The sequence below is a fragment of the Athene noctua genome, chromosome Z (genome assembly GCF_965140245.1).
Source record: "Athene noctua chromosome Z, bAthNoc1.hap1.1, whole genome shotgun sequence".
Taxonomy (NCBI): domain Eukaryota; kingdom Metazoa; phylum Chordata; class Aves; order Strigiformes; family Strigidae; genus Athene; species Athene noctua.
In genome coordinates, this window is record NC_134077.1 from 59577060 (window position 1) to 59721238 (window position 144179).

The 144179-nt window shown below is 36.4% G+C and overlaps 2 protein-coding genes across 5 annotated transcripts; one reads left to right on the top strand and one right to left on the bottom strand.

The window, feature by feature from the left end:
* Window positions 1–356: 356 nt before the first annotated feature.
* Window positions 357–68238, top strand: TMC1 (transmembrane channel like 1). Its single transcript, XM_074933057.1, has 20 exons — window positions 357–468; window positions 8006–8071; window positions 8201–8573; window positions 13856–13996; window positions 28208–28298; window positions 29524–29605; window positions 35986–36092; window positions 37379–37477; window positions 41707–41849; window positions 44538–44682; window positions 46726–46920; window positions 51925–52104; window positions 52323–52475; window positions 53952–54080; window positions 57887–57954; window positions 60395–60634; window positions 62645–62770; window positions 64413–64491; window positions 64588–64723; window positions 65666–68238. Exons 1-20 carry the CDS (start codon window positions 426–428, stop codon window positions 65932–65934), a joined length of 2865 nt encoding a protein of 954 aa, XP_074789158.1. The 5' UTR covers window positions 357–425; the 3' UTR covers window positions 65935–68238.
* A 19376-nt stretch (window positions 68239–87614) lies between these two features.
* On the bottom strand, window positions 87615–124921 carry ALDH1A1 (aldehyde dehydrogenase 1 family member A1). 4 transcript variants are annotated; one of them, XM_074931655.1, is made up of 14 exons: window positions 124776–124921; window positions 124364–124482; window positions 114318–114422; window positions 109953–110093; window positions 106441–106570; window positions 105333–105394; window positions 103244–103372; window positions 100284–100397; window positions 98559–98661; window positions 97809–97993; window positions 94330–94494; window positions 92294–92451; window positions 90716–90790; window positions 87615–88162 (listed from the first exon to the last, which is right to left on the bottom strand). In XM_074931655.1, the coding sequence occupies exons 2-14, from the start codon at window positions 124451–124453 to the stop codon at window positions 88090–88092; spliced, it is 1530 nt and encodes a 509-aa protein (XP_074787756.1). In that variant the 5' UTR covers window positions 124454–124482; window positions 124776–124921; the 3' UTR covers window positions 87615–88089. The 4 variants fall into 4 exon arrangements, with proteins under 4 accessions (XP_074787756.1, XP_074787755.1, XP_074787757.1 ...); XM_074931654.1 differs by lacking the exon at window positions 124776–124921 and having other exon boundaries at window positions 124364–124569; XM_074931656.1 differs by lacking the exons at window positions 100284–100397; window positions 124776–124921 and having other exon boundaries at window positions 124364–124569.
* Window positions 124922–144179: the final 19258 nt, after the last annotated feature.

The window sequence follows — 144179 nt, forward strand, 5'->3', positions numbered from 1 at the left end:
ATACATCTAAGGTAAAAACTGTCTTTCATGAGAAAATACCTCATCAGAGTATGCCTGCATGGACAATGCACAACATTCATGCTCAGTAAGGCACTGAAGCAATTAAACATTAGTGTTAGTCACTAGCGTTAGTACATTTCAGGAGAGTTTTTATTTTTTCAGTAATAATAATCAAGAAGATGAACAATTTCCTCCATTCTTTTGACCCTAGCATGCCAACCCTAAATAGTAAACTAAACATTCATGAAAGATTAATCACTTAGGAAATTAGTATCTTCTTATATTTCAGTCAGTGAAACTTCACCAGCGCCATCCGTTCAGTGACAGACAGGACGATGTTGATGTGGTATGCTTTGTCTTGAACCACACAACGTTCAGATAATCTCTTATATAGGTAGCAGCTGGAGCAGCCCTGTGAAATAGTCATGACGCCTAAACATGAAAAGCCAACCGCCATTGAAAGAAATGGTAATTACAATTACAATTATGCATCTTAAGCACATATTCATTTTCTGCATGTAGCTCAACAGTGTTCAAGTTTTGTGTTCTTCTTGTTGTTTTCTTCTTGTTCTTTCTAATACAAAATCTCCTTTGTCACAATTCATTGTTTTTTTGTTCAGAAATGTAGTTTGCTTGGCTTTTGAAAGTGCTGTGTAAGTTGACTAGTTGTAGCATGGCAGTGTGGCTTTACACTGGTTAGTAAATCAGAAGAATGCAACTGCATCCCTGTTACTTGTCTTATGTTTATATATGATTTATAGGGAAGATTAAGAAAACAAAGGTATTTTGTGGCTACTGTAAGCTGCATAAGGGCATTGCCTCCTTTTCTTATTGCTTTCAGTATTTGGTATGAAATGTCAAACATTCTTCATATTAAGATTAACAGTACTTGGATACTGATACCGCACTGTTCTGGATGGAAAAAATGTTTTTGTAGGATGATAATGCCTAATGGCTTGTTCTGGTAAAGTGCAACGCAACTCTTTGATATGGGAAGTGCTTTCAGTTCTCAAGAGCAATAAAACTTTTTCCAAAATATGGATCTTTTTTGTATGGAACAGGCATGAGACTTCGTATCTTCTGCATAGAATAAAATTGGCAGGGACCTTATTCTAGAATGGTTTCTGAATGAATTCTTTAGTTCTTGCTAAATACCAGGGCTTATGTTACTAAATAGTGCTTTCTATATTTTTAATTTACACTTTTAACATGCAATAATAATAAAATAGTTTCTGCTTCCATAGAAAAATATCAGAAGTGACTGCTTAGCATTTCGGCAGAATATAACAAGTAGTTCTTTTTAAGACTCCATCCTATTTTCTTTCCTTTTATTGGCTGAGCACCTTCATTGGGTTTTTTCCCTCCAGTTTTTTTGGTAAGTCCCTTTACTGACCAATTTAATTTTCAAGCAGTATATGTTAATGGAGTTCATTTTAACATGAGAGAAGCACAGAGTTTAATGTAGCATAAGGACAATACTTACCAGCTTCAGCAGATTTTTTATTTGAATAAGAAACAAAATGAACATGCCTATAGAACATACACATTTTTATAAGATTTACTAATGAACAAATTCTTAGAATATCAAGGTTCTAAGTTTACCATAAACATATGCCTTCTACTTGCAGATATCTGACTGAATTGACTTATCTTCTGATTCAGTGACTTTATTATTCATTCAAAGTACAGAGGTCAGCATTCCCACAGTGAACAAAAACCACACATCTTTTAACTGGAGAAGGTTGAGAATTTTAGGTTGCAGAATCATAAACTCTCTTTAACACATTTTGCATTAAAATTTATCCTGTCCATAATTTATAATAAAATCTATTTGCCTTAATGACAGTTATAAGAATATTTGGAGATGAGATTGTGTGAGTAATTTCAGACTGTCTTGATTTAAGAATACTTGAAAATCTGGAATCTTGAAAATCCACTGTGAGTAACTATGAGACAGTTTCAGGATATGTTTCTCAGTTCACTTTTGACTTAAAAATGTTCCAAGGGCTGGATTTAGTCAGCGCAGAGCTCAGGCACTAATCTAGCTGCAATTTCTTTACATTAGAATTCATCATTGCTGACAGTCCTGAGAAATAGTCTTGCAAAGAATGGACCACCCCAACAGTTCAGAAATGCAATCTAGGGCCATACATTTTTGCCTTTTGATATATTTAACTCTGATTTGGCCATTCTTGTTTCATAGGATGTCTTCTGCAAAATCTGTGATAGTAGAAGAGGTATGGTTCATTAGGCTAAGTTCATCAATGTGAATTCATTGTTCTAGGCTTCTCATACAGGAAAATAAGACTTAGGGCACAAATCTTCAGCGTGGATGTTTAAGTGATCAGATGGAAAGTGCCCATTATCCTCTAAAAATAATAAAGAGAATATGAGGTGAGCTGGTCAGCTGTAGGTATCAACCTTAAAAGAGCTGTCTTCTCACGAGTGGTTGAAAATACAGCAGACTTCGGATTCAGTAAGAATGTTGCATTTGTAACTTGAACATAAACCGTTTTCTCCATATTAACATGTGTTCTACCCATGTTAACAGTACTATGAATGAATGACAGTAAGTTAAGTAAATCACACTTCAGAATCTGAAAAGGTCAGATTGGTAGAGTTTACTGCAGCCTCACACTTCCAAGAATGCACTGGATTCTTAATATTCTGATCCTAATTCTTGCAGTAAAGACTGCAAGGAAAATTAAAAATTGCTCACTATCAAGCCAACTGTGTGATGAAGACACAATGCAAATGTGGCTTCTTGTTGTTTTACTGCAGTAACCGATGGGTCCTGCAAGTTTGTCAGATCTTTAGTACTGGGTAGGACTACATGGTAGGTCTTTGTGTGGCATAGGTAGAGAAATGTGGTCTGTATCCACAGAGATCGTGTAAGACACAGTGGCCTGGAAACTTTTATCCATGCTTTCCTGAGGGGGGTGCAATACTGAGGGGTGTATCACTGAACAGTCTTTCTCCTTCAGGGATGGAGTCTATCATGTTAAAGTCTCAAATCTTGGATGTTGCAGTATGCACCAATTCACTCTTGCTTTAGACTTTCTGTGAGATCTTGATATATAATTTCTAGTGTGTTTCACAGCTGTTACTTCTAGTGATATTTATCCTCACAGAAGTGTTGTGAGACACTCCCATATTTACATGATCAGAAAGAATATAGTGGAAAGGTATTTAAGTATATAGAATATTATATAACACTTCCTATTCTTTTTTACTACCCCTGACACTTCACATGTATTTTTTGTTTAATGTGATCTTGCATTGCTGACATTTCTACATGTCAGGGATGTAGTTTATTAGCTCTTTAAACTGATGTATTTCTGATACTGAAATAAGTCCACATGATCCAGTCCAGAGGAAGACACAATAATTAATTGCTTGAGAGGCTTTATCTGTATGCGATACATTTAATTGGCTTGACAATTAATTAATAAAGTAGTATTTTATATTGTAACATACACAAAAGGTCTGATAGCATTTTTTGAATTACAGATTTCTTTGTATACCACTGAAATTTTTTTTTATGGCACCAACACAAAGAATTGCTTAACAGCAGTCAGTTTTACATAATAGTAATGTGAGTAGTAATATTACAACAGTGGGCCATATTTTACAGGGTAGTTTCAAGATTCATTATCCCTTTCAGAGTGAAAAATCAAGGAAACTATGTCAATATAAAACAAGTTCAAATAAAAATCCAAAACATGAAATCTGAGCAGTACCCTCTGATAAGCTGTGTAAAACAAGTTGGGAAAATAAGGTAAGGTTACAACAGTCCCAACAATCTGCTAAATGGCTACCTCATGTTAAAAAGACTCTGATGGTTTTATATTTTTTTTTTTTCTGTTTTTAATTTCCTCACCAACCAACATGTCAACAGTTTGAGCTCCCTCCTGAGCTGTCTGATGTTCTTTCTTCATTGCAGTCTCTGATTTGCAGCTATGCCTGAGCCCATATTCAGGACACCCTCCTTTAGTCTTGTTGGCTCATTTGTGCCTATAGTCTAAAACATAAAGAAGACTTCAGGTAAAATGATAGCTTGCTCAGATTACACTTTCCCTGACCTTAGTCTAGAAAGATGAGAAAGTTTCCCTAAACTACTGTGGAAAAAAAAAAAAAAAAATTCAGAAAGTGATTGGATTTCCTAGAGCATAAGGAGTTATGGACTATAGCTCCAAATATACCTAATGATATATGTATCATTAGGGCAGGATGCTGTATCCTAGAAGATGTAACAGCTGAGCAATAGTTTGCTCTGGGTCACATAAACTCAACTGACTCAGAGTCTAATAACCTGATATTAGCCCTATGAATATTAATACCATGAAGAAATTAGGTCCTATCAACCATTTTCTGGAACAATGAGTAATTCTAGACAGTGCTTTAGTAAGACTTAATTGATTTTAGTGGAGGATTCACTGAACTTTTCGTAAGTAGGATCACATGAAGATCTGTTTAAAAAAGCAGAAGACAAGTATATTGACCTGAAAGGATTACACACAGTGATGATTTTGTTCCTGCATCAAAGACTATACATTTTTATTTTAACAGACTATGGTTTTATTTTAACAAAATGCTCTTTTTTTCATAGGATGACAATACAGTGCCTGAGGAATGCTCTCTACTCTTTCTCCATGTTGTGGTTTATAGAAGAACATTTAAATTTAGTGCTAAACTGTGTTTAGATTTAGTGTCACCATGAAATGTAATTTGTGTATTGTCGAAATGCTTTTCCAATAATTCAGTAAGACATGGCACCTGGAGTGCTGAGTTATGAGCTGCCTAGCCTCTTACTTTCCTCTTCAAAAAGTATTACAGAGTTAGTGACCTGATATAGCTTTTTAATAATAATAATGTTAAGCACAGTAATGATTACTTATCTCTATTATTGCTCAAATACCCAACCAACTAGCAACACTGTTCTTTTAATGATATGTGCAAAACCCCCAAACACAAGAAGACAATTATTAATACAGCTTGTCTGAATTACAAGTCTCTAGAGATAGCTGTAATATGAGCTCAGTGTGGTGTGGTTATGTATGAATGCATGCATATATGCTGTTCAGGGCAGACTTCAGGGGTGGTAAAGCTCCTTCATCACCTGTCCTCAGTGATTTTGTTCCTTCTAAGCAGCACCAACTGCTATCACAGCTGACACAAGTGAGTAACTTTTAGTTCTACCCCGAGGTTCAGCTTTTATGCTAGTGACACAGCTCATGATATAGAGTGCAAAGAAACTGGAGGATTGAGGAGTCCTCCCTGGCTTCCAGCTTCTTTTAAAAATGAATTCTAGTACATCACTTTCTGCATCATACCCCAAGACCTGGGAGAGATATCTTATTCTGTGAATACACCAGAATGAGAACTACAAACATTCTTCATATCAATATGTTTCATCTCTCTATGAGCAGGGGACTGTGGAGGGAGGAATGTTCTGAAGTTCAATTTGGAGATATAATTTTAAAATTTTGCAGAAATAACTTTTGAAGGTGCACTTGTGATTGTTGGGTATGTCTGTAGTACCCACTACTCTTCTAGTTGCATGATTCCACGTAATCACTGGTCATGTTTTCTAGGCTTGTTTTGTGGCAATATATGCTTCTGTTCAGTTTTATGCTTTTTCTTCATTTCTTTAAAAACTTCTTTATCACTCACGTGCCTGAGCATTTAGATGAAAAAAAGACATAAACACACAGGAGTCACTATCAGATACACTCACATCTAGTAGTGTTCCCAGTACTTTCCTCAAGCAGCCTGAAATCTATTAATTAGTTTAACACTTTATTTTCCTGAAATGTTGAATTCGGACAAGTGCATTTCTTACATTATGCTATTAGAATTAAATGCCAGTGGCTAGCTTCTGCTCGGCTTAAGCCTCTGTGTTGCGTAGTCCATTGTCAGTTTCACTATTATGTCAATATGATGTCAACTCGAGCATGATACACTTTCCCTGCTAATGTATGTTTCAGTATACATGATAAACCTCCACTTGTTTGCTTGTTGTATGTGCTCATCAGAATCTGCAGTGAGGCCAGTCTTGAACCATTAAAATGTTTCTCTGGGAATTTCTGTTTGACTGGAGGAGATCAGCAAAAGCATTAGTTGCAATAAAAGACTATGCCTATTGTTGCATGAAAAGTATCTCTTTAGAAGTGTCTGTCTTCATCTTTGCAAGCTTTCAATAGCAACGTAATGATCTTTGTCAAATGGAGATCCTGTTACTGTCAGCAGCAGAAGGCATATGTCCAAATAGAACAAAGGAGCACTTATTTTCACATTCCACTGATGATATTGAATGATAATATTTTTGTGTAGTCTTAAAAACTTATTGTGCAGTTGCTGTGGAAATAATAGAAAATACAATTGCAATGAAATGTTTTGTGAATGGAAGTTAGACTCCTTAGATATATCCCAGTTTTGAAATGCCTGTCAAATTCTGAATAATAAGATTTTGCCCATTATTGCACACAGTGAAACTAGACAAGATTCCTTCTTGTTTGCAGCCTTACATGTTTTTCTGCTCTCCTTTGATACTTGGTAAAGCTAAGAAGTTGTGCTTGATAGTTACAGAAGTCTCTAGATAATCTGTGTATAGATTTTTGATGGATCACTAGTGGCTTAATAAAATTTATAAAAGGAACTAGGAAACTAGGGAATGGGTGGAGAAATACAGAATATAAAGAAAAATTCAAAAGTATTACAGATGACCAAAGAAGGAAGGAAGGTACTGTAATTTCTTCTTGCCTGAAAAATGCAACTATAAGGATCATGACATGTCACCTGTCCTGTCTGTAAGAGGAAAAATTATACAACATACATCTGGAACATACAAGAAACATACAGGAATGGAATTGCAGCTGCCTATTTCTAATCATGGTAATAGTTCTTAGTTTTCTCATTAATCTCCTACTACCACGTATTTCTCTATATTTTGCTGATGTGTCTCAAGTGCTTTCCCACATGTGCAAACTCAAAGATGTCTCAAGAAGGCCTATTAGCTCCAGGGTTCTTAAGTATTAGTTGGATTGCTTCTCAAGAAACATTGCTGGTGAATACCACTAGCAGTTTCAGGAGTGACCCATTAAGTGATATGTTCATACGAATATTTGCAGAGAGCATATTGATTAAATATTGTGATGGATATAAGGCACATGAAAGAGATGAGTGTTTGTCTTCTCTCTATATGCGTGATCCCAGTGTCAAAGTGTACCAGGCAAATGAATTGGATAGTTTCCTGGTTATTGACAGGCAGTAGAGACAACATTTCTAATTGAATTTATTGAGACTGAAAAATTTAAGCAAGAGATCCACCCAAAACCAAAGATATTTCTGAGCAGAAATACTGCTTGCTTCTGTGAATAAGCGCTCGCTCTCTCTTGTCTCCAATGCTTTTATCATCTCCTGAATTGTATGACTGTGGTACAGTCATATGAGTGAGCTGGATCAACTTTTGTCACTGTGCTTAAAGATTTGTTTGCTGTAACTGAGAGTAAGTAGAGAGTAAGTTTCCTCTTTCTTCTGGGACTGTGCTGTTCAGTTATGCTGCAGCTAAGAAGCTTCATGTCCTCCAGTCAGTCAATCAGAAAATGATTCTTTGAATCTTCTTTAATCTCAGCCAGTGCTTACTTTTCATATGTTTAAGAAAATGTTTCAGAGTTGCCTAAGAAACATTTTAATCTTCCTTGTTCTTTTCCCCAAATTGTAGGATATTGCTATGGTGGTTTTTTTTGAGGGCCCTCCTGTCCTCCATATTTCTTCCATGAGAGAGAGTTCTTTATGGCATCACTTTGGGCCTTACTTATTTGAATGCTTATTTTTTGTCTTCATCTTATTTCTTGAAAACTATTTACCATGTTCCAAAAAACAGGGTTTGTGAAAGGGTGTGAGGGAGTACAGTGCAGTAATTGCCAAGAAATTATTAAAACTTGTGCATTCCTAATGACTGACACACACTTCACGTGCACTGGCCTTTGTTTTCATTCCACAGATGGCAGTGATGTTGACAACGAAGAGGGCAGTGCAACTGAGAATGAAGAAAATGTCAAAGGAACAGGTCAGTATTGTAGATTACTTTAAGGCCACACTCAGATGTTTTCTGATTATCTGTATGAGTAAAAAAGGAGGAAAGGTCTCCCTCTGACATACTGCCTTCTCTCATGTATTATTTTGTCCTCCATCACAGATAAAGGGGGGAAGAGAGCAACACCAAGAACCAGAAGGGGACATGCCAGAGGGAGAGCCAGGCGTGGTTGTGAGGAAGATGATGATGATGAAGATGGGACAAGGAGAGCTGGGCATCGCAGGCACAGAAACCGTAGAGGACGGGGACGAGGAGCTGGAAATGAGGGCAGTGATTCTGATGGGGACCCTTCAAAAACCAGGAAGAACCAGGCAAATCAGAAATCCAAGGAAGATGGTGAAGAAGAAGAAGATGAGAAAGGGGGTAAAAGTGGGAAAGGCAAAAATGAGAAGAAACAGGACAAAAAGCCTGATAAGAAAGGGAAAAAAGAGAAGGCCAACAAGAAGAAAAAAGACAAAAAGAAATCAGGATCTGGGTAATTCAGTAAATTAATTTTTAAAAATATAAAACCATAGTTAACTTATATAAAACCTGCTTTCATTTATAGCTGTAAAATACTGAGAGTCATTATCACTCCCTTACTCTTTGCAGCCCAAATAGAGCTGCACAAATACTTTTTTTCCTGCAGTGAGGAAATGCTGGCTGAGTGAAATGGAAACATTCCACAGAGTCATATCCACTTCAGTGGAACAAAGTCAGAGGTTTGTCACAGGTCCAGGGCAGGACCTCAGGAAATGTTCAGCCAAGTCCTTCTGGGACTACTGATGCTGTGAGGTTTAGGTCAAATCTGGTCAAGCAGAACAGGAACTCAAACCAGGGTTACTGTATTTGTAGTTAAATATCCTAGGTTTATGAGCCATTCTCTGGAGAAAGGGAGTGAAAGTGACAGAGGAGGGGAGAAAATGACACAGAGGGTTGATAACAGGTGAGATCTCTCTTGCTTTTTCCATTCCCCAAACTAAAATCCCCCGAATACCAAGGTCTGATAACCCTCCAAAACCCTGAGGTCTAGTTTGATTTCCAGCGCAGAACTAAAGTTTTGACACTTTTCATAAGATCAAGTTTTTGTTTCCCAGCAAGGTTTGAGCCAGCTTTTTATAAAAGATCAGTGCCAAAATTTCAAGAATGCGGAACCAAGAACCGAGATGGGATTTTTCTGTCAGTCTCCCACTCACTCCCTCTGAAATATTATTGTTCATTTTTCCGAAGCTTTTAATGCAAGAGGACCCCACTGACACGAAGCATTTCAGAAAATGATTTTGTATTTTTCTGCCATCCTGGCATTCTCTTGCTCCCTGTCCCTTCTTGTGCTATTAAAAGGAAACACCCCCTGGGAATGTTGTATAATGGAGTAAATGGAGCTAGACATGCTTATCTCAGTAGAGAGGGAGAGTTTCCCCTTCCCCCATTCAGCACTTGTGACAGCTGTTTGTGTTCTCAAAGGCATCACTCAAGAGTACAACAGTCAGAGGAAAGAAAAAAATAGTGAGACACGCTGTTGCATTAATTTGTCCATGATCCCATTTCAATATACTTCTACTTCATTTCCTTTCCCTACAAAAATGCCTAAAATCTTTCTTTGTGCTGGCTTTCAACTGTGGTGCAAATTATACTCTGTGTAATTTCCTGTACCCTGCATGTATCAGTCTGTGTTCTTTGCTTATTATTGTCTTCCATTGTAAACATTTACTGAGTGATAATTAAAAAAAGACCACTGAAAATATAAAACTGAATAAGGGCACAAGGTTTGTTGTTGTCTTCCAAAGTACTTAACATTAAAATACACATGATTGGGTGAAATAATTAGAAGTTGCTGCTTGGATCAAGATGTTTTTCTTGAAGTAGTAAGCATAACATCTGAGGAAAAACTGAGGATGCTGTGCAAGGTACCTCAGGAACATTATGTTTTTAGATTTTTAAGACCAGTTCACATGTTTACAGAGTAATAAATAGAGTAATATTTTTTAAAGAAAAACACAATTAATGTAAAACCAAATGAAACTAGGCTGGTGATCAGTTCAGCTGTGATTTAGATAAAGGATTTACAAATCTTTAAGACAAAGAGAAGGGTGGCAGCATAGAAATATAGCCTGTCTAGCAAGTCCATGAGAATCTGTCACAAAAAATGTTACGTACTGTTTAAACGTATATCTTGCTTATGTAGTTTTTTTAAATTGCCAAGATATTTCACCTTGAAAAAGCATAAGGGTAAAATAAGAAGTTGAGAAAGAAAAAAATGAAAAAAATCCCTGAGTCGAAAAGTAAAATTTAATGTGATATTATTCCACGAGGAGTTAATATTGTATTTGCTGTTGTCATTCTGTATTTTCCTAAATTCTCCATATATTGCCCTTTTTGACTAGGTTACAGTACAAGTCAGTAGAATCTGCTGCTGTTACCCTCTTCCTCCCCTCTACTTTTCATCTAAATCAGGAAAACCTCTTTATGCCCTAATTTTTCTACATAAAGGACATAAGAAAATCTTAGATGAACTCTGTTGATTTTATTTTATTTTATTTTTTTTTTTAACTTGATTACTTTGATCTCTGCTAGTTTTTGGAGTGAGTTTCACAGGGTAATTCTATGGTGAGTTTTGAAAGTAGTGATTCCTGGGTGAGTTTTAAATCTGCATTTAGATGCTATCGGTTTTTGATGTGGCTGACTGTTACCTGTGAATGAAGGTTTGAGGAGAGCCTGCTCTGTTCTGTTCCTATTCATCATCCCAAAAATATTCACGATAAATTGCTCCTTATTGTCTCACTGTGAAGATCTATGATGTTCCTAGGTTGAAAAGATATTTTGTTGTTTACAGGCTTGTCTAATTGTGACTGATTGGTCTTAGAAACCTTATACAGTCACTTGAGCTACAAATCCTCAGAGAGGGAATTTTAATTTCTGCCTAGACTGTGCAATTTCTGTTTTTACTGTATAGCTCTATATGTCAGCAAATCAACTGATTTTTAGTAGGATTACTCAAGAATATAAAGTTTATACAGAAGTCCAGATGTACATGGAAGATTAAGGCAGCACAGGCACTGCAACTTTTTACTAGTAGAAAGATTGCTGAAACCTAGGAAGAAATGGAGTCAAATTTATTCACTCTTCACTCTAGACTCTAAAAGTCCTACCAGTATTTTCCCCGAAAACATCCAAGCTCCAAGAAAACATTTTCATCTTATTTTTACAGCTATAAAATGGCTTTTACAAAAATCATGAGAAAAGTAGATTACATCCGTAGAGAGGAGATGAAGCTAAAACCAAAACACAGATGTATAATATGGGTATAAAACCAAAACACAGATGAATAGTATGAGCAGGTTCCTTATGTGTGTGATTTAAGGAAGCACCATTAATTTCAAGAGCTCTACTGACTTAGGAAAAGATGCACTATATGCCTTGAATTGGAACCAAGGAAGATGGGGGCTTGATGTGAAATTATTTAGAGAGTGAACCCTTCTGGCCCTCAGATGTATGAATCATCATAACCTTTCATGAAAGGCTAAGACTTTCAGTTGCAGAAGAGAGAATTCCTGGCTTGAATCTCATAGATTACAACCACTCAAGTTAAAGGAAAAAAGTGCTGTAACTGTATAAAGGTTGACTGTGTAGTGTGAACACTCTTCAAAATACTAATTTCTTAACAGTGCTTAGAAATTTTGAATTTTTATTATTTTTCTGGTCCCAAAGCAAAGTGAAAAATGAAATATGAAACATGTTTGCAAAGACAAATGAAACAGTAGTGGGCAATGGGCACAAGAGCAAATATTATCCCTACTTTACTTCTTGTGTTCTGCACAGTTTCCTTTCCTCATTAAGTTCATTGCACTAGCACATGCCACTCATATTTCCCACCACTCTCACTGCAGTGTCATAAACCCATGTTTCCATTTTTGCAAAGCCCAGCAATCTTCTGCCACAGGAAATCCTCAGTACTGGGCATGTTGCTGTCTGCTTTGTAAAATGCAAAGTAGCTGATTTTAACTACAGATTTAAAGCTCTCTTAAAACTAGACTCCTTTAATCCTTCTGTTCCTCCCTTTACATTATAATGCCTCAAAATTATATGCATAAAACTTTTTATTGACCTTCATCCATTTGACTTAAATTTTCATACAGTTCTTCACTTGTTTGTGGCAATACTGGAATAACACTAAATATGTCTAGTGTTCAGTAGCAGTCTTTCTGTAGAATTATGTTTTCTTTGGCACTGCTTGTTATCACATGAAGTCTGAAAATTCATGGCTGATGGATTCAACTTTCTAATGCGACAGTCTTTTCAATAAATATCATTTGAATCTTTGATAGAAGAGCATCTGAGAAGTATGAGTCTCTTTCTTTCCTTACCTAAATTACTCCTGTGTGTCTGAAATTTTTAAACTGATCCTCTGTAGCAATATAATGATGTGTGTTTCATGAAAACTAAAGGTAGATGACCAATAAGAAATTTGTATTTTGTTGTGTAGCAAAAAAAATTTTGCTTTTGTTTTATATGTTTGTTTTGAAACTCGTATATGTTTTTACTGAAAAAATATTTTTTTCTTTATGTCACAGAAGTCTTTAACTACAGCTGTATTATATGTTTTGGTAGAAGAAATAATTTGTAATTCTTTAATTATCCAGAGGATAGAAGTTATACAATTAGATGACTTAAGTAGTGAAGCACTGAGCTCTGAACATCAGATTTTGAATATCAAACTCTCAGAAAGGTGAATTATAAGCAAAACAGTCTGAAAACTGCTTGCTTGATAAAGTCTGAATGTACTGTTCCCAAAACAAACTAGGAAAGTATTTAAAGAAACCCTGCCATACATTTTAAAACATTCAAAACAGAAGGAAAATAAAAGGCAAAAGAAAACACAGTGAGAAACAAATAGAAATGCATTAAGCTGCTTTTACTAAGACCTCACTTACTGGTAGTCATCACTGTCAGCTTTTTAGGGCAGGAAGTCACAATCTAATAATTTGCTTTCTATCACTTTCCTCTTTGCTGCCATAAGGAGAGGGAACACCTGTTGCTAATGAACTGCAATATGCCATTCTATGAGATGTAAGTTTGCTCACAGAAGAGGTTATCTATTCAGGTTTTAGGAAAGTGGACATTGCTTTAATCAGCAATGCTTTCTAAAGATACTACAAACCAGTGCATGGATAAGAAGTTCAGATTACAAACCAAATGCATTTGGAGATGCCATTACTATTGCATCTGCTTATTCCAAGTGCTAGGACACATCACAGCCTTGCTGCAATGTGACTTTGAATCTTTCCTATCTCTGAAATGTTACTGCCTTGATCATTGGATGGGCTGTCATCTGGTGTTTAAATTTGTCTCTGCTGTGGCTGTGGTGTCTCCTTTTTGTTGTGGCACACTGAAATGGAGTGAACAAGTTAAATTGTATGGCTGCAGTTGTAGCATCCTCATCCATTGTGAGTTTGACTTGAACTCTTAGGAGGTTGGTTACTCCTACAGAAACAATCTGTGTTTGTCAGATACTTCCCCAGAGTGATGCCCAGTCTCCATGGGATCCTCTGGGTGTAGTGATCATTCAGCTGCAGCTGTGCACTTCATGTGCAGGCTTTGCCTTTCATACTAGAGTTAATAACAAGTCCAAGCGAACAGTGTCCTCCCTTCTGTGCAACAGTGAAGGCATTTATCTAGGTCTCAGAGTTAACGAGAATTAACACCCAGTATGTGCTTCAGTGAAAACTTCTCTCCTTTCTGAGTTTTGGTGATAGTTTTTCTTTCTGCTTTTGTTTAAAGCTCTGATTCTGACTCTGAGGAGGAGCCAATTACAGAGGAGGAATTGGCCAAGCTGAAAGAAGAGGTAGAAGAAAAAAAGAAACTAATCGCCACACTACGAAACAAGCCATGGAAGATGAAAAAGAAGTTGTCTGTCCTGAAGTATGGTTTGATATATGTAATTAATATATGCATCCTTCTTTGCACTTTGAACTGTGTTTCTATACCTACTGACATAATTAATTTCAAACCAACTCTAATCTGTATTTCCCAGGATGTGCTTTCACAGAAAGTGGAGGTAAATTGTGTTGGATGAGATTCTATTCTTTATTCTCTCAAATGAGAAACGGGGTCTTTGCTCATGAGCTAGTGGGCCTGCCTGACAGAGCTTTAAACTAGACTTGAAGGAGGAAGGTGATAAAAACAGGGTCTCCCAGGGCTTGCCATGCACCAAAGTTTGAGAGACAAGGTGCTGGTGAAGGCCCTCAGCCTGATGTGCTGGGTACACTGGAAAACACTTGAAGTCTTACAGAGAAGCCAGAGACTCCTGAGATAATAGGATACAACAGGGGAAACACAGGGGAAATACTTCAAAGGAATTAAGGTGTGTTCCTCTAAAAAGGAGGAACATGTTGTTCCTCTAACACAGCCGACAGCCCTGCTGAGGTACCTCTACACCAATGCACACAGCATGGGCAACAAACAGGAGGAGCTGGAGGCCATTGTGCTGCTAGAAAGCTGAAAGCTGCAATTAGTGACACTTGGTGGGATGAGTCCCAGTACTGCGGTCAATGGCTACAAGCTCTTCAGAAGAAGCAGGTGAGGAAGGAGAGGTGAGGGGGTTGCCCTCTGTGTCAGGAAATAGATAGATTGTGAAGAACTATCTCTGAAGAATTGCCATGAGCAGATTGAAAGTTTATGGGTAAGAATTAGAGACCAAGTCAACAAAGGAAACTTTGTGGTAGGCATTTACTGCAGGCTGCCCAATCAAGGGGAGCCTATTGACAAAGCCTTCTTACTCCAGCTGCAGGAGGCATTGTGCTTGCAGGTTCTCATCCTACTGGGGGACTTCAACCACCCTGACATCTGCAAGGAAAAGCAGCATGGAGGGCTGTAGGAAATTCAGGACACCCCTGGAGTGCACTGAGGATAACTTCTTAGGCCAGGTAATAGACAGCCCTACCAGAGGGGATTCAATACTGGACCTGCTGGTCACCAATGCAAGTGAGCTCATAAGAGGCATCAAGACTGGAGACAGCCTGGGCTGCAGTGATGATGTAATGGTGGAATTTGTAGTCCTGAGGGATATGGGGAAAGCAAAGAGTAAAATCAGGACCCTGAATCTTAGGAAAGCAATCGTCCAGCTGTTCAAGGACTTAGCCAATGGGATCCCCTGGGAAACTGCTCTCAGGGTCAAAGGAGCAGAACAGAGCTGGCAGATCTTTAAGGACGCTTTACATAGAGCACAAGAGCTCTCAGTCCTCATGTGTAAGAAATCAGGGAAGGACTGCAACAGTCAGGCATGGATGAGTCAAGATCTGCTGGTCAAACTAAAGAGCAAGAAGGAGATGGACAGGCAGTGGAAGCAGGGACAGGTATCCTAGGAATAGTACAGGGACATTGCCTGGTTGTATAGGGATGAGGTCAGGAAGGCTGAGGCCCAGCTGAAGCTGAACTTGGCAAATGATGTGAAGAATAATAAGGGCTTCTATAAGTATGTCAACCAGAAAAAGAAGACCAAAGAAAGTCTATGCCCTCAATGAACATGACTGGCATACTGGTAACAACAGATGAGGAAAAGTCTGAGGTACTCAGCAACTTTTTTGCCTCTTTAGCAACTTCTTTTCCCACACCTCTTGAATGGATGAAACTCAAGACAGGGACTGGGAAAGCAAAATTCCTCCCACTGCAAGAGAAGATCGTGTTCGAGACCACTTGTGGAATGTGAACATACATAAATATATGGAATCTGATGGGATGTATCCCAACTCCTGAGGGAATTGTCTGATGTAGTTGCCAAGCCACTGTCTGTGATATTTGAAAAGTCATGGCAGTCAGGGAAGTCCACAGTGACTGGAAGAAGGGAAACATGGCACCTATTTTCAAAAAGGGTAGAAAGGAGGACCCTGGGAACTATTAAACTTTCAGCCTCACCTCTGTACCTGGGAAGATCATGGAACAGATCTTTCTAGAGGCTATGTTAAGGCACATGGAAGTGATTCAAGACAGCCAGCATGACTTCACCAAGGGCAAGTCTTGCGTGACCAACGTAGTGGCCTTCTGTGATGGAGTGTCTACATCAGCAGACAAGGGAATAACTATGGATGTCATCTATCTGGACTTCTGTAGGCCTTTGACATGGACCCCAGTAACATCCCTCTCTCTAAATTGTAGAGATGTGGATTTCACAGATGGGCTGTTTGGTGGGTAAAGAATTGACAGGATGGTTGCATCCAGAGAGTTAGTGGTCAATGGTTCAATGTCTGTATGGAGATCACTGATGAGTGGTGTCCTTCAGGGGTCTGTATTGGGACCAGTACTGTTTAATATCTTCATCAGTGACACAGAGCATGGGAACAAGTGCACCCTCAGCAAATTTGCAGATGAAACCAAGCTGAGTGGTGTAGTTGGCACGCTTGAGAGACGGGATGCCATTCAGGGGGACATGGACAAGCTCAAATAGAGGGTCCCTATGAACTACATAATGTTTAGCAAGGCCAAGTGCAAGGCATTGCACATGGATAGAGGCAACCCCCAGTATCAGTGCAGGCTGGGGGATGAAGAGATTGAGGATAGGCCTGCAGAGAAGGACTTGGGGGTACTGGTGGATGAAAAACTGGACATGAGCTGTCAATGTGTGCTTGCAGCATGGAAAGCCAACCACATCCTGGGGTGCATCAAAAGAAGTGTGGCCAACAGGTCGAGGGAGGTGATTCTCCCCCTCTATTCCACTCTTGATAGACCCCACCTGGAGTACTGTGTCCAGCTCTGGAGTCCTCAGTACAAGAAAGACATGGACCTGCTTGAGCAGGTCCAGAAGAGGTCCACAAAAATGATCAGAGGGCTGGAACACTTCTCCTATAAGGAAAAGCTGAGAGAGTTGAGGTTGTTTAGTTTGGAGAAGAGAAAGCTCCAGGAGACTTTACTGAAGCCTTTCAATTCTTAAAGTGGGCTTATAAGAAAGATGGGGACAGACTTTTTAGTAGGGCCTGTAGTGATAGGACAAGGGGTAGTAGTTTTAAACTAAAAGAAGGTATATTCAGACTCGGTATAAGGAAGAAATTTTTTACAATGAAGGTAGTAAAACACTGAAACAGGGTGCCCATAGAGGTTGTAGATGCGTCATCCCTGGAAACATTCAAGGTCAGGTTGGATAGAGCTGTCAGCAACCTAAACTAGTTGAAGATTTCTCTGCTCCTTGCAGGGGGGTTGGACTAGATGACCTTTAAAGATCCCTTCTAACCCAAACTGTTCTATGATTCTATGATTAACATCAGCTGTTTCAGTTTTCCTATATGACACTGTAAAAAAGATGTTTTCAATGATAACTGGGAAATATATTTTTTGTGGGGGTAAATGCTGCTAACTACAGGTAGAAGCTTCTAAATCAGATGTGCAGCTTTTCACATGATATGTTTTAGGTCAGCCAATAGTTATGGGTTTGAATCAGAAGCCCCTCAGTGGATGTCTGCTGCCTGTTATCATCCTTTTCAGGTCAGAGGGAGTGGAAATATTAATCTTTTCTGGCCTTAAAAATATATGTTTCCTTGAAATGCTTGTGATTGCATGAGTTCTTATAGTCATCCTCAGTGATGCTAAACTACTGTGCTTTTTTTATTCTCTGAGATGGTGTTCTGTTTTGAGTGAGTGGTGGGGTTTTTTGGTAGCAGGGGAGGGGTCTACTGAGGTGGCCCCTATGAGAAGCTTCTCAAAGCTCCCTCTGGCTCCAAGTTGGACTTGTCTTTGCACCAAGGCCGGACCAATTAGCTGTGTTTCTGGAATAACATATTTAAGAAGGGGAACTTTGAAGGAGTTTGAGGAGGAGTTGTGAGGAGAACATCTGTGTGAACACCGAGGTCATTGGAAGAACAGAGTAGAAGGGGGGAGGTGTGTGTGCACCAGAGCAGAGGCTCCCCTGTATCCCCTGGTGAGATGGCAGGGCCGCCCCCTGCCACCCATGGGGGTCTACGGTGGAGCAGATGCTGATTCGCAGCTGTGGGGGGCCCCACGCCGGGACAGGTGACTGCACCAGAAGAAGGCCGGGACCCTGTGGGAAGAAGCCCCCGCTGTTGCAGTTCAGCGCTGGGAGGATTGCCACACGTGGGGGTGACCCACACGCCCGTGGGAGTGACTCGTGTCGGAGCTGGTTTGTGGGGGACTGTCTCCTGTGAGAGGGGGGCTGCGCTGGAACAGGGCAGGAATGCCAGGAGTTCCCCTCCCCTGAGGTGGAAGAAGCGGCAGGACTGACCACAGCCCCCACTCCCTGACCCCTGCGCTGCTGGGGAGGAGGACATAGCGATATGGGAGAAAAACTGAGCCCGGGAAGAAGGGAGGGGTGGGTGAAGGTGTTTGAAGGATGTGGTAATGCTTCCTATGGTCCTACTCTGTCTGTTGTTGTTAGTGTCTGTATTTAATTTATGTTCCTTTTTCCTTCACCCAACAAGTCCATTTTTTGCCTGTGCCTTAAAGGATTTGGTCATCTCTCCCTAACCTTATCTCAGTCTTCTGGGCCTATTGCTTTCTTCTTTCCTAGTGCTGGGGGGTAAGGAGATGGGCTCAAACCACAGCAGGTGGGCTTTCTCAATTAAGCCAAGAGTGAGTTTTCAAAATCTCATCGTGGTTATCTGCTTTTTTATCTTAACGATTTCCTTACTCATATTCAGGGTGAAGTGGTCCTTGTACATCATCATGGGAAGCAATTCTACCTGAAAGTCCATTCGTTTATCAACTTTCAACATTAATCAACAATCTAGACTGGGAGACTAGACGTGTATTCAATTTTATTTGCTGGTATCAGAAGGTTTATTTTAGTAAAAAAATGCATCAATGTGCTCTTACGCTAGTTTGTGACAATGAGGGTTTTTTTCTATGCTTTGCTACAGTCGTCTCTGAGGTAGGCCTGGAAACATATTATCAGCTAATTTACCCTGGAAAAATGTGTATTCCAAGAGCAGATGATTGTTCTTCAGATTAGTTTATTTATTTTGAGTTTATTTTTAATAACTGAGGAATTAACTTATATTACTATATTTCTCTGTCAAATAAGATTCCAAATATCATCACTTTTTATTCCTGGCAATTTCAGATTGTCCATTCTGTACAGAGTCATGCATATCTTAGCAGACAAAACACATAAATCCAGCAAACATCTAAAATAAAAAATAAAAGCTAAAACCTAAAATTTGCTCATGTTTTTAAATTTATGTGCTGAGATATAGGCATTTAAATCTGTGTTTAGCTTCTTAGATTAAAATTATGGAATTTGGAAGCACTCAGTACCTCTGAAAAAATAAACCCCAATCATTTACATACAAAAATACAGTCATAGACTAAGTTTCCTAGAGCCCTGGTTATGTAATTCACTCTTTGGAGCCTAAATTCAACCGAGCTGCTGCTTAAAATAAGAAATATCAATGGGTGCTCTATTATGATTGTAGTTATAACAATAGAGAAGCTCCTATATCAGCACATTTTAGGGTATCTATGTATTTGTTTTGTATTTTAACAAGTTATTTAAGATTTATACCAGAAACTTCAGTCTGGTATATTGACATTATTCTTGTACATGTGGAAAATGTACACACAATGGCTTTAAGTGCCTTAAACTCAAATCAATAATGTGACTTTTGAATACTATTTTATTGTCATCTCTTACTGTTGAAACTTTTGGTCAACAATTATTATTGGTATTTCCCTGTCATCTGCTTCTTCACCTGTGCAGGTTTCAGAATATTATGGGATGTACAAGGAAAAAAAAGAAGCAGCCTATCTTCATAGATGTAAAAGAAGAAATTTCACTATTCTTTGTCTTCCAGCTTCTTCTCAACAATAGAGAGCTATTTCATTGTATATTTCTTCTCAGCATTATGAGAAATGTTCTTTACTGTGTACCAAACCCCACTTTTCTGTTTTTTTTCTCTATTAGCACCTATTTTTTTTCCAAGAATGAAAAAAAATGCTCCCCAGGAATGCTCAAGGATTTTTTACGTATTTGTGACAAAGTAAGACCAAAAAATATGCTTTTCTCATATTATTTTGAAAAGTGAATATTAGGATTGATTAGGACTTTTCATTCCAAATATAACCCTTTTTAAAAGAAGTGTTAATTTGTCAGAACAAAAAATTTTTAGGGAAAGATTTAATTTCCACTAAATTCTGTCTTTTTAAAAAAGTGATAAGAACATTTAAATTGTTGAAACATTTTGCTAAAGCATTTTCAAGACGGGACAACTCTCTCACTTTGATGACTCAAAACCAATTTCTCTGGTGGGAGGGCTTTGTCATAGCTTTAAAAAGTATAAGGTGCAAAAGATGATTTCTAGTTAGCTCTAGTGTCTACTTTGTAAAATAGTTCATCTTTTCCTTCATTGTTTTGTTCTGAAAATACAGGAATGAACAATAATTTTTGAACACAGATGCAGAACTAGCTGCTCTGTAGAAAATGCCTCTGTCAAAACCTGAGATACTCATTGCTGAAATGACATTCTTAATAGAGCTGCAATGGTAAATTAGATCAGCTCTAATTTCTAATTTACATCCCTGTATCTAGAAAGATGCATTTCAAATAGCCTCTGATTATTATCTGAAGAACTGTAACTGAGGATACTGCTCTGCTGCAGTGTCTCTCTCTGGCTTGAAGTTGTGCTGTATCAGCCCTGTCAGACTCTAACCGCACCTGACATCATGGTCAGTTCTTTACAGGTCTGGAGATGTGAAAAAATCGAGGAAGAAACCACAGAGAAAAATGAAAAGATGTTATGCAGGAAACAGCATCACCACTCTTTCAGGACTTATGCAATAGACATGTTAGGCTGCAGGCTGGGGACATAGTGGTCCATGCTGTTGAGAGCATGAGTGTGGCTGGAGTCCAGACTTTTTCTTGTTTCCAGGACAAATATTCTCCTTATTATTCTTTTCATTTTCCTTCCACTGGTTTATGTGGTTTGTGAGTACTATTGTTGTGCCTTTTCTATGGGAGATGAGAATTTGTACTTTTCTTCTTGACACTGCCTGCACAAAATTTCCTTTTGACAGGCCAGCACAAAATTACCTGCAGAGCCATCAGATGATAACGACCACCAATCATTGCCTGCAAGACTGACATTTAGAGAGGAGGATGAACATCTGAAAAGGTTTTTGGATTAGAAAGACATACAAAAAACCCCAACCTCACGGGCCACAGATTCAGCTGTGGCAAATTGGAAAACCTCCAGAGTTTCCCAATTTATTTCTGACAGTCTGATTTTGGGGACTTCATCCCTGTCTGTGCATTCTCCTGATTGGGTTTTGTACAGATAGGAAGGAAAGGGGAAGGTTTAAAAGCTATGCTGCTCTGTTTGCCTCTGGTGTACTAATCTCACTCCTCTTGTTAGCGCACATAACACTTTAGATAGCCAAAGTTTTGGGCTATAAAATAGCAAAGACTATTAACAGCTATGTAGTTTATATCCATCATCAAAACTTATTGTGGTACCATATAATAAGAGAATTGAATATGAGAATACAGAAATGTGCCAACAGTAGTTTACAAAACAAGTGAAATGAATATATATATATATATATATATATATATATAAAGTAAAAAGTCAGGCTTAGGACTTCCAGTTAAATACAGAACATAAAGAGATCCATGACAACTTTTTGTTTCTTCTAAGAAAAACAGAGCAGAGCAGAGCAGAGCAGTCTTCTCTTTGTCTACCAGGGACAGAATATAATGTGACAATTTTTCAGTATTTTTTTAGCATGATTTATTTTATTATAGGACTTAGATTACCCATCAACACAGATGAATTGGAAACAGAATATTTTATAACCATACAAAACTCCAAGATATGTAAGGTGCATGTGTGGGATGGTAGAAATTTCTCATGTTTCAATGTGCTCTCTATAGTCCAATGAATCAGTATTTTGTCTCTCTTACTGTGGACATACTGGCAGTCCTTGAGGCCAGCCTGGATATCCTGGAGGCCAGCTGGGTATTAAATAACACTATAACTTGCCCATTATTACTGCTGAACTGCTTTTCAAGTGAGCTGTGCCTGACAACCATTGTTTTGCAATCAGTTTTTAACCTCTTTTTAGGACTTGGAGAGGTCCTTGGTGACCAATATTAATATGACATTTTTTTTAATGAGCTTTTAGATCTTGGAGACTGAAACCTTTCTGAACCGTTACTGAAAAATGTGAGAAATCCATTTGAATCCTATTCATTAGCAACAACCTCTGAGAGCTGTAATACATCCTCTTTCTGCAACAGTGAAGTGCCCTAAGTACCATACACCTAGCACTTTGGAAGCTGTAACTCCACACCTAGTATTAATAATTAACTCAGACTTCTCTGGGACAATAATGCCTGGCCCGATGCAACATTTATTAGTTCCTTGTGTCTGTAATTCAATTAATAAGGTTTCACTGAAGCTTCTTTAAATTCACAGTTAGATAACGGAGCACACTTTGGCCTATCTTGTGATATAGGTAATTTACCTATAACACATGATACCAGTGATTACAAAGCTCAGTTTTGTCGCTCTGCGTTGGTTTTGACACGTCCTCATGTTAGTGAAGTTGCATTACTTCCAAGTAGGCATGCATATATATGTATGTGAGTTTGGTTGTTGTGGTTTCTAAAAGAGTTCTGTGGCTTTTGGACTACTTTTTAGTGCTTAATTCCTGTCCTCGCATTTTATTTTTAGCACAAAAGAAATGGAGAAAAGGACAAAGTGCGGCAAAAGTCTGCAGGGATGTACAAATAGAGGTCTTTTGGTGAGACAGTTCAGACATCAGGGTAGTAGAAATTTAAATAACATATTGGACTATATTTAAAAAAAGAGTATGTGTTACTCTTTTGTATTTAAAAAAAAGAGTATGGAAAGGATGTTGCAAGCCTGTTCCTGGACTGAATGGTACCAAGTCATTGCTGAACCTTTAAAGCCAGGAAGCTTAAGTAGAAGTCAGGGAAAGGTCTCCTTAACATACTAATCAGAGGTCGTGAGTAACATGTTGGGACTAATCTGCTGCAGAGCTGGTGAGGGAAGAAGAGCTGAGGAGGTGAAGGAAAACATATTCTGTTTGATGGCTCCAGCACTGTCTGGTAGTTATGGTTTCTGTATTACTTCCTTGCATATAACTGCTCACATGTTTCTGCCTCATTACCCATAGGCCCCTTTCAAACTGTGCTTCTGCAATGAATTTACTTTCCTAATATTTAATTGAAACTGTGGTGGGAATTTTTCATAGAATCAAGTTATTGAGATTTGCATCTAACTAACAATTAAGATATTTAAGTCATGTGAATATTAATGGATGCAGCTAACAGATAGGCTGCTGTGGGGCACTTAATAACTCCTCTGTATGTTTGCATGTGGTGGAGTTCCCTTGTAAGACTTAGTCTCTAATTGAGGGGTATGGAAATGTTATTTAGAATGTTATTGGTGAAATCCACAACACACCGAAAGGTAACGACATGCTTGTAGAACATCAAAGGTAACTTGATTTAATTTATTCCAAGAGTGGAAGAAGTTTTACACTCTTTTCTTTTAAAAAATAATTTATTTTAAAAAAGAAGATTTCATTTCTTTCAACTGCATAATCATCACAAAATCAAGAATAATTTAGGTTGGAAAGGATCCTTAAGATCATCGAGTCCAACCGTTAACCTAACACTGCCAAGTCCACCACTAAACCATTTCCCTAAGTGTCACATCTACACATCTTTTAATACCTCCAAGGATGGTAACTCAATCACTTCTGTGGGCAGCCTGTTCCAATGCTTGACAACCCTTTGGGTGAAGAAATTTTTTCTGATATCCAATCTATACCTCCTCTAACACAACTCTAGGCCATTTCCTCTTGTCCTGTTGTTTGTTACTTGGAGAAAAGATGGACAGCCACCTTGCTACAGCCTCCCTCCACATAGTTGTAGAGAGCAATAAGATCTCCCCTGAGCCTCCTTTTCTCCAGGCTGAACAACCCCAGTTCCCTCAGCTGCTCCATGTAAGACTTGTGCTCTTCACCACTTCCATTGCTCTTCTTTGTATGTGATCCTGTGCCTCAATGTCTTTCTTGTAGTGAGGTGCCCAAAAGTGAACACAGTATTCGAGGTGTGGCCTCGCTGAGTACAGGGAGATGATCACTTCTGTAGCCCTGCTGGACACACTATTTCTGATACAAGCCAGGATACCATTGGCCTTCTTGGCCACCTGGGCACACTGCCGGCTCATGTTCTGCTGACTGTCAACTAATACCCCCAGGTCCTTTTCCGCTGGGCAGCTTTCCAACCACTCTTCCCCAAGCCTCTAACGTGTGGGGTTGTTGTGACACAAGTGCAGGACCCGGCACTTAGCCTTGTTGAACCTCATACAACTGGCCTTAGTCCATCACTCCAGCCTGTCCAGATCCCTCTGTGGAGCCTTCCTACCCTCGAGCAGATCAACACTCCCGCCCATCCTGGTGCTGTCTGCAAACTTACTGAGGGTGCACTCGATCCCCTTGTCCAGATCATTGATAAAGATGTTAAACAGGAGTGGCCCCAGTGCTGAGCCCTGGGGAATACCACCTGTGATTGCCCACCAACTGGATTGAACTCCATTCACTACAACTCTTTTGGCCACATAACGTGCTTCTTTTTTATTAACTGGGTAACAGTTAGTAACTATGTGACAATTTGGTTTTTACTTCACAAGAATGGGAAATATTAATAGCCACAGTTTTTAATGAATGTTTGAAACATCATGTCATGGTCAATGTGAAATATGCATTAATGCCAAAAGTCCTATTAATTCCAAAGAATACAGTGTATCATGGCTAGACTAGAATGAAAATGTAAATGAAAAACTAAAATAGTACTGTAAGTCCACCATTTGGACTTAGTTGATTTTTTTCAAGATTTGTACAACAAATTTATAAGTACAGAAAAGCAATATATAAAAAAATGAAAGGAATTGCTTCATACTTCTTACATGAAACATGAAAGTAGCTTTGCAAATATTGTACATGCATGGATCTAACTGGTTGTGTGCTCCAGTCTTGCATGTGTAACTTAGTTGACTGCATGTGTAATCACCCAGTAACTGGTATCAGATCATCATCTGGTTTGTTTCTGCTGCACTGATGAACATTGTCCAATGTAGGCCAGTGGAGTGAAAATCTGAAAAAAACGCCAGATTATAAAGCAGTAACATTTAGGGTGGTTTATAGTGGTTCTGTAAGCAGCACACACTGGAGCAGCACAATTTTGGGGAAGGAGGGATGCAGGAGAAAGAAATCCTCAGTCACTGGCAAAGTAAAACCCAGGGAAGCATTCAGGAAAGTCAGCAGCATTAAATCTGGAGATTCAGACCTTCAAAAAGCAATGTTTTGATTTGTCTTGGATAAAAAGCTCAAATACTACTAACACTCTTGAAAGATTGTTGATGGAGAGTCCAGGAGGCAGAGAGGGATAAGATTTTTTTTTTTTTTTTTTCCCTAGGAAACCTTGTAAAGAGATATTTCAACAAGTGAACAGAAGGCATGGATTAATGTGAGAAAGAAGCCACAGATTATGAGTTTAAAATAAATCTTTTTATGGCTTTTATTGTGGAAAGTTCATTCATGTTTTGGCTTAGCTTAGTTTTATAGCAGAAGATGTTTGTGAAAAAGTTCTGTGTTCAGCTACAGATGCAAAATATGTTCATATCTGCTATGGAGGGAGTTTTTATGTGTTAGTGGTTGTTTTCATACTATCCCCTTAAATTTCTAACATTGTTTCACTATAAAAAAAAACCAAAACCAACAACCTACAACTTGAAATCTTAATATTCTACACCATAAGTGCACTTAATTAGTGACTGAAAGAACAGGGTTTTTACAACTCTGTAGGTTTTGATTTCAGTAATTTTTCATGAACAAACTCAAATGCTTGAATTACCTAGTGACAGAACTGGTAGAAGATTTTCCTCTTAAATCCAGAATACCATACTCTGATGTGGGAGATTGGTACATGTCCAGTTTATTGTTTCTGGCTGCTTATATGATACTGCTCCAGTGCTGACTGCGGAGTTTAAGAGGAAGCTGCCATCTGGTGTTAGGACTACCTTACATCTCCTGACAAGTGAAACGATTTTAAAACCTGAGGACATGGATTTAAAAGGGAGTCTTGGACACCTGTTTCCTGAAGCTGAAACAATCTCTTTTCTCTGACTTATGAGATCACTGACATTTAAGAGTAGAATTTTCTGATAAACAAAATGAAAGAATGTTGAGCCAAAAAAATCTCTGAAGGACTCATAGTGGCTTGAAAAATAATGAAGGCTCAATCAGAGTCAAAGTTAGCTAACATGCAGAAAGATCAGATTCCAAAATCCAGAATACAAATGTGATCCAGAGGTACAGAACTGATAATAAGTGATCTAGAGCCTTAAAAAGATACCGACTCAATCCCCAAGAAACACTCTGAAGTGGTGAATAGGTGGGATGTGTGGCTGGGGTGGTGGCTGGTTATTTTAATGTTTTTATCCAAATCTGTGCATGCCTTGTGTCACAGGGAAAAGAAAATAAAGAGTAATCAGATTTGGATTCATGTCATCGTGTATAGCTTTTTGCTTCTGCCAGCCTGCATCTTTAAAGGACCAAACAGGATCTCAGGTGGTGGGAAAAGGCATGTTGAACTCCTGTGGAGGTCAGGCGAACTGGTGCTAGTCCTGATGCTTCAGCAACTGGGTTTAGGTGTGAGCACTTGGAATGTGACAGTGCTTAGAAGACTCTCAAAGAAGGGAAGCTCTCAAAGAGTGGAAGCTAAATTCAGTAGTTCAATTTTGCACCAGCTTGGGAAGCGTAGAAACAAAAAGCTGTACAGAGCCTTGGTACTGTGAGTTAAAGAGACTGCCATAATGGGTGTCTAGTGTGGAAAAGTTTCGATAGGTCTTCAGATGATACTATGAAGATCACCCTAACCATTTGCAGTTACTAAAAATATGGATTATTTTTAAAGATGTTGAGATTTTTAACCATGAGGTAAGAGAAATTATGACATGGTTAACAGCCTTCTTTACACATAATTTTAATTATACTTTATTACAAATACACCACTATTCTGTCAATGCCATTGTCAGATTTTGCAGTTTAACACAATCTTTTTGCTTAGTTACATAAAATATGTGAGCAGAAGATATAAGCATGATAATTAGCTTCACTCAGTGAATTTATCTGTAGCGCTTCTGAAGAGATGTGCATCAAATTAACATTTTCCCAATAGTCAAGCTTTTCCCAAGTGCATAGTGTAATACCTAATATAATATACAATGCTTTGTACTCATCTAATGTGATGACAAAATAATTATAGAGTTTTGTGCATACACTGACAGCTAAGAAGTCTTAGTCTTTTTTCCAGTGTTTTAGATCAGGATATTTAGCCTTTAGGGCACATTTTCTCAGTAAAGACACCCATGAAAGTCATACCTATAAATGAAAATTAGATGAAATGGAGGAAATTTTAGTATGCTCTTGATCTCATCTGTTTGTTTTAATCCATTGACACTATGCCTTTTAAAAAAATCTTAAAAATCTTCCTTTCATATTTGTATCACCAGGGTATTATTTAACTTCCATATCTTTTTAATCAAAATTTTAGACTTTTGGGGACCACTGAAGCTACACTTCTAAGAAATTATTCCAAGAATGGTACAGTTAGAGGTATGCAGAAATTCTGAAGAGCTCGATTAAATCTGGTCTTGAGAAGGGCAGACACAGGGGAACCAAGGCTCTAGTGTATACATATATCTGAAATAAAAAATGAAAATAAATTTCCCTTATGTAGCTGGACAAAAATTTATATTGGGTGGAACCATAAGGAATGGCACAAATGGGCAGCAGCTAAACTCCAAATGAAAGTCACTGTGACTGGAAATATTTGATAACATTACTTGGACATAGGCAGATATCCGATGTCCAAATGCATCTGGGTTAGAACAGATGACTGATGTTGCTTGTTCTGTTTGGACTACATATGATCAGTCTTCTATAAAATACATAATTTCAGAGCTTTTCTTTCTAAACATTACTAATGGACAAGATTATTCAAAACTCATAAAACACATACTAAATTATGTTGTTATGGTAGAAACAATATCAGATTTACCATAGCATCATCTATGTCTTTCTTTTGCCCTAATTTTCCAGGGAAGCCCAGCTTTTTGTGGAAAAGTTTGAAGGTGCTCTTGGAAAAGGAAAAGGAAAAAAATTCTATGCATACAAAGTAATGATGACCAAGGTAAAATTGTTATTCCACTAACTTAATGTAATGCAAAGGAGGAGCCTTTTTCAGATTGTTGCCATATATACCCATCTTCCAAAAGAGAGTTCCTTGTCTGTCTTTGCATTTTAACACTTTTATTTCCACTACTCTCACATGAAAAGATTTCTAATGTGAGCTCACATTTTGATTGATACTTCTCATCAAAACAAAAATCAACCGTTTTGCAAGAGTTCCCAGGAGTTTAATATCTTGTGAAAGGTAATTTCCCTTGGTGTAGATTGGATTTTTCTGTGGACTGAATCTAAACTTCAGTCTTCCCCTTGAGACAACCCTCTGTGAAGGATCAAAAATTGTCTTTTGATTCCACAGCAAAAATACTGTAGGCATTTCCATTGAGCCAAGGCTCTAGGGCCGCGTATATCCTAGAAAGCAGTATGGCTCCATAGGATTGTGACTGAAAGGTCAAAGAGTAGTTACTGAGGACCCAGTGTCCACACAGCATGAGTTCTAACAGGTCTTTCTTTGGGCTAATTCCTGTATGGTCCCAAAGACTAAATACCCAGTAGCAGTGGATGTGGATTAGCATGCTCCTCAAGTACACTCCTCAAGTACACCTTTTAACTTAGTTTTATGCTCTGACGCTGCTTTACAGTGCAAATGTAAGTGTGGTAAATTGGGATGGTTTGGGGAGATTCACTTCAAGAGCACACTTTTGCCCTAAACTAAAATGCTGATGCAGAATGATGTTAAAAGCATTTCACAGGACTAATTACTATGGCCAGGTTTATCCTTAATTAGACTGGATTTTCTGCAAGCAACTGTGTAATCGCATGTCATAAGTATTACTGTTCACAAAAAAATAATTAGGCTTTCAAACTCAGCTGGGCACAGGAAGCTCAATTACAGAAACTATACTTATCCAATATATCTGAATTTTGAATAGCAGAGGAAATAACAAATTGAATTCTCAGAAACAATTCTAAAAAAAAATGAATAGCATGAAGGGAAGGGATTATTTAATCATTCTTCTTGTGGAAGAAATATGTACTTCACACAAAGCTAGTAGGAGACATATTCAGAACAAACAAAAGGAGATGGTTCTTCATAAGCTAGTGCTTCTATTGCAGTGAGCTTTGTCAGAGGATACTGTGGATGATTAAGGGTTTACATTAGTTCAAGCGGAAACTAAGCATCTGGACACTGAGATGATGGTGGCTTTTTTTATCTGTGACCCTTTCAGAAATGGATGAAATTTCAAAGAGATTTTGAGAATTTTAAGACAGCCTGCATACCCTGGGAAATGAAAATTAAGGAGATTGAAAGTAAGTACTTATGAAAGGTAATAAAGAATAGTATCTAGTATCATATTCCTGATGTGTGTTAAAATGGTAAATTTCTTTTTGATAATTTAGAAATGCATGTCTGTATTCAATGTGTAGTGTAAAATCAATGAGTATTTATTTTTCATTAATATTTATTGAGCTTGATATTGTAGCTAGTTAAAAATTTCCTTGAGAAAGTGTTAGTCACCTTACAGATAAAAATCCTCAATATAGAGCTAGCAGTTCAGGAGTCAGTGTCAAAGTTAATCCTAGAAGAGTGGAATTGGGATATAGCTATTGCCTACCTTCACCTTATTTTGTCTGTATTTATACTATAATTATTTCTGCGGTGTTTTTTCATCATCTTGAGCCTTACATAAGGGGTATTTTGGCATTATTTCTCTCATTTTCAACCATATAATAAAACACAGAGAAAACGATAGTGGGTTTGGCCATATATTAGGCATAAATACAAACAGAACAGTGTAGTTAGTACTACAGGTATGTTTTGGCACTAGTCAGTTTTGTGTTTCAGTTCCAGTGATGAATTTAAACTGCAACCCTCTTTTTGAAGGAATCTGCATGGGTACCTGAGTGAGGCTTTGCCACTGATGAAATGCAGATGAAAGTACAATGGACACAGATTTTAGAGAAGTTAACTTTAGAAGAAGCTATAGATGGCATCAAAAAGGCAATAACCAAAACAACAAAAGAACAAAAAAATGATAAATTGTGAAATATGTGGAGTTTTGGACTGCAAAATAACCCTTGAAGAGAATTTATATAATGTCCTTAGACATATGGTCTACAGACTGCAGAACAAATTATCTACTTACTTGAGGTAGAGTTTAGAAAGGAGCTGCTGCATATATGTAGTTAAAATCAAACCCAGCAGCAAGATGCATGTGGTCTCTTTCTGGTCTGGACACGTAATAGACACCCTAAGGATCTGTGAAAGCAAGATTTCTACAAGTTTCTGTAAAGGAGTAGTCCTGCCACAAGATGTTCTGCTAGTAATAACTTCTAACAGACACATTTCTTTCCTTGTAAAATCAGAATGTGAGAACAGGGTTTATTTAATTTTTCATTTAAAATGGTAACAATTTTTGCTGTCATCTGGAAGGTCCCAAAACCACAGTGGGATAGTACCATTTCATAATCACAGGGGGGAACATTGTGAAATTTACTCCTTTTCTATTAATTTTTGTTCTGTTCAGCATATTGCTACGGCAAGCTGAAATTACTTTTACTTGCAGAAACAATCCTCTGTCTGAATATAGTAATTTAAGAAGTACAGTTAAACCACAGTTTGGGCTAAAACTCTATAGTCTAGAACAGGGTTTGATTTCAAAGGAACAGCTCTGAACTATTGCTGAGAAAAAGAATTTTAAGTCACAATTTATTTCATTCAGGTTAATCCAAGCAGTAGTTCTCAGTGCGCACCTCATGTTAGCAAATTTTTAGTACTAAGATCAAGGTCATCTTAATGATGATGCTAATAAAGCTGCCAAGTCCCAGGTAAAGAAGGGGGTTTAGATATTAAAAAATTAGAAGTGAGGGAAACTGAAATGGAAAAAAGCTAGTCTGTGTATAAGGGAAGAGTAGAGATTAAGTTACATTGAGTCACAGAGAAAAAACCCCTGCTGTTTTGTTTTTTTCTGGAAATGTAATTGTTATTTGAATTTATATGTAGGTTGGAAGTGTACTACACTGGTCATATTGTATCAAGTTTAGTAAAAAGGAATTATTTATTTCTTGGCATTTCACAAACTGTTGGTGCTGTCAAGGACTACCCTGCATTCTTCAAATTTCAGATTAGCAGAGACTGTATGAGATCATTTGTAAAATAATTTTTTATATCAAGCTCTGATGAAAATCTCCAGATTTGATCAGACATCAAATACAGAAGATTTTGGAGGAGCAGCTAACTTTTCAACAGTCAGCTTCAAGATGGTATGCATGCACTCCAGGGAATGAAATGTTCTTAACATTTGCTGTCTTCGGATATATAGTTGTGTTAAAGAACCAGAAGAAGCAGCTCTGCAAGGGGAGGCTTGTTTCCAGACGGCTCCAAACTGAGCACGGACCTGATTCCCCTTTGACTTGAAGCACCAATTGCTTTGTCTTGTGGGGCTCAGTTCAGTCCTTTGTAAAATGACAATAACACTACTGGCTTAAACATATGGCATCAGACAATGAACAGAATATGCCTGATATAGCTTATAAAGAATTTGGCAGAAAAATATCTTTGGTTGCTTAAGACTTTGCATAACACTTGCTAAATGCAGCATATTGAACACCTTAGAGAATCTTTTTGGCACAGTCAACACCTGACATGTAACCACTGGATCCTTTAGTCCAGCCAAAATACTTAGGAGTGGTTGAAGAAAATGGCTGAACACTAGGCTTGGGCACCAGGATCAATGTTTAAAAAGATACTGTTGTTGGACAGCATTGTTTGTCGTAAGTCCTTAGTCATGTGAGTTCCTATGGCTGCAGTCTCATGTGGCAAAATATGGTTGCATAGAAGAAATCAGAGGGAGCATTGTCTACAGGACAGCTCATTTTTGCAGGAGACAGTACAGCGAATCAAGCAGCAAATAACATCAGATTTTGAGAGATAAAGTAGGCTTCTTGGACCACTGTTGGAAATCTGATAATGCAAAAGGCACTGGCTCACTTCTTGCATCTGGACAACTGCTTTCCATGTCACTACACAGTTTAGTATTTTTAAACTAACGTTTCTTTTGTGATAATTTTCTCACTAGAACACATACAGACACAGGTAAGTATTATATTGTAGTGTTATTGGGTGTTAGTCCATTCTTGAAAGTAACCAGGGTTGTAGACAGATTGCAAATGAAAAGTAAATTAAGGTTCTGTATAGTGGCAAAAGATCAGTTAGGTACTACTAGGGAAGCTTTCTTTGACTTAAAAAGAAATACTGACCTGGTAAAACAATGTTAGATGACATAGAAAGTTTTCTCTCATGCAGACTGAAGAGGCTAGGTAGCTGTGCTGCCCTATCACTGCAACTGATGCAGAAAACAATGGGAAAAGCAATGTTGAAATAAACACACTTTATGAGAACTAAAGAACTGCTAAATTCACATAAAGCCAATAGAAATAGTGTAGCTTTAGGAAAAAAGAAGTCAAATAAAGAATGTGTTGGACTGGGGCAAGTGGCAAATATGTGCCTGGCAGTGCTACTGAACTGAAAAGTTCCCTGGGCCATTATATATACACTAGAGGCCTGGGAAGAAAACACTGCATACTGAACAAACTCTGTATCCGGAGTTGTGCTGGTATGCCTGGGAATTTCCAAGGTGTAAGATACAAATTTTATCAAGCTTTTCTTGTTACCATAGCCTGATGAGAAAATTTAAACAGACTTCAAAAAGATACTTTTGATGAACAAAAGGCTCCTTTAGGATAAGTCAGACTAATCAGGACACCAGCTAGTGTTATAGGTAAATCTGAGTGCTCTTCTCTTCTTTGAGGAAATAATTCTGATTTTATTTCAAGGCCACTTGTAGATACCCAAGAACCACCCTGACTGCAGGTCAATAGTCACACTGCTGTGTCTTAAATGTACCACAGAAATGTATAGGAAAAATAACTATATGTTATTAACTAGTCATCATTATTAATGTTGTCATGAGAAGGCACACCCCTGTTTTAAACTTTTAATACTTTGTCCTAAACTTTCATCATCCACACATGTAAACTTTATACAGGGATTGTTTCTGATGGACCTATGGCAGCAGGGGGATTGCATATTTAGATACTAAAATTCTTGAAAGAGTTTTCCATTGTGTAATAATTATAATAAAAATTTTAATAATAATAAATAAAAGAATAAAGAAATAAAGGGAGTAATAAAAAGAAGAAGAATAAAGGAAAGTAGAAACTACTTTTAAGCCCTAGTGAGAAAACTCGTCTTTAACTTCTGCTTAGTTTCATAATGTAACCCACCATAACAAAAAGGATGCATACTTCAGCCCTCTTCAGCTGGGTCTGACTCTTCCAGGGCTATCTAGAAAGACCAGGTATCAGCATGAAGTGCTGGGCTATCTGAGGTATGCTACCTGCTCCAATCTGAGAGTCCTTTCTGGCACAGAGAGCCCAGCTTCAGAATAATAGGCATCAAGACCTTTTGTGCTGCATCTTTGTGTTGGAAATAGGTGAATCTGCTCTTAGACTTTTGATGTTAGAGAAAGACAGAAGTTGATAAATATATGAAGTATTTGTATTTAGAATAGAGGCACTTATTTTCCTTACAAAATAGACATTCAATAGTATCTGTGCAACAGGACTTTATGGGAAACAAACATTGCTGTGTTGGGACAGGGTGAACCTCTCCATTCCATGGCTGAAATTTATACTATACATGCCAATCTGCATGCCAGTGCATAGTATGATGACGCTGTGGATGTGGAAAAAGTGGCTAAAATCTACTTTACAGTGTTACTCTATTTATTCATACCTGGAACATGTTGCACCACAGAGTGGATTCAAAACACTGGTGAAACTTAGACTGTTTTTTTTTTACAGCTGGTGCAGGCTGTTTGTACCATTTTCCGTGTTGTTTGTTGCCCTGTTTTGGCCTGCCCACCTTGGAAATGTAGTTAAGGGCATCCATAGCTAAATTATCCTCATCCCCAGCTAAGATTTTCACTTACCAGAAGTTGCTGTTCTTACCTCATTGGTGAAAAAGAATAAAGCCCATGTGCAGTCTGTGCATTGTGACTTGCAGTAACTTCGCTGATGCATGTAATTCCAATGCAGTGCCTTAATGCAGATGTTCCAGATGGATGCATAGCAGTGATTTCATCAGGATAACTGATATAAGAACTGTAACTGAATGCATGAAAAGACACCATTCCCAAAAGAACAGGGATATTGGGATTTGAGCAAAAGAACTAATGAGTTATGGAGAAGTCTACAGTATCAAAAGTGTCTTGGAATCAGAAATCCTTCTAATTTCCTGCACTTCATTTTTTTTTGTCTGTAGTATCCTCATAGGCCATAGCTGGGTTGCAATAGGGTAATAGGCATATCACAGCCAGATTGACTAACTCAAAAGTCTCGTGCTTTATGCCTCTATCCAGACTTCCCACTATGTTTTTATGCTAAGATTGGTTACTTTACGTAAAATTTCAAAATTGTGGTTTCATTCTGAAGTGTGAATAAAGTAGATTTTGAAATGCTGAAATCCTTGACAGAATGGCTTGTTCCTCCCTTTGCACAGCCCTGATAAATGCTTCTTACCAGTCAGACTCTGTTTATCCTCTGGGGTTATACCAGTTTAAGTATATTAAATTTTCTACCGATTTTGTTGTAATAGTAAAATGTGCATATATCTGCCCCAAATAGCACCAGCCATGTTAACCTCATTTTACAGAATGGAAGAATTATTACAAGGCTTGCAAAACTGTGGAAATACCTATGTAAACTCCTCTGAACAGAGAGATTTTCTTCTTATTATTTGCCATCAGAGTGTATCAGGCTCCTTAACTACACTGTTTGTAAAAAAACCTGTTAAGAGGTTGCTTTTTTTCCTGTGAATGACTGGTAAAGGAACTGAAACGTGGTATTTTGATAACTCTGACAGACAGGTGAACATGGCTGCTAGCTTTTCTATATTCATCAGAGCTGTGCTGCAGCAAACAGGGTTTGAATTTTCACTGTTATTGCTATTTGGCCAGACTTGTAGAGTGTTGGTGAAATCAGGCCCTTAGTGCTCACTGCTTGCTTCCCCTGCAGCCTCTTCTTTGCACAGGTCTGGATCAGGGTTCTAGAGTGGGTGGAGTGCAAAGTTTCATCTGTGCACCTGGTGATGGAACTGCCTCCACACCTGGGTGAAGGTGGAACACATAAATAGCGAAGTAAAAGAAAGAGTACAAACACTTACAAATCTTTTTGTTCTTCTGTGGTGAACAACTCTGGTGAGCACTCCAGTAACAACACTTTCAAGTATTTTGTGCCATTGGAAAGACTATTGCTGCTGGCTAATTCTGTGCTGCTTCCTATTAAATCTGCTGGCTTAAGGTGTCAAGAATGCTTACAATCCACATCAGGCAGAAAAAAAGAAAAGAAAAAAAATCCCTGTGATTTGAATCCTCCTGCTTGTTAGTAAATATTAGATATTAGTAAATATCACAGTAAATACTTTTATATTTTTTGTTTATGTTTCTCTGCCAGGCCAGTGAATGCTAGTATGAAATCTGTAAAAAAAGTTATTAGAAATATGATGATAAAGAAAATGAAAAGCCTTCCCTGAATTTATTTCAAATAAATTTTAAGCATCTTAATCTTAAGGTAAAATAACATAAGAAGACTAAATTATCTGCCCTTTTTCACACCTCATGTTTTCATAGGTCACTTTGGCTCATCAGTAGCATCTTATTTCATATTCTTGCGCTGGATGTATGGAATAAATATGATTCTCTTTGGACTGACCTTTGGACTTGTAATGGTGCCTGAGGTGGGAATCTTTTAAATTATCATTGAGAATTGTTATGTGAATTTCTGTCTTTGCAGTGAGATTTCATAGGACTGGACCTTTAAATGAATTTTTAATCTCCTTATGCTCTATTTAAAAGTATTAAGGTGTACTAAGGTTATAAAGATGTGCTTTCTTTGTGGACAATTGTCTCTACAGAGGAATGTTTTGAAATAAACATGACAGAAAAATGTATATAGGGTAGAAGTGTTTTCCCATAGTCTGGGATGGTGCTAAACATTTTTTTTTTTCCTATGGAGAATTAAGGAGAGAAACTGAAACTAAGAAGCAGCCAAGGGGAGTAGCTTGACTAAAATGTGCATTGTGATAGAAAGATATATTCCAGTCCTCTAAGGCACCATGGATCCTTTTCAGTTGCCTTAATACTCACATGCTGATGAGGCCCAGCAGGGCTGCAAAGTCATGAGAGAGACCCCACATTTTTTGTGGTGTGTGCAGCAACACTGATAACAATGCTACTCAGAGCAGATGTAATTCAGGCAGAAATCACTTCTGTGAACTAGTATTTTTCTAGTTCCTTTGAGGCACCATATTGTCCTCCTAAAAAGAGGGCGAATATGGAATTAAAAGTATCATGCCTCTCTCAGATTTCGCTATTTCACATCCTTTTACTTATTTATTATTACTCTTATTTATTATTACTCTTTATTATTTATGGGAAAGAGTCAGGTAGGAATTTCCAACAGTTTCCTAGTACAGCATTTTAATAGCATGACCCATTTTCCACTGAAGCTAAACCAGAGAAAATGCCCAATAGTTTTCAGGGTAAATACTGGAAAGGACCCTGTGAGGACATATGCAGTGGCTGAGCAAGCATCTCACCATGAACCGTGGGAGTCTCAGAATCCAAAAATCGAATCCCTAGTATCTTCCCATACATTTCAGTTAAAACCCAGTAAAATCCATAATGCAAGAAAAATTAATCTCTGCTCTTGACTGTAAGACAAATACCACTCATCAGGAGAATATGGACTTCAGTGTTGCCTTTGAATGTAAGAGGCACAGTTTGATAATCCACTAATACTAGCAGAACATCACTTTAAATTTAGAAAACACCATTAATGGATACTTTAAGCATTGTTTTAATCAATAATGTAAGGAACAATGAAAAGAATTGTAGAAGTAGGTCATTCTCACTAAGGAGTTTAGAAGCATAAGACAAATCTTAGGAAATGACACATCACTGTCCCTTCTCTTTGTTGGTATTTTGCTTTAAAATGTAAACTGCTCTCATTTTTTGGTTCCAGGCTTTGATGGGGAAGCCATATGGTTCTTTACCTAGAAAAACTGTCCCAAGAGCCGAAGAAGCAAGTGCTATGAACTTTGCTACTCTCTGGGATTTTAGTGTAAGTGCATATACTTGCAATACTGCATATTCACATACCTTGTTGAATATCATAGTCTTTTACTTCATTATTTAATGAAGAGATTTACTATGAAATATTTCAGCAGAAAATGGCAGTAAAATTAACTTCCCCCCCCCAAGATCTGAGTATAGATGTTTCCTTTAGACAAAACATATAATGGAGTTCAATGTCCATGTGACCACTTCTGTGTATGTAGCAATCCAAAGACACACAGGAAAAAAGTCTCAAAGCTGAATTCACATCCCTGGGTACTGACTTTCCATTTCTTATGGGTGAATCTGGTCCTCTGTTTTTATATGATTAAGGTTCCAAATTTGAGAATGCAGTGTGAGTTAGAAAAATGCATAAAAATTCCAATAATGTGCTCTATACGCTTCTTCCAAAACAAAGACTGTGATTTTTAGTTTGTCTCAGTCTTATAGATTATGCAGATATTTTAGCTGAATTAAGAAGCAGCATTTAATTCTTTATTGTTGATGCGATGCCCAGTCTAGCCTGTGGATCTATACCTCCTGTACTGACAAGCTGATGCTATATTCCTAAATATGTCATACTGTTTTTTCCTTCTGGAAGCGTTTTATCTAATTTTGCATGTGGCATATCTCTGTAGTTGGCCTCTTTATATAAAGATGATACAACTATACATAAAGCTAGCTGATGAAAAAATTGGTATTAGAATATGTTGCTCAGGCTGCTAGGTTTCTCTATGGCATGCAGTCAATGTCATCAAAAATACCCTTCACCTCTGAAAGGGTGCAACCATCTAGTTAAGATTTGCCTTCAGATTAATGGAAGCAGCATTCATTAAGCTAAGTGTGATTTCTCCCTTAATCTGCTGCACTCTTTCCCTTCTGTAAGAAGTACCAAGATGTTTAAAGAGTTATGCATATACATATCTTCTAGTACTTGAGTTGTTTTAGCAACAGCAAGCATGAATATGATGTTGGAAGCAGACCCAGTTCTTGGAAAAATAAACTCAGGCAGAGGTTCCTCAGTTCACAGATCAGCCTATGCAGCTGTCTGCAGAACGACTCATCTAAAAGTGTCCTCTACATGTAGGTTTGGCCCACGTGAGGTCCCATTCCACCCACGCTGGTGGGGAGAACTGTGCAGGTATTGAGCTCAACACAGGCAGTCCCAGGAGGGGAACAGGCAAATTTTCATACTTGTCCCCTTTCTGACAGGATGCCAGCTCTATCTCTCATGAAAAAACATAAAAAGGGTATGGTGTCTATGCTTCTCATTAATATTGCCATTTTTAATATGGTTAAAGTGTGGAGAGATCACTAATCTTGGGGCATGAAGATCTCATAACCCTTGGCTTGTGGCTCAATACCTTCCTGTGGAGACTCAGATGATGCCAGAGTTTGGTCCTTTATTTAGCTTCCTTGGCTCTATTTTCATTCTTCAGCTACCAGTGGAGGAAGGATCAGATTGTAAGATGACAGAACGTCTGAAAAACTTGACGGGATATATCCATTTTCTCATCTACAAGCAAATGTTACAGGCTTATTAACTGTAGACAACTGAATTTAAAGAAAATAATATAAGTAGAAATTACAATGTTTCTCTGTCCTTTGACTATAAAGATATGTAAAGTAAACAGATTACTTCTGCTTTATTTTGTCACATAAAGTGATGGACCTGCCTTTAATATAAAAGGACAGAAAGATCTTTCTAAAAAGCCATGTATGTAACAATTTACAATGACTGCTGCATAAAATGACATTACATCTGTTTCATCAGGTGTTGTATATTTGAGTGGCAGGAAAAATACATCTAGACATGTAGCTGGGAAGTTAGATAGTGATGACAACATTAGAAAATGAGAAACTAAAACAGAAAGATGCTGGAGGAAAAGAAATTGTAATATCTTGGATATTTTGTAAGGAGAATAAAGACTAGAAGACCTTTATACAGCAAATAGGAAAAAGTTTTTAGAAGAAATGTATTTAGAAAAGGCGAAGAAAGATGAATGGCAGAATAGAAGGGAAGTTTATAGTAACTGTCAGAAACAGGATCTGACAGCTCCAAATAGGAAAGTATAGTTAACTTAGTAGCAGTTAACGCAAGGAGTAAATGCAAAGGTAGGTAAATGCACAGAATAGGTCAGTGAAAGAAATAGATCCTCTGAAATATTGAGGGGGGAAAAAAAATTCCTGAGGCATGTCAGGTTGAAAAATATCCCTGAAGACAATGACATTTTTAGTTAGTCAGTACAGGAAGTAATACCTTTCATCTGTTAGCAGTTCCTGTATGTTACCAAGTAAGTTACAAATAAATGAATCCACATCAACAAACATTATTTCATCTTATAAAAACCCCAAACCCCCACCAATCTTTAAGACAGTAAAGAAAAGATGAGCTCAACATGTCTTTTGCTTTTTTTCACTTGAAATTGTACTCATTTTACTGACAAAGCAAACAGAAATAGTTTTAGATTTTGATATATTTTACTTGGAATTCAGTTTTAACATTGTATATTTTACAGTTCAGATAATAATCCAAACCTAAAAAAATCAGTCTCTCAAGGCTCATTATAATAAAGCATCTGACCAATATTCTGATGTCACCTCTCTTTTAGGTTAGGCTCAGAAAGGAATGAAAGAGATTTTCCACACGTGCCTACCTTTACACAGCTAAATATAATTCAGGTCTCATGGTGAAAGGCAGTATGCAAAGCCCATGTGACAACATACTGAATGACACACAGTGGAGGACTTATCTGACTTTGCAGAACACAGCAACTTAAAAAGCATTTTAATAATCTGAGGGATCCAAAAGACTCTCTAGAGCTGTGTTAGACTGTGTTGAAACCTGGGCTAAAATGGAATAATAGGATGCTTTAATAAGCAAAATGATGGAAAAGATATACTGTTGAATTTGAATGTGTCCTGAATGGTGTAGATGTTTTACAGTTAATTAGTAATAAATGTATTCCATAACAATATTCCCCTTATCGGAGAAGAACATACTATTAACTGTTCTGTGTAGGCAACATCTCTCAAAGCTACTCTGACATGAAGAAAAAGGAGATATGTTGATTACCAAATCAAGACATTTTGAATAATATTACTGTTTATCACATGTTAATATTTCATTTTCAGCTTAGAATTGCAAATTAGGTTTTCCAGGTAATACTGTGACTCATTTAATATACAGAAAGAACTACAATAAATTAGATGCAGGTTTTGCAATATTATATAAGGGAGAGATGTTATTTATTTAAATTAAAATGAACAACTGAAAAGCAGAAGGGAGGTAAATGGCTTTTTTAATTCACCAAACACTCAGCTTACTGTATTAGTGTCAAAATAATGCATGGTCTATCCACCAATTACATGGTCAAGTACTCTGTATTTGACTTGAAATCGTTATATCTAGCTGGAGGTCTGCCACTGCTGTGCACGTGCTAAGCTGTCTTTGTAAAGGCTTTGAATACAGTGTTCACTAGGATGCGACTTCTTGCTCTAGCATGAAGTTTATCAGGAAGCTTTAGCTATTTGGAACATTTTATATACTAGCAATTGCTTACAGTTAATAAGTACTAGTAAATTATTTTGAAAAATCAGCAATCCAACGCATAGAAGAGAGGATAATTCTCAGTAAGATTTTCAGAAAAGGAGCTACACCTTGAATTGCTGCGAGAGAAGATAAAATTGGGCTTGTTACAGCATTGGAATCGAAGTGTCAAAACCCCTTCATACTGAATAATAATCTATAAGATGAAACTAACTATTGGTTAATATACTGAATGATCACCCAATGAATAGCAGAGAACATTGTTAGACAGAGGAGACATATGAGAATCTTATATGAAATAAGCTATGCAGATAAATTTTAGAAATGTGAAAATTAAGTTTAAAATCTGTCATTTTTTCTGTAAGTGATTTGTGAAACAAAGCTTGTAAATTGAAAAGTTTTTGTCTTTACCACAAAATATATGGGGGTGAAAAAGTTTTGTCTCATTAAATTGTAGATGGAGTGCCCATGAAGAGCTTTAAAGATAAAAGATTTGAAAGTTGACATAAAATATGTTTTTCTAAATGCAAGGAGAGATTTTCCATCGTGTGAGATTTATTATAGTGATATTTACAACTGTTTTGAATGCATTGAAAGGAATGTTTCAGTACACTGATATTGATAATAATTTCTGATTACGTGCATATTTATCAGATGTGACATTATAATTTTTTCTGACTTTTCAGGGCTTTGCACAGTATTCTGTACTCTTTTATGGCTATTACAATAACCAGAGGACAATTGGATGGCTCAAGTTCAGGATGCCTCTTTCGTATTTCCTTGTTGGTGTTGGAACTATTGGCTACAGCTTTATGATTGTCATTCGAACGTAAGTTCTCCTTGGCTCTGGAATAAAGTACATTCAAAAAGGCAGATAACTCCACTGTTGACCACTGAGACTATTTTTTTAAAAATCTCATAATTGTAAGGGCGGGACAATGCAAGATCAAGTTCAAGGTCAAAGTCATGTAAGATTCCTTCATCATGTATTTATCTATTGTTCTGCACCAGCAGCTGTGTTGCAGTGTTGTGGAAGCAGGAAAAAGTCTTTAATGAAATAGCATAACACTTCTCTCCTGCAACTTCATGAAAAATGAACGCATAAAGTAAAGAACAGACCTGTCAGCCCATCTTTTCATAATACTCTGCATCTAGGTGAATGTCAGCTAACATCCAGGAAATTCAATTGTTCTATCTGTAACGATACTTTACGTGAATTAAATTCTTTTACAAGGGAAGAAGACAAGAAAGCAACATATGGCAAATAATTCTGTGTGTAACTCAGCAGTAAATGATCTCAGCAAGACTGTAACAGTTAGGTCATATTTGCACAGTGGTATAGAAGAATTAATGCTACTGGCTATAGTAAGGATTTAATGTTCTGTGGAACACAAAATAACCCCTAGCAGTGTGAAAACTATGCTTAATATAATATCAAGAACATAATGTTAAAACAGTAGGAAGCATAGGGTTAAGCGTAACAGGGCCTAGGCAGTACAACTGGAGATATATTAGTGTTTGGTGCTCAAATTTTGGACTGGATTTTGTCTTAGGATCAGAATTTAAATGAAGTAAAATTATTATTTTGTAACCAAATTCATTATTGAAACAAACTGTTAATTCTGATAGTTTCTAAGGAGATAGGCTGCCAATGAATATAATCATCAATACTCTTGATACAAGCGAGGTGACCACCTACCAAAATAATACAGTTAGCTATGGTGGTGGCTTTAAAAGGTGTTTACAGTGGAAAAAATCAGCATTGCAGGTCAAGATTCAAAGACACTTTTGAATATAGAAAAAACCGTAGTTAATCTACTTCCACTGTTTTGTGGTGAAGCTAATATTTTTCACTTGCATGAGCATTAGATCGATTAATGTTCTTCTTTTCAAACATTACATGGTTTCCTGCATAGGGCAAGAAGCATTTCAGATGATAAAAAAAAAAATAAAAAATCTCCAGTTACATACTTGAGTTTCTGGAGGAGAATCAAACTACTACAATAAAAAGTAATTGGTTTAGTTCAAACATGCATTTAAAAATATTTCTTTATAATGCAGCTGTGAAGGTTAGAAAAGTCTTAGTCTCAGGCAATTATATTTCATCCAGACCAAAACGAAAAATAAAGTTCCTTCTAGCAGAAAACCCCTGTGGCCCAAACAAGGAAATATCCTTGAGGATAAAATATGTTGTACTTGCTAGCTTCCTATCTGGCCATGTGACACTAATAGTCCTTCTGCTCTTTGCTGTTTCCCCAGAAAGCAACACAGTGGGCACAGAAACTAAAAGCAGTGTAAAAGGAGGTGCTGACATTTTTCTGCCGTTGAATGAGATCTGAGAAAGGTTCCTCTGAAAGAGGTTGCAAGGATTATAAACACTATTATTTTATTTAGGGGAAATATTTAGATTTAGGACTCCTTTTCACAACTCTTCCAGTGCATAACAAAATGAAAACATTTCTGGACTCAAAGAAATTATATTCCAACCACAAGACTGTTCACTGTTTCATTAGGAACTCATGAGAAATAATTATCTTTCTCATGAAACCAGCATCAGGGAAGATGCTATCAAAAAAGTTTCATGATCTCTGTCCCTTCTGTATATGAATAGTAAAACAAGAACCCAACCCTGGTATTGGTTTACGACACCTCAGAAGGATTTTATGCATTATTTACTTGTTATACTCATCCTAGATTTGAGAGCATGTATTTACCGGACAGTTAAAAATGTGGTATGTAGAATGTATTGATGTTAATAACATAACTCTGCTGCGTTAGTGAGCTTTAAAATAGGCTTTGCCTTTTCCTGACCAAGAAATCAATACAATACTCAAGGCTAAATGGTTTGTACCCAGCTAGTATACTCCATCCTTGTGCTTAATGCTTTGAATTAAGAGATGAAGTATGCATAAGCAAGAACACTATTATTACCACTATTATTACATGAATTATATCACTTTAAATAGAGAAGTTAATAGTCAAGATTCAGTCAAATCACTGAAGAAATAATTTGATGTTTCTGGATACTCTTATAAATGTTGTTTATAAGTGCCTACGAGATGAAAGGGAACATATAGAACTGTAATAGTGATACTTTTGTATGTTTTAACCAGGTTTTGTTCTGGCTTGTTATTTTAGAATTTTTTTTTTTTCTCTCTCTCTCTGTGAAGTCTCTGGTAAAATCTATTGCAGTTCAGGATGCTCTGCAGCTTTCTATTTGAGAGATCTCCTTGATATTGTTTTCCTATTGAGTTCTTTATTTAGCAGTTTGTCTGAGGTGTTAATGAAATAAATAATTTCTCACCAAAACGTGTGTTGTGAACCCAATAATTGTCTAAATATGAAAATCTTCATCCTTCTCTCTTGTTTCATACTGAACTTTCCAGATTTATTATAACATGACTGACTGCAACATTTTTTTTTTTTTTCAGAACAATGTTACAATTTAGGAACAGTTAAAAAATCATGCTCTCATAGCAGAACTAGTTCTAACAAAGTTTCTTTCTGACTTTTGTAGAATGGCAAGGAATGCAAATGAAGACGGTGGCGGGGATGATACCAGTTTTAATTTCAGCTGGAAAATGTTCACAAGCTGGGACTACCTGATTGGCAATCCTGAGACAGCAGATAATAAGTTTGCCTCCATCACAACAAGCTTTAAGGTAAAACAGACCTCACTAAGGAGAGGTAACCTGATTTGCCTTTCACAGTGATGTGAATCAGATGGAGCTAAGGTCAAATATCGTCTGTGCCTGAGTCATAGAATTTTAAACTAGAATTTGCATCTTTATACCCTTCTGAGTTTGGGTGTTTGTGCCTGGCTGTCTTAATGTTTTCCTTTTGATTGCAGAAGAAAAAGCATTAATGGCATTTTTGTGTCCTCTGTAACTGCAGTACTAGCTTTAGAGAAATTATTCTGTTGTAAAAATAGTATTTTCCTTTTTTTGATCTCTGATGTCTTCCAGTTTCTATAGTGATTGGCTGAATTATTTTTTTAAAATGCTGCTGAAATTTTGCTAATCTCACATTATCATCTTCTCTTGCTACACTGAAGAGATACCATAAGATAAAGCAACAGGATCATCTATAAAGGGCTATTCGTTATGTCAGAAGAATTGTCTGCAGAGTTCTGAGTGTATACTTTTCAGTAAGAAAAAAGATAATTTCCTTTGCATAATATCAAGTTTTTATTTTCAAATTAACTATGAACTATAGCCCAGTTTTCAAGGCAATACAAGATGTGCTTAGGTCTTTTTCCAGTTTATAGCTTATGTTGATTTCAAGAGTCATTGTGTGAGGAATTTGGGGCAGGATGTGACATGCACCGCTGTGAAAACAGTGACAGGAATATATTCTATCTGTTGAATATTAAAGAATGTGTTTCTACACTGGGGTCACTGGCACACACCAGCACAGTATTTAAAGGACAATTTAATTTTCAGTGTAATAATATACAGGGAATACACTGGCAAAGTGTTGCCAGGTGATGAACAAGATGCTAGACTTGCAGTCACAGTGACAACATACAACATGGGATCTGGAGGACCAACCACTACCTGCACTATCCAATCATGCACAACACGCTTCCCTTCTGCAGTAGTGATATAGCCAATATACCATCTCATCCTGCCCACTCTCCCAACTGCAAACATAAGAGCACTCAAAGTCAGTAGAAAGAAAATGTCCCAGGAAAACAAATATTGAAGTAGTACTAACTGTAAGCACGGAAACTGTGTGAGGTTTCCCTGACTGCTTACTAAGGTCAGTTGCTGAAAAGTATTTGGAGAAGAATACAAATCAGTTGAGACAGAGACTTAATTTTGAGAAACAAACTCATGAGGCTTTACTGTGATCTTTGCAAACAAGCAAGGTACCATAGAGATAAAAAGATGAAGTCTCGGCTTGAGAGAGGTCATGGTTTTGCTCAGGACATGCTACAATCTCCTTTTATTTGTGTAATAAACATAAGTCAATAGAAAAGCAGAGCCATGCAGTGTAATTATTACAATGCAGGAGTTCAGCTTCCCCTCTGGGCAACCGATCTCTATACTGAAGTGAGAAGCTGAAACCAAACTCCCTTTTCATGAGGATACTTCAGAGTAAAAGCTCTTTCTGCTGGCAAAAGTAGGAGCCAGAGATTGTAGCTGCACCAGAATCTTGATCAGTATCAGTCCTGGCCAAGGGTAAACGTGGAGCAAACATTTTATTCTGCAGTCTGAATCTGTGCACTGCTTGCCTTTTTTGGGGGTTCCTACACCTAAACTGTCTTTCCATTCCTTTTGAATTGATGACTTTCAGAATAAAACTTTTGATCTTTTCTCACAAATGGAGACTTTTTAAGAGTGAAAGTTCCTCTTCTGGCAGCTAACCACACATTTATCCTGCTGGGTCACTCAGCCTCGTAGCACCTTGCAAGCTGACAGAACATGCTGAGGGTTTTTTGTCACACGAGTGCAGGTGTAATAAGACTCAGTGGGAACACATTCAACAGAAGCAAAGTGAACTCTGGGGAGCCAAAACCCTCGGGTCTGCCAGAGTCCAAAGAAAATTTTATGAGACAATATAAACTCATCCCAAAACATGATGCCTAGGTGTGCGTTCTCATCTTTGTAGTTTATTCAACTGACTTCTAAGAACTGGGGAAGCAATGTGGGGTCTTGAACATTAAAGTAGTCATAATATTCTTTTCTTCCTAACAACTGCAGGAAGCTATTGTAGAAGAGCAGGAGAGCCGAAAAGAGGAAAATATTCACTTGACTCGATTCCTGAGGGTTCTTGCTAACTTCTTGGCCCTATGCACGCTTGCTGGGAGTGGATACCTCATCTTTTTTGTTGTCAGAAGATCTCAGAAATTTGCCCTGGAAGGTCTGGAGAACTACGGGTGGTGGGAAAGAAATGAAGTTCGTGCTAGCACATTTCTAAAATAGATGTGGTTTGAAACTGTGTTCCTCTACTCTGCATGTTGCTTTTTTTTCCTGAGAATTTAAATACTCTGAGTGTGGGTGGTAAATATCCAACAAAATAATTGTTCTTGTCTTTCTGCTCCCTTCTTCATTAAAATTATTCCTTGGTTGGTTCTTTTAAATGTCCCTTTGTATTTAGTTTTCTTCTGAAGCTTTTACCTTTCCTCCTCTGTGGTCTTAAGATCGTTTTCCAGCCACTCTGTGGACACACAAGATCTCTTCAAGGAGCGCACTGTCCTGTTGCTTTCCTTCTGAGACTGGCCCAAGCAAAGTGACTGGTGTGTGGGCATATCCAAAGTTAAGTGTAGCAACAGAATGAAACTCATGTGTTCCAATTCCAGCCACCTAGCCCGAGTTCAATACCACTTTTTTTGTGCTTAATCTGCTTTCTTCTAGAGCAGATGCAGCCCTGCCTGACCGAATTGTATAGTTATAGTGTTTCTGTAACAATGTGCAGTAAGCACGTGAAGTCAGTGTTGCTATGTGAAAACCTGGGCAGGTTTTAATTTCTTAGCAAAGACACTGCTTGCTTTCTTAGCAAAGACACTTGTGTTGTAAAAGTAGCTGTATGCTACTTAAAACTCATCTTCTGAGCTGGAGTGGAGATACTTGAAATAAGGTAAGGCAAAAAGATGCTGGGATGGGTGATGATGGAATGAGGAATTCTTAATTTTCAACACCAAAACCTGACTGCGAAGCTAACATAAAAAACTCTAGCAATCGAATCCAGAGAAGTGGGGCTGTTGAGATTGGGTTTGGGTCAAGTTACTTGATAAAAGTTACTAGATTTTGATACTATGAGTAAGAAAAGTAATCAACAAAATTTTGACTTAAAACAACACAAGCTTTGAGTGTGACAACAGACTAGCAGATGAAGACAGTTCAAGAGGAATTCAGTTTATCTCTTGGTTGAAGGATGTGGTAACAGATTTGTACTAACATGAACTGTGCTACCAAAAGCTGTTATGTTAGTTTATGCCGCAATCTGGAAAGTAATTAAACATATGTATGTTTACATTCATTGTTTTACTTTTGTTTGCTTTACAAAAAACCACTGCTAAGACTCTGTCACAGAACTAAGATCTGGAGCAGGTATGTCTCTAAAAGAGAGTGGATAAGGCAACTTTGCAATTATTTGGCTAGAGAGTTTTTCTTAGTGACAGGTAATGAACATATTTGTGAGGTACAAACTCTTGCCCTTGATTTGATACTAATATATTATATAAATATATTTGGCTTCTACGTAACAGCCATTTAAACATTTTTCTTATTTTCTAGATCAAGATCTCTTATGTTTGTATCATTAATGTATAAACTGAGATGTTGATTGGGAAAAAACCTCCATAAACACTTTATGTACTACTTAGAGCAAATGGAATTGCAGCTCTTACATACAATTTAAGCAACAGTATGTAAAAAATGACATTCTTCATAAAAATATTAATATTTTTTTGTAAGAAATTTATTTTCATCACACTAGATGTATTAAGGGACTAAAAACCATTTACATGTAAGTGTGGTGTTCTTGGAACAATCCAGGGGGAATATATTTTATATCATTTGTACCTGAAGCTCCCAGCCCAATAAAGCGACACTTGTGATTCTGACTATCCTCTGTCATAATGCAAATTTTTAAACTCCCTCTCCATATAGTCATTACCTAGTTCTGCCAGATAAAATCGTCTAGTGTTTCATGGAGAGCAGGAAATTAGTGGAGACAGGCAGACTGGGACTGTTAAGGGATTTCATCAGTCTTTACATTGCTCCTCATAGCATGACTGTGGCTTAGTGGTTGGTGAAGGATGAATGATGATTCTGCACCATGTGACAATTTCCCCATGACTGTGGAAATTTTGGTAAAAATGAGAATAATGTCAGTGATTCCCTTGGTAAAGTGTCCTGGAATTGTATGAAAAGTGGTGAACAAAATTGACTTTTCTTATTTGATTGAAGTTAGTCTGCAGAGCCAGAAGGTAGTATGAGCATCTCTCTGTTACTGAGGTACCCTGTTTTCTCAAATATATTTTTGTACTGTTTAAAATTAAAGCTACTTAAAAGCAGAGAAAACTTATGAGGAGACAGACTAGTTTCTGTGAATCAGAATCATTAACATTTGGGCAAAGAGGAGATAAGTTTTACACTTTTTTTTTTTTTTTCTTTCCCCAGCAACAAAAATGTATGGCTTTAACACTTCAGGTCTTGCAAGCTGAAACAACTCTATAAGATCTTTTGCCACAAATAACTTGCTGTTTACTTTAATGTTCCTGGTAGTGGATATGGAGTACATTTATATCGAAGTTATTAAGCAATGTTGTCAATGCTTTGTTTAATTCTAGAAATCATCAGGCAGCTTTTATTAGTATGAAATATAATTTCAATTTAATTTGTTCTTAGAAAATGAAACTGTATTTACTAGAAAAATAGGTCTTTATTAGTACTTTCTGCAGCAGATGCTAGACAAATCTATGACTACTGCAATCATCGTTAGTGGAAGATATGATTTATTTTAGCTAGACTATTTGCTCTTAATGAACTTTTTATTTGACCAACAAGCGGTCAGTGTTCAATATTTAATGTTATGTTGGCACAATTTAATATGCCAGGAGGACTACTGTTTAGATGTGATTTCTTACCAGAGTCATAGCAGCTGCAAAAGCTTGTGCAAGCAGTAATTTTCTAGCTTTCAGAGTGTAATGCAGGGCCTTGGTATCTGGAGTAGTTAATGCACAGAGAGATAAAAACTGTGTTTTGAACCAGAGTTTTAATAATTAGTGAGTACCTATTGGCTGTTGTTCCTTTCTTAGGGAAAAATCTATCTCAGTAGGGCAGAGAGGGTTTTTGAGATTCACTCAGCAGATAGTGAGCATAAGACCACATTGTCCATCAACCATAAATCTACCATGGATGCACGCCAGCATGCCCCTTTCCGGCATATCATTCTGCAATTTTTAAGTCACACAGAGCAGCAAAACTGTCACTGATAAAAACAGGGGAAGAAAATCTGTTCAAGCACCTGAGCTTCAAATTGACAAGCCATCCAGAACACAAACCAACTCCTTTCTGGAATCAAACTAGATTAAGTGGCTGAAATTCAATGGTCAGTTCAAAGGATGATTTCTCTGCTCTTTGCTCTTTTCACAAGAAACTAAAAAGTATAATGACAATATATTTATGAAACTATATAACAAATGTTTATGATTTTGAAATATAGAACCCATCATATTTTTTTTATTTTGAAAACTCAGTGTGCTACTTTTTGTCTTAGTAAAACATTGCAGTTTTATTTGTAATAATTTCTGACTTTTCAGCTTTGAAAATTTCTGTGCCACATTTCACCTCTTATCTTAATAATGTCTTTTCTCCAGAATTAGAATTTTTTTTTGAGATGGGGAGCATGAATAGTCAAAGCATGGAAAAATGCAAATAGAAAATAAAAGAGAAAGAATATGCTTGCTTCAGATAAGTGGCATAAAAGGCAGAACATAATAAAAAGATAGAAAGCATTAAATGTTCAAGAAAAAGAAAAGTAGTGACTTCTGTCCTGCCTCTCCCATGAAACAACAAGGAAACTTTCAATAAAGTTAGCAGATACCATATTTAAAACTGACCAAAGGACATACGTTTTCTTCTATAATACGTATTCACTATGCCTTCTAGTACGAGAACTAAGGGACATCAAATGAATTGAGTAGAAGCCAGGTTCAGAAAAAGCAAAAGAGAAAGAACGGTAGATGGTGGGTGCTAGTTCTGTGAATGCCAAAATTTACATCCATCTGAAGAAAGACTGATCTAATGCATGAAAGAGAAATCCTCTGGAGGTTATTAAGTTGAATAAGAGTCAACAGTGTGCCCTGGCATCCAAAAGGGCCAACCATGTCCTGGGGTGCAGCAAGCACAGCATAGCCAGTCGGTTGAGGGAGGTGAATGTCCACTCTGCACTGTACTGGTGTGGCCCCACCCTCAAGTACTGTGTGCAGTTTTGGATATATCAATATATGAATGAGATCAAAATATTAGAGTGTGTCCAGAGGAAAATGACAAAGATGATGAAAGGCCTTGAGGGCAAGACTTAGGAGGAACTCTGAGATCACTTGGTTTATTCACCTTGGAGAAGACAAGGCTGAGGGGTGACCTCATCACAGTCTACAACTTCCCCAAGGGGGGGCAGTGGAGGAGGAGGTGCTGATCTCCTCTCTCTGGTGACCACCGATGGGACACAAGGAAATGGAATGAAGCTGCATCGGGGCCTCAGACTGGACATTGGAAAAGGTTCTTCACTGAAAGTATAGTCAGTGACTGGAACAGACTCCCCAGGAAAGCGGTCACAGCAATGTCAGAAGGAGCATCTGAACAAAAATCTTAGTCATATGGTTTAGTTTTAGGTAGTCCTGTGAAGAGAAGGGTGTGGGACTCGATGATCCTTATGGGTCCCTTCCAACCTGAGATATTCTATGATTCTGTAACATCTAGAATTAACTTTGGGTGAGATCTCAGAAAAATTTAGTGCAGTATTTTTGTAGGAATGTTTTTTATCGAACATCTATGTGTCTGCAAGGTGTGATAGAGATGTAGCAGAAAACAGTACTGGAATTAGGTTTTGCTGAGTTCTCTGATAGTAGAATTTTGGTTAAAATGTAGGTTCTGGTCAAAATAACTAACATTTGATTATTCTGGAGGTTTAAGTGAAATATGAAATGAAAAAAAGCTCTCATATATCCATCTGCAGTAGATTGTAACTGAATCTTCATCTCTTTCTTCCTTTATGAATACATCTTGTGACTCCCAGAGTGGATTTTGTTTTTCATTAAAGCAAAACCCAGATAAAAACTAGTAATGAAAATGCACCCTCCACCCAAATCAATAATAATTAAAGAACTTGCATCCAACATTTCACGGCAAACTTTCTTTTTTTTTTTTTTTGTTTCTTTTCCCCCTTTTAAGGTGAACATGGTTATGTCACTTTTAGGAATGTTCTGTCCAACTTTATTTGATGTAATCAGTTCTCTGGAAAACTACCACCCTCGAATAGCTCTAAGATGGCAGCTGGGACGAATCTTTGCTCTTTTTCTTGGCAATCTCTACACTTTCATTATCGCCCTAATGGATGAAATCAATCTCAAGGTAAGATATTTACTTACCTTCACTATTTTCAACATGTAGCTGGGCAAGGATGAGGATTTCCAGCCAGTAACAGACATAGTGAAAGATGTTCTCTTTCTCCACTGTAAATCATGTCCATGCCTGAGCTGGTAATGGGAGTATTGGAGTAGAAAAGATGGAGAGTTGGTAACAAGTTCATATTGTGGGTTTTTTTTTCCCCAATTTATTTCTTTACTTAGTTGGAAGAAGAAAAGATAGTCAAGTATAACATGACAATATGGGAAGCTAGTCTATACAATGGTACTATTCCAGAAAATTCGACTGCTCCTCCAATTGAGGTGGACCCTGCAGATGTCCCCAGAGGACCATGCTGGGAAACAATGGTAGGACAGGTAATGTAACTGCTTTGATCTCATATTTGAAAATAGATCATAGTCTTTACAAGATCTGATATCTAAACCCTCTACTAATACATGGGATTAAGTTAGGAAAATGAGAGGAAAAGCAGATGTGGGACTTTTTCCAGAGCTAAAAAGTTAAATAAAAAAATAATTTTAGTTTCTTTGAAGTCTGTCTAGTAGGGAATTCTTTTTCCTGGTAGTTGACAGCATAGAAAAATTTCTTTTTTTCCCCTTCCTTTTCACTATTGTCTTCATTTACCTTCCTCTTTCTCATCCCATATTTGTCTTGTAAAACCTGTTCAACAATTGTGAAAACTTTGATTTGTCACAACCCTAATAAATGTGATAATTCTGATTAGAATTTTGATCAGGCACTACCAGTTCCTGACTAAACCAGACCTATAGAAAAGATAAAAAAAGAAGGAGCTCAACAAAGAAATACAAAAAAGACAACTTTTACAGCAGTTTTCTTTTGAGAAGTAATCTGTATCTTTAGCCAAGTAACATAATGCAAAAGAACAGTAGTGGTTTAATGGTAAATCTGCTCAGCCATTTCATTTGATTCAGTTCAACGTTTATTCTTATTGACCTAATAATATAGCATGTAATTTCCAAATAATCTTCTAACAACCTCCTTTCCTGTATTTGATCATACCTCACCATTGCTTTGTGCATAAGAATGAATTCACTACTGAATCAAGATTTTTGCTGTTGCTCCATCACTCTGACAATCTCACACCTGACTGAATAAATCACCAGCAGGGAGCTGACAGGCAGGAAAAACAGTCCCTCTATTTTTTTCACTGGTGCTGAATGAGAAGCTAAGAACACCAAGAGCTCATCACTGCACTAATTATCTCATTAATTTCATATCAGGGAGAGTAATAGCCTTTTGGGCTATTGGAGTAAAGCGTGTTACTGTAGGATTTAGTGGGACTTTCTAAAATAAAAGTAGAGGAATGATGATTTCTGTTAAGATTTCCTTCTTTCCTCTCCATGATCACTGGGAGTTGGTGTTCCTTGAGAAGCAAGCCATTCACTGTTGTTTTTTTTGAGGGTTTTTGTGGTTTTTTTTTTTGTACTTTTTGTTTTGTTTTGTTGTTGTTGTTTGTTTGTTTTGGTTTGTTTTTTTAATTCTTCCCAAAGTCAAGGGGATCAAAAGCAGTTTAAGATATCAGCTCAGATTTCTGTTATAGCAGCAATCTTGGCTGGAAGTCTTTCCCAGTCTAATCATATCCTGAAAGTCTCATCTGATAATACGAACACAATTTAGAGCAAAGGACACCTCTAGCAAGTGAGGGGCAGTTTTTCTCCTGGAATTTTTCAGAATCAGTGAATGTAGAGTAGGGGAAAAGTCTTTTCCAAGTTGAAGCAGGGTAGGTACAGTTAGGGATCTACTTGAATATTTCATTTTTATTGTAATTATTAGTTGTTTAAATATACTCAAAATAAAATTTACTCTAACAGGAATTTGTGCGGCTGACAGTCTCTGACACAATGACAACATATATCACAATTCTAATTGGTGATTTCTTGAGAGCTGTCTTCGTTAGGTTTTTCAATTACTGCTGGTGCTGGGACTTGGAGTATGGATTTGTAAGTATTTGATATTTTAAATGTCTTTGTCAGATTATCACTTCAGGTTTTTTTCGAATTTTACATTTTCCTTTCAATCCTATAGAGTTAACAGTTGGCTGGACACATTATCTTCAAATTCCCTGAACAACATTGTGTTGATTTTTTCTCAGAATTTCCTTATGCCTTAACATTTGTCTTATTCTTTACACTTTGGTAACTTTGGGAAATATTTTGTTTTGTTTTTTTAAATCTGATTGATAAGAAAACTGGGTGCACATTTTTACACATTTCCAGTTTGAAAACTCATTCTCTGTTCTACAGAATACAATCCCATTGATTTCTGCGGAATTTTGGATAGGATCTTCTAGCACACAGTGTTTGTGGAGAAAAATATGAAAGAACTTGTTTTCGAAATCTTATAAATATTTTTTGCTGGAATTAGTTTAGCTGAAATGAAGTTAGTAAGACCCATAACATAAGCAGGTGGAGAGCTCTACACTTGTGAGGTGAGATTTTCATTCTTTTACACAGATCTGATCTAGGTTAACTTAGATAAGATACCTACACTGTAAGGTCTGATGTTGCTTTTTCACTTGTAATAGTCAGGGTACTGACAAAGCCTGTGAAGCTCCTGAAGACTTTTTGACACTTACTGAGAGGTATGGAAAAGAGTCAAGTCATTTAAAGCTGTCTTGGGTACATCTGCATGAGCAGCTATCAGTCATAGCTGTTCTGTCATACTTTACCTTAACATATGTACAAATTTCTTGGTTTACTAAAAGTAGCCTCTCAGGAAATGGTAATTTTTCAGAGGACGAGAATATTTTGTTGTTTTGTATAGCAATCTCATAGCTACTGGCTGGCTCCCATGAAAATTCAGCCTTTATAGCAAAGCTCAGGTTTCTCCCTGTTAATTTCAGGGTATCTCAAACAGAACAGGTGTAGAGCTGGACACAAAGACTACCAGACAATCAGGTTGTGGATAAACAAACTATAACCCTTACAATATCAAAAAAAAAAAAAAAAAAAAAAAAGCAAGAATTTGAATACTGAATGGGCAGAGAGACAGCACAGCTTGTGGAATCGTAGATTTTAATATACTTAAATTGCATCTGGAGCTTCCTCACATTTTCAGATGTTCCACAGCCATCTCAATAGCTAAAGCTGGATGTGGGGAACACATGAATCATCATAGCCAGTGCTAAATCTGACAGGAAATAATAGCTCAGATATAGTATTTTCCAAAGATGCTGAAGTGGTAGCCTGAATCTTTCCCATCTCAGGATATCCATGATCAGTGAAAGAGCCTGAATGAATGTAAACCTGAAAGCCATTCTGAAGACTGTAAGACAGACTTTACCTAGGATTATTCAGATTCCATTTGAACTTCGTCTTCTGTCTTGCTATATACTCTGAATAAGCTGCTTTTGGGACATTTTGTTGTGTGACCTGCCAAACCACAGGTGCCTAGTGTTATTTGAGGTGAGCTTGGGTATTCAGAACAGCTGGATGGGGCTACTAGATGTATTTTTTGTGAGATTCCTGCAGTCTCCTGGTGTTGAGAACCACACAGTAAACTGTAGGACAGTTTAGCTTGAACTGGGAGTGCCGGTTGTCAGGTGAAGACACATCCATCCATCCATTAACACTTCAGACTTAATTTTTGCTCTTTGTTACCATTAGGAGTGTTAATGGAATATAATACAGTAATGCAATCAATAGAACAGAACCTGTAAAGGAAAGAGTTTTAAATAAGGGTTGGGATGTAAGAGCTTCATAGAAACAATCCTTCTTGCTAGACACTCCTTTACATACAAATTAAGGAACATAGACAGGTGATAAGGAATGACAGTAAATCTCAGCCCACACACAAGGATTTCAACACTGTTAATGGAAGCTGTGGCATATTTATCCAGCAATGAGGGGACACTTATTGTCATGATATTTTATTGTTCTCAAAGCGTCAACAACACAAATTATGGTAGGGAATACTGAAACCAATTTATTATTGACATTTTTCTTTGACAGTATATAAGAATGGCTATAACTACCTGGTCCATTATGGCCCTTAGGTCCAGTAAGCTGCCTGAAACAACATCCAGAAGTGGAAGTTCAAACTGGAAATAATTGAATTTCTGGAAATATCTGAGCTTAAAATTTTCCTTAGGAAGTAGCACCTCTGTCTCTGTGGTTAGTGGCCATGATCTACCTGCCATCCATTATTTTGTAGGCTTTTTTTGTACCCTAAATATTTTTGACACCCAGTCCTTTGGCAAAGAATTCCAGAAATTAGCTTGTATGCTGTGTGGAAAAACACTTCCTTTTGTTTGTTTAACAATTAAATTTCAAATTATTTTATTTGTTAAGGCTAGCTCCTATGTTATGAAGAACAGTCACACTACTGATTCTGTTTGATCCTATTAATGTCTCCGAGTCATTTATGATATTCTGTCTCTCCATACAGATCTTCTTAGTCAACTGGTTTCCAAGTTGAATACTAGTGATCTATTTAATCTTTCCTCATATGGAAGCAGATTCATAAATACATGCAACATAAATATAGCAGTTTGATGTAAACTTATACATATATATCTGTACATATATATCCATAAAAATACACTGAAAGAGTGTAGGGGCTCAAAATATTCCAACGATATAACAGTACACTTCAAAATTGTGAATTTAATTTAGCTTTGTCTTGGTTCAGTCATAAGGGAATAGTTATTTTTGTATCTCATGCCCCTTCCTCCCTCTATCAGTCATCCTTGTAATGAATACTGGGAAGATACACATGATCATTTTGCCCACCCACCACGGTGGATCATGCAAGTCACCAACTATGGTGTAGAAAAATCTCTTTTATGAGAAAACTGATTAAATGAAATCTTGTGACAAGGCAAAACTCTATGAATATCATGCTTGAATCAGACATGTAGGTGTAAACCAAAAGTTTACAGCCACAATTTCTTACCAGAAAGTTTTGTTCTGGTACGTACACAATACAAACTAATATGTATGTGTGTATTTCAATGGTGACTCAGATGTAGTGTTCAATGTTTGTAGATGAAAATGTTAATGAATTATAGGCTAATAATTAGAGTAAAAGAAGAGATGTGGAAATGATTAAAGATTTGGAAAAAGAAAAAAAGGTCAGATGAATACTTCAGAAATATAAGACTAAATCATTATTTGTCTATCATATTTATGTTATGTGTCTATTCTGGAAATAAAAAATTATGATACAATGCTTTCTTCAGCAGACAAAGTGATAATGAGACCCCATAGCTGAATCTTGCAGTAAAAATTAGAATCAAACACACTCAAATTAGAAATAAGATGTTCATATTAATCATGGTAGACAGTGATCTGCAAAATTTATCAATGCTTAACAAGAATTCTTCAATAGTGAAACTGTCAAAATATGAAAGTGATATAGTTCAAACAAGAACTAAATCAATGCAGCCTCATGGCTAGTACTCTATTGGAGGACACATTAGATGACCATCACTAACACTCCAATGGAAAACTTATGAATTGTTGTTTTAAAATTTACCCAGTACCCAGAACAATCTTTAGTTATCCATTAACACCTTCCTCTGAAATAGTCTCAAAAAGTTTATCAGTAAAATACTGCAAGCTGTATTAAAGTCTGATGGCCTTGAGTTGTATTAATTTGTTTCATGGTTCACTGATAAGCTGCAAAAAGAGGCCTTACAACACACCAGTATGATGCTACTGTTGGAAGTGACAGTTTTAGTCTACGGTAAATCATCTTATCACCCTTTGTGAAAGACTAATGAAAGCATCTGCATTATTTCTTTCAGCCGTCATATTCTGAGTTTGATATAAGTGGAAATGTGCTGGGACTGATCTTTAACCAAGGCATGATCTGGTAGGTGTGGCAAAGCATGTTGCATCTGGAGAACTGCAGGATTTAACTGTATCTGTGTAAGACTCTTCCGAAATGCTGACCCTGTCCCATTGCTCTAGTTTGATGGAAGTGTAATAAAATATATATCAAACTCTGGTACACTGAAATCAGTGGGTCCACTTCAAAACTAGTTCTGGACTAAGATTATGGGGTCAGATGCATCAGAGTTTTGCAAAGAGCTGGTAAGATCAACCAGTAAAAAGTTGCATAGATGCATCTTATCTTTTTGTTGACTTACTGCTTGTGAGAGGAACACCTGGCCTGTACTGTGCTCTTGCACCCAAGTCCTGTTGGGGGGATGTACTGAGGGCCCTGGCAGCAGCACCTCAGCAGCTTCATCAGAAGGAGGGTATATTGATGGGGAGGAGCACAGCACAACCTATGGCCTTGTAGTGATGGCATGCCATGAGTGTGTGTCTGGAGGGAGTCCAACCCCAGAATGTGAGTCACCTACAGTGTGTCCTGCACCTTAGAAAAGCAGCCTAGCTTTGTATTTGGCATCTTACTATTTGCATTAGGACTGACATTCTGATTTCTGACATGAAACATTTTTCAGGCTGCTGTTCATCAAAATGATGAGGCTGCAGCATAAACTCTGCTTGAAATTTTATGCACAACTGATGGCACTAATATTTTTATTGCTGTAATTAACATTTTGGAAAATAGGTTGGAAATCAATCTCTACCTGAGAGACATTGAGGACTGGGTGATAGAGTTGATTCCTGATTATTCTCTAACAAAACTTTTATACATACCTGTCATTTTTATACTCTATTACATATACAGATTCTGTGCACTTCTAAGCTGCCATGCCCCAATATACATGTTCTGGCACAGAAACTGTGGCTTGTGCTTTTGTGATGTTTTTGATATACAGAATCCTTTGGTTTACTGCTTATTGCAGGATTTGGACCACATTTACATGCTGATTTGCAGGGCCAAGTAAGTACTAGAGCTGTAGTGTTCTTCAAAATACTGTCTGATGATTTAAACTGAACTAAATACATCAGATGAGTAAAAAAGTATTGACTGAATAATAATAAACATACATTGCAAACCCCATGTTTATCATTAATACATACACAGGGTAAATTAGTTTCTATTTTATTTGAGCTTTACAAATACTATTGCACATGCTTGTGCTCATCTGAAACAGAATAAAAAGAGGTTCAGGTGCAGCTGGTGAGCTGGCACTGTCACAGAGCTAAAAAGGATACAAAAGCCATGTATATGTGCATTTATTTTTGTGTATGAGAGAGAGACAGTGCACTTAGGAAAAGTCTCTTCTCTTTCCCTGTGTTTTTACAAAGCAAGCAGGATGCAAATAGTTTACAAGTCTTCTCCATATGAATAAGCTTTGGTACGAACTTGTCTACTGTGTAATAAATATTATACTGAAATCTTATAATAATGACCATAAATCATCCACATTCTGAGCTTGTTGAAACTGAGTATTTTGCAACTCATTTTCATAAGGGTAAGGAACAGGGCCATGAGATGCTCTCTCCCTTCAACTGTAAACTAGCAAACCCTTTATCCTTTCATGGAAGAAATGAAAAAAGGAAGAAGAGATATTAATATATGATAGAGTCTATCATATTTCTGTACTCAGAAAGTCTTTCCAATGATGCAGATCTATTTCTTACTTTTTAAATAGAAAAATTGAGGCACTCAGAGGCAAAGCAGCTCAGCCCTGGTCACCTGGACAATGGTTAAGGAAAAAGGAGATTCTTAATCTCTTACATTCTTTATGATTTGGCCATGCAAATGAAAGAAATTGCTCTTCAGTCAGCATGGCACAAGTGACAAGGCATGTTAAAAATAAAATGGTCCTAACTGTTTCAGTGTCATAACCATGCAACCGTACATAATAAGGAAAAAACTATTGAGCAGAATCAATAGTTTGTTGGAATGAAGCACTAAATTGTCATAGTAATAGAAGCAAAATAAACATCAACTAAGCAAAAGTATCCTTTCTAATATGTTGATAGAACATTAAGAAAAATAATAAAGAATAAACTAGATTATTCTGGTAACACTTAGTTTTAGGGCTATCCTTTTTTATACAACACAAGTGAGATGCTATCTGAACTAAAGGGACAAAGTAAGAGTGGATAACATTTCATCTGGTGATCATTTAATTTACAGAGAAAGAAGGCTTTGTAACTTTGAAACAAAAAGTTCATACGGAAAATTCTCTCCATACACCTCTTGTTCAAGACTGAAGAGATAAGACTGGTGAAAAACCTATAAAGATGGTTTCATCAACTTGATTTCTGAGTACAGAGTGTGTATAGCTGCAAAACACATTGATATAGGGAACGGGTGGCATATGTAGGAAGACAGAAGTCCCTCAACAAAGTATTTGTTGGGTTTTTTTGTTTCTTTTCTTCATTTCTAGGATGGGATCTTTTTACGCTCCATGTCTCCCAGCGATCAATGTGTTCCGCCTCCACACTTCGATGTACTTACAGTGCTGGGCAGTCATGTGCTGCAATGTCCCCCAAGAGAGGGTCTTCAAGGCTTCCAGATCCAATAACTTCTACATGGCCATGCTGCTTTTCATCCTCTTTCTCTCCACACTGCCTGCTGTGTACACCATTGTCTCCATCCCCCCATCTTTTGACTGTGGTCCTTTCAGGTTTTTTTTGCATTTTTCATCCATCTCTTGTTAATGATTTAATGAACCACTTCATCACATCACAGTGAATGATGCAGTAATAAAAAAGTACTTCTATAATAAGTGTTGGCACCTGATAGGCTGAGTATTTAATTTTGTCATATTTCTCATTGTGGATAATTCCTGAAGCTAGAATCCTACAGAACTCTGTAATTTTTTAAAACTATTTACATGAAGTGTAGAACAGAATATATTTTCTTTTACTTAGTTGTAATGTAAAAAGTTTTCATTTCTGCTGAATGTAATTAAGCCAGAAATCTAAAGGAGCAGAAATCTTGCCACATTAATTTTGGCCAAAGGCTAGTACCTGGGAGATTTTTTCTCACCACCTGCAATATTCAGTCACCTAAGAGGGAGAACTGAATGACATGCCAAAAATTCTGATGAGTCAGAAAATTCCTTGAATTTATGGAAGCAATGATAACAAAGTGAGTGATGGAAAGTAAGATTTTTTTTATTTGAGTCATAGCAAAGAAAGTGCAGAGGGAGACATCTGGAGTCAGATCTGAGTAGCTGCAGTTATTTAATTGGATATTACTGAAATGATAAGATTATTGTACAAAATGAGAAAGATAATAGTGCCTGGAACTTTTTCTCTGTCAAATGCAGATACTTTGTTCTTCATAAAAAATGTGAAATCTTCAGTGTAACTTTTGATGGGGGAGGACTTGAAACCAATGAAGGTTCATTCAACCTGGGTATAGGTAATGCTGCTGTTGAGTGGCCAGTGGATAAGTACTGGTAGTATATGGCTCTATATTAAAAAAAGAAAATATTTTCCTATTGGTAACTCAGTGTCTCATCTATCATGAACCTTCTGATTCTTTTGGTATTTTTTCTGTTTTGGTTTGATTTTTTTTTTAATCCATCATTAAAGGCAACATATACGATTCAACTGAGACCTGACAGGAGTAGGGAAGCCAGGACAGAATTGGCAAAGTTGCAACAGAAGCTCTCGGTGTTCTGGGAAAAGATAAGGAGAGCCCAGAGTGGAATTTCTCATTTACCATGGGTGAGCTGGGCAAGTGGAGAGAAAAACCTGATCTGAAGAAGAATTCTACCTGCAACCTTTTTACATTACTGGGAAGAGGATAATGTTGAGAACAATGAATTAACAAAAAGACCTGGTTGTCAGAAATGTTTTACAAGAGCTGAAAAGAGATGACAGGAGACCTTAATGACTGGAATATCAGGTGGCAATTTGATGACAATTCCTTTAACCAACTAAAAAAACACCAATTAGTATCGGTACAGATAAGGACCCATTTTGTTGGTCCTGTTGAGGTAAAAAAAATTCAAACTCTATATTGTGAGGCAGAGTCAAAAGCAGAATAAAAAGAAAGGGACTTTTAGAATATCTATTAAAATGCTACTTCGAGAAAAACAATGTTAATGGTCTAGGAAGAAAATACTGTCTAGATAAGATGGTCATGGAACAATTGTGTGTAAAGATTATTAGTCTGCTGTAACAATAACAAAAATCTCCTAAAACCTAGCCACTGATTTCTATGGCATTGGTACACAGCAAAGAGAGAAAACAATTAGGTTGAACAGTACTGAACAGCAATCAGTTGCAAGTAGACCATTTTTTGCTTATCAATCATACAAACACAGGATTTGAATTCTTCACCAGAACTTCATAGACCATAAACTGCACTTCACTCTTTGGTGGGTGGTATGGACTTCACAACTTGGTGCACTGATTCTTCGAGTAGTAATCTTGCAGTAACTGCAGGCAAAATCTATTACCATACAATAAAAATGTTGGTGTCTATTTTACCCCTTAAAATAAATAAATACTATTTTAAATAATATTCCTTTCAGGGTGTCAAGTTTTAAATAATATTTACATATAGCTTATTGTCCTTTTCCCAGTTTTATATGATATGATTAACCTATATATCCATACTACTACATTGACATTGCCATAATATTTGTATGTGATATATTGTCAACTTTTCTGTTTAATAGTGGGAAAACTAGAATGTTTGAAGTCATATCAGAAACTCTGGAGCATGACTTCCCTTCCTGGTTTGGGAAGGTATTTGGTTATGCCTCTAACCCTGGACTCATCCTACCTTTTATATTGCTGATGGTGTACGTATAGAATATTAACTCAAAGCTTGCTTAATCTAAGGTCTGTTAAGTTTCTTTCACTCTGACTCTTCATTGTCTGAATAATTAAATACAGTGTTGATTGCCCTGTGATGAGGGATTTGAAGAATTCATGAGCTTTTTATTTGATCATAATTAATGTGCCTTTGCACAAAGGGTAATATCTTTTTTTATTCAATAGATTTCTTTTTGGTTTTGTTATTGTTTTTCAAAAGTGTTGTTGCCACAATAAAGGCAAAGCTATTAAAATGCAAAAGCCTACAGAGGATCTGAAGTGCTATTACTTTGATCAGCTTGTCCAGTAGGCAGAACAGCACATCACAAATCCTTAGCAAGTTCAATAGAAACATGACCACCATGAAGCAGAGTTGTTTCTCAATAACCTTCAGTGAGTCTGATCTTCAGTAGCTTGGGCTTTCCTTGATAACAATATACTCTTTTGGGACATGAGTGCGAGACAGGATGTTGGAGACTATGAAGTATAGCTAGTAGATATTTTTTGTAAGTCAGTACCTGGTAAAGAATATTGACCTCAGCGTAGCCTTTCTCAGAGACTGTTTTGAGTCCTGCTTTATAAAGACATTTTGAACTGCTGTATACATATGCCAGATAATTTAACATACTATTGAACTAAAAGTTAATTCTTTGTAGAGATGAGCTGTGCTTTAACCCTGCATTATAGAACTGTCAATAAATATAGAGAAGATTATAGAATACAATAGTATTTACAGAAGGATTCTGCATGAACAAAATGAAATTCCAAAGTAAAATTTTGCCAAGGTTCACTTAGCATCATATTCTATTTAAACCCTTGGCTAGAGAAGCAAAGAATCCAGACTGTCCCCTGAAACACATGGTCAACTCCTACTGATTTTGAGTGCTATTCCTTTCTTGGAATGGTCCAAGGCAAAGGTACTAAAAATAAATAAAGGGAAAAATAAGAAGGAAAACACAAGGCAAAATAAGGCAAAAGAGAGAAAACGCATATGCAAATTAATTAGTGCTTACATCAGTAAAAAACTTAATAGCAGAATATCTGTAATTAAATCAGGATAGCGAAAAACATTAATTTCACAGAGTTATCACAGAAGTAATACAATACACTGAAAAATGAAAATTGTATTATGCCGTTAGGTTTTTGTTTAGCAGAAGAAGGAGGTCATAATTTAAAACAAAAATTAAAACCCATGCTTTTGGCTGTTTTCTTGGCAGCACTTGAGTCTACCTATTGTATTAGTTCAAAATCTGTTATAAATATGATTTACTCATTTCCAAGGTATGTCATACAAGTTAATTAACTTTTTTAAGTTATTCTTTAGAACACACTTCATAGTGAGGCATACTTTTATGGAACATCTTCCTTAACTACTGTAAGATTGAATGTAGAGTATTAATAGAACAATTTCTTTCAGCTTTTTTTTTTCCCCCTGAAATAACAGTGTCTTCTTCATACTGTGAGGAAGCAGATTGTTCATTGTCAAAATACTACTACTGATTAGGCACGATAAATGAGGAAATGATGCAGGCTTTATATTAGCACAACTGCAGTTGCTGCTATAGAAATGTTACAAGAGTCTATATTTAAATCATTACCTAACAAGAAATTATTTCTCTTTAAATTTAGCTTGAGTATTTATTATCTCAATGCTACATCCAAATCCTACAAGGAAGCTAACCTGGAACTTAAAAAGAAGCTACAAAGTGTAAGGAATAGAGAATTATTGATTTTTGGTTTTACTAAATTTTACGGAAGCCATTCGGGTCACTGAAAGATGCCCTTTCTTTCTCCCCATCATTAGCAAGCAGAAGAAAATAAAAGAAGAAATAAACAAAAGGCACAAAAATCAAATGAACAAGAGGAAAATCCATTTGAGACAGAACCACCACAGACAAAGCAAAAAGAAGGCAAGCAAGACGAATCCACTCCAAACCAAGGTAAGGACTGTTTTGAACTCCCCAGGATGAGGAATTCATGTATGCAAGACCATAGTCTTCCTCACTGCCTTGACTGCTTCCTTTCCCATAATCTCCTGAAAGATATTCACAATACTGAATCACAAGTATTAACTTAATCTCCAGTCCATTTTTCTTTCTTCAGCTCATTTAAGAAATACTGTAATATTATTCCACACCAGGCAACACCAAAGTAAAACCACCTGTAATAGAGCTGTGAAGAATCACAAGATCCCAGCCCCACAGAAAACCCCACTTAAAACCCGGTCTGACTGTCAGTGATCCCTTTTACCTACTACAAACCAGTCAGGTCTAAATCTTGCAACCTCCTACTGTATTTTTTTGAGCCAGTACTGTTTAGGACAACATTTGTCCTCTGTGCCAGGTTTACCATGTGGAAGTATAACAAGAATGCAGTACAGTATCAATCCTTATCAGAAAGTCTAGCTTGGTCAGGCAGGTCTTCAGTCTGTCTTGAAGGATTTTGTAGGCTGGTTCCTTTCCCCTTGGACTTTCACCATCATGCATGCAGCCAATATAGGCTCACACCTAGCAGAGAAACCCAGATTAGAGATGACTGTCTTTGGAAGAACCACATGCAAGGCATGTCTGCAGCCTCAAAACCTGACCACTTAACTTTGAAATTGCTACCTTCATTGTCATTTATAGATGCTATCTAAGTGCATCTAGCTACTCGGGAAAAGTCTCCACTTTTTCCCACTGGGGCCTTGATGAAAGGACTGGAAGGAAAATACGGTGCAAAGATCATAAAGGTGCATGACCCCAGATTTCAGGCTGTTGGCAGGGGAGGTCCCAGACTTTCCACCACACTCTGGAGTGGTCAGGAAGATGCAGTATTTCTCTCTCAGGGAATTTCCAGTTTGCAGGTTCATTTTTTAATTCTGTTTTCCAAACACATTTCAGACAACAAGAAAGGACAGGGTGACAATGAAGCGAAGAAGACAGACCAACCACAAGAAGCCAGCTCCTCTCAGGCATTCCAGCATCCAGGCCCAGCCCCGAATGGCCACTATGCCCTGCAGACCAGAGGAGGAAACCTTCCTCCTCCATCCATAGCTGTGACAAGGCCACCAGGGCCCAGGGGGTATGGAATGCTGGGCTATCCGCCCGGAAACCCACGCTTCCCAGGGGCCCAGCCAGGAATGCCCAGAGGCCCTCCCAACTACAGATAAGGACTCTCAAGCACATTGTGATATGCTGGGTGTTGAAGGACAGAAGAGTGGTCCTAAACCCAATCACACTCATGCAAGTGCAGAAATCGTTTGTTGTAAATCTCCACGTGCATAGAAGTTACCCATGTGCTTCAGTTTTTGCAGGATGGGAGGCTTCAGAAGAAAACATTGCATAAGTATTTTTGCATTTGAAGGCACTGTAAAATTGCATTATTTGTGTCAGTAGGTTACTAAGGGATATTTATAGGAAGATGTTTATTAGAAGACTGAGAAACATTTTGTATTTAGTTGTTTATTTTCTTAAAAGCCTGACAGTGCATTCCTAACATCTTTTCCTTTTTCTCAGAACTATAGTTCACTGAAAACAGCTTTGTACAGAGGGTATGAGAGTCAGTTATACTTAAACACTGCATATAGCTTGTCTTCTGCAGGTCAGATATGCTTACCCAAAGATTTCAGATTGTACATGAGAAAACTAGGATCCTTTCAAAAGCTGGATTATTACCTCTAAAGTCTTTGGGAAAGTATTAAAAAGGTAAAAAACCCCCAATATTCTGTCTGTTGCTATGAAGAAAATTTAACTCCTATTATAGTACTACTTTTGGCTAATACTAGTTTTATCACAAAGACTAAAAATAAATTTAAAAAAGCAAAGTGGTGAAGAAATATTGCCTGTGCAGAGAAACATATTTAAGGAATAGAGGTAAGAGAGTTATGCAATAATTTTCTCCAAATACTCACCAGGATTGTTATGGCAGAGAGACATTTATTATTGCATATGTGCTGTATAACCTACTCTGTGGATTTATCATTGTATACTTGTATTGATCACTGTAGAGTTCAGGGTGGAATAGGTCCTTAGTCTGTTAGGTCTTGCGGAAACACAGGATAGAAGGAAGACCATATGTGAGCTGATGTTACTTATTCAAACCAAGACAGTTTTATTTTTTATTTTCTATATTTCCCTGTCCAGAATTTGGGCCTTGTTAATTATTTTAAGACTCAGAAGATTAGTAACAACAAAATTAAGCAACTGACTTTCTTCTAAAAAAATAAATGTAATTCCATTGTGGGCCTTCTCTATAATAGAGGTCAATTTTGTACAGTAGAAAAACTTTATATCTCAATATAAAATGTCCATGATATCACAGAACAACCTTCATATAATTAAATTGTGGCACTTATTGAAAAAGGTTGACAAAAAAACCCAGAATAGACTATGTATTCCTATAAACCACAATGATCCAGATGCAATTTCCAGCTCAAGCAGTCTTTAAAGCAATGGCCAGAAACTCTGAGGATAAACCAACGGAAAGTTCACTTTATATTTGACCTGACTCTTGTACTGTTCCCATAAGCATCTGCTATCAGCTGGAAATAAGATATTAGATCAATCAGATTAGTGGAGACCAGCATGGCTCATGTTCTGCATGTAAACGCTAAGCACTGATAACCAAATAAAGAGATAAGTGTATTGCAGTAACTACAAGGGAAGGTCTTTTCTAGCAAACATACTGGGAATATGTTGTTAATAAGGAAGAGGACAAGTATTTAGACTGGATCCCAAGACATGTCTGCATCTAGGGTACAGTACCTGTTGTATTTTAGATTAGAGAAAGTACAGTTAAATGAAGTGTAAGTTGTTTCATCTTTCTCGGATAAGATTTCTAATCTATGGGCTTCAGACATGGAAAAAGTACAGTAATTCAAACTATTCATTTGAAATCTTACTGATTAATTTTTAAACTGCATACATTTTTTAGCCCAGAAACTTGTAAGATTGTCACTAGTCTGAAATTAAACATGGGCCCCAGTGCTCTAGTGTTTCCATGCTTTTAAGGCAAACTTTTTCCTACAAGCTGGGATTGATACATCCTGAGACACTGATTTGCATAATGGTTTTAGCTCATTGTTTGTTAACATTTCATAATACGAAAACACTGGATGTTCCTGAAAAAAAGAAAAATTTTTTATAGAACAAGTGAAGAAACTGATTTTAAAGATGCTTTATGGCTTTGTGATCTGTCTGAATTTTACAAGTGGTGTTGGAGTAAGTTGGAATTGTAAACTGGTTTTGATGCAGTCTAGTTCCCTGAAATGTAGAGGGAGGTTTTTGCTACATACACAGAACTTAATAATGGTTCCTTACTCTGTTAGGAGTGAAAATATTCTGTCAGTAATAAAGGATTTCTCACATTACCACGCTTAGTATTTCATTCTGTGGGATTGCTTTACATCATGAATGGGAGAGACACAGCAAAGAATCCACCATCTGAGATTATTCTGAGGAACTTTGTTAGATTTGTATGCTGTATTGATTTTTCAACAATAAATACGTTCTCAGAATGTACCTGTATATGCAGTGATGAGCATGTAATAGACAATGTGAATAACAATAACAAAATTAGATGTTGCTCGTGCCACATAATCAGCATCAGACTGCTGTGACTGAAAATTAAATATTTATTCTTATTCATTGGTACTCCTAAGTAAAGGTCTTTTAACACTGCGCCATGAAGCTCTGCTTTTGATGCTTCCTAGCTTAGTTCTTTTTAATTGCCTGCCTTCTTACTGAAAACATAACATCAATTTAGCAGACAAGATGTGTAGTTATACATTTCAATGTTCTATACTAAGTCCACCTTTAAGAAAACATGGTGTTTACTTCATAAAAGTAATCGTGAGATCGATACAATAATTTTGCGTGATCAGATTTCTAGTCACATTTCCTTTCTGTACAACCTTTCTCTAACCCTCCTATATTTTGAGCCTTTCAGTTAAAATTTAACTCTGTTTTTTTTGAAAAAGCACCTCAAATAACCTTCATGCACTTACCCACAGAGCTACTCCTCTGAGTCTTGTATTGTGATAAACAGGTAGCTAGTATTGACAGGGGGAATAATACTGTAAACCATGGCAAATGACCTTGCTTATAGAAACAGAATATATTTTGTTTTCATTGGTAACACATATGCTATTTTCTTTCTTCTATGCTATTAGACCTGCAAATTGTGTTAGGAATACCTCAGAGCTCTAGTATCCAAGTACTTGGAGTGAAATCAGGACTCAGTGCATCTTACCATGTCCCACATCTTTCTCTGCAAAATTTACATGCTGTCTTCATAGAATTTGGCTGAGAATTTCCTGTAATTTTCTGGTAATAAAAGTGTGCTTCACTACATGAGTGTACCAGTACAGAGGGACCCTCAAAATATTTTGAAGTTCCTGCCAAAGATTTAATTTCTCATTGATCTGTGAAAATTATAGTTACTGTAAAATGATTATGAAATACATCTCCCTTTTGCTACTCCTCTTTTCAGCTGTTGATTGAAGTATTTTTACACAATTACAAAGTTCTACCCTGGGATTATGCAATGCTTTCAGATGAACAGGATGCAAAAGGATGAAAATAAAGTCCAGAAGAATGAATTCACAGCAAGTGAGAGACAAGATATTTATAACATATTGTTTTCAACACTAGATTTGTGGTACCTGGGAACTGAAAATAACTAGTACATGCAAATGATAACATCCATGAGATTGGCAGAAAAATTTAGAGCTTTATAGAGCTGACAGAGGTATAAATACAAGAAATAATTTTATACTCAAAAATCTAAAAAAATCCCCACAATATGCTCATTAGAAAATTAGCTGTAGTTTTCAGCCGTGCTGAATCCTTTGCTTCATTTTCTAGTCCTCTGTGAAAAAATAGGCTGTTAAACTCATTATGGCTGGAGATTAATTTCAAAAGCAGGTAACTTTTCTGTTTGTTCTTTGTTGAAAAATGAGTTGTATGAGTTCACTGTGAGGTTTATGCTGTTCATGCCACATAACCAGTCTGTATTAATTCATTGAAATCACCAAATGAAAAAAAAAAAAAAAAAAAAAAGGTGACAAAACCAATATTCCCCTAGCTCTTGTAGAAAAGGTCATTATAATCAGAGAAACACCCATGTGCTGTGGTTGTAAAAAAGTTATGAAGAACAGTATTTGCCTAAACTAAAGAATAACCTGAAGGTCATGACAGAAAGTTTTGTGTGGATATGACAAACTCTGCTTTGTCTACACTTTACAGTCTATAAAGACTGGCCTATAAAAACATCTGTGTGTGATTCTGCTGTGTAACTGTTGTTACCTACCAGGATATAAGCATACTCATTGGTAGCTATGCTTCAAGTTACTAAAGTCAGGCTAGTAATAGAATGTACACTTTCTGTGAGTTCTCTGTTTTTTCCATCTTTTTCAGATCAGCTAGTGTCTCTAATGAATTCATGAGCCTCATTATCACCCAGTAACTGGGAAGTAGCATTCACCATTGAGGTCTGTGGTTACATTATGGATGTGGGACTTAACTATAGCATAGTTTGGAGAGACAAAACACATAAGCAACCACTGCCTATCTTGGAACTGTGGGGCAGAGGCTGCAGTCCTCATGCCCTGGCACAGGGAGGCTGTCCACCAAGACACAGTGCTATACTCCTTTGGTGCATTAGCTACATCTGGGAGAAACTTTTTCACTTTTTATTGTTCTGTTTTGTGGGTGGAAATAAAGGTAATTCCAGGGAGTTCTGTCTGAGAAAGCAGTAAGTGGAAGAGTGACACTCCCCGATCGTCTGGCTGTGGCTCAGCCTGCTGGCTCAAGAACATGGGGGTGATTTCAACACCGAGCTTGTTCCAGAGGGGCATGGTGCAGCAAGCTTTGCAAGCCACAGCAGGGGATTCAGAGACCTTCCTCTGACAGCTCAGTGATGGTGCCCTGCAGCACTGGGGTTGGATACTCAGCTCCTTGGGCACAGCTGTGTGGAGATGAGCTCTCTCACATGGCTGATTCATGCAGTGACACTAAGGCTGTTCACAAGGGAAAGACCAAGTCAAAGTCACTAGGGTGCCATGATAATGGTTTGTGAGATTCAAATGCCAGCATGGTTTCTTGTCAGATATTCACTATTTCCCTGGGTGAAACTGGGCTGTGAAACTGCAGGGCTTTGGTTGCTGCAGTAATTGCTTTGGAAGGGAGCACAGGGGCTCTGAACAAGCGCTGCCACATCTTGGTTTGAGCCAGCTGTTCTCCCTTGGTCTCCACAAAGGAAACAAGTCACAGCCTTGTCCACATTTTTCCTGTACACTTTCAATTTAGCTTCTTTCACTCAGTACCACAAGCTAGAAGCTGTCTCTCCATGACCATACTCCATCACGTGCAGCCACAAAGTCCTACGTGTACATACTGTATATTGTGTGGTCATTTCCCTAAATAGCAAGGTTACCCAGGGAATTCACATATGTCTGTGTTAACAAAAGCCACAGAACCAAGATATTTTTATCGCAGTAATTTTTTTTCTTTTTGCCTAAACACTGTAGTAGGAGACTGTGGCATAAATTACAGCTCCTACTGACAGCTTGCAAGTAGAAATGTTTATAAGGTTAGGACCCAAATATACCACCAATATCATATTTGGGTATTACACTTTCAATTTAAGTATTTGCTTGTATTTACACTATTAGAAAATTTTAGGTTACTGTAAAGAGCTGAAATATGTTTGGCATTAATAATAATAATTCAAGATAGAAATAAATATTGTCTCCCTACATGTCTGGGAAACACTTGAATATACTGACCTGCGCTTCAGGAGTCTGATTCTTTTATCCTTCTTATCGTGAAGGTCTCAAGAAAGGAGAATGTCTACCACATCAGAATTTTTTTCTTTCCTTTGAGACATGACAACTCAGCTGCAGTCAGTTGTAGTAGAAAGCTATGAACCACATCTGCTGAAGTGTTAGTAAAATAATAATAAAGAGTATTGCACACTTTATTTGAGGATTTCTTTTGTCCTTGACTTTTTGATGGAAGATGTTTTGTGTCTTTGCACATATTTGTAACCTGTGCAGCTAACATCACAGTTATGTACATTTGAAAAAATATTTAATTTTGAAATTACACAGCAAAAAGAATTTCCAAAACTTGTTGATTTTCTGCTTAAATCCATTCTTATCATGTGTACGTTGCTATCATATAATAACTAATGAAGTCTGTGGTAAATTGTTTATCACTTAACCATTTGACTCTTTTGTTGGTGTCCTTGTCAGCTCTCCATGGCTGTGGGGAGAGCTTTTAATATTTCAAACTTTTAATCCATGGTGAAGAACTTCCTAAAAAATAAATCCAGAACATATTTTCCCTCTCTTTCTTGGAATTAGATAAAAAAAAAATTCAGTATGTAATATGTAGTCAATAATAGTTATAATCCATTATCTCAAAATACTGGAACAGGAAGCAAAATAATTATATTGGAGATATTTAAATTGCATAATTCTTAGGGAAAACAGTTTTCAGTCAATATAAATTCTACTCTTTTGAACTTTCTGACTAAAAAACTATATCTGTGATTAACCCCAGTGATTGACTCCACAAATGAAAAGCTACTTTTATTCCACAAGCTAATCAAATAAGACTCAAAAAGCTAGCAGACTATTAAAATATTTTTTTTGCAACTTTGATAAGAGATGAGCCTTTTTTTTTTCTACTAGATGACACATTTTTTAAGACCTGGAAAAATAAATGGAAGAAAGCAGAAAAGATTTACGTCATAACTGTAGAGAAAAAAAATCTAAAATACTTTCAGAGATTCTCATAGTACAAACGGAAATCTTCAGCAAAATACCAATGTATTTTGTTGACATCAATCTAATACATTTTTTATATAAAGTAACAATTTGATCTTTTAGTGTGACAGCATGAAGCACAAGTTCTTTGTAATCAGCATGGGATTTGTTTCTTGCTAGCTGAAGGTAGATGTGATATTTCAGAAACTTTACCTTCCTTTCTCTTTGTTTCTGCTAGAAGAGTGAAATAAATGTATTCTCAGTGGTTTTTGTCAGAGAACTCCCTTTTTTTTTTCCTTTTTTTTTTAATCACTCAATGACTGCTCTGCAGACGGAGGCACTGCTCCAGACATCTTGCATAAAGAATCTTGCATAAGGATCTTATTAGAAAGTCTGCAAGAATCATTCATTTATTTGAAGGAATCATGTTTAAAAAAATGAGGACATTTTTCCAAACACCTTGTAAGCCTTGTTGTTGCTTGGAAATAACTAAAGCTGAAAGCCTCTAAAATCTCTTATACCACTCTAAACATACGTTCTTGTCAGCAGTGTATAGCACCAGCCTGGTACCTTCATGTATCTCTGATGACCACACATAGTAATGATGTTGGGGTACCATAAATCTATTTCATATTCCAGCTGCAACTAGATTAAAAGTATGGAAGTGCAGTTTTATTTAATAATTAGTTTCTTTTCATCCAGATCAATGTCAGTCCTACCTAGCACGCAAAACCAGACTGACAGCTCTGTCTGTGCTACTGCTGCTCTCACGTGCTGGATTAACATCATGCAGATGAATATTCTCAGATCGTGAACTGTGCTCCTACTAATATTGTCTGCTAAATTAAACTCCTGGGAACTTGGCATTATCTGTCACCAAATGAACTTTGCTGAAAAGTGGAAAGCAAGTATTTTGTCATTTCCACTCACAGAGGAAAGTGGCATAACATGCATTGGAAGTGAGATCTCTGGGAACTTGCTGCAAATTACTAACAGCAGTTTCTAGAGAAACTGAGTTTCCACTGACTGTCTGTATAATATGAAGTTACTTTCATCACTAGCCAAGACTAGGAATAAAACCATCTAACTATTATAATATGGATAGATCTAACTATCTACCTACCTATAAACAATCTGTTTTCTAGGTTCTGTGACAGTTTAGGAAATGGGACATGAGCTATAATAAATAACACAAAGCACATTACATGCTAACATCTGATTTTCTCTCCTGCTTCAGTATTGTCTCCCAGGGGTCTTCTGAATCACATGTGATTAAGGCAGGTTGTAAAGGCTGTTGCCCTCTACCCCAGCCATCCCCTCCAGATCAGTGTGCGGATGGCACCGAGAATCCTGGTAGTCAGTTTGCAGGACTCTGTCTTGTAATACTGCCTTAAATCAGAGAGGGAGCCTGATCTGATTCAGCAAACTGAGCATCAGGATAGGAAATATCTCTCTCTCCCGATTTGTTCACTAATCAGTGGAAGAATGAGGTAAGTTGAAAGAAACTGAGACACCAGGAAGTCATAAAGAACATTCTTTGTTTATTGCTGGGCTGTCTCCTGGCAGATTATTTCAGTAAAAATCAAAATGCTTCACTGTTAGTACAGAGCTGCCTCTAACCTTTGTTTAGTCTCTGATTTGGTTTTGCTTTGCACCAGGCTTTTAATGATAATTTAGTGGAAGAATGAAGCAGGCACAGTTAAGAATGGAGAGATACTGACAAGAACAGGGGAGTAACTGCCTTTCCCTTCTCTGTGGGGCGTTGTGGTGGTGCAGCCCTAGCAACAGCCCTAGCTGTAGTCCCACTGCCCTAGGGACAGGGTAGTCCAGTCGTGCACTGTGGGACCACCCTGCAGCTGTTACTCCCTTATACCAAGATTCAGCCCCATACCTGGGATAGGGAAGCCACATTCATGTTTCCTCTCTGTTCATGTTACATATCCATCTGCTGTCTGTGAAACATGAGCCTGGTAATGCTTGCGTGTTAGGACATGCATATTACACCAGTGGAACCATGCTGGAATGGTCATGCCATGGCTGAGGCAGGAGGGGCAGGAGGGGAGATGCCCTGTCTTTAACATCCTCCTTCTTCTACACATGGGATCAGCTCTCAGGGCTCAGTGTCTTGTTTACATGATTTCATGCCGGTCTCTTTTTTTTTTTTTTTTAATGCAATGTGTATAATTAATTAAGAAAAGTTTCTTTTGGACTGCGTTTTGATGAAGAAATCCTGACAATTCAAAATTGCATTTTTTTTCCCCCCTCATGTCTAGATAGGTGTTTCTTTGCCTGTAATCTTCTCCAAGTCATTGTCACATGGATGAATACAGCATTTCATTCCTGTTTTGATGAACAGCTGAGGGAAGCCCCAGTACGCTTGCTCTTTTTCTACTGTTTCACACTACAGTTCACAGCAGAATTTAATGGAGTCAGAGTCTAAAATTATATTTGCTTACTTATTGTATGTTTACCTCACTACCTTATACATCCCATACTCACTTTAGTGCTGCAGTTTTGCAGAATACCATTAGAACTGGTTATACATAGGGTTATTTAGACCTTTCCCTGAGCAAGACCAGGCTGGATAGATTTACCTCTAAAGATTATATGATATCTATGACATGATCTAATGTTTTCTAAAAGGAACTCACACTTTTAATCCCATTTTTAGACTGTTTCTTTATTAGAAGGTGCCCCTAAGCCAAATTAAATTAGTCTGGTAAAATTATTTTTGTATTTTTATATTCCATAGTGTTTGAATTAGGACATAGTTTATCTTAGTAGTACCTCAGCTTTAGCTGAAAAAAAGGCAAATATGTCACATTTTTGCTGTCAATGTCTGAACTTAATGAAACTGTGTTCCTGGATTCTTCCATGTCTTTCTCTCAACCTTCAACCCTCTCCTGAAATCCTGCTCTTTGCCTTTCCTCCTCACTAACTGTGGATCTCACTTGTAGTTTAGCATCTAGTCTTCACTCTGTCACTATAGATATAGAGATCATAATCCAGTATTTAAGTATGAATGTAATAAATAGTTCACTGACTGCAGAAGTATGCCTTGTGTACTCATTTTAATAACTGCTGTTAAATTTCACTTATGAAAATAAAAAATTGCTATTACCTTCCTCTTCCTAGCCACTTGATTTTCACCTCTTTGTCAGACTTACTGACTGCATCATGCCCTAATCTATATGTAAACTCTTTGGGGTAGTTTAGACTTTTTATCTGTTTGTGAGGCTCTGATTCCAGAGCTGCTCCATATCCGACTAGAATATTTGAGTGCTACCAATAAAGTGAAAATCTAGGTGTGTGATTACTTAGCCATTATTTTCACATGGATATATGCCACCAAATATGAATTAATCTATTACGTTAATGCATAATAAAAAATGGTTTTAGAACTTGCAGTGAAGTAAAAAGTGCTTTTTTCCTTTCCAGTTGCCCCTCCCCCCCCCCCCCCCCAAAAAAAAAAAAAAAAAAAAAAATTTACATGCGCCTCGGTCTTTTCTCCAGCAGAGGTCACAACAACATAAGATACTACCCTGCAGCTACGTGAGCAACTGCATTGGGAAAGGATAAATCTTTACTATTTGATCCCATAAAAGTTGACGGAATTAAGGCTGCTAGTAGAGTTTCAGATCAGCTGGGAATTTGTGAGGACACCAGAAGTTTGCTGATGTGGCCTTTCTGTGCTGTGACTAACTAAAAGGAACAGCAAATTTAATAGTGCATGGAAAAATTCAGTGAAAAAAATCTTTCCAACATTTATGTATTTTCGAGACATAATAATTGGTAGTATAACTTCTTGGGAATAAGTCTGTTGGTTTCTGTTTTTAAAAGCAACATTGCTGAATCATATAGTCTGACCCGTAGGTATTCTGCAGGTCAAAATAGTGCATCTATTCTCTTATTTCAAGCATGACAACATGTAATGCTTGTTTAAAAAGCCATGTGTAAACATTATTTATAAGCACATAGAAAGGTCAAACTGCAAACTCATTCAAGTGAGTTTTCATTTCAGGAGCCTCTATTTGGGAAGGAAAAATAATATTCTCTGTCTTAATGTGTCTTGTTTAAAGTAACTGAGTAATGATTTTTGCTTTGTTGGATAAATGCACAGGTATGTGGTAATATTCAGAGAGAATAGCCTCATCCAGAATAATTTGAGAAAAGTTTTTGCAAATCAGATATGTTTGGATGAACTGTAAATTGTTATTCCCTCAGTGCAGATAACAAAGAGCTCTGAAAAGAATCCAGCAGTAGTCCATATTGTGGAGCATCTGTAATGGCCCAAACACCTCAATAATGAGAGATCACATGCAGAGAAATGATTAAAGAGAAAGCCACAGCCTTTATAAGCTATGACAGAATTGGACAAAGGGAGAAATGGTCCTGCCTCTCACAGACTGCCCAAGTACAACACAGCTTCAAAAGCTGAGACATCTGTCACAGGGGGTTACAGGTACCTGTATCTTCCTTTCCACATCACGTGTGAACAGCATCAAGAATACCTCAGACTACACCTTTCTGTTCCCTAACACAAAGCAAGTATTAATGTGTGGAAAAGATGTTATTTCCAATGCAGTGTAAGGTGGAGGGGCAGCTAGGCTGCATGCACAGCAGTGGTATATCCAGTCCCCACTTTTTATTTAAGTACAACAAGTAAATGTACAGCAGGAAACAATACTACTCCTAGACAACCTCTAGCATTGCACTAGCAAAGACAAATATAATCTTAACTCCAGCTATTACTGCACGGAGTGGAGTAAGTTCTTTCTGTCTCCTAAGAGTCACAAGCAAACTAATATAGTATGGGAATCCTCCAGAAAGAAACAAAGAAAGCTAACTCCAGGAAAGCATGACTACAAAACCCAGCATCATCAGGATAATTTTCTTCACTATATTCATTGTTAGCAATATTTTATTACTTATGCAGGATTATTTTCCTGTGGTGTTTTATGGTGTGCCAAAGATACATAACATAATTGCTCATGTTACATTTCAAGTGATGGTACCATCTCTGCATACATGGTGACCTTTGGTTACATCCCAGCAAGGCTGCAGGAGATTCTACTGACTGAAACTGCTCTTTTAGTTTAGCTTCTCTTTCTAGGGTTGGTGAAAGGGTTTTGTTATGCAAGACTCCAGTTTCAAATCTTTGGTACCAGAGTTTTTCCAGTGTCTTTTATCTCTAGGAAATGCCAATACAGTAGCCTGCTCTGTAAATGGCACTTTCTCCTTTTCTCCTGTTTCACTTGTAACAAAGCATCCTTGTGCCAGAGACTGAGTCAAAATGACTGCAAAACCTAGTGATTGTAAGTGTTATTCCCTGCAAATGCAGCAAGCTGGGCCCTAGTCTGTGCTATGTTTAGTTGCCCCTTTACTCTTGACTGATTTTCAGTTGTTAGCTTGGTGCTTAACATACAAGATTTTGCAGATTTCTTTTCAATGTTCTTAATATGCCCACGTGGATACTGAGAGCTCAGAACACCTCCTGGAAATGTTCATGGACATCAGGGTACCTTCCAGTTAGACGGCAGCCATAAGCAGTGTAACTTTTATGCTATTTTGTCAATCTCCTCATAGTTCACAGGTGTGTTCTAGTAGGGATTTCAGTGAAAAGGGAATTTATTTTTTTTTTTTTTTTAACGTTTAAACTCAATTTTACTGTAGCTCTCCACATAATTTATATGGGATTGTGGCATAAACAGTATGATTTTCTCCATTTCAATTCTAGGTTAAAATAGGATCCTTCCTGGTTCTGCAAGTAACTGTATTATTGTTCTTTCATGTGTTTCTTATTTCATTGACAGATGAGGCAGGTTAAAGTAATGTTGTACCATCATGTCCTTGAAGATAGGAACATTTCTTTATAAAAATCCTTTTGCAGGTATTCTTTTGACAGATGATTTTTCTCTCTCTCTTTTTCTTTTTTTTTTTTTTTTTTTTTTTTTTTTTTTGTCGAGGAACTGTTTGTATTGCATTATGGCAAAGGAAAAATGTATTTACTGTGAAGAGAAAACAAGACCCATCTGTCACAAATGTCATATCGGTGGAATCAGATTTCACAGATAAGCCATTGTTCAAGGTGTTCTAGAGATCCACGTTAATAACTACATCAAAGATTGAGCTGGATGGCATCCTATGCATTACTAGGTTATCTGTGAATGATTCTATTCTTTTACACAGCTATGTCTTAAATATTGATGAGAAAAAATATAAAAAGCTGAAACATAAATTAAATTAAATAACTTGGTTCCTCTAACTTGTCTACATAGGTTCTCAAATGGCTTCTCCTTTGCTAACTACAGTGTCACTGTAAATATTACTGATGTCTGTGAGCCACATTGTGGCTTTTCTGCCTTATACACTTGGTTTTTAAGGCTCATTTTAACTACGAATTCTCTAAAACTGTCCATTATGCTGAGTTTGTTCTATGTGGGTTTTTTCCCTCAGTTCTAAATTCTTCATATATATGCTGATCTCTAGCCTTCTGGGATATGTATTCCTTCAGGAAATATATAAAGAATAGCTATAAAGCTTAAGAGCTGGACTTTTTAGAAGACGATACAAAAATGTCATGGGGTGGAATGTTTAATTTCAAGTTTGTAACCAGAAGTTAATTCTTACAAATGCTAAAATATCATAATTGTCTTAATTTTCCAGGTTATTACATAATATATGATATTTTCTTTCAGTCTCTGCAAAAGGTACAGTGTGCTCTTCTTCATCAAATGCGTGTTGATTTTTCTGCTAGCATATCCTTTCTGTGGGCATCTCTATTTTCTCCCTTTTAAGTAAGGATTCTTAATTTACTTTACAACTTTGCTCCTGATTGGTTTTTTTTTTTTCAAGCTTTATTTTTGAAGCCCATAAACATTTTGGGAGATAAAATCCTGTCCACCTTATTCACTGGAGTCCCTCTGCCTTCATCTGGTTATTATGAACAAGGTTCAAGCTTGGCATTATGGATTTTGCTAGGTGGTCGTAGTCCACTGCCATGCACACTCACAGATTTGTACATCAGTAATTTAGAGCAGCAAGGTTTCTCACAGGGAGTACAACGACTAAAAAGTAAACAGATATTTTCTGTTTATTCATGTAATGTCTTATTTATACAATGAAAATTTTAGTTTTAAATATTTAACTTGTCTCTGGATTCTCTCAGCTTGTGCTCTTCTTTCTGTCCTCACATTTGTTATACATGTCCCTGGTTGAATGCCATTTTTAAAAGTCTCACCTTTGAAATAATTTATTCTATGCAGCATTCAAGAGAAACATTAGTCTTAAAGATATCCATTTGGTTTGTTTAAAAATTAAAGAAATAAAATGCATCTTTCAGATAAACCATGCTTTTGGAAGTTAAAGCCGTAACGTCACGCAAGCAACCCTGAGGCAGTGAAGCACCAGACCACAATGAATAACTGGTTCTTCTATTCAGAGCATAACAATGCTCACAGGAGATGTTTACCTGAATCACATGGATATCTGGAGCTGTCAAAATTAGTGATAGTGACAGCTGACACCCCTAGAAATCTTCAGTTTATAAAGTCTCCTCATGGATCAGACTGATATTTCTGTATAGGCTATAGGGCGTTCAGGCTGGCCTCTGTTATCAACAAGTCAGTGCCAGTGTGGACAGTGCTGAGTGCTTGATTTAACAGTCAAAAATTATGTCAGACTCTGCTAGATTTGGTGGTTATGGAAAGTTTCAGTCTGTTAGGAATCGATCACTTCAATACACATCTTCTCCCATATAGCTCTTCATACTACATGAAGGAACTCCTAATGAGCTGTGAAGCTCTTCTTTGCAGCTGCAACAGTGACATAAAACCACACAAAAATCTGAGTCAAACTCACTCCACTCTTCTCCCAGGCAGCTGGTTGTGTGCTAGGGAAGTAGGCATAGAAAGAGACAGTGAAACTGCTATGACCTTGATCTGAACAGGTATGTTTCATGTGAAAAGGAGAAGGCGTAAGTATTTTTTTTCCTACATTTCCGGTATGTCAGAGTATTTAATTTTCAAAATCTCATTCTATGAAATAAAATTCTGCCATGTTCTGTTCTTGTAAATATACTCCATAATACAATAACTTACATATAAGCTCATATTTGTATATCAGTTGCACAGAATTACTACTTAAATGTAGTTTTTTGTAAGCAAAGAACTTACAGAAAAAAGTAAGAATGAAGCAAAGGGAAGTAAACATGTACAACAAACGCATCTCATTAAAAATTAGTTGTCTGGCTAAATAAAGTTTAAAAAGTGTCCTCCGGTGTCCATAAGGCCACATAATTAAGTGATCCAATTTCTAGCAATGAATAAGGCAGTGAAGGTTAACTATTCAGCCTACATATTCATGGAGGCAGGGAAAAGTGACAGAAAAAGTGCTGAAGACTTTGCAAGGGCTACCTTAGTTTAATGGTGGTTAGTACACCACATACCAAAAAGAAAACAATAGTAGGTGATTCCTGAGATAGCGACAGACATACCGGTAGTCAGACAAGATCTGTATTGTATTGGTGAATAATGTAATGCATGGATATTTTTCCTTTTGTTAAAGATAATTAAGTCCTCTCTGAAGCAGAGTACAATGACACAATGCAGGTCGAGGAAACATCTTGTGAATGAAGCACACACCTTTCTTTGCTGAGGTTTAGGTTCCTAGGATATTTTCTTATGGTGCCATTAACACTAACTCTCCTTAGTGTTAATGGCACCATTTTGTTTCTCTTTGTTTGCTGAAGTCTAGAGAGAAACATAATGAAACCTAACCTTTCCATTAACAAATCGGCAAAATGTAAGGTATAAAACATACTGTGTATTAGGCTGTGAACTTTATAGAGAAGTCTGTTTCTTTTCACACATTTCTGTAATACCATGATTAATTGTCCATGTAAATAACTCCACAGTTGTCTTTCTCAATCATATTGAAATTATTTATTATGGCATTCAACATGGGAAGCTAATTTCATATTGAACAACTCCCTTATATAGGTGTTAACAGAGAGGTAGCCACCGAGGATAGAGGAGTATGTGCATCAAGAGAAGGAGGCTGAAGTAGCAGACACCTTACTGCTTTTCCCATTGCATATTAGATGCCATAAGGGGAGACTAACAAAGAAGAAATATGGGTTTCTTTTTTGCTGAGATAGAATTTGGATATGTTAGCTGGGAGTGCTCCTGTCCTATACCTCCTTACTGTTAATTTGGCTGTGACGGTTCCACATCATTGGTGATCAAACCTGAGAACAGGCAGCCAGCAGGTGGCATGGAGAAGGCATTTTGCACCCATGAGTTCTTTGTTCTGCTGTTTAACTTGGTCTTGTAAAACTTTTCACCTCTCTCTAATCATGTTGTTTTGCCTTTAGATCCTATAGCCACAACAACATTAATTGTGAGTGCTTGTGTTTCCTTCCTCCTTCAGAGTGAATCTCCATTCCTTACACATGTGGAGCTATGAAATTCTTTCTGCTAACTTTAGTTAATCTGTGCCCAAAGCCTCCCATATTCAACAAACAGAACCCCTTTATTGCTCAGAATGTTAAAAAATTAAGTACTTAGACTTATTTTCTTTTAGAGAATTTTGACTTGGTACAGACAGGAGACTGTTTTTTCAATGGAAATTCCCTACTAGGAGAAAATAAGTTAATAGGTTAAGAATATTGAATAATTTATTACTTCATCACTATATTAAGAATAAGTAATTTGCAATGAGTGTATATATTCACCACACTCCTCTACAGGATAAATATCTGTAGACAGATTATGATTTCCTTGTGTTCATTCATTGTTTAAATGTACATATTGGCATTTTTCCTTGTAGTTTGATCTTGACCAATGTGCTGTATGAGGCCCCATGCACTGGGCTGAAAATACGTGGTCTGTTGATTAGTGATAACTTGCATGGATTTTTTCCCTTGAGGATTTCTGTAAATGGAGGAGACCACAGAATCTTACGTATTTTAAAGTTTGCCATCAACACAGTGGGTAAGCAGGGTCAAAGATTCTTTATGTTAGTCAGCTCTCTAACAGGCACTGTGCTTCGCAATATATATTCTCTGTACATAATAAAACTTCTAAAACATGTGTTGATGGTCATGGGACATATTTATAGTCCACAATGTTCACATGACACATTTCTTCTTTCACACTCAAAGTCTTTCTTGATTCTTGAATAAGTTAATTGTGGATGGTGTTGGTTATTCTCACTTGGTTCACTTATATGCCTACCAGACATTCTTTTTCAAGGGCAGTAAATCTCTAATCTTGCTCAAATTTTGCCAGTGTCGTTCTTGCTATCACTGCACAGTGTGGTTCTCAGTCCTAAGCATGGTCACTATGTGTAATAGGGAGATATATTCAAAATGAATGTAGAATCCATATTAATGTAGTCAACAACCTGCAAGGAGCTTATAGGTAAGGCTTTGACAGCTTGTACCATTTGGCAAGGTATGATGATATAAAGGCATTATTGTTTGCCACAGCTGGATTTGTGCTGTATAGCTCATGCTATATTTTCAAAGCTTTTTAACAGTTTATGAAAAAAATACTGGTGGCTAAGGGATTTTTCTGCACTGAGAGGACGGTGCCCAGTTGCAGTGGTTTGTTTAATAACCTGAAATGCTTGTCAGAGTTTGTCAAATTGCTCTTTATGTTCAGACCTGTCTTGGATTAGGGTGTATTGAGCAATTGTAATTGTCAAGTTATTATTTAGCCAAAATCTTTTACTCCATGTAGAATTATCAGCAATATGAGGACATAAACTAAAATAATAAAACAAACCCTCTCCTTGAAGCTGTCTCTTCTAGCTTGCTTGCTTCTGAATAACCCTCAGTACTTATTTCTTGGAAGCACTAGCTACTTCTATCCCATTGAGGCCAGTCGTACTGGATTTTGGTTAATACTTCTCCCAGAACTCTCTGCAATGCCTGGCAGTAATGTGTAAAATCAGCTGTGGTGTCTTACTCTTGCATGGCCAGTTTGTTATACCACGTATGAATCCTTTTTGTTGCTGCCCTTTGAGTACTATTTCACAAGTTGGGTTTTCAACTGTCAAACTTCCCAATAATCAGTTCTGTTTACTGGATCTTTATACCTGTCCAATTTTCATGCAACAAGTGATTTATGACCTTCCTACAGGACTATGCATCATTTTACTTGACTGAGTTAGTTTATGTTGTGCTTCCAGATCAAAACTTCTGTTTCTGGAGCAGTATATTCATCAAACCACTGTTTTTCTCTCAGCATAGCAAAGGTCCTTAGGGCTGCCCACTAAAGTCACAGGGAACTATTATTTTCAAATTTTCAGAGGCTCTTTTTTTGCTACTTTATTTTAAAATGGACTTTTCCTAGTAGGGATTTGTTTAAATCTCACTTTTCAGTAGGGGAATAGATGGAAGACAACATTAACACCAAGAGAACTGGAGCATGACTTGAATGAGAAGAGGGAGAGCAGTAGGATCAGGCAGGACAAATACAATCTGACAGCAGACATGATGATGGAGGGACTGGGGAAGGACATTTCATCAATTAAAGCCCTTCATGTTAACTCTTACAGAATTATAATGAGACCTTACAGTGAGATTTTTCAGCATCTCAGAGTGATCCTTAACTTTGCTTTCATTCCTCATCAGACTCCTTATATTTCTGCTATTGCTCCCTTCCTTTCTCCTACTTTTTCTTGCACTTGTCTTTTCTGCACTTATCTTTTGTGTCCCACATGGAATATCCCACTCTCCCACAAGCTTTTTTGCCTGCCAAGATCTCACATCTTTCAAGTTCCTCCCTAAAACCAACATCAATCAGGGAATTTTCACTCCTTATCCAAGCCAGATGCCTTTCTTGCTCTGAATATTTTTTCTGTATCTTCTCTTGTCTGTCTTAAGACCTGGATATCTGGCAGTCAAGGATTATCAGTAATTTTCTTTCTTGAGACAGACTGAGAATTCCTTATATCTTCACTATTTTGACTGAAATAGCCTGAGGGTCTCTCTATCCTGCTGTCGTTATTCAACAACTTTCCCCCTCTTAAAAAAGTAATGTGTATGGGAGAGGGGAGGGTACAGGAATGGCCCAGGCGATGGCAAGAATGTGAAATGCTGACTACAACTTCACTAACATTATAAGTAATATTTACATAGAGGTCAACTATTTCTCTTCTCATGTTTCATCCCAGTAAATTTCAATCGTGCTGCTTTAGCATGTAAGAGGAATAATATGATAGTGATTCAAGCCCAGAATGAAAAGGCCTTCTTAATTACCTGTGTAATAGTTGCAGAGTTTAAGTCCTTTATTCCTGCCCAGACTGGGTGATCACAAGATACTGTACCCCCGTGCAGAAATAACCCAAAGACCATGATATTTTACTGTCAGATGGAATCTTTAATACTAGGTGCACAGTTACAAACGCTCTTAATTGTGAAAGTACATTTCTTGAACGGAGAGATTGAATTAGTACTTAGTGTGTGTATTGTGGAGAGAAATCCATTCCTGACCTTTACTCTGAGTTAGTAACTGGGTGGTTGAGAAACAAATGGGACCGTATTTCAAAATTCTTCTGGGTTGGACACTGCCGTGCATTGTGAACTAATGTATTCTTTCAAGGTAAACCATACTATGCAATTTATTGAGTCCTTGTTTGCCTCCTTCAAACACATCTCAAGCGCTTTAGGCAAACACACACATATTGAATTCCTTAAACTTACTAGATGCCAAAAGGTGTATCTCTTTACATTGGCATGTCTTGGGAACAACTTCTGTGTGTCATCAGATTAACCGAAGCTATACTTGGCTCTGATGAAAAAGTTGGGTGTTTCACTTTGACTGAATGATATTCTTTGCCTTCTTTTGCTCTTCTCCCTCTCTCTCTCATTCTCTCTCACGCCTAATTTACACATGGAAACACTTCCTCACTCAAAGTTTTTGAAAAAAATGAGAACTTGAAGTCACTACTGGATGCTACGTTTTGATCACAGTGAAGCATTTAAATTGATTAAAATATTTTAGGCATTGTAAAGAACAATACATATATGTATGCAAAGCTCAGGTCGATCTTTCTCCTATACCCTTCTTTTTATGTTGAGTTTTACCTTTCCTTGGGTTGTATTTCAAAGTCATTATTGTGCTTGTAGTTGCAGGCAGCATAGTCTGGTAAGAATGGATTTGCAGTCCTGTGTTGCCAAAAGACACTGTGAAGAGATGAGAACCAACTGCCGACACAGTACACATTCAGAGGGGAGTTGCTTCAGACTAGTCTCAGTCTGCTTCTAGAGCTGAATGGTTATTAGTGGTTGGATCATACCAGACACAGGCCAAGTTTGTGTCTTCTGGTTTAGTGTCATTGAAAAGGCACCCAGGTTTTCTCCCCTGTATCACTCTTCCATGTGAACCAAAGAAGGTAAATGGAGATAATCAGGAATATAATTTCAGAAGTGCACTCCGGTTTCAAACCAAAATGCAAATGTAGACTTACTGTCATTTGGCCTATAACACTTCTACAATTGACTTCAACAAAACCAGAATTTTGAAAGTAGAGATTTATGAAGACACATACCTGCTCTACACAATGCTTTTCATCTCTTTTAAAATGTTTAGTTTTTCACTGTATCCAGGTTTTCTCTGATACTATGTTCATTACCACTTTTAAAAGTCTTTCGGATTGTTTTGCCATTGTTTCCTTCTCTGCAACTTGTAGTTTTTTGTTGTTGTTGGTGGTTTTTTAAAATTATTTTCTTTTCCCTTAATTTGGCATTTAATTTAATTTCTATGGGTTTTTTTGTACACTTTTGTCTGCTGAACAATCTCTACTAGCTATTGCCACAGTACATTTTAACTTTTGATTCACTCTTCCTTCTTTTCCTTATTCTATTATTTTGTTACTTGTTTTAGGATGTGCGGCCAGAATTGGGTTTATTTGTCAACTATGGCTAATGAAATTATTTCAGAGTCATAGGTATGGGATTTGGAACAGACACCTTTCATGAACAGATAGTGTAGAGGCCTGTGGAGGGCTATACTTGTGCCATACATCTTACATCCAGTTCTTAACTTCATGAAAAAAGTCATCCAGAGAAGAGTCATAGGGTAAAATCCTGATGCGGGTTTTATTGTAAATATCTTATTAAAAAAAAAAAATAAATTAAATTTGACAAGTATATCCAAATGAGCAAAATCTCTTTCCTTTTATTACTGTGCAATCTCTCCATAATTGTTGCTTAAATATTTGTGGTGTGCTGTGTACTGATGGGTGGAGTTTGTACATAAGGTTGCATGTAAGTCTGACCCTCTCTAACAAGAGATGAATTGTGGGTCTGGATTCAGTCCAGAGAAAATACGACCCTGTCAGTAGCAGGCTATGTAATTGCTGTACTTGGTGACTGTAGATCACTGTCCCAGAGCTTATCTGATGATGATGGTGAGCAGCCGTTCAAGGGTGCTGATAGCTGCACTGGCAGAGATCTGTGAAACACCAAACCTTCACAGACTGAGACTGCAGAGGTTATGATCAACTTGGGACACATATGTCTGTGGAGGACCTTTATGAGAATAAGCAGCTATATGAGAGAGGATGAGGCAAAAAGATGAAGGGAAACAATAGACTAGAGAAGGAAAGAGGAGAGAGGAAAACATGCAAGTTATCTGCAGGCATATGAGTATCAGAGAAATGGAGCAGGTATAGATCACAAAGGAGACTGACTTCCCTCACCTCCCCTTCTCCTCTTCCTCTTCAATATTTCTTGATTGTTATCTGTTAAAACTCTTTCATACTTATCACTACAAAGCCAAGTACTGGCTCTTTGCAAATTATCCAGTGTTCTGTGTGTTCATATTTTTCTGTTTATAATACTGTCAAAGAATTAGGGGTTTTATTCTCCATATAGACAAGAGAGTATGCTTCTGATGACCTAAACACACCATTAAGATAGTAATGCCTCTTTAAGGATACAAAACATGTGGCATATGTGTCCAGTGGTAAACCAGAAAAGACTAATGAAAGGAGCAATATTAGGTTCTAAAGGTGGATTTTAATATTGTTTAATATTATCCAGATTACATTTGTGTAGTATGATGAACAAATTCAGTAATTTAAGTAATATATCTAGAAGTCTATTATTCTTGAATAACACAAGAAGTATCTATCTGCTAATTATTCATAAGTGCTTTTGTTAAGGCCACAAAGAAAAATACATGCAGAAAGCTTGCCATCTAATATTTAAGAGAGAACATAAATTCAAACTGTACCTGTAGCATATATTGAAAAAGGAACGTTTTCATAGCACTACAGAGACCTTTCACTGAAAATAAAAACCAGTTATTTCTGAACAGGAATTTTAAAATTAGTTATCTATGTACCAGACATTAAAGTTTCCTTTTCTGTTAGTCACATTAAAATTTTCTACATTATTCATGATATTGTTAATGTAAGCAAGTATCTCTTATACAATCAGAAAGAAAAAAGGTTAATCAATAATTTGGGACATAAAACTTTACAGAATTCAGATAGCTTTTTCAAATTCATTTGAAGATGTTAAATTCTTCACCTCAAGAAGTATTATGAATTCTTCTGTGGGATTTTGATTGTGACAGTCTTAACTTCCGTGTACTCATGAAGCCCATATTCTCCCCTATATAAAAGAGAGTATTTATGATAAAGAGCAGTATTTATGGTAATGCTTTTTATATGAGTTATGTCCTGGATGGGATTTTCAGTGGGACTGTGCAATTGGACAGATGTGTAGCGATTATACTGTACATATTTGGAAGACATTTGTGCAGCTAGACTTCTGCTGGAAGTATTTTGAAAAGCTACAGCAACTGTCTCTTGAGAAAAGTGGGAGAGAGCAATTTCATTTTTTGTGCAAAAGAATTGCATTTAATCAGTTTAGTGCATTTCTAAACTGGGCTTCTGTGCAGCAAATCAGGCACATTTCAGGTCTTCACAGGCATGCTCAACAAGACGTTTGCAAAGGTCTTCCTTTGATGTCAAGAGTTTTCTCCAGAGAGAAAGAATAGATACTTCATCTCAAGTAAATGGGTGACATAATTAATCCACTATGAAATCTTCCAGACAGTGAAAACCGCTTGTTTTACTGAGATGTTATTAGCATGATTCCACCTTTATGTTTTACTTAATGAGATGAAGCTTGCTTGTGTGCCTTGATGTTTGACACCTGATGCAGTCAAACCGTTCAGACATGATTGATTTTTTTATAGAAAAAGGGTTTGCTACAGTATAATATCCAGTTCTCACTGCCATCTTACTAGATACATATGTATGCAGAACAGAAATCTGTCCTCAGGACTCTTGTACTGTGGAAAAATGTTTACCGTTTCTCTTAATTTTTGAAGAGGCGTTCTGGTAGTATGTGACATTTGGTAGTTTGATTCATAATGGTATTATAATTTCAAGAATTATATGGGGAATGTTATTCTGGGATTGAGGGAAGTCAATGGCTTGACACACTGACTTCCTGATTACTTCAGTGCAGTTGTTTCACACATATTTCTGACTCTCCTAAAGCTGATTGCCACAGGGGGCAATGGGTACAGGTTACTCCTGGGGAGATTCTGATTGGACACAAGAGGAAAGTTTTTCACAATTAGAACAACCAGCCACTGGAATAATCTGCCCAGGGAAGTGGTGGATTCCCCAACATTGGACAGTTTTACAGTTCTGCTGGACAGGGTGCTGCACCATCTTGTACAGACCATGCTTTTGCCAAGAAAGATTGGAACAGATGATCCTGAGGTAACTCCCAACCTCTTATTCTGGGATTCTATGTTTACAAAACCTTTTTCCATGGCAGGCATCTATCTGGAGCTAATTATTTCCTTGCCCTTCAGCAGAAATATTTTTATTGGTCCACTAATTGTCATTTTGAATCAAGCATTAGGAAAAACTTCATTTGCACAAAAGCTTAACTCCTTCATAATGCACTGTTACAGAGCATATTAATCTTTATGACAGCCTTTTATTATTTTTATTTCCAGCAAATAAATCTCCAAAATATTTCTGCAAAAGGCTGTAATTCAGAATTAAGATCTCCCAATTTTTGGCACCCAGCAAATGCAAAACAGTCCTTGATAATAATGGTGAAAATTATGATTTTTTTTTTTTCCGTTTTGACATTTTCTAAGGCTCTCAGCACTGTCATAACTGTTTCCTTAGAAGTCAGTGGGAGCTTTGCCATCAGGAGCAGATTAAGTCCAGTGATGAGCAAGCATGAAAACCCTAGCCTTTATCTCTTAAAAAACACGAATAAATAGGAAAAAAAAAAAAAAAAAAAAAAGCTTTGAAGCTCTTTACCTGCAGATCTATTTTTAAATTACTTACATTATTCATTAATAGTACTATGCATTTGGCTTAATGAAAGGGAAAAATTACATGTTTTGACTTTTCATTAATCTGAAAATTTGTTGTTCCCAGATATATGGCATTTTTAACAAAGGACTGCTTACGATTTGTGTTCCAAAAAAACTTTCTACGTTATGTAATGAACATGCATGATATCAAACCTGTCATGATGTAACATTATATGATTCTCTTGCTAATATGAAGATCAGTATGAATACAAGTGAGACAGAATAGGATTCAAACTGAAGCAGAACTAAAATTTACAAGTTTGAAAGAATTTGATTAGCTTAACATTTCTGTATACTCCTCCATTGCTAGTTTGGGAAAAGGCCAAAGGTCCGAAGACTACAGAGAACTACTTTTGTCATAACTTTTGACCAAGCTGGAATGTGTTGTTGTCACAAGACATTTATAATGAAAAGTCTTGTTTAAATCAAGGGTTTTGAAATGTCTTGTTTTCAAAAACCTATCACTTAAAGGGGATTCTACAAACTATACTTATATATATCTTCAGGTAAATGACAGTTTCTAAATATATGCAAAAACTGTAAACCATAAACACAATGATCAGTTTTGCATATCAATAGACTGAAAACTACTAAAACCAATCATTAAAAGTGTGTATCTAAGTAATTTTAAAATTTGTTTTATAGAGGAATTCTCTGCTTGACATTGTCTCTGACAACATGAAGCCTTTAAACAGTATTTTGACTGCTTTGACAAAATCTCAGGCTGAACATTCTAGTTATGAATGTTTAAAGTAGAGTATTGGAATTTCATTTGCAGTCCCTGTGAATCTACATTTTAAAAAGTATCTACTTACATTTCTCGTCCATTTCCTGACATTTTAAATCCTCCAAAAGGACACTGAGCAGACATTGCACTATAACAATTAACCCTGGAAAAACAGGAAAATTACTTCTGACAGTTTGAAACAACTATTTTAACTTCTGAAAAATCAATGTTTTTCTGTCAACTGTAAAAAAACCTATGGTGATATTCACAATCTATATCTGAATAATATATTTTCAAAATTGTGTGTAGTTCAAGGTTCAGAGAAACAAAACATTACCAGAAACTACACTTATGTTCAGGGTTCTAACATTCATCAAAGGTCCTCAATCAGAATGACAGCCATATATTTCACTGATAGTTATGATAAAATTCCTTTCTAAGTAGTACGTAAGCTCTTGAATCAAAGATTAGTCACAGTTATGTCTTCTGCAGGTACACTTCCAGTAGCTAAATTCAGGATCATTCAGTATATATTTAGGAAGTTTTATTTGGTTCTACTCAATATTAAACCATATTCTGTATTATGGTTATACACAAAAATACAATAATGAGTAAGAAAGGAATTTCAAAGAGGAATTTGTAGTATGAAGAGTATTGACAGAATGTGCATCCTGCTTCCTAGCTGAGAAGCTCTGTTCATCTTGCAACATTGTCACATCAGATAATCTCTATTTTAATATTTTTTGATTTCTCCTCCTGCCAGTCTTCTGGTTTCAACAAAAGAGGCTCTGGTCATAGTTAAGGATTCCTATACAGACCAGCAACCATGTAAGAATAAACCCAAAAGATTCCACTTTTATTTTAAACTATCTTTCGTTTGAAGAATACCATATCCTAAGACAAAACTTAGCTTATTTTTAGAAAACATGTTTTAGGTCACAGGACCCGGGCAGGAATTTTTCTGGTTGCAAGTTCTTTCAGATAAAATGTAAGTTCGTTCAACACATGTTTTGCATTCAAACAAACTTGGTTGTTCTTTTTCTGATGAATTGAGATAGCTATAGGGAACTGTAGGTCTCTGTCAGTAGTAGTCATTAGACTCATCCTGCAATTCCTCCAAGCTTTCACTTTTGTATCTCTACACCCTTGCTTTTCCAGCTCCATGTTCTTTTCTATTGCTGGAAAAAGTTGTCCTTGTAGCAGCTCTCCCTGACTTGTGTTTCCTTCGTTTTTTTCAACCATATTTTATTAATCTTTTCTGTCACAGGTTCTGCACAGATAATTAATATCTTCATACAGTACAGAAAATGATCCCTACAAATTAAGTGTGTATTGGGCTATCCTCAGACTCTGAAAGGAAAGTGGCACTTTCATGGTATTTCCTTTTGTCTCTTCTTTTTCAGGCAGTCTGAAAAGGTCAGTTTCCTTTTTCAGACTTAGTTTACAGGACAATTGTGTGAAGACTTACAAAAGTATTTATTTAATAACATGTTAAATATGGAGAAGTGAGGGGAAGAGAGACACGGGAGCATGACGTTAACTACCTCTCTAAAGAAAGCAAAGAGTTGAAATACAAAAGTATACCACCCAAAGAAGTGTTAAAATGTCCTAAAATTGCTGCCATTAACACCTGAAATTCAGAAGGATTAAAAAAGCCATTACTTACCATACCGTTCCAGCCTGAAGAGCAGCTGCAAATGTCAGTGCTTTATCAATATCTTTGGTAAAAACCGCTGCTGCTAAGCCATAGGTAGTATTATTTGCTCTCTTGATAACTTCATCTATAGTTTTAAACTTCATGATTTGTTGAACAGGTCCAAATATCTGTTTCAGACACATTTAAATATATGAAGTGGACTAGCTTACTGCTGTAAATAATTTATAATTTAAAAGCTTGTTTCTGTCAGATGGCCTTATGTCTGAATTCATTCAGTCAAGAGTGTATGTAGAGTTCTAAAAATGATTATAAATTCAAAAAAAGATAAAACTTTTGTAGTAGGGAGCAAATCAAGAAAGCTTACTGTAAGATGATTAATAAAATGATAAATAAATTTTAAAAAATATGAAAACAAATAAAGATGAAAAGACACCCACCATAAAGGTAGTTGTCATGGAGTCACAGTGTGTTACATATCAATACTGATTATCAATGAACTGGTATTTTCTTGGTAAGCTCCAGTTTTAAAGCTGAGAGGTATTAATATTTTCCTTCCTCTGAACTTTCTATAAGACTTTTCTCTCTTCAGGTAGCTGTACAACTGGGCATGTACACCAAGTGAAACACCTAATTCTGCTTTCCATATGTGTGTTATGTGAGATAGTCCCCCAGGCTCTGCTCTCCCACTACTGCTGCTCTGTGTTCTCAGCCAGAGATGCCTATGCCCACCACGCAGTGACAAGGCTGTGTAGCGCAGGGGGATGTTACCACATCGGATTACTTCTGTTCCCTTAGATTGTGAGCTTTCTGCTTGATTTTCCTGGAAAGGGTTTAGCGCTAGTTTCTAACTAGAGTTGCAGAGATTGATTTACATAGGTCAGAAAACCACTGAATGTTCTCCCACTGTTCAAGCTATGAGTTTCAGAACCTGGATCGTCATTAAATTGCCTTGGCTCTCTGGGGTTTCATTATTCAATACACTCAAAATAGTGTGAGAGAAACAGTTCTTGTACTGCTGATGGAAAGGAAACTAATGGATCTGTGAAGAAACATGTCTCTGCAGTTTACTACCTGCCTCTCAGATAGGAAGAAAAAATCCAAATTATTTCTCATACAACTCTCCCCTGTTTTACAGCTCTTTCCCCGTCACAATCAACTCTAGATGCTCCGGTGTTCATTTTAACTCAGCTTGTTGACTCTTGCTGAATGTACCAATATGTTCAACAGACTGCATCAGCAGCTATATAAAGCTATATAAAGCAACACCTATGTTTGAAGGAGCTTTCTAGTATTAAGAATTATAATGGATACCAATTGCAGCACAATTGCAGTTATTAATTAAGATGGATGTAAAAAAAGCACAAAAAGGTTATGACTAGACTGAAGCTGTGCTTACAGAACTGTTTTTCTCAATGGCATAACAGCTCTGCATTCCTAACTCCCATTCCTTGCAGATGATCACTAATGCCATGGCACTTCCACGTTAGTTGGGTCTGTAAAAGCCCCTTAACTCTGTGTAGACACATCTGCAAACTGACCTAGGTTAAGTAACTGAGCAGAAGCAAAAATCTGTAATTGCCACCAAAAAATTGCCTGTGGAACCACAATTTGTTTTCTCTTATTGCAAAATAGTTGCTTGGTTCATATTGTGTCAAAATTCCAATTTAAGTGGCTTCTTAAGCAGTGCAGGGTTCACAAGCTGTGCTTTCAAGGTTTACTTCTCTGTTACAAGTTACCATGATTCTGGTATGTGAGACATGGCCAGTATGGGATGATGTTCGAACCTCAGCATTTCTTATCTACTGCCAGTTTAAGCCAGAGCCTTTTTTGGCAGGCCAGCCCCATACTCCTCTCCCTCACCTCCACTGAGTTGGTGAAAGGAGAATCAGAAACCCAGAAAAGCATTTAAAACACCACCAGGATGGAACGACAGGTTTACTGAGAGCATTTTTATGTAGCCACTTGACCTTCTAAATGGATATTTTGTACAGACATTTAAACAAACAATTTCCAGTGAGAGTACACACTGCCAAGAATTTATTTACCTCTTCTTTGGCGATGCGCATATCATCTGTAACATTAGAAAAAACTGTGGGTTGGATGAAGTAACCTTTGTCTCCCCATGGACCTCCTCCACATTCCAGTTTAGCTCCTTCTTTTTTCCCGCTCTCAATTAGCTCCAGGATTTTTTGAAACTGCTCCTTATCAATCTAAATGAAAGATATTACAGGAAACAACACAGCACACACTGATAACAATTGTTCTCATAACTCATTAACCAAAACCTTCAATGTTGCAGCTTTGTTTAGTTGCATGTGTTGAAATGGAGCAGCTGCAGACCCCTGAGAATATTCTTGTCACTAACTTCTTAAAACTTTGCAGGCTTTTCTCAAATAAAGCATTAATTAGAATTTTTGACACAGGAGGATCAGCTGTAGAGGGACTGATATCCTGGTTCTCTTTAGTAAAAAAAAGAAAAAAGTCTATATAATTAATGTGTTTTATACTTCTCCCAGTACTCTTGCCAACTTCAAATGGTTAATCAAAATGAAAATTGATGAGCTTGATTCTGTAAAAATAGCAGAGGGCTTGATCTAGCCAGCAAGACTCCTGTATTTCACTATGTCTGATAGATTTGCCATACTGGTTTCCTAAACTATTGAAGGAAGATAAAAAGCAACAATAAAATATAACTGAAATTCAATGCTCTTTTCAGTTTATTCTTATTTATTAGTGGAATAAAGACACTTATGTTTGTGGTTTGAAAACATAGATGGCAGATTATTTGCAGTATGAAGCCAATCTCTGACCCTCCACTCAGTCAAGCCTACCAACAAATTCAACATATGCCAAGCATATTGCAGTTTGTCTCTATACTACAGTAAAATGCATGGTCTTTGGCTGGAAGGGGAGTTTATGGTGGCAGTACAATAGGAGCTTACATTTTTTAACTCCTTACAGTTTTCAGTGACAGAGTGGATAAAAAGAAATAGTGTAAATGAGGACTAGAAGCAGATCACACATGATCTCCTCTCCTCTCCTCTCCTCTCCTCTCCTCTCCTCTCCTCTCCTCTCCTCTCCTCTCCTCTCCTCTCCTCTCCTCTCCTCTCCTCTCCTCTCCTCTCCTCTCCTCTCCTCTCCTCTCCTCTCCTCTCCTCTCCTCTCCTCTCCTCTCCTCTCCTCTCCTCTCCTCTCCTCTCCTCTCCTCTCCTCTCCTCTCCTCTCCTCTCCTCTCCTCTCCTCTCCTCTCCTCTCCTCTCCTCTCCTTTATGTCAAGAAAAACTCAAGGGAAAACGTACTTCACAGAGGCCTCTAACACCCTCTTCTTTTTTTTTTTTTTTCTTTTTAATATTTCATTTTCATTATTCTTCACTGTTTTAGAGTTCAGCCTTCTGAGCACTGACTCATGAAGATACTGAGATTACTTTTAGGGTGGCTCTTGCACAGGAGATTCTTCTCTGTGATCATACTCATCAGTCAGCAGAGTAGGTGTGTATCTTACTCTCTTATTTTTACAATAAAAAGGTCACATTTCAGTTTAAGCAACAAGTTTTACCATGCTTTTAGAACACATTTTCAAAGCTTCTGGGGAATCCTGTATGTGTATTAGACTAAACAGCTAGTCAGCTAAAGCTGTGGTAAAAGCTTATATTTATAAGGATGTGAATTTATAAATATATTTATGAGGAGGTGATTTTTAGATCCCTGCATTGCCTTTGTCATTTTGTTTTCAAACAATTGCTTTACTGTATGCTGAAGACATGAAATTTCTACTAGCCTAGTGGCCAAATATCTCGTGCATAAACATCTTGAAGACAAGTATTAGATATAGCTCATGTTGCTGCCAGTTGTCCCTCTGTTATTATTACAATCAGGATTTTTCTTAATAATGTGTGAATTAGCATATATATGATCTTTTGAATTCCAGTAGGGCCTTTAGCTCTTCTTTGGTGCCCACTGTGCAAAGCATTACCCAAACGTGCTGTCTGAGACAGGTGCTGCCCCAGAGAGCCTGTGAATTGGAGGACTAATACGGATTTCAGGGAGACTCTATGACAAGAGAGCAGTGTGCATATGCCTGATACAGGCTATAATTTTTTGTTTCTGGAAAGAATTAGTCAAAGCATAGCAAGGAATTTGAAGACAAAGAGAGATATTTAACAACATCACAACAATAACATTATCACAACTGATGTGCAACTAAACCACATGCTTACAATTGTCCTTAAATGGGATCATACTAGTTCTAAAAGGAGCAGCTTTATTAACCTGTGAAAGTTAAGATTTTTGCTATAGCTTGCTATGAAGAAAAAGAAGTCAAGAAAGGCAGATGATGAGACTGGAGGGGAAAAGAGTCTTCATGTTCTTTCAAATGTTGTCAGTAATTTTTTTTACCACATTTTTAACCTTCCTTTTTTTTTTTTTTTTTTTCAGTAAAAGTTTACTTTCATCTCTCATTTAAATTGTTAGCATGAATTTCAAACTCAGTAAAGCCACAATAAGATGAGAATGGATTCCTGTTAGTTTTGGCTTAGCTGTACACCAGATACCTGAAATTTACTTGCTTCAATCTTTCTGTCCTCTGACATGTAAATTTATTCAGCTGAACATATTAGCCTTTTAGCAAGGCACATCACAGGATGTCAAAATAGCATCCTTGCTATTTTAAAATGCTCCAAAGCTTGTGTGGCTTGGAACACAGTTTTCAAATTTACTTGGTGTCTTTGATTACATAAAATGAATGTGATAATGAATGAAGAACATGTTACATTACATTAACAAATATGTAGGAGTTGCTTTGTCTCCTGCTTTTGCTTTGTTTCTAATACCATTCCTTTATTCTGTGACAATGAAATATGTGCATAATAACTCTGTCAAGAAAGTATATATCCTGTACTACCAGCTGATACAGGAATAAGACTCTAGATGAAAACTAATTTAACAATGCTCTAATGTGATCCACTGGATCCACAGCATTGTGATAGCTATGATTTTTAATGTTGCATGTTAGCCTTCATTTAATAGGGAAGCTATTGGCATAACTGCTTAACATAAGCAGGAAAAAGTACAAAATAATGCATTTTAATTGTTTAACATTCTAAACCTGAGAGCAGCATAATGAAAGACTACACCTTGAAAAAGGTCAAAAGACGTTATTAAATTTTATTTCCTCAAGTTACTCATTTACAGTGGTACTATTTGAATACAGTGTTAGTAATCTCTGACACGGGTGACTGTACTTGCACTTTTACAGCTGTTGCACTGGAGCATTCTCAAAGCATTTCAATTCTATATAACTACTCTCATTCCATAATAAAAGGAACTAGAAAGAGAGATAAACCTCACCCTTAGGCCTCTCATAGTGGCAAAACCAACCATCACTCCAGTTTCTTCCTCCTGGTCCTCCAGGCCAACCTCTAGACAACTGTAACTTAACCTTCTAACTAATGCAACGATAGGTTCAGAAGTACATAAACTGCAATGACATGTCACAGTTATATTAGAAATACATAACATTACTTACTTGAGGGCCTTGCTGTACACCCGGCAACAGAGGATTCCCAAGAGTATACTTCTTTGCTCGTTCAATGCTCCGATGAACAAACTCATCATAAATAGGCTCTTCCACAAAAATCCTAGATCCTGCTATACAGCACTGTCCCTGGTGGTAGAACAGACCAATATGTGCAAATTCCACAGCAGCGTCCACTGCAAAGAAATGCAGAATTCATCAGATCATAAACTTGAATGGTTGTGTCATAAATTCTTTACAAATCTTTGTCACTCCACCTCATTTCCCATTTTAGCACTTTTTATTTTTATGGCCATTTAAAACACAGATATTCATCCCTTCACTTATGTCCAAAACTGCTCTTATCAAGAGTAGCACGGTACACCTATACAAACACACATTCAGTTGTTCTATGTGAAATGTAGATTTAATGCAGATTATTTGCCCTGTCAGCAGTACTAAAAGAGGTATTCAGCTGAAAAGTTAATAAATCTGTATAAGAGCTGTCTAGTCACTTTTGGTTCTGCACTAATATTGCCTTAAAATGATCCTTAACTAAAGTAAGGGTGCACAGGTATTTAGAGGTTTATATCCCTTCAGGAGCCACCAATTTTTTGTGGCACTCAAACTCAAAATTATGGCATGACCAGAATACATTAAAAATTACTCCATCAGTAAGCAGGTACAAATAATTTACTGTCAAAGAAAAAGAACACGGGACTTATAAAAGTAATAGTTTTATATAATAAAAATGCTACTAACAGTCTGCATCCGCAAATATAATGTTAGGACTTTTTCCTCCAAGTTCCAATGTAACTCTCTTCAAATTGCTCTTTCCTGCTGCTTCTTTAATCAGTTTTCCAACCTAAAAGGTAGGGAGAGGACAGCTTCATCTCAAAAATTTTATTATGACATCAATAACATGTCTCTGAGTTTCTCAAAACTGTAAATTGATTCAGAGTTGTCTACTATGCCAGTAACTGCAGAAATGATAAATAAATAAATGAATAAATTGAAAAGAGTCAGGGTGCAGATGACTTGCAGTCTATGAACCAGGAATGCTTTCTAGAAGTTTCCTCCTGGACACACTCATGTTAACTGCCAAAGATGTCTGGTTCTTTTTTGGTTACCACTACTCTACTTGCTTGTGTCTGTAAACCAAAGTAGACACTGATTTCTGCTTTGCCAGTTACCCCCATTAGATTTTATACATGGGAAAGCCCTTTGATGCACAAAATATGAGAGAAAAAGTAGCTATCTACACTGTCTGCAAGGCCAAGTCTGCCTTATTCCAGTTTCTCCTTTAGAGAAAAGAAGAGGAAATGAACACTGCAAGGCAGAACCCCTACCCTGCTTCTTTCCATTGATGGCATAATTAAAGGAATTGCTTAATATGAATTGTCCTGGAAAAATTGACTTTTTGTCTGTAACTGCTTGTGCGTAGCAACCATCAGATAGCTTCCTTCTTCTGCCAGCCTTCCTGTCTTTATTTGTCTCTGCTAAATTACACTGTAGGAAGATGACTGCCACCAAAGTCTATGAATATACCCTATAGTCCACCTCCCTTTGGAGGGACATGGAGCACTGGGAATTGTAGTTGTTACTGTCCATTGGGAACATCTGGGATATTTCTCATATGCTGGGTTTTTGGATTGTTTTCTTTTCCTGTTATTTTAGAGCTAAAGATTTCTAAGAGTGAACATAGCTTTTGCAGTCAGTGTGTACTGATCCTTGACATGAGGTAATGATATTTATCTTTGAAGTGTACATCCAAGAAGTTAAGAGACCAGTTGGAAACTCTTCCATGTAGCATGCTTGCAGACAGATAATATACTCTACTTTGTTAAGGATATAGTCATATAATGCCTGCACTTAGAAATCTTCGGTCATATCACAGTTCTTCAGCGTGAAGATTAGGTAAAATTAACAGTGACCTTCTTTTCAATTATTAAACTGATACATATTCAAATACACTTCTACAACCATCCAGATGATCATCAGTATTGTTCACATACCAAAAAGCCATCACCTCACCTAAGTGTGTGCAGAACCAGGAATGAGATTTCTGAAGTACCTTCCTATCATCCTGTTGTTACTACAATCAAAGACAATGGAGCACAGCCTGGTTTACTTTTTGCATTTTTTAAAAAATAATTATTCTTAAAGAAAGAAGCAAATAAAAAGTTATGAAAGTATTTTCTTTTTAAAGGACAAGACTTAAAATAGCCTCAGTATATTACAACCTATTGTATCTCATGGAATGCATTTGTTTGAAGGGTTTTCCTGTAATGCAAACAGTGTTTAAATATGTTTGAAGTTAATAATAACCAACAAATCATTAAAAAGACTTTGTTTAACAAACAGAAGCCAAAAGAAAGAAAAAAAAAAAGTTAAAATAGTTACATAGAACAAGTTAGACATTAAATCATTACTGGGAATCAGAGGGGCACATTTCCTGCTTGTATTTTCTTGCATTCATTATAGTACCTCTGTAGAGCCTGTGAAAGCTACTTTATCTACATCCATATGGTGAGAAATTGCTGCTCCAGCAGTGGGTCCAAAGCCTGGCACAATGTTCACAACTCCAGGTGGAAATCCTGCCTGAATTGGAAGAGAGAACCCTGTAAATTCGGGGAAGGATAATGACTAGAAGAACATGTCTCATATAGTCTTCCGTTTTCAGTTCTCCAGCTACCTTTTCTCAGCCATATAGTTACTCTCAGCCGCAGAGCTGAAAATGTGTTAATTCTCACATGAATTACACTCTCTTTCCTTCACCTGTCTTTTAGGCTATTGAACTTACTCTTTTTATAAAAAGAACATTTTATTTTAGTTCTTTTTCAGTTCCATTGTCAAGGAATAATTTTTTTTTTCTTTTCTCTCCCAGTCTGATGTGTAAAGAAAAAGATTACTTAAATTCATGTCTGCTTTATTAAAGCTATTTGAATCACCCTGTGTACTTGCTGACTTCTGTTCATTGTCCCTCATGCTAGATGGAATTTCATTAATGATCTGCTGATTTACACTGAAATTCTATTAAGAAAAATGATGGAAATAGTACTTCAAACTCAATGATTTGTTTCTTTCTCTGGACATGGGTTGAAAGAGAGTGGGCAATGTGAGACTTTACAACACAAAAGAGGCAGATCAGCTAGCAAGCATGAAAAACCTGGCTACTTGAAATATGCACTGTTCCTGGATCTTGCAAATTTTCTACTTAAAGAGGCTTTTCCTGTAAGTCAAACCAAACCTATTGTTTCCCACCAATTCCATATTATTTATGTTCCATTTATAGGAAAAATAATTTATTCTATTCCAACATCTTGTCAGGCAAACTTTCATGGATGTGTGAAGTGCAGCTCAATTTCCTGTTGGCTTATGAAGCATCTATGGCTTCTCAATGGCACTTGCAGAACAAGCATAGAACTAAAAGACCAAAAAGATGCATCTCCTGTATTATCACTTAAATGAGTCTACTTTTAGCATTAAACAGGACTTTGAAATTACATGCAAAGATTCAATTTTCATTTGGAAAATGGTGAATTTGAACCGGTGAGTCACAGCTCCTAAACCTCATGTCCTGTGTTATGGACACCAGACAATTACTTCTCTTTGAGCAATCTCAATTCCTTACAGGTTCATGCTCAGATATATTCTATCAATGCTTTTTATGCTCTTTAATATTTCAGATTAATATTTTTCGTGGAACTGATGAGACAATGAGGTTCCTTCCATTTGCACAGCATTGTGTTTCTTACTTAATTTTTAAAGAAAAAGATGAATATTTTTATGGGACTAATTCACACTGTCTCACTTAAGGCATTTAATTTCCATGTCTGTATTAGAAGCTATTCTCTACATATTAGCAAAGAAGCCTTGTGACTGTTAAGAAGGGTAGTGAGAATTACCAAATGTGACTATATCTTTTTTTTTAATATGGACACTTAAGAAGTAGAAAGTTAAATTAGGTCTTCAGATAGTTTCAGAATGAGTGTAAAGAAGCTACTGAAGTGATCATTGAGGTTTTGATTGCTATCAGGGATTTGGGGTCCAAATTTATTTGGGTGATCTGGGTGGAAATTAAAACTCAGCTATATTTGGGTGAATAAATCTTAAAGGTCTCGATAAGATAAATACTGACCTTTTTTTAAAGCTCCATAATATTTACCAGATAACACACCAAGGACATTTAACAATTGTATGCTTCACCATCTCAGACAGTTGAACACTGAATGGATGGGTAAAATGAAAATCATCTTGCTTTCTACTAAAATGCTCTAGTGTTATACCAGTCATTACCACTCTGTAACCTTTGCAAGTGTGCATACAAAATGGACCACTGATCACATTCCCCCTTATGAACTCTCCTTCCACAAAATCAGAATATCAGAATAGGTGTTTCATTAGACTTGGAGCAGAACTGAGTCACTTACCCTGTAAAGTTGCTTTTTTCAGAGAAATATACTTTCTGATACTTATTGTTAAAAATGAATAGAGAAGGTATGTCTGATTTTTTTTTTTTTTTTAAAAGCAGTTTCTGCTCCCCAATATTATCTAATAGCATTTTACTATGTGATGCAATAACAGCAGGACTTGGCTCCTTTCCCATAGTCATTTAGTTTCTGTGAAATATTAATGCATAACCAGTCAGTATGCTCTGCTGAATCATTGTTTTGAAGCAGAGCAATAAAATGTGCCAAGTCATTTCCATTAATAGTCTGCAAGATTACTGTGCTGGTGATTATTGACATCTGCACAGATTCTTCAAATAAGTTAGATTACATTTGTTGATTTTATTGAGAAACAAGTTAGCTAAACTATTTAGCTGTTCTTTGTGTGTTTGCTGGGCTGGGCACAATAGTCAATGTAACTCTGGAGACACTGAAGAAACTACCACACTCCTTGTGTTCAAGAGCACAAAGTGTATTCTCCCAGTTTCTGTGTGAAGATAGTTCACAAGTTTGGCAGCAATCACCAGTTCAGTTTTACAGCTCTCTGTTAATAATAAACCCAGGTGGATGAAAAGTTTATTCAATTAAAAAATATTAATAATTAGCTGTACAAACATGTCCTTTTCTGCGATAATTTTGCTAATAAAGTCATTGCCACCCACCTCTCAGTGCTGTGTTCTTGACTTCTTATTTGCTTTTGACTTTGAAAGGTGCTGTGCTTTTGTAATACAAATATATTTGCAAGGAATGGAGTTTACTAAATTGCTATTGTGGGTCTTTTTGTGTTTGTGTAGACTAGGCTGAAAGATATGAATGCTTTTGCCCTGGATTTGCTTCACTGATTTACAGTAAGGTGAATTCCATAGCACAAAGCTAGATATGCAGGGACAATTACTTGCACAGGACACCCTGTCTTATATTACCTCTTGGCATTTTAGCTGCAGTATACTCTTACATTTCTGAGAAGGGCAAAAAACTCTGTTGTTGATGACTTACCTCTTTAATTAAGGATCCCATGTAAAGGGCAGTCAGTGGTGTTTGTTCTGCTGGTTTGACAACCACTGTGTTTCCACAACAAAGGGCAGGGGCGATCTTCCAGATGAACATAACCAATGGGAAGTTCCACTGAAAGACAAATGAGAAGGTGTATCCTATTTCTAATACATCACAAAAATGCCTTTACTTTTTCTATGATAATGGTGCTAATTGTCAACTGGGTGGCTGAACTCTTTGTTTAACGCTTTTCAGAAGGAAGATATTTTGAAAAAGCAACTGGCAAACCATGCTGTACAAAGACTAGTGGTTTTGGTATATGTGAGTCCAGGGGATCCAAGGTTTTAGTTAAAAGCTCAGGAGACAGTATGTGTATTTCTCTCACAATGCCTTACAGAAAGTTGCTGGATTAGTGGTGAAATTGGGAGTTTTGCCATCATAAATGATCACATTCATCATCAATTCAGTTTTCTAAAGGAGGCAAGGTAATAACATGTAATACTGCCTGTGCCCTCTTTGCTGGAGATTTCACTGTCAGCTGTCTATTGTGGTCAGTCCAGCCAGACTGCAGAACAGCCGACTCCTTTGGACCCCATATTCAGCAGTACAAGGAACAATGTGGCTGGGGGAAAAATAGATTGACCCTTTGAGAATATTTCTAATAGTTTTGGAAGCCCTGACCCCATGATCCTCAGCACAAAAGACACAGTGTGCCTTACCTTTGTGAAAGTGGGGAAAAAGGCAGTTAACAGTTACCTATTATGTCAGAAAGGCTTGTAGGAGTATACATGCAACTGTTCTTTATCTCTCTCCTTACTTCAAGCTCACCACACTCTCAAAAAAACAGGAGCACAAATAACATAAGGTAAGGGATTACAAGGATTTCTGGATCTTCATCATTGAAGTGGAATTGTGTGTGTGGAAGGTAAATGGAAATGACGAGCTAGCAAAAGTGTTTTGCATCATTCACATTGTCCTCAAAGTTTTTGGTTTACATAAAAACCTCCAACTTGGTGGGTTCCCATTTCAATGGAGAGAAGATAAAGATATACCTAAGAGTCCTTGAATGTTTTATAAGGGAAGTGTTTTAACTAACTGCTTAAACTTTCAAGATGTAATTTTATTTAGAAATGGCCACATCTAGCGTTTCTAGTTCTTTAATGTATCTTGACTCTGAGTGCTTTTCTTGAAATATCTTGCCTGACTTACTAAAGAATCTAAACCAGCAGATTCCCAAGCTCTTCTGGAGGCTGGATCTGAACGTATTCTAGTGATGTTCTCTAAATCAATGTGGTGGTCTAAAGAGAAAACAAATCTGCAAGCTCAACTAAAAGACATCAGGAACATGTGTGGGACCCACATGTCTAATCAAATCTGACAGACAATCTGATAGACAAGCTGATTCAGAATTTGGTAAGCTGTCAAGCAGGTCAGGTCAGACGGCTCACACCTACCATGTGGAAAAAGGTGGGTAGATTAGGAGTGTCTAGTACATATAACCATTTTCACAGCAACTCATTTGGATGTTCAGACTCAAGCAGGCCTTTTGAATCATCACTTAATACAAGTGACACCGAACAGACGCTTGGGGAGATATGACTCAGAATCACTGTGCTTATGGGACACGTTCTTTGTATTGTTATTTGCACCATTAGCATGGTAAATGAGTATTAGTTATAGATAAAGATTCATATGTCTGGATGCTGTACAGAGCAAAACAGATAGTCCAGGTCCTAAAGAGCTTATTGGTTATAGGCTGTTTATATTACACTCTCCTACTTTTTTATTTCTAATTATTTTCTAATTCTAAAACAAAACAAAATTATGTCTTTCAAACTAATCCATCAGCCAATCTTTTTAATTTTTTTCCCTTCACATGCAGGGAGAAGAGAGACAAGGCTGGACTGGTCTGAGTCATCAAAAATTCATGTTGCAGAATTTGATGAGTACTCTAGGATAGTCTCTGTCTTTCAGGGCCTGAAAGTTTTTGATTGATAATGTTTCATAGATACATTTGTATAGACAAAATTTCAAAAGCATTTCCATTTGTAACAAGAACATTTATGTTTTCATATAAATGACTCCAACTTACAGGAATAATTTGGCCACATACACCAATAGGCTCATGTCTTGTAAATGTAAAAAAGTTTCCGTCTAGGGGAAGAAGAAATAAATTAGACATTCAGACAAAGCATTTGTGAGAAACAGTTAAATCAGAAAGAAGATAAAGTTGGCTAGCAAACTTAGCTGGATATAATTTTACTCACAAACTATATTTTCAAAATCTTAACTATGCAAAAAACCAACAGTAAAATACATCTGGATTCAATATCTACCTTCTTCATAGCTCCAAGGTTTGATTCTTCTAGTTTGACTTTTTGCAGTGATAATCCTGCTTTTCAAGATGGTATGCACAGCACACCAATGAGCATTCCCAATTTCTTTTTTCTTTTATCACCTTTTTTTTGGAAAGTGCTCTTTTAAAATCTACTTGTGATCCTAGGTACGTATCAGGCATTTTTTTATATTAGATCTTAGCTTAAATCAAATCCATTAAGTATAAAATTCTCTTTGATTCAGATAAACGTGTATCCCATTAAGCCTACCATGGAGATCTATGTGATGCCAAAAAGTTGGAAGTATTTATCACTCTAGTTTTCCTTAATTCCTTCTTTATTACTATTCTTTTCTTTGTCCTTCTGAGACAAGCCAGCTAGAAATAGTATTTTCATAGAGCTGCTTAATGGGAGAGGGAATGGAATGAAATTTCAACAAAACTTTCCTCATTCTTCTTAGTATTTTTCCTAATACATTATCCTATAACTGAAACACATATTATAGTTTGTCCTAATCTTAGCTTTAATAAGCAAATACCTGGTTTTCATTACTGTACCACTGCATAAACTATATATCACTATGTAAAAGTAACCTACCAGACTTAGATGTACATATAGGCTAAAATCTTTGGGTCAATAAAGAGTACTTATTAGTGATGTATAGAACAAGAAATAAATGTGAATAACTGAACTAAATATTTAAAACAAGCACTATGATAAATCTTAAACAACATATATTAAGAACTGTCTAAAATATTTTCCATTTGAGATACTTTTTGCATGGCACAACTTTTAGGAAAAAGGCAATTCTTTACAGATTGCATTGCTTCAGTTCTGTACTTTTGTAATCTCAAAAATACTCACCCATTGGAACAGTACGCCCATGGATTTTATCAGCCCAACCTGCACAGTAGTGTAATGTTTTGATACAGGCACCTAAATCCATTAGGTAGGCAGTGGAAAAGAGTTTCCCACCATCAATGGCTTCCATTGTCTGCAGACAACAGCAATTACAAAGTTAATATCAAATATTGATAATGGTTCTGACGTATGTACTTTGTCATTTGGCTTTTGGTTCTTAGTTCAGTTTTTCATCTTGAGTACAAACATTTAGATTAATTCCCCTCTGAAAGATACTTAGCATTTGAAAAACCCAAGGTAGCAATTTACAAATGAGAAATTTTCATGATGGTTTATTCACAGTGAGCTATGCAGATAACATGATCATGGCACATTTGTAATGGTGAGATGTTCTGAAAAAACAGTAACATTTATCCTCTCTGAATCTGTTTCAGTGTTCTAGTTTACATTAAATATTCTAACTATAATTCTAAATAATCTACACTGAAGTGTAGATGAAAAGATCAGCTAGGAATCTGTGCAAAAAATTGAGGGAAATAAAATGAGTGGCCCCCCCTCAGCCTATCCACACTGACAACCAAGGTAGGCAGTAGTTTCCTGGAAATAACTGTCACATTAACTGTATTGTTTAATCGTTAAGGAACAACTTTCTAGGTGCTTAATAAATTCGTGATTAACAACTTAGGTGTGCAAGAAGACTCAAAGCATGGAATAAAATACCCCAAATATACCTTCAGTGTTTGATGTGCAAAAGAAAGATCTGAGCCATCAAGAACTCTTAACCGAGAAAAATTCACTGTGAAAAATATTTATACAGAAGAGGGGCTCTCTTTTATTGGGTGGAACAACTGATCTTATTTGAAGCCAGACCTGATTCTTCATACCATGGATCTCCATGCTAAACAGGTATAAACCTTTAGACAATAATAGGAAATATTCATTCAACATCTATAACTTTCATCTGACCAGTTCTGTTCCACCCACAGTTCTTTAATGATACCACAGAAACACCATCACTAAACAGGGTTGATTTCCAGCCAAATTTAAGGAGTGTGATTTTGATTAATGCTATTTCAATACCCTTAATTGCTGAGACATCTAGTTAAAGGCCATATGCAGCTCTTAAGCAGTGGCAACACCTTCTTGACAATGCTAGATTTTTTTTTTTCTCAAGTTTTCCAGCACAGAGACACTGGGGATCTTCAGCTTTGTGACCAATCCTGTTAGGATACTTAGTAAGAAACACCCAAACTATTTCAAGATGTAGTCAGATCTTAGAAAAATTATTTGCTTTTCTAAATTTGTTATTTTGTATGTCCAAGGTTCTTTAGTATTTCGGACTGAGTCTACAGACTGATCCTTTCAAATACAATGTTTCACCAACATCTCTGTAAAGTCTGCAGTTTTAGTTAACTGGACACATTGCAGATATCACACTTGGGAAGAGAACAGACCAAATGAAGAAACCAGCAATGTTTGATGGCTTTCAGCAACAAAGAACTGATTAAATCAGATATGCCCCTGTCATTCCAGGCAATGTATCCAGCATTGTGTTGTTCTGTTTGGACATGGCAGAAAATTCTTCCCTGGCCTCAAATTTAGGAACTCTTTGGACACCACAACAGACTGAAACTTAAGAAGCAAAATTCTCAGTGACTTTTTCAGTACCCTGCTTTGACTTATTCTTCCAGTAGCTTATCTATAGGGCTGTTGAGCTTCTGGAGATTCAGGAGAGGCATCTTATCATTATATGAAACACTGAAATGGAATAATTTTGATCCTGGGCAAATGTACAAACACAGGAATGCCTTTGCAATCATCTATGGGGATCAATTTTGACCTCGTGTTTACAAGGCTGTTTGTTATTCTACAGTACTAGTTCTGCAGTTAGGATAAGCTGTGAGTGGATCAAATCTCTCTTCATTTTGCAGTCTGAAAAGTACTTCATTAAAACATACCTTATCTAAAAGGGAAAAGTAGTCAATGGTATGGGCAAGGTGTAGGAAATATAAACAAAGTCAGTAAAATAAAAACTTGGGAGGAGCCCCAGAGAAAACATTACTTTCGTATTATGAAAATGGCAAGTGGGAACAAAAGTTAATTTAATGTTTCAGATTTCCTATGGAGAAAAGATAATTTATCCATTGTCTTTTCGTGTGTAGTGCCTTATAGGCTGTACAATAAAGAAGCAAGTGCCAGATTATCCAGTATTTAACTGACAAGAGGACATACTTTTCCTATTAAAAATTTAACTCTCAAAATTTTGTCTCTCTCACTTCCAGTAAATCTAACATTGTTAAGGACATAGGCTCTATCCACCCAAGTTTTCTCCTGAGAAACTAGGTGATTATCAGTCCCTATCCAGGTGAGAAGATGCATTTAGAGAAAGAACTTGGTTGAAGAAAAGTGTAAATTTGACAGTTGCAGACTGTGGAGTTCAAGGAAATAACCTCAGTTCCTTTGAATTTTAATTTTTCTTCTAAAAACCTGTTTGGGACACATGCAAGTGTCTTCCTATACTATGGTCATGAGGACAATAGAACGGGCAATAGATTCTTTGCAGGTTTTACATATTTTGGAGGTTTAAATTTTATGAGTTTATAAATGGTGTGGTTTCTAGCTGATGACTAAATACTTCAAATTATGACTACATCAGTCTGAGTGATAATCCTGAATGTTGGATATTACTCCTGCTCTCTTAAATTTTTTGGCACTCTTTCTCTCTCTTCAGGAGAGTGGAAAAAAATATCCTGCATAAATGTTAATTCCAAAAGGTGCTTGAAATAGCAAAGAAATCAACTTAATGGTAGCATCACATGTGGGATTTTAAATAAGAGAGGTACTGTACTTTACCAAATTGGTGATGCATTTCTATTTTAAATGTTCTTTCCTTCCTTAGAGAACAACCTTGGGTGGTGGTACTACAACTTATGTGCCTGTTGTTAAGAGTGGTAAAATGGCCAATACACAGTAGTTGATAAAGGACACCGTTCCCCACCCTCTCATGTTCTTCCTACTAATAAGTAATTCATTTCTCCCTTTGTTTCTGATTAAGGTTTTTCACTCATTGCCAGTTGCAAGCTGGAGTTCTTGAAGGACCAGTGCTAGTAAATATATAGCGATGAAATTCAAAATTTCTCCCAGTTCTGACTTGTATCATCTGTAAGCACTGAGCCAGGCTTTGAATGTAGGCCTTGATTCAGGCTTTGGTTTAGACAGGTGTGAAGTGTGTGGTCTGTGTTAGTGTTCTTAAGAATCAACAACTGAAATTACATTGATTGTAGGTGGCTTAAGTATAATCTTAAAACTAATCAAATACTCAAGTACTCTGTGAATGTGGAGTGTTAATAGACCAGAGTGCAAGCCAGTTTGATGAGGTCCATTTGCAATACAGATGAAAAACAAGTACTGAGACAGCCCGACTTTCCAAGGATTTAGCATGTTACACATATCTTTCTTTAAAAATCAGGATATAGGCTTTTTTCCCAGTCTTTTTATTCATGTATCAGACTCACAGCTAAAATCAGCCGATCTCTTTCAACTAAGTCAGCTAATTTATTCAAGAGCCTTCCTCGCTCTGAAGCATCCATTGTACGCCAGGGTGACCCAAGTTCAAAAGCTCTTCTAGCAGCTTTAACAGCTTTGTCTACATCTGCCTGTGGGGAAAACAGACAAAATTTTATAATCAATAATTGATTGTCATCAATCTTGCTGTTTGTTAAACATGCAAAGTGTTTTGCAAGATAAATAAGAAACACCAACCCCAATCTAATCAGAATTAGTACAGTAATTCTAAATACATAGATTATCTGATATCATTTCTGCAATGTGAAGTTTTGTAAGAAACAGACAGATTCTTGAAGCTTCTAAAATAAAAACATATTAAGGAACTCTATTTTTGAAATTTAGATTTCTAACCCTCTGCCTTCTAGTGCCTATAATTGGGGATATACCCACCGATTACACTGCTGATGCAATTTAATCTTTTACGTACAAAGAGGTGCCCAAATCTGTAAATTAAATATTTAAGTACTCAACTTTATCTAGCAGTATCTGGTGGTGTGATGAAGAACAGGTTAGAAAATTCTGTTCCTTAGAATGTTTCATAAAATGAACACAAATTTATTATTGAGGAAGAAAAATCAATATGTTTTTAAAAGTTTAAAGGAACACTCCTGCTTAAAATAATTTTTACAATTGACTGACTGACCAGGTTTAAAATGCTAAGCCTAAATTTTCTGAAATCAAAGCATTATCTTTGCATTAAGCAATCTAATTTGTCAGTCCATTAATGGTTTTCATAGTGTAATTTATTATTTATCATGTGGGTTTTGCTATAGCACAAAAAATCTAAAATAGATTATACGAAATTATTTTCTGTGCAAGGGTGTTCCAGTATCTAAAAAACCCCACTAAAAATCTCTGGAGAAAAGGCTTCTAGTACTTGGAATTCTTCTATATTCCACAATTCTTGTAAAAGTTTTCCCAGAAAAAACAATACCACAAAAAGGAAGTTTATATTAGTTTTTTATTAGAAATTAAACACAAATTTCAAGAAAAAAAAGGAAGAATCTATACATAGCACATTTGTCTGAGTGATTTACATACATTGTTTAAAGGAGTTCTTTCAAACTGTTTTTTGTACTTCTGGTTGCTAGAGTCTCCTCCAGGGAAATCACTATCAAGGTTGCCTAAGTCAGCAAAATTGCTTAAGTCAACACCAAAGTCAGTTGTTTTAAATGTAAACCAGATCTTGAAACTTTAATTGATGTTGTTAGCCATTTTTAAAAGACGAGAGTGGGGTGGGTAAGTGGCTTGGAAAGCCCAGCACAGACCTGCTAGGCAGGAGTTTTAGAACTCCCAAAGCCCTTCCAGAAATTTGGGGAAAAAAAAAAGGAAGGATCTCTACAAACAGCACAGTCATTACTATAGGGTAATACTGATCAGTCACCTACATCATGTACCTAATATCCACCAGATTAAAAAGGATTGTTTTTCTTCAGAATCTCAGAATGTCATCAAATACCTCATCACTTATCTGTGACCAAGAAAACTGAATTCAATGAAAATTTAATTAATTCTATTTTTTTTTTTTTTTCTCACTCTTTCATAAATATTCTACAGTTTTGCAATATGACTTGGGGGTATGCCTTGGCCTTTACTGGAAAAGAGTAAGGGGAAACCATAAGCTGTAATTGTGTGAATGATATAAATTAAAACTAAATACAGCACTATGTGTTCTTTCTACTACAAGTACAAAAATAATTAAAACCAAGAAAAATTATATAAAGATAAGATAAGGCTGTGAATGAAAAGTAAGAAAAAAAGCTGTTATTCAACTGTATGAAATTTAATTTGGTGCATAAATCTATGTCATGAGTATATAGACTGATAGCTCCTTTCAGAGCTTGTTAGACTTTTTACAGAAGTACACTTACTTTTCATCCCCCTGATCATTTGTTGAGCTGCTTTATTATTACTAGGGGCCTTTAGGATTAGTGAATGTAGTTTGAAAGAGCCATCAAACTGAAAGGAAAACAGTTCCCACCCAAATATGTGACTGTGCTTTGTAATCTCCTCTTGTTTTTTTTTTTTGGTTTTTTTTTTGTTTGTTTTTTGATTTTTTTTTTAAATACCACTGCAAGGCAGTGTACAGCCCTTTGTCAACCCTATTGTACACACAAATTAAATTCCTAAAATCTCTTGGTTCATTATCTAAAGACTAGGCTCTAGAATATTAAGCTCACAATGACTGTGTAATTTACTACATTTGTACATTTCACTTAGCAATTTAGTTAATAGTGGTTGTCATTACACATTAGTTTGCAAAATTATTGGAGAGAAAGCAAATTTGTGTGTTGAACAATATTATCTCTTTTTTTTGATGAGTTGTTAGATTGCTTGTAAGGAATGAAAGCTACAAAAATTCTGAATGGTAAGTGAATAGTTGCAGGGCAGGAGTAATTTAATTTGAGGATGATCAAATATCAGACCAACCTGATTTGCAATGTAATTTGGTTTTTAAACACTGAGCAGAGAAGAGGTAGAATTAGCATTTTATATCAAAAGCATTATGGTTCTAGTGGGATATTATTCAAAAATTAACAGCGTGCTTATGAAATTCCTTGGATGAGGACAAAAAGAGCATGAGATAATTTTAGTGACTCAAGCACTATATACAGGTAACTGGGAATAAAGAAAACCAAAATCAAGGCATTTGAAAAGCTCATACTCAGATATATGAAGTTATCAAAAGCCAGATTCATGCAGACTTTCTCAGGCATCCTTGTCTAACAAGATTAAAATGTGTCTTCACCATGACCTTCTCAATAATGTGTCATCACATTTACTTGTGCTAGACAGATAGCAAATTAGCCAAAGTTTATTAGGAAATTCATTATGAAATTACAGAACAGAGTACCTAAGATTTAGTGAGCACAACATGTTGAATGAACTGCATTCCTATGTATTTCTCACAAGAGCATTTAATTTCAGAGTGGATCTTTGTACAGTAAATTAAAATATTCTGAAACAGGTCGTGTGTTTTATATTGGCAGTAAACTTCTGGTGAATTTATAAGAAAAATGGCTTATATGTTTTACAGTAGTTCTCAAGGATAAAAAGGTGTTTTGTGGACATTTTGCTGCTAAGTTTAAAACGCACTTGTTATAGAAATCATTCTAGATATGGACAATTCTTGGCTAAAATGAACATCAGATGTTATTTTGTGAGAAATGTGAGAAAATTTTCTCACTTCTGGATGTAAAAATTTGACTTTGAAGGAGAAAGACTAGAAAACTAAATAGACATTTGCAAGAACCAAAACAGTAATTATAAAAAACAATTTTCTTTTCAGTCACAGTCATCACCTTTTGTATACCTGCGAATTGGAAATGCAACATTCACTTCTCATACTTATTTTTTCAGACTTTATAAATTTTTTGTTCTTTGTTCATTGGTTTTAAAAATGTTTAAGCAATCTTGTCTGCTCTATTTGAAAAAACTACCCCCCCTACTTGATAAATTACATTTCAACTTATGGTATAGCACTAGGCAAATCTTCTTCAACAGAAAAATAGATAATATAACACCAATAGCTGCTTATCTGAGGGTTTGATTTTCATTATATCTTTGATTACATGGCATCTATATGTAATTTTCCACCAAGAAACCTCAAATATAAAAAACTAATGTTTGTTTATATGTGTCAACAGTCTTTTTACTAGTCCTCTGCTTAAATTCATCAATTCAACATGCTGCAACAAAACAAGTTTTGGTGGAATTACTATCTGTTTGACAGGCTACCTTCAGCTTCAGAGTCTTCTTTAGGACTATGTTCCAATGCATTTTCACAAAATCAAATATTTGAAGTGGGCAGTACTGAGAAGACATATTCCTAGATAAAAATGCTGATGGTAATGATCATCTTCACAGAGTATGTGTGTGAAAATATCAGTATTTGTCCACTTCATGTTATCTGTATTGAAAAGCCTTGTATAAATGTATAATGAACAGATTACATCCCGATGTAAGGTAGATCCATGAAAACACTCCAATTAAATTATTAAATGTCACTGATTAAAGAGAACAAAAAGAATCAATAATATTAATGAAAAAAATATCAAAAAATATCTCTTCAGAACTTTCCTTATATGAGCAAGATCCTGAGAGTAAAACAGTTTTTTAGTGTCTGTTTACAAACCATATTAAGGCTTAGTAAAAAAGCTAAGAATTATATTTGCCAAAAAAGGTATATGGGATGAAGTAGGTACATCTCTGAGGTGGTATTTTACACCAACACAGATAGATGCCTGCCTTCCTACTTTTAAGACACAGAATTGAGTTTAAAGCTAGGGTTTAGCGCAAGAAAGAAACCCTACCTTGTCACCTTCTTCAACCTCACAGATTTTCTCTTCATTTGCAGGGTTAAAGACTTCAAATTTTTTACCACTGACTGAATCATGCCACTCATTGTTTATAAATATCTGCAGAGGAAGAAAGTGCAACAACATTAGTAACATATATATAGCTGTTATCTGTACCTGTTTTAAAGAATAAACCTATCTTGCATAGCTGAGAGCTGCCTTAATGATAGGTACCTGAAATAAAAATGAAATAGATGTTTTTAAACTATTCTGCAGAGATGGGTAATCATAGATGCACTTAACCAGGAACAGATTTTTTTAAATTAACTTCCTTAGGAGAGATGAACATTTTCTCTCTACATGATACTTCTGTTTTGTTTCATATAATAGAAAGATACTGTTAGAAAGGGGTCCTTCTTCTCTCAAACTGAAGTCTGTGATGTACAAGGTAGGTTCAGCCCTGAATGACCTACCTAAAACTACCTGGGTTTCCTATGTTCACAGGGTTGGTAATGATGAGGGTCTTTCTGTTACGTACATGCCCTGACAAATCCATTCCTTGGGTTTAGTATACAGTACATATAGTATCTTGGAGAACAATATTTTATTTAAGTTTGCTTTGATTTGGTTTGTCTTCATTCTCTCCTGCCAAAAAAGAAAGTCAAAACTAAAATACCAATAGTATGTTTTCCTGAAATTAAAGTCAAGACTAAAAATACCCTACCATAGCCAAGTGAATGAAACAAAGAAAAAAACACTTAAGCAGAGTAAAAATTAAGCAAGCATACTTCTCTAATTTCATTTTAAAGGAGTAAAATAATTAGAGATTAGGGAAGGGCTCTCTTATTTTTCACCAAATCCTTTGGCTTTGTGGATTGGTGCTTCATTAAATGTGATCCTAATCAAGATTTAAAATTAGAAACCTAATGTTTTTAATATTTTACAGAAAAACGAGACTTTTCTCCAGTATATAAAAATAGGAGTCACAAATCAAGAGGAAATGACTGATGTATCACCAGACGTACACCGTTAATAGCCTTAGAGAAAGCCTAGACTGTCCTTGCTGGTGGTGGATTTCACAGAGACACTCTCAAAAACACACTTAGCAGCACATACTGGGAGAAAAACCCTCTCTTGTTTATAGTTGCCTTGAGAAAAGGTTTAATTACTTTACCAGTGAAATCACAAACATCTATTTCTTTAATTGCTCTTTGTCTGAACCAGCACATACCAAAATATTTACACTGCCCAAAGTGAAATATCCAAGAGCTGACAATGACAGGAATTTCAAGGGTGGCTTATGGGCAGAAGATGACTGTGGTCCTCCGCTAGACATATAACCTTATATGACTCAATAGGTCTTAGATGAAAACACATGGGAAAGAGTGGTATTTTTGATCATAGTTTTCAAAGCTAGTTTCTACTCCTCCTTTGGAAAGACTATTTGCAGGATCTCAATCTGAGCATTTTCATATCACAATGTTGTTATTTTTCAGGAGTTATACTATGGGTGCCTGAAGTGGGGTTGTGCCCTATTGCCATAATCCTGCTCTCAACACATGAATATAATTATACAAACATACCAGAAATGCGGGTGCTGGCAGTGTATTGTTCAGGAGAATTACAGCTGATGGTCATGTACATGGGGGATTCTTTTCTCTCCACTCCCTACCTGAAAGTTTCTATGCAAAACACCAGGAATTAAAACCTCTGTGGTTCTGATCTTTAGCTCATGCTACAGTTCCTGCTTTTGAATGGGGAAGGTACTTGCCTTGTATGACTTCATGTTTTGATGAGATCATCCTTGAGTAACTATTTTAGCCATCATATTGCTTTATAATCAATATGACTATTGTCTATTTAAGGTGATCCCAACCATTATTCATTAGTTATTCAGTAATTTCTATCAGTACGCTGATCACCTCCAATTTAATGGTCACATCTACCAAATCTTTTGTCACCCTGACATTGATCACACTTCCCTGCCTCCCATTCAGACTTTAGGCATAAAATGCGAACATACTTCTCTTATTCTGACTACTACTGCCAGTATTGTTTGAACTGCAAGGAGTATTACGGCAAATTAGTATTACTTGTGTCCATTTTGATAGATTTTTATACTTATTTCCAACTCTGAGAATCTCTGTTATGTTTCTACACTGATTTCCCTCAGCAGAAACCACCACTCTTGATTTTCCATCCTTCCAAACACTATCTAACCTCTTTTACTAATCTGTTGCCTTTATGTGGAACATCCAGACACCAGGAAAACCAAGTCAGCATGTGCTGCTCATTTATCTGTTTTATCCTGACTATTGCCTGACAGGGACTGGGAAAAGTCTAATACTGAAACCAAGAAAATAAGCTAAAAATTTGCTTTTCTCAATCTTGCTAGAATATCCTGTCTTTTTATTTAATATCTTTCAAGATTTTCATAGATTGACAAAGTATAGCTAGCAATTAAGAAGAACAAAAGAAAAACAATTGCACAGCAGCTGGCCTACACCAAAGCTAATCATAACAGCTTACCCAGCAGCAATGAAATTGATACCCAAAGTTCATTTAACAAATGTTAGGAACTGTGTCCTTACTCAAAGATCAAACTTTTGTACTGTCTGAAAGCACATTGTGTACTGAATTTCCTTTGCATGGCTGGAACAAATACCATTAACTCTTGATTGCGACATTGCTGGTGCACTTAGAACAAGACCTTAACAAACAATGTGGGCATTGTTGTTTCCCATATTGAACTTTTATGATCCATAACCTTTTGTGGTATAATAACCCCAGATAGTCAAACCTAGGCCCTTTTGTATGGGAGTAAGTAATTGGCAAAGGTACTGTTACAGCTGAATGAATAATTAAATGTTTGAAATCCTTATAAATTCTAAATTATGTCAGTGTCATACAAGAACATTTTCTCCAAAGACAGCACAAAATTCCAGCCACGTCTGCTATATTTTTGCTATTAATTTTGTTGTCTGTTTGGTATGACACTTCCTTTCTTTTTCAAAGTCTCATGTCCTAATTTCAGTTGTGCTATACATCCCTTAAAACTATGTACAAAGAAGGTTTCAGGAGTGATCAGTTCTGTGTCTCTCTAGTTCTTTTCATTACTGAATACTAATAAGACCATTGATGAAATCTGTATAAATTATTCTGCTTTTCTATTTAAACAAACAAACAAGGAAACCAATGTAATTGTTCCCGAAAAATCAGTATTTTTAAATAGTGTAGGGAAACTATGGCACCATACACATTATTCTTAAAAAAGAAACTGTTTTTTAAAAGATGTACTTTATACTGTTACTAAAATAACTGTAATATTTCTGAATTTTGTATTCTGTTACATTAAAGATGATACAAAATTAATTAATTCAGCAATTGCTGATAGAATAAAACAATCTACTAAAAATACTCTTTAGTGTAATTATTGAAAAGTTACATGGTATTTTACAGCTGTGAAAATTTAGAGGACAACCAGAGTGAAGACTTAGGACCTTTGCATAAAATTTGAGGTACTCTGTTACCCATAGGTGCACCAGATACACCCTAATCTAGAGCCTGCCATCTCTGATCCAATGCTGGCAAAATTGTTGTGGTGGGTTAACATTTTATTTCTGACTCTGTACCTTTGTCTTGAAACAGAAAGGAAAACCTCATTGGAAAGATCTTATACAGGGCACAGATGTTCAAAAAAGTAGGCTAAGTTGCTACCAAGTGTTGTGCAGGTTGTTCTTTAAAGTGACCATGCAATGCATACAGCCCAATATTAACAAGTATCTTTCATCCTCTAAAACTGTCCGTGATCTCTGGGTCTGGTTCAGTGCTGAAATGGGCTTGCCACCCTAAGCCACCCATCCAGTGCCTGAACCCACCTTCCTGCTGCTGATAGGCTGGTGCCGTCCTTTCTTGCTCTGTCCCAGTGCCACTACCTTGCTTGCATGCATTTGAGATCTTGATCATGCTCATCACTGAGACCATGGCAGGCTTTGACTGATTGTACCCAGTATTTTGTTCTCTAACTGTGTCTATCTTTAGGGTCATGGCATCTTGCCCCACTTTTAGTCATTGGAGCTGTGCCATGAGATCAACTAGCAGAAAAGATGCAATTCTTGTTTCCTCTCCATTAGGATAAACGTCCCACTGTTGCTGTTCAGAGTAGCAGCAACATTTAAATAGAAAACCAGAAAATACATTGGGGCAGTGAAATCAAATCAAATGATGGATGACTCAGGGCAGGACAAAGTTAAGACACCAAAACTTTAGGATAAAAGTTGTTTGTCACACAAATTTTAACCCTACCACCACAACCACATATGTTATAAAAATGTGACAGCTCTCGGGGAAAAGATTTTTTGCATAGTATTGAAATTACTTACATTGACTTTCTGAGTGGTTGTTAATAACTGGTCGATAATTGGGTAATAACTATGAAGAACAGTAAAACTATTATCTCTAAATGGATATGGTAGCAATATTCTATTAATATATTCCTCTATGTTTCAGCTTGTTTCTATGTGGGCACCATATGTAGAATGTAATTTCTTCCTCTGATCATCAAGACTGACCAGCAAACTCCTGATTTAACAAAATCTGTCAGAGAAATAAATAATGTAGTCCCTGGAAATTTCAGATATGTCTGAAAGTTAATTATAGGAATAGCCACAAAAAATTCTGACTGTTGTGAAAGAGCAAAGACAGCAGTTAAAGGGTTAACATGAAAAAAAAGCCATCTTTAGTAACCAGCTACATTGCCAAGAAAAGAGACAAAGTAAAAGGTAAATATTAACATAACACTGCTATGATGTTACAGTATGCCAAATTCACATCTGTCTGTGAAAGGAATAATAGCAAAACATACCATTTTTGGAAGTTTTTGAAGTATTTGTTTAAATACTACATTTATTGCACCAACCAATATCACCCATAATATTAGCTTAGAATATCTTTCTTATTAATGTTTCTAATATCATTCCCATTTAAAACATAACTTCACTACATTCAATATATACACAGCATTGTATCAGGGCTGTATAAATCAAACTATCCAGATGTCTTTCATAAGCTAGACAGCACTCTTGCATACATACGTATGAAAGACAGGAAAGAGAAGGAAAAAGTCAAAACTCTCCATCTAGGTCGTGTTACACACATTTCAGGCAGCTGCACTCATAAATGTGCATGCTGCCATGTTCATTTAATGCTGTGGAATATATGCTGCAAACTAGCAGGACATGGATCTCTAAATCCAGGCAACATTGAAGAACCAGCCAACAGCAACCTCTGGATACTCCCTTGCCCTGCTGAAGAAAAAACATTTGGGATCATCTTGCAGTAGGGTTACAGTGTCTTGCCTGTCAGTCAGAACTACACTGACAGTTTAGATCTTTTTGTTTTGGTTTGTCAGACATAAATGCAAAAGACCTACCCTTCTGTGGCATGTGCTGTGCAGTGTGTTGTCTGTGATGACTGACTATGGTACATGAGGTTTAGAGATGAAAATTTATTTTGTAAGGATTTAGAAATGTTGTTGCAGGTATTTTGTAACTGTGATTTCACTGGTATTTTTAGGAGAGAAGATGTTTTTTATATAAACAACCCAAAGAATTAATGACTTTCAGACTTCTCTGTACTAGACCTGGAAATACACATTTCTTGTAGATGCAACTGTACACTACCTAAGTTTAGTATTTAAAATAGAGCCTAACAGGCTACTGCAGTCAAAAATCCTCTGACTGGTTTTATTTCCCAGTACAGTAAAATCTTGATTCTCTGAAATGATTGATTTCAGTTCAGATAATTTAATGCCATTCACCTTTTGGAGTTGAAGTTACCTGCAAGACTACAGTATTTCTGTCATTGTTCAGATAGTGGAGTAGGTCACTTAAATGACCTAACAGAAAGTGGGGAGCCAAGACCTCCTCTTTGCTTTTTTTTTTTTTTTTTTTTTTAATCATCCCAGTGTTGTTTTTTCCTTTCAGTCCTTCAGTATTTTGAAAGGACCATGAGTTCATTTTATCAAGTATCTGCTAGATGGGGGGTGCCATATTTGTGTCTGTACTGCGTGAGGAAAGAAAGTATTTGACTCTGGACAGTTTTCTCTCAGATGGACCACACCATAGCTCTGCTGAAATAGATTTTAGGGCCTCTACATTAGGTGTCATTACCTTATGAAACATAACATCTTGTTGCATCTTTCTTAGAATAAGGATACCCTTTTTGTGGGTTCCATTTTGTGCAAAGTCTGTACCAAATTTCAGGCCTCAGTGTTTCTGTAGAAGTGACTTAAAAGTGTGGTTTAGAGAAGAAAACACTTCATTTCTGATGTTGTAGAGATCCTTTACATGATCCCATATTCAACATCTGTCTATAAACTTATTTGGGGAAGATTTTTTATGTAATTACTTCTTATTGTTATAAACTATAATCCATACTACAGAGATGTAGTCAAGAAAAGTAATAGAACTATCTAAAATGTGGACTATCTCAAATTTAGCTATTAGAAGTAGCTTAATAAATATGAAATGAAATGTCTAAGCTATCTTCTCTTTAGATATCAGAAACTCTGCCAAACTTATGGTACAAGAAAAAGCATAACCTCTTTCCACCATAAATCTGCCCTCAGATAGCCTACAGGTCTTGATATGATAAAGTTTTTTTGACAATGCTCTTCAAATGATCCCAACTGGGTTTTTTGCAGAGCTAAAAGTGACCAAATTTCAACAGTTGTTCAGCTGACTGATCATAAGATTTCTAGTGCAGACAGTAAACCAGGGAATGATACCACCAGTGTTGTTTTAGAGGTCAAGAACTGTGAAGAGGCACCAGGCCTGTGTCTGGGCTCCTGCATGCTGGAGACAATTCAGCATCACTTAGGTGAGGTGATGCACAGTGCTGAAAAATTGTTAACCCCTATTCATACCTACTCTTATAAATTATGAGACTTATTCAGATATTCTAGAGTTTGATATGGCAGTGTATCTTACAGTTACATCTAAACCTGAAACAGATTTGTGGCCCAAGAGGAGGTTCATTTCAAGTGCTATAAATTCTGATTTGCCAGTTCCAAAATATGTCATGGAGTCTCACTCTACTCTTTAAGCAATACAGTTAAAATACATGAAATTATTTAAGGAAATACTGAAGACTGAAACTGTAAGCTTTAAACAAATATTTCAATAACGAATACCTGCTGTGGAATCTCTTTTTCCCCTGGGTTTTTCCTTACAAGGAGTTCATATTTGGCTAATATTTCATGAAATATTTTTTTTCTCCTTGAAATTGTATGTTATTATTGATGCTGGAACGGCATTTTACTGCTGCAATCAGAGAACATAATATTTCTATTAATTATTTATTTAAACTGTTTTTCAGTTAGTGGCTTTGTATCTACAAAGTCAGCTGATCTTAAAAAGACTATGTTTCTATAGTACCTTTATAACTAATTACCTTTCCCCAGATACTCTAATTAATTTTTTTTTTGTTTTATCCCTTACCTTTTTTTGTGAAGCTAGTGATTGCAACCCATGTGATAGTTAGCTGGATACTCAGAATGGCTTACCCTCCTACACTTTCTGATATTCCACATACAGTTTAGTAAAAGAATGTGCAGCTGTTTTCTACCCATCATGTAATTTGACAACCTAATAATTAACTAGTCTGAGGTTTTCCAATTAAAGGAACACCACAGGACTTAGTGTTTGTGAAAGCACTATAACAGAAATAATTTGTCAAACAATAGTTGTCTTATTCCTCAGTGTTGACTAAGTAAAATATTTACTAGCATATTTTTAGCCAGCTACCAACACTCATTCGGCTCATTGGAATATCTTTAAAGGTGATTCAGATATGAAACAAATTAAACATCAGTCCGTGGTTCAACATCCAAGCCAATTTAACTGCTTAAAATGAATTCAATTTAATTCTTGAAATTCAAATTCCCTGAAGACTGGTTAATTTTATACTGTATGTGAAAGGCATTGTCTGACATGTGGCTATACCAATCTATAGATCCATAGACATATGGAAATACTTAATTAGATGATGTCTGTAAAAGGCCCCAAATTGTCCCTCTCATAGAAAATAAAATAGTGTTAACTAAAGAGAAAAGTCTTTGGAACACCTCCTGCAGATCTTCAGATCCTTGTGTGATGGTTATTGATATTATGCCGTGATAGAAAAAGAGAAAATTGAGTTTCGAGAGCTGAGGGATCTGCTGATGTCCAAGATGCTTCAGACAGAAAGGTTAATACATCAGCAGTAATTAATGCTTCCTCATCTTGATCCCTCCAACATAACTCGTCAAAACAATCCCATATCCCACATTCTAACCTGTATGGGACAGGAGAGGAACATGATGGATAAGAACACAAGAATGGAAAGGCTTTATTAAATTGTAGGATGACTGCTGGGTGTTAATGACATTTCTATTATCCTATCTCCCTGTCCCTCAGTACATTCTTCTGGCTTTCAGACAACCCTGTGTGATATTTGAAGAGAGGAGGAAAACATTGCAAAAATCAAGCCTCTGCAAGGGTGTGTTGCATTTGATCACTTGCAGGTAAACACTTTTGCAAACAAGTGCATTGTTACACAGTTACATATTACAGGCAATTTTTAAGGAAATGGTATCCACTGTCAAAGCAAAAGAAACATGCATTTGCTATGTGACACTCTCCTTAATTGCACACGATAGACATTTCTGACATGCTGGCTGCCTTGGGGTTGCTTTTTGTATTAATGGAATAGTTTTTTGCTAACTAAATATTTTAGAAGGATAAAAATGTTTACAGAAGTTTACATCTTGCATATTCAGTTACATTAGGTTTCTGAGCTAGCATTTTGCTCATATTAGTTGATTTCTTTTAGAAAAAAAAACCCAAACAAAACAACTGTAGTTTCTAGAACATCACTGTGACCTAGGTACTAAAGTATCTTCTCTGAAGTGAGCTTTTTTTTTTTTTTTTTTTTTTTGAGACAGGAAGAGCAGTAAAGAGCTATCACATGGCAGAACTACATAGCTTTCATAGCCTGTTAAATATTTACAAAGTAAGGTCCTGCGTGATTTATTCAAGAAAGGCATGCATTGAAATCTGCTTAGTTTTTTTCCATGAAAGAATACGATAGAAGAGAACTCAAAAGGACTAATCTAGATAATTGCTGAACACCTTCCTTTGGGAAAATAAAATAAGTATTGGTCCTAGAAAATAAAATTTATTTCCATTGGTATGGTAATGATAAAAGGAATTAACAGCAATCAAGCAGTCTCCAAAGGGAATAGGTCCTTTCTGATCAATTGTTCTACCTGAATGTTTCAGAGGGCAGAGTTTCAATATTTTCTGCCCACAGTTTGTTCAAAGTTCTTGCAGATATCTGTGTACTATGATATAAAACAGGCAAAGGATCTTTCCTAGCTGGGAACACAGGTCTGGATTCAGAACTTCTTTATCTGTGTATTTCTAACTGCATATAAAAAGAGTTTGTTATTTTGAAGACTTCATGGTAATAGTGAGTAATGATGGTGGACTTTATCTGTTTTATTGATAGTTACTTGTTTAAGCTGAAAAACAAATTTATTATCTCCAAGAAAAATATGTGAGTGGAATGAATTTTATTTTAGTTTCTTTTTCACAGAACCCTTTCCACATAAACTTATTTGAATTATTGAAATCTGATTGTAATATGGTGCAGTACGCGAACATTTTCATGTGTTCTCACTGTTCTGAAAAATATGATAATAGAAACCTTTCCTTCTTCGCTCCATTTATATTTTTTGAGAAACTTATCACTGCAGAAAGCTTGTTTCAGTAGAAAACCAGCATCCACCCCAAATGAAATATGAAATGATTCTATCACACTTGCACACTTCCTTAAATACTTAGATTAAAAGAAGCACTAAACGTTAATTGTTAATTTGTATAATATCAGAAACAGGTCAGAATAAACATTTTAAGCACTGATTTACAGTTGCTTCCATGGTTCATGTAATGTTAAAATGAGCACATCTTACTGTCTGAGCTGAAAGAATGAGAAAAAATAAGAAAACAGATGCTACTAACCTTGGTGTACTTAATTTTCAGATCTTTGAGTGGTTCTGGCAGCGCTGGCAAAACTGGAGCAGACTTGCTGTCTGAACCTTGCTTCTTCATATTTTCAGTTGAGGAGTTTGAGGACGTTCCTGAAACACAGGTGAAATGGGGTATAAGGGAAGCACAGTGATTTTTGTCCTGACTGAGCTCTTAGCTTTATTTGTGCTTTTTATCTGTACCAGCTATGGTATATTTGCATACAGGAATATGATTGGATGAAAGAATTCATTGCAAAGAGAAAATGACACTACTTAAGACCAAAAGCAACTGCCTTTTCACCGAGCTGAGACCTCGATGTAACAAATGCTGCTGAAGGAATCTGCTTAGCCAGACACTATGAATTTCTTGCTGGGAAACACAGTTTAAGGTCTCCTCATCTTACCTGTAAAATTGCTTTCCCTCAGCAGTCAGGTTCCCAGATTTTAAGTGAAGTTCTTCACCTGCTTGAAGGCAGCTCTGAAGGTAAAGACAGACTTGTTAGCTCTGGTAACAAACTAAGCCCTTCTCACTGGAGAGTTGGTGAGAATAATTTCCAGAGTTGGAAAGCATTCACTAAAAAACAAGTCACCTTAGGTTACGCTTTAATATGTTCAGAGTACATTATAATTCCTGTAATTAATACCTGCTTTGTAGATCACAGAGATAAGGGATGACTATGGTGATACAAAATCCTTCACATATTTTTCAAGAAATATGAAGGTAGGACAAAACTGATTGATCTGGAAAAAATACACTGTGGGTAGAACCAAGCAAAAGCTTGTTGGGTTTTTTTTTGAGATAGCACCACAGTTTTAAAGGCTAAATTTTACTACAGCAGTGTCCTTTGGCAAATTTGTGTTTGTGACTTTCAAAACAAATAATTTAATAGTCAGGACTTTTCTTTCCAGGGTGGGAGCTGCTAGTGCATATATGGGCATATGTTCTGATTACTCAATGTGAAACATATCTCTGGTACTGGCAAATAGTTTTATAAGACACAAGAAACTCCTCTCTTCATTAAGTCCTACCTTTTCTTATGAATCATATCACAGGACAAACTGGGACTAAATTAACACTTGTTTTTATATGCTGATCTTCTGATATATGTACAATGGATCTATACCATAGAAATAAAGATAAATGATCTTATTGCTTTCATTGAGACTACACAGAGGTTTGAAAAACACACTGAGCTCAGCTAATTCATGTATCAGTAATCATCTAAACCATCTGGCAATGGTTTTGTTGCTTTTAACTGATGGATGATATAGGACATATTAGGAAACGAATCTTTTCACACATTAGTTATATGTAAGATACTTTCTGAATTAAAGAGCATGCTATAATTATCACTGATGATTTTTGTGTTTGGATATATGGTTTGAACAAGAGTTTCACATGTTCAGAAAAGTCCAATTAATTTCTGGATAAAAGAGAATTTTATTCTCTCAATAATTATGTCTTAGTGAGATGCAAAGAGTTGTGTGGACTTGAACAAGTTTCAGCCATTCACTCTGTCGTATGAATGAAGGGCACCCATTCCAATTGCTCTAACACCATGATATCTAAGGTTATTATCTCAGTTACTCCCTTTTGAATGCATCCTTCAGCTCTCCTGCTTCAAGACAGCCCAACACAGAATGGTATATTTGAAAGTTCTGTGAACACCACATTCTAACCTCAACATTCGTGGTTACAATGTTTGCCTGCCTTAGAGAATGTCTTTAACTCTCATGAAAAAAAAGAAAATACTTAAATAGGGTTTGTTCACTTTGATGTGGAATATACCTTTTCAGTGTTATCTTCACATAGCAAATTTTTGTGCCTTTTTTTTTTTTTTTTTTTTTTTTCAAATTTCCACGTTAATTTTCTGGTTTGGACCCTAAAGTCTACTCTAGTAAACTTCCTTTCTCCATTAACTCACAAAGAATTTGTCTCTAGTTATTTCACGTGTTAATTTATCAGATTTGCCTAATTTAAACAGATTTTAAATGGAGCTCTGGAGTTGTCTGGCTTCTAGCAAAGCAAAAAATCTTTCTCCCAAATGGAAATGCTTTAAATATATTCTCATATTTAAGTACTATTGCATTACTGCCTTTTTTTTTTTTTTTTTTTTTTTTTTTTTTTAAATTAATAAACTAGAAACGGGTTGTGATAACTTCATTGGAAAATGACAGTATTTATCCTCTTCTCACGTCAGGACAGCCTGAAATCTGCTTAGTCAGGCTGTAGAGATACTACCCTGGGTGAAAAGTTTCAACTTTTTCAAACATGCTGGTAATCATTGGTTTACTTTCCACACCATTCATTCACTTAACACATGCTTTACCCTCTTTTTTTCCTTTCTGTTTCCCTCTTTCACTCTTGGATTGCATGAATCACCTTCACTACCATGCTTCCTCTGAGTTCTTACTTTTCTCTCTAAACCTTGTGTATTGTTAAAAAGGTCTCATTTCTTAGAAGATTACTTGTTATCTTGATCAATTTACTTGTTCTATCCTCAGGCCTTATCTGCTGTGACTTGCTCCAAGCATTGCAATTAATGTCAATAATTCCTTTAAATTCTCTGTGTTTTCATATCTATGAATGCCTGACTTCCCTTCCTTTTTCTAGGAAATTCTAACCATTCCTTAGACTAGCTGCTCATGACCATCCCAATTACCTCCCATACAGTAACTTTCTTATTCACTTTCAGCCTAGGATTCATTTTAGCCTAACTCAGAAATTATTTCCTTTTCCTCACTTCTCATGTTCCTGTTTATTACAGCTTCCTCCTGCTTTCATTCTGTGACTTTTTTTCCCCATCCTGCATCACTATTGTTATACCTTTCATCTAAAGATGTGCGTTTTAAGAAATGCAACTTTAGTGGGCTATAACATTCTTTCAAATAGTGGATTGTACAATATTTGGATATTACAGATATTGTAGGTGGAAGTTTACATAGTTTTGCTGTTTCTTGGAAAATATTAGACTCTATTTTTTTCCTTTCTTTTGGTCAGGGATTTGATTATTTCTTTTTATCTTTTCACTGAAAAGGAATGAATCTTAGCTACTCCACACCTTGGAGAACTACATGATATATAATGTGACTGCGATAGTGCTTTCTTCAATATAATGCATAATATTTCTCCTAGTTTAAACCTACTGAGTTCCTCTACTCAATACAAGATCAAGAGGAACAAATAAAAAGTAATGGTTCACCATGCAAGTTATAAATAAGCTGTGAGATGCCTTGCTGTATGACATTGGTGGTGCTAAAACACAAGTTCAAGGGCTGCATAAACTTTAGGTCTGACGTGTTAGTCTGTCAGTAAGTTAAATGAAAGTTTTGTGCTGGAAGATGCTGTAAATCATTTGTCCATGTATTTCTTCACAAAGATTAAAACAGGAAATTAATAACTAACTAAAGACAGCATTCCAGAGTAGAATTAACCTTTCTCTTTAGATTTGATCATACAGTGGGATATTGCCAGCGTTGCTTGCACGTTTTGATTGAGTTCGTTGTGGTCTAGGTGGGCAAAGTATTTGGCCTGTATTCTTGAGATTTGTTTCAGGCCCATATTCATTACATGAGATACAATTTAATAGCCAGCAGCACACAGATGAAAGTAGAGCTTTTAGTTTGACTATGCTGGCAATCCGACTAATGAAATCAGTATGTCACAAGAATCAACACAGGTAACCTGTGACTGGATTCTCTTCCCTAAACACAATGCTAGCACTATCTGAAATGCCCTGGCCTTTCCTAGCTGCCCTCAGATGTCAGTCCAGGAGACTCCTGCAGATCCTTGCCAAAGTTGTATCAGTGTCTTCAAAACTATTCTGCAGCTCAAATGACTCAAATGCCTCTGTCAAAGGAAATGGCTTGACCAGAAGGTTTATGATTCTACTTGGTATTTTTATGTTAGTGTATGCTGGGCTAATACAGTCTGAAAGCCATATATTTGTTACAGACATTCCTCTTCCAGCATTTAACAGAGAAATATTTGCTTTACATAGTAGAAGAAGATTATTCTGAGAATAGAATTATCTCTTATCCACAAATTACTATGACTTTTCTAAAGGCTAGAAAATGTTGGGCTTTCTTTCCCCAGAAGTAGACACAAGCTTGTCTTTTTTAAAAGCAGTATTTTAAAAAAATATTTTATTTTGAATGACTGTCAAACTATCTTCCCAGTTCCCAGAGTCTGGATGTCTCTATTCTCCAGCAACAGGGGACAAGTGATTACTCTTTGTATAATACCGAGATTATAATCACAGCAGTAAGAAATTCTGGTCCATAGGTTTCTACAGAAAGCAGACTTTGCCCTTCAAATGACATGTATTTTTTCATTAAAGAAATCTAATTATTATCTTATACTAAACATGCTCAAAGCTATGTAGATCAGATAAGACTGCGTTACCTTGGACCATCTCTAATGTGAGACAGTGCAAGGATTTTATTTCAGGTAAACAGACAGTAGATGTTATCTACTTTCATTTTTTGTCATTTACAGCTCTGAGAATGTTTCAAATTTAATATCTTTGGCATCTGATGATCCATCAAAATTACACCTTGAACTCTAACAGTTATGAGTTCTAGAAGGTGGCATAACTACATAACAATTATGCATTTTAAAAGGTGGCATAGCAACTTAAGTAACCTCCAAAATCTGATTTAATTTAAAATACTTAAGGTGAATAATCTTCCGCTGACTTAGGATACTATTGTCAAAAATTCCCTGGAATAAGAGATGAACAGAACAGTCTGCTGTGCTCTCAGTTTGGTAGCTGTATTGTATCATCTGTGTTGAATTTAGAGTCCTTAATGCTTAAATACATATTTACACTTTATAAGATCTTACCACAAAGAAATCACTTGAAGAATCTCTATTGAGGCAATATCACTGTTAATGAAAGTCCTGATTAGCTGAACTACTTCCTCCAGACTCAGAATATACAGCAAGTTAAGAATGGGAATTATTCAGTGATTCATACAGATCCCCTGATGGTTATGAAGGAAACTGGCATTAAGTTAGGAGTGGAAGATGTGTCAAAAGCACCAAACTGTGTTTAAAAAGTGAAAATCACTGAGATTAATTTAATTACTGGACTCTCAGTCTGAAATGCTTTATTCACTTTGTTAACCTTTCTTATGGAAATAGAACAGAAACAGTGGTCACTATTTAGCATGATGTGGAAAGGCAGATACATGAGAAACTCGGCAGAACTGGTGTGAAATCTGTGTTATCTTTGCCCATCTAAACTGAGTGTCCAAGGGTGGGTAGGATGTACAAACTCTAACTCTAATCATGAAGCACTGAAGTCAAAATGACAACATTTTCAAGGTTACTGAGAAAATTTCTTTGGTTTTTGCAGCACATTGAAATTTCTGCATTTCTGAAAATCCAGTAATTCGTTTTATATAAATACAGATATTTTTGAGCAAAATTAGCACCTCTTTAGTCATTATGAAATTTCAATGAAGTATAAGCTTGTGAAGTGACGCAGGTGACAAATGCATAACTATTTGAGTTTGAAATTTGAACTCACTTAGTGAAAAATCTTTTATTTTTATTACAGGGATGATAACAGTGTACGAAGAAATGTCCCGGAAGATATTTCATAATACGTCCACAAACAAGCCTGAACACACATCATAATACTAGCTACTGTTTGGCTGATTCATGCAAACTCCTTTGCTCCTGTAATGGCCAAATTTAACTTCTGTTAGTTCACTACAAGGGCAGAGGCAGAGCAAGAAGTATAAAAACTAGTGTTAATAATTTTGGAATCATGGTATCAAAAGGCATTCAATAACTTATTGATACCAGTGCTTGGGCTAACATTGGATGCTGTCAAGAGGCCTATTCTCTGCAGAATCCACAATGACACTTTCACCCTGAGACACTTTCTGCAGGGAGGGACAAGTAAGAGTTTCCTTTGCTCCTACACAGAAGCCTGTACAACCACAGCTAGACTTTTTTTTTTTTTTTATTCACATAGCACCCTGCCTACTAGTGGAACAAGATCATTTCTTCTGATTTCATATGCAGATCATTGCTTGACTGTATGCTGAACACAGACCTTTGCAACAAATTTCAGGATAATTTCACCTTTTCACCATAAATCCTTCCACAACAGACAACAAATTATGACAACAGAGCAAGAGAGAACAGAGAACCTAGAAAGCAGCTTGGGGCTCAGAGTGGAAAGTCCACAACCCTTACTCACTGTTGAGTGGGCACCAGTGCAGTAATGCATAATCTCAGAGCGCAGTGGTACCAAGGTTAACCTGTGGATGAGTGGGCTCTGCAAATCGAGTTTGCTGAAGAAAACCAGTCAAAAACCACCTTTAGAAAAACAGCCATATTTCCACTCTCTGATTCTGACAAAGTGAGACAACATGAGTTATCATGATTAGCCTAATGGAATGGGGCACACTTCAACAAATTTATGTTGCACCCATAGAGCTCTCTATGTCTGAGTTAATTGTATAGCAATTCTCTGCAATCAATGGTGAGAAACAGGATATTTTAAAGCACACATCCTCTCATTCCAAAGGGGGTATCAAAAGTAGATCAGCATCCTAGCAAACAGAACAGTTTCCCGTGGGTAAATAATTATTGTTTGTGGCTATAAAGGAAGTAAACTCATCTACCTCTGATATAAATACCTTACTGGAGGTATGTACTGCCAGGTGAGATGGATTTCACTTTATGTTTTTCCTCCACTGCAGGGAGATGGCTTCCTATGTAGCATTTATGAACTGTTATATTGCTTCTGGAGTTTAAATAAAGCTTAACAATATCCTTGTTAGCAGGTCTTCAGGATAAAATAAACACATCCTCTCTGTGAAGATTCTTTGCTCTTTAGAAGATTGACTGGGAGCCGAGAAATATTTATTTAAAATTTATTTGGGTTTATCTAGAGAAAAATGCTTTATTTGAAGCATGCACATCAGTCTAAATATATTTTTGGTACACTCATCTCACTTTCTGCTACCTGTCATCTACTCTTTGTATATAGATGTATATATTTTCTGTAGCTTGTTTTGTACTGTATTTTGATTTTTGAGACAGATGTTTTATTTTTGTATATGGGGCAATTTGCATACAAAATAGTGACTAAAATTAAATGATAAAAATAACATCACAGAAAAACTAAAAGGAAATGTTAAAGGAACTGGTTATATTGTGGGACAATGAGACAGAGTAGTGTTTCAGGAATTATTAACACCATTTTTAGAAAGAGCTGTAGAACCAATTTTCTTTGTAATACATACTAGAAGACTAAGTACTAGCTATTTCAGCTTTACAGTGTTTCCTGAAAGTTGCAAGAATATTTGGTAACATGTAATATATTTTATTTCCGTACATTGAATTGACTTGTAATTTTTTTTTCTTTATTCTTGTGTATATCATCAAAAAACTCAGACAAAAGTAAAAGGGATGATAGTTTCTGTGAAGCAGGCAATCAGACAAATAATACCAAATTAACTCATTATAGTCTGATGCATCCAAAATGTATTTACATTTCTGGAGAAGTAAATTCTCACAAAACTGGAATAAATCATACCAAAAAATGTAACTGTGACTTGTAAAGTTCTGTGTCTACATTTGCCATAAAATATAGAACATAGCAATTGGATTTTACTTATATCAATAGAATTTTTCCTACTCTACTAATTCCTCCTTATTATTCAATCATTACATCAAAAATTTGTAAAATTAAGGTCACAGAAACAGTCCATTCATAAATTAGCAACTGACAAATGTATTCATTTTTGACTCAGGCTAAACTAGTTTTCATGTTAACAGGATATTATTTAGTTAAAACATTAATAATGGTCTATTGTTTTTCTATTTGTTGCAAGTTAATGGACATTTATATCTCTTTTGTAATACTGCTTTGAGAAAACTAGATAGAATACCTGGGCTGTAAAAATGAGAACTGATAAAAGAACAGTGCTATCACAACATCTTAGTTAATTAAATGAGTAGAGTTTTATTGACTATAGCTTCACACACGACAGTCTTGGAAACAGAGAATGACTATGTTTAAAATATCTTTTTGTGGTACTGTTACTGTTGTCTTTATTCTATGCTTAAAAAGTGCAGTGTTAAAGTCCATTTTGCATGAGTCAGAGCAACAAAATTATTCCATTTTTCCTGTTAAAAATTTAACTAGAAATATATTTTTTACTTTTTTTTTTTTACTTTTTTTTTTTTTAATACACAGGTCAAATGAAAGCAACTAATGTGTAATGACATAGTTTCATATTTCCTCAAATAATTGATTATGAATAAAGAGGTGGATTTTATGCCACAGGTCAAAGATAAAAGCTCTTATCAGTGAACAACATAAATAATTTGATGCAAATCAATAGAGTGCATGCAAGTGCAAAACTGGTCAGGGTTAGATCAGAATCAGACCCAACACTAGTTATTAACCTGTGTTGTTAACAGCAATTACTTCCAAGTAATTTTCAGCATTTCCTCCATGAATCGTTGTTTCAAAGCCAAGATTTAGACAGGTTCATTTGATTTTACATAATTGCTATGTGTGTTTCATAAGCCTGGTGTAGTGATGGTCTTCTTCAGTTATGAAAGTCTCACATGTGAAAATAACCCTCTCTCTACTTTCAAAGTTTTAAAGAGTATCTAAAAAAAAGTTATTGTACAGTTGAAAAAAAAGTGTCAGAGGCATATTTACCTGTTTTTTAATATTTAAAAATTATTTTCTAAATGTATATTCCTTAACTTCCCTATATCACTTTTTATTATTCCAAAAGTTAATATTTTACATTAATAGTCAGCATGATTATAACTACAGTGTTTTTGAAAGATTTTTTTTGTATTTTTTGGTATAGGATGTATTGGGCCCTGAGATTTCTGCAGGGAAAATATGAAAAACCTTCTTACTCAAGAACCAGTGTGTCTTTTCCATGCATCATGATAGTAAACTGCTAGGACATGATTTGAAACTTGCTATTAGTAGAAGAAATCAAAAGGATATCTACTGAAGTTACAATTAAACTGATGTAAAACCAGTACAAAATCAATTGCAGTTCATCTGTGTCATCCTGTTCTGCTCCTGCCCCAACTTGATTTTACCATGATTATTCCTAGAAAGTTCCTACAGAGTTGGCTAGAAACCACCCATATGGGTGAGCAATCTTGGGGTCAAAACTAATTTTTAGAACATTTGAAGTGGAATGAGAAATACTAGGAAAGAACCATGTTTGCAGTAGAAATATGAGTTATTAGAAATAAAAATTAACTTGGCACAGTGATTCACCATACAGCATTTCCAAAGTATCTGCAAAACTGAAACATTTTCCTTGTTTTGTAATTCCAATGGAGAATTTTGATGGATTTCCAACTCCTCTGTTTCCCAACTGTTTAGTTTAACTTAAACAAATAAACAGCTAACATGAAGCAAGAACTCTCTTTGTTTCCAAATTTCAGGGAGGTTTCTGTGGATGCTATCAGAAGCTGGTGTTTCTAATGAAAAGTGGACTTTAACCAGATTGTAGATCTATGCATACATGTGGGGGTCTAGGACTCAGAATCCAAATCCCAATATAGAACAAAACTTTTACAGCACACTATGAAGAGTCTCTGTTTTTGTCCTGTTAGAATCTACTTTATTTTTAAGGTAATTAGCAAAATTGACATTATCTCCTGTCCTGTATTTTATATCTTCATTTCAACCTTAGGTGTAGTGAGTTCACCACATTAACTTGTCATTTGAAATTGCCATTTTTTTCTACTTTGTCATGGTTATAATCCGATTCTCATGTGTTTGTTGATAGAATGTTACTCATTAGCATGACTGGTAAGTGAGAATTAACAGCTAGAACACTTGACTATGTTTTTTGAAAAGATGATGTGATTAGTCTAGCTTCCACTGAATGATGTCAAAAGTTTTTCCATTGTCTTGTGAAGGAGTAGTTTTAAGTCCTGTGTACCATTTAATTAAATAATTGCATTTAAAAAGAAATATGTGTTGTGACAAATTTGAAGTATAATAGTAATTTCTGTAAGATCCCTTGAACTGAGAATCAAAAAAAGATGGTAACATCCTAGTACAAGAAATCATAAATAACATACACTCTGGGAACTAATTTCTGGCTCTGTTACAGAAACATGTTAGCCAGCAGATTTACAAGTGCAAACCCATTAACAGTAAATTTTGAAAGGAGTAAAGCTTACAGTTAAAACCACTTCCCTGCATGTGGGAAATTCACTTTTCAGCTAAAACTAGAAACAAGTTTTGTGCATGTGTTACATGCCTGTTCACTTGTGTATATATGTAGATTATTGCAGATACTGACAGAATTAGATCTGCTTTTTGGGACTGATTCCATAAATATGTTTAATATCCCTTCTAAGAAGAAAGCTAGAAAAAAAAATCCTTTCTCTAAAGAGTGAGAATGTTTGGAATGTTTGACCTGGGAACAGTGTAGTCTAGTAAAATGAAACAGTACTTAACTAGTCTATTGTAATTCTGAGGGGAAAAAAAAAAAAAAAAAAAGACTACAAATGTTTTCAGATTGTTACACAATTTCTAAAACAGGAACAACAAAACCACTTTTTTTTTTTTTTTTTTTTTGGTTGGAGGGGTGTGTGGTGTGTTTTGCTTTTCTTTTCATAAACACATTAAACAGTGAAAAGTACCTTTCAGTCTCACACAGCTTTCAATCTTGTTTGATTAACTTAAGGTGAATGCTCTAAAGCTTGTTCTGACCATCAGTGGATCCAGGCAGCTGGTAATCTATATAATTAAGAATGTAAATAAACCCCTCTTTTACACCATTTATGAGTCACTTCATCTGACTGCTGCTGCCAAAGTGTCCCAAGAAAAAAAACAAACTTCAGACCTTAAAGCAAATCTCTGAGGAATTTAATATCTTTTAATTATTATTATTATTTTTTTTTAAATAAAATGAGGTCTATTTTGGTTTGATGGCTCTATTTACAGAGTAATTAAAAAAACCTTCTTGGTTCTGTCACCTTGTGTAAGGAAGAATATGAGAGCTGAGAACATCAAGGTTTCTTATTCCCAAGAAAAATCAGAATATATTTATAACATTTTAGTGCATTTTCCAACACCCTGCTGGGGCTTGTTAATACATACACTCTGATATATTGTTTTGGTAGTAAGAATGTTACATTTTATGCGCAATAATCATGCCTATACTAAGCACTCAAAACATTCTATGAATTATACATTACCTGGATGATAACCCAAAGCTGTATCCTGCAGTGGTGACAATTATAGTAATAGGTGGAAATTTACTTGGATGATCAGTAGATTCTGGAGAAAGCAGAGAGGTCAAAAGGAGTCAAAGGAAGGAGACAGTGATTGAAGGTAGAGTTACTATTTACTCCTTACAATTTTTCCCTGAAAAACAAGTTGTGTATAGCTAGAGTTATAAATTTGGCTTGAAAAACTAAAATACTGCAACACTTTCTTGTTTAGTTAGCTTTCCAAACTCCACTGACACAGGAGTTTTACAGACCATGGAAGACAGTCTTTAGTCTTTCACAAGAACATAAATCCACAGTTGTTTTTCTCAGGATAAGGTTTACATAAAACTACTCTTTTCCTATCACTACCAAGAAAGATTTACAATTTCATCTCAGAACTAAGTAAAATTATGACATTGTCTTAAAGTTTCACCTTGAATTTCATATTATTTCAACATAAGCAAGTATGGAAACTTTTACCAAACCAGAGGGTAAAAGTGGAGATAGATCGAAAGAGAAGCAGCAGAAAGAGATTATCAAACTACATACAAGTTAAAATTTAGAACACTAATGAAGATAAAGAAAGGTTTGATGAGATGCATACTTAACTACTGTGGGGTAATATATACACTAAAATAAAAGAGAATTCTTTCTAACAAGCTATTTAAACAAACCAAGAAAATGTAATCAAAATTGTTAGAAAAGACCTCAATAGGAAATTTTAGTTTCTTAGTCTGCACTCTGGATATTTTCCCATTATAATCTAATGATGCTCAGATCCTCCTTTCACCTCCACAGTGAGAGCATAAGCAAATAATTCACATTCTCTTTTAGTGCATAAGCTTCCATACCTCTGTGATGTGCCTTTTGAAGTGAAACATTCCCAAAGCCACTTTAAAATTTGTCAGTTGCTGGGAGCTGGGGCTCAAACTGCAGCAAATATATTTTTAAAATCAGTTTTCTTCCATTTTACTCTAATCAATTAACCACCATGGTTGGAGACATACAGGGGCTCTTGGTCTTCTTTGTAACACTGAAACTTTGCACTTTCTCTTTCATGGCCTTTAATAAATCTGCTTTTACTCTGTGTTGTTTTAAATCACTCCACTACACTACAAGGGTAAGTGGTAAAGCTGGCAGCTATAATACTCTGTACACTAGAGTATGTTCCATCTTGTTCTTCTCTCAAAAGTAACTCTGCACTGGTGCAACTACTGTATCAGAATGGAATCTACCAACTGTGAATCCCTACACTTTGTGATCTGCTTTTCACAAGACTCACCTCCCTTTTCAATCTTTCAACACCACCTCTTTCAGTCTTCAGTTTGTCAGCAAAACCCATGTATCTGATTTCTTGTCAGAAATCAAAAGAAAAAATAATAATAAAGATACTTGTAATACTTGTGTAACAGCTGTGAAACACCTGTCTAATATCTTCACAGAACTGTAAGGTCTTAGAAACAGAAACCTATCTGTTCATCCATTTGTTTGTAGTGTTCTGCATTGCCAAGGACACTTAATAGTGGAAGACAACACAGTCATATTTCTGCAAAAGGCAGAAAAAAAATCTGTTTCTACTCAGGATCATTTTTAGAAAAACTACAGAATGTCTGTTCTCTGTGGAGAAATTACTTGAGATTCAAGTGCTGTACTTTGCAATGAAGAGGAAGAACAATTGTAAGATGAGAGCAGGTTCATCTATTTAGAAAATTCATGCAAGTTCATATGAAGTCAAAGGGGATTATTAAGATGTCACTTAGTATGTAAGTAAATTTATTGATAGGTTTAGTACCTACAATTCAGAAATGTTCAGTGTTTGGAGAACTGCATTTTCAGCTCACCTAATACAGTTAAAATTTTTAATCATAGCAGGTTTTGGATGGAAGGAATGCAAAAAGCTCTGAAAGACAAAGTACTTGAATTGTTTTGACAGATTCAATCTCATGATTTATTTTTCCCATTTCTTCTCTTTGTAACAGCATGTAAAACAAAACAAAATGAACATTTTATTAGACTGGATTGTAGTGTCTTGTCTGCTTTAAGCGTTAGCTACAGCTGTACAAATAATGCATTTAAATGCAAGTCAACAACAAATTACTAACTTTTGTGGGGTTTTTATTAATGGTGATAGAGGTATAGCTATCTGGACATGCTATCTCTGTGGAAACTGCAAGAGTGAACTTAAAAGTAATCAAGTTTTGATAAGGCATTTCAAAATTATTCCCTTTGTGTTCTATCTAATCACTAATTTTGTTATGACCTGAAGTGTAGAGTTAGTAAAATAATATAGACTGACAATATATTCTTAAAGCTATGTATTTTTGTACATTTCCTTAATCAGTTTATACAAAGACCGCAAAAGAATGTTTCTTAAAATAAGTCATGGCAATTTGTTTTGGGAAAAGTTTAAAAATTTCAAACACATGAGAATGTCATAACTTCACAAATACTTCCAGATATAAGTTCTCTGGGTTCCTTTTCATTTTCCCCCAGACCTGACCACAAAACAAGAAAAGCTGCTTACTTTGATCTATAAAGATAGTACTTCTTGGGGTCTAAACTTCCTTTACTAGTTTTGGAAAAATTATTAATGCTAATAGAAAGTAGAAAACAAGACAAATTAAGTTAATTTACTTAAATTCAGGTTAAACAGTATGCTAACAAAGAAGATACTAACCTGGGTATTATGTAAAGATATTTTGTTACATAGGTTTGTGCCTGTAGCTAGACAGCCAATACCAAAAATTGAACATGAATATTCATGGTAGAAAGTGCTTTGCCTCATGGTGAACATTTGCAGAAGCAGGGACTATATGTGATGCCATGTAGTGGATTATAAAGGTATGGTCAGGGTTCAAAAAAGGAAAGGGTATCTTGGATGGATGACTCCACTACAGTAGAAATCTGTCTGCTTTTGTCCTAATAATTTCACATATCTCTCTCCATGATTAAAATATAAAAACACTGAAATATCTATGAATAAATGATTTAAACTTTTATTTCTAGATTTCTTGCTGCTGTATGAAGATGATAAAAGAAATACTGTCACCTGAGACACAGACACCATCCAAAATCTCAATGAGAATTTTAACTATATTTTTTTCAGTCAAAAGGTAGAAGAAAACAAAACAAAAAACCAAAACCCCCAGACACCAACAGCAATCAAACTTCATTTAACAGACTAATCACATCATATTGTAACAGGTTTAAAACTAGAGATATGTCAGACACATTAGTTCTTGGAATAAGAGTTTGCTTAATGGAAACAAAACAACTTTCAGTGTCAGTGAGAGTAAATTATTTAGGGCGGCAGAGTTTGTGCATGATGTTGTCGAGTACAGCTTCCTCACCTAAAGGTGTGGGTGGTTCCTGTGTCTGCGGGCACCTTGCAGTACCTTCTCAATATATTCCATTCAATTTGTGAAGTTAGAGGAGGACCTGCATATTCCCACTCTGCTATTCTCACCCAGATACTGAAAAGTATCTGTTCAAATCTAAAACACAGGAAGACCTTCCCTGATTTAAAAGTGTGGAGTTAATGTTTTATGAGAAAATGCTAGATTTATAACATCAATACGGGGCCTCATTGTCCAATATATCATACTTTTTTAGTATCAGTTCAACAATGCAAATGCATTTAAATGTACAGATCTAATTAATTTCTGAATTTCTTGCCAAAGGCAATAGTAATCAGACGGAATATACTGTAGGAGCACACCCCAAAATTGTAGCATATTTCTGTATACAGCAAGCCATTCTGACTATCTAAATCCTTTTCCAGTGTTCCTACTAACACATTAAAGATTATTAACCACCAAAATTTTCTGCTGAACCTCTGGCCTCTGAGGAAATTAGCAATCTGATTAATATTCTGCATGTTCCTAGGATAGCACATGACTCTGATCGTAGTTAACATTATTCTATATATAACCTAAACAAATTCTTTGAGATCATGAATTATAATGCTACAGCTTGAACATTGTGAGCTTTATTGCCTTTATGCCTTCAGTACATCTTTTCTGTTTTCCTGAATTTCTTTGTCTAGGTAGCAATATTAGGTTTTGTGCATTCTTTAACAAGCTGTCTAAGCATATAAGCAATACATTTTAAATTATTTCTTAGTCTGAGTTTTAGTTCTGAGGTGAATTTTAGCATTATATAAAATCAAAAAATACCATTGTTTCATCCTATTTTTTTTTTTAATATTTCTGAATCTATCTCTATGTCTGAAGAATAAGACAAGATCAACTGCAATATAAACATAAACACTGCTAACAAATGATAAACTGTCATCACACCAAAACGATTTACAGCAGGATTTAGTATCAAAATAATTAAATCCACCTGAAGTAGTGTTTTTAAAGGATAATTTCTAAAACTATTGGCTTTATGCTTTTGTAATATTTTGGATTAGATAGCCACATGTATGAATATCTATGTGCCTCTAACTCGCAGAGGACACAGCCACCCCTGCATTACCTGTGCATTTTAAAAGTTTCTTTGCTCTTGGTTCTGTAACTTATTATCTGATCCTGCATTCTGCAGCTTTGACAAAGTCTCACACTCAGTATGGTTGAAACCAAATGCTGTGGGAACATTGTCTGGACTGAATTTCATAGATAGCAGTGAACTGAAAACACTCAGGACTGTGGACTCCTCTTTGTGTTGCATAACAATCTTCTACAGCCATTCCACTCAGCTCATTACAAGCACTTACCTTAGTTTATTATGTGTTAAAGTGGTTCTTCTCAGACTACAGCACTATCTTTCTCCTACTCTTGTCATGGCAGTATATATATAATGGAAGACAGGGGGCTAGTGTGCATTGCACTGAAAAGTGTGCTGTTACAGGCACAGAGCTTTTTCAGGGGCTTGCATGTCAGTTTTACATGGGGAAAGTGATAAGGACTGACAGAAACTATGGTTCTAATCTGTTGCATCTGGGAGATAAATATGTTTGCTCTTGTAAAATCACCAGTATATTTACTATTTATGTGATAGAACGGCAAATACTTTTTGCCTATCTAAAGGTATGGACTTTGAAGATATTTGCTGGATAGATGTTAGATTAATTTAGTTTTAGTATTTTCCCTTAGTATTTTACTTTTTGACTAAACAATGGTTTTATGTGTGAGTCCATATGTGTTTTACGACTTCCCGAAGATGCTTCAACATGCATGTAAAACTGATATTGAACAACCTTGGTGTCAAAACTGCATAAATTGTTAATGTCATCTAGTGTATTGATCTATAATGCCCTGGATTTTTATTAAATCACAGGTTTATAGGTTTTTTTCTTATGAAGCTCTCACATTGTAATCTATATGCTTATAGAGAGAAAAATATTGTGCAAATTAAACAATCTTAATTATCAATATTGAGACAGAGGTGTTACTGTAAATTCTTTTAATTTCATAGAAAAATAGAAGTGTTTTTCATTTGTAGTGTAAAATAGACCAACACCCATCACTGCATTTTTGCATTACTAATTAAAGCAAAGATCACACAGAGTATCATTATAAGGGCCAAATCTGTCTCTCCTCACTGGATGTAATACAGTTTGCACATAATTGTACCAATATTTGGGAAAATGAATAACCAATATATTAACCTTAAACTGTAAAACCCCACAAAACTTAATGCAGCATGTTTGGTTGCATATCAATTCTGTCCAGCTAGAAATTCCCTCACACACTACCAAGGATGTGTTTTTGAGGGGATATTGTCTTCTTCAAAGTTTTAATATTCTTGTATGTTCTGATAGTCAAGCTTATATTTGTCTTTCATTACACATTCCTTGTGTTCCCCAATAGTCTGATGTTTTCTTTGTCATAAAGAGATGATTTTGTCAGAAAGGAAATTAATTTTTCTTAACATAAATAATGACATTTTGATTGCAGTACTTTCAATGTCTCTCTTTTTTCCCTTTTTCCAAATAAATTTGTCATTCTGTTTTCTGGATATCAGATTTCAGAAAGATCACTGGAATTCTTTTAATTTCAAAGCATATTTGCATTAAAATTGCTAATTAATGGATAAATTATTAACACTAATTACTGCCACACATCTTCATATGCATGCAGGCACATACAAAATTAGCAATTTAATGTATTCATTGCTGTAAATTTGGCTATTGGTACTCCATGAATCTTACATAACTCTTTTTGAAGGCTTAAACTTTATGTATTTATGGTTTTAGATATACATATAACAACATAGAAGAACACATAGACTTATATATGTTTTATACAGGCATGTATTTTTGTATTAGTTGCACAGTTATAGCTGTCTTTCCTGAGCATGCATTTCATCCAAACAGTACCATATGTAGTCAATCAAAAATGCAAGGCCTTACCTTTACAATCAGGGTTTGACTTAGTTCTGTTATATTTCACTTCCACAGCACACTCTGCCCTAAGGTCTGTGATCAGCACTACAGTCAGAGTACCAAGCATGACCTCTATATATACACAATTCAGTAATAGCAGCAAGTGAATACTTAGATTCTTACTTCAGTTCCACATTTATCAGGCGATATTACTCATAGAAAGAGATCCTTCAAGCAAACATTTAATCTCCATTGAATTGAGAGTGATCTTGATGATACACTTGGGAAAAAAAAAAGGACCTTATTGTACAACACAGCAGATGAAAATACCCACAGCCATTACACGTACCACTCATTCTGTTAACCATGTAATATACATTGTCATTTTGACGTGTAGACTATTTCTCTTCCTCTCTCACCTCCATGTCAATCCAATTCACTCATTCTTGCCAATGATGAAATGAAAAAAAAAAAAAAAGAGAAGAAAAAGAAAAGGAAACATGGAAAGATTGTTATCCTAGATCTGCATTTGCAGAACATTTTAAAGCCAGTTAGATTAACCATTGGGAAGATGTTAGTCTAGATAAGAGAATCCCCACTGGTTTTCTGTCTCCCTTAGACAATGAAATCACATAGTTGTGTCTGTGCCTCTCTGCTTTGGATTGTTCTATTTTAACACATAACAGATTGAGGGCTGCCTACTATTCCTAATTAACTCAAGTTAAACTAATGAGAGAGAGAGGGTGGAGGGAGTGCCAAAAAGAGAAAAGACATCATGAGTTGGAAGAGATTGAATTACAATTTAAAGGGGATGGAGAAAGTAAAAAGAAAAAGGAGGGAGGGGGAGGAGGTGCATACAGTTAGGCTGAAAAGTAGGGGAGAAGAAGGGCCTGAGAAAAGATTTGTGCTCATTTCCAAGAAAAGGCAAAGATGCCTTGCAAAAACACCAAAGAAATATAAGCAATCCAACATTGTACTTGTCAGATTATTGCTTCCTTAAGAAATACTTCAGCACCCACTGGAGAACAGCTCAGATTCCAAAATCCAGCTTTTTCTGTGCTATCAACAGCTTTCTTCAACATGTACCTACAGTTTATTGATGTAGTTATTTTTGCCAATAAAATACCATGTAAACTACTCATGGAAGAAAGTGTTCTTTCTAAGAGTCACAAAAAAATGCCAGGGAAATGTTGGTTTTGTTGTACTGTACAAACAAATTTAAATGTAATTTTCCTTATGCTAGGAGTTAGAAATAGGCACACATGTAAAAGAGGGAAGTAGAACTGAATGATTCCCATGTTAAAACAATGTGCTATTTTCTCATCTATGAATAGAGTAATTTCTAGATTTTATGTCTGGGAGAAGATTCTGGCCAACAGTCCCCCATTTCTGTGCCTGGGTGTCTCCTCTCTCCATCTGCAGAGATGGAGACAGGAGCTTGCTGGAGGTGGAGGGGATGATGGGGGTGTGTTTGCTGTGGTTACAGCTGAGGCTGTAGAGTTTGCCAGAAGTGAGCCCTCACCTCTTCAACACATTTCCCTGCTCCGGATTCAGGATGGGCAGGTGGAAAGAGGGGTGGTAAAATCTAGGGAAGCAATAGAAGTGGAGGTGGAAGAGAAAAGCTGGTGATGTAGGAAGGAGGGCAGACTGGGGGAAGTCACTGAGTGACTCAGGTTCAAGGAAAGAAGTACAGTGAAGGAAACATAGTGTCAGACTGAGGGAGGGGAAGAGGGGGGAAGGAGTCAAACCATGCTGGGGCAATGAGGGAAAAAAGTACTGGCAAAGAAACGTGGAGCGGTGGGAGAGGCTGAAAATAGATTGAGGCTGGGTGAGGAGGAGTTTCTGCAGGCAGTGTGCAGTGGAGAGTGGAAGGTGAAGAAAGAAGGGTGGTGGGAGAGGCAAAGTCTGGAGTGCAGCCTGGCCCTCGCCACCCTCTGCCCAAAGCCGGAAGCCTCTGTTGGACTCCATGCCTGTGTGTGCCTGCACATGCATGCATACATGTGTGTGTTTAGGAACTTGCTTTTCTGGCCTGGATTGGGGTTAATAAAAGCACTGGCTGGTTTAACAAAAGCCGAGGGGATGTGACAGGTAAACTGGAAGGAAATAGCCAGCTCATTTTGGCTGGCTGTGGTTATTTGTGTCTAACGAGGCCAGCTCGTCGCCAGGCTCTGTGCAGATGAAATGAAGCGATGGGCTGAAGCAGGGCAAAGGAGGCGCCACATCCTGACAGGCCGAGGTGTGACC

Coding starts and splice junctions, on each gene's coding strand:
- TMC1 (XM_074933057.1), top strand. CDS start 426: ATGACGCCTAAACATGAAAAGCCAACCGCCATTGAAAGAAATG. Junction 8,072..8,200: donor AGAAAATGTCAAAGGAACAG/GTCAGTATTGTA, acceptor CCTCCATCACAG/ATAAAGGGGGGAAGAGAGCA. Junction 52,105..52,322: donor TGGATGAAATCAATCTCAAG/GTAAGATATTTA, acceptor TTCTTTACTTAG/TTGGAAGAAGAAAAGATAGT.
- ALDH1A1 (XM_074931655.1), bottom strand. CDS start 124,453: ATGAAGAAGCAAGGTTCAGACAGCAAGTCTGCTCCAGTTTTGCCAGCG. Junction 98,662..100,283: donor CTTTCACAGGCTCTACAGAG/GTACTATAATGA, acceptor CCTACCTTTTAG/GTTGGAAAACTGATTAAAGA. Junction 90,791..92,293: donor CTTCAGGCTGGAACGGTATG/GTAAGTAATGGC, acceptor CTGTTTTTCCAG/GGTTAATTGTTATAGTGCAA.